Source organism: Drosophila grimshawi, unplaced genomic scaffold, assembly GCF_018153295.1.
Source record: "Drosophila grimshawi isolate 15287-2541.00 unplaced genomic scaffold, ASM1815329v1 contig_1377, whole genome shotgun sequence".
NCBI lineage: Eukaryota > Metazoa > Arthropoda > Insecta > Diptera > Drosophilidae > Drosophila > Drosophila grimshawi.
The window spans coordinates 14,882,553-15,023,465 of record NW_025062900.1 but is presented as its reverse complement, the minus strand read 5'-3'; the positions used below and the strand labels follow the sequence as shown (position 1 = coordinate 15,023,465).

General features: G+C 39.1%; 19 protein-coding genes and 1 non-coding gene across 27 annotated transcripts in view; 10 read left to right on the top strand and 10 right to left on the bottom strand.

Moving 5' to 3' along the window:
• The window catches only part of LOC6562565 (neurotrimin), a 63,651-nt gene extending 25,179 nt beyond the window's left edge, over positions 1-38,472 (top strand). The window contains exons 3-10 of the mRNA XM_032736699.1: positions 14,155-14,261; positions 21,411-21,627; positions 28,628-28,786; positions 28,855-28,983; positions 29,052-29,202; positions 35,486-35,628; positions 37,977-38,126; positions 38,201-38,472. Of these exons, the coding sequence (XP_032592590.1) occupies positions 14,155-14,261; positions 21,411-21,627; positions 28,628-28,786; positions 28,855-28,983; positions 29,052-29,202; positions 35,486-35,628; positions 37,977-38,126; positions 38,201-38,379 (1,235 nt within the window). The 3' untranslated portion in view covers positions 38,380-38,472. The remainder of the gene's footprint in view (positions 1-14,154; positions 14,262-21,410; positions 21,628-28,627; positions 28,787-28,854; positions 28,984-29,051; positions 29,203-35,485; positions 35,629-37,976; positions 38,127-38,200) is intronic.
• LOC6562312 lies at positions 10,068-11,451 on the top strand. Its single transcript, XM_001988073.3, has one exon. The coding sequence runs from the start codon at positions 10,190-10,192 to the stop codon at positions 11,396-11,398; it is 1,209 nt and encodes a 402-aa protein (XP_001988109.1). The 5' UTR covers positions 10,068-10,189; the 3' UTR covers positions 11,399-11,451.
• On the top strand, positions 17,032-17,103 carry Trnae-cuc. The gene has a single exon. It is a non-coding gene; the product is annotated as a tRNA-Glu (tRNA).
• LOC116805349 lies at positions 17,500-18,299 on the top strand. Its single transcript, XM_032736701.1, has 2 exons — positions 17,500-17,709; positions 17,768-18,299. The coding sequence occupies exons 1-2, from the start codon at positions 17,530-17,532 to the stop codon at positions 18,221-18,223; spliced, it is 636 nt and encodes a 211-aa protein (XP_032592592.1). The 5' UTR covers positions 17,500-17,529; the 3' UTR covers positions 18,224-18,299.
• LOC6562004 (neprilysin-4) lies at positions 32,458-34,789 on the bottom strand. Its single transcript, XM_032736702.2, has 2 exons — positions 34,530-34,789; positions 32,458-34,478 (listed from the first exon to the last, which is right to left on the bottom strand). Exons 1-2 carry the CDS (start codon positions 34,787-34,789, stop codon positions 32,648-32,650), a joined length of 2,091 nt encoding a protein of 696 aa, XP_032592593.1. The 3' UTR covers positions 32,458-32,647.
• A 2,908-nt stretch (positions 38,473-41,380) lies between the features above and the next one.
• On the bottom strand, positions 41,381-49,078 carry LOC6562699. Its single transcript, XM_001988076.3, has 3 exons — positions 48,996-49,078; positions 43,493-45,531; positions 41,381-43,410 (listed from the first exon to the last, which is right to left on the bottom strand). Exons 2-3 carry the CDS (start codon positions 45,287-45,289, stop codon positions 41,581-41,583), a joined length of 3,627 nt encoding a protein of 1,208 aa, XP_001988112.1. The 5' UTR covers positions 45,290-45,531; positions 48,996-49,078; the 3' UTR covers positions 41,381-41,580.
• Positions 49,079-50,501: 1,423 nt separating this feature from the next.
• LOC6562700 (membrane metallo-endopeptidase-like 1) lies at positions 50,502-52,778 on the top strand. Its single transcript, XM_001988077.3, has one exon. It carries the CDS (start codon positions 50,732-50,734, stop codon positions 52,673-52,675), a length of 1,944 nt encoding a protein of 647 aa, XP_001988113.1. The 5' UTR covers positions 50,502-50,731; the 3' UTR covers positions 52,676-52,778.
• A 12,396-nt stretch (positions 52,779-65,174) lies between these two features.
• Positions 65,175-94,176, bottom strand: LOC6562701 (pickpocket protein 19). 2 transcript variants are annotated; one of them, XM_043214504.1, is made up of 5 exons: positions 94,160-94,176; positions 67,151-67,387; positions 66,498-67,086; positions 65,588-66,185; positions 65,175-65,321 (listed from the first exon to the last, which is right to left on the bottom strand). In XM_043214504.1, exons 2-5 carry the CDS (start codon positions 67,324-67,326, stop codon positions 65,200-65,202), a joined length of 1,485 nt encoding a protein of 494 aa, XP_043070439.1. In that variant the 5' UTR covers positions 67,327-67,387; positions 94,160-94,176; the 3' UTR covers positions 65,175-65,199. The 2 variants fall into 2 exon arrangements, with proteins under 2 accessions (XP_043070439.1, XP_032592196.1); XM_032736305.2 differs by lacking the exon at positions 94,160-94,176 and having other exon boundaries at positions 66,498-66,740; positions 66,894-67,086; positions 67,151-67,436.
• On the top strand, positions 68,073-70,931 carry LOC6561374 (pickpocket protein 19). Its single transcript, XM_001988079.2, has 5 exons — positions 68,073-69,047; positions 69,604-69,736; positions 69,796-69,849; positions 69,924-70,166; positions 70,621-70,931. Exons 1-5 carry the CDS (start codon positions 68,073-68,075, stop codon positions 70,926-70,928), a joined length of 1,713 nt encoding a protein of 570 aa, XP_001988115.1. The 3' UTR covers positions 70,929-70,931.
• Positions 87,615-88,184, bottom strand: LOC6561375. The gene has a single exon (XM_001988080.3). It carries the CDS (start codon positions 88,182-88,184, stop codon positions 87,615-87,617), a length of 570 nt encoding a protein of 189 aa, XP_001988116.1.
• On the bottom strand, positions 89,546-90,195 carry LOC116806384. The gene has a single exon (XM_032742647.2). It carries the CDS (start codon positions 90,159-90,161, stop codon positions 89,592-89,594), a length of 570 nt encoding a protein of 189 aa, XP_032598538.2. The 5' UTR covers positions 90,162-90,195; the 3' UTR covers positions 89,546-89,591.
• On the bottom strand, positions 91,314-98,246 carry LOC6562448. 2 transcript variants are annotated; one of them, XM_043214505.1, is made up of 2 exons: positions 97,976-98,233; positions 91,314-91,692 (listed from the first exon to the last, which is right to left on the bottom strand). In XM_043214505.1, the coding sequence occupies exons 1-2, from the start codon at positions 98,210-98,212 to the stop codon at positions 91,360-91,362; spliced, it is 570 nt and encodes a 189-aa protein (XP_043070440.1). In that variant the 5' UTR covers positions 98,213-98,233; the 3' UTR covers positions 91,314-91,359. The 2 variants fall into 2 exon arrangements, with proteins under 2 accessions (XP_043070440.1, XP_001988119.1); XM_001988083.2 differs by lacking the exon at positions 91,314-91,692 and having other exon boundaries at positions 97,609-98,246.
• Positions 98,247-99,642: 1,396 nt separating this feature from the next.
• On the bottom strand, positions 99,643-100,212 carry LOC122322408. Its single transcript, XM_043214389.1, has one exon. It carries the CDS (start codon positions 100,210-100,212, stop codon positions 99,643-99,645), a length of 570 nt encoding a protein of 189 aa, XP_043070324.1.
• Positions 100,213-101,264: 1,052 nt separating this feature from the next.
• LOC6562449 lies at positions 101,265-101,979 on the bottom strand. The gene has a single exon (XM_001988084.2). It carries the CDS (start codon positions 101,977-101,979, stop codon positions 101,410-101,412), a length of 570 nt encoding a protein of 189 aa, XP_001988120.1. The 3' UTR covers positions 101,265-101,409.
• A 3,553-nt stretch (positions 101,980-105,532) lies between these two features.
• Positions 105,533-107,273, top strand: LOC6562378. The gene is made up of 3 exons (XM_001988085.3): positions 105,533-105,971; positions 106,031-106,199; positions 106,261-107,273. The coding sequence occupies exons 1-3, from the start codon at positions 105,598-105,600 to the stop codon at positions 106,990-106,992; spliced, it is 1,275 nt and encodes a 424-aa protein (XP_001988121.1). The 5' UTR covers positions 105,533-105,597; the 3' UTR covers positions 106,993-107,273.
• A 1,191-nt stretch (positions 107,274-108,464) lies between these two features.
• On the top strand, positions 108,465-110,393 carry LOC6562379. Its single transcript, XM_001988086.2, has 3 exons — positions 108,465-108,846; positions 109,306-109,780; positions 109,848-110,393. Exons 1-3 carry the CDS (start codon positions 108,482-108,484, stop codon positions 110,259-110,261), a joined length of 1,254 nt encoding a protein of 417 aa, XP_001988122.1. The 5' UTR covers positions 108,465-108,481; the 3' UTR covers positions 110,262-110,393.
• A 1,181-nt stretch (positions 110,394-111,574) lies between these two features.
• On the top strand, positions 111,575-114,336 carry LOC6562380. The gene is made up of 3 exons (XM_001988087.3): positions 111,575-111,989; positions 112,052-112,220; positions 113,470-114,336. Exons 1-3 carry the CDS (start codon positions 111,604-111,606, stop codon positions 114,187-114,189), a joined length of 1,275 nt encoding a protein of 424 aa, XP_001988123.1. The 5' UTR covers positions 111,575-111,603; the 3' UTR covers positions 114,190-114,336.
• Positions 114,337-114,773: 437 nt separating this feature from the next.
• On the bottom strand, positions 114,774-123,750 carry LOC6561534 (NADPH--cytochrome P450 reductase). Of its 2 annotated transcripts, XM_001988088.2 has the most exons (6): positions 123,301-123,750; positions 118,653-118,851; positions 118,233-118,575; positions 116,828-116,952; positions 115,492-116,745; positions 114,774-115,415 (listed from the first exon to the last, which is right to left on the bottom strand). In XM_001988088.2, exons 2-6 carry the CDS (start codon positions 118,835-118,837, stop codon positions 115,271-115,273), a joined length of 2,052 nt encoding a protein of 683 aa, XP_001988124.1. In that variant the 5' UTR covers positions 118,838-118,851; positions 123,301-123,750; the 3' UTR covers positions 114,774-115,270. The 2 variants fall into 2 exon arrangements, with proteins under 2 accessions (XP_001988124.1, XP_032591646.1); XM_032735755.1 differs by lacking the exons at positions 118,233-118,575; positions 118,653-118,851; positions 123,301-123,750 and adding an exon at positions 117,020-117,326.
• Positions 123,751-124,094: 344 nt separating this feature from the next.
• On the top strand, positions 124,095-130,171 carry LOC6561667 (tyrosine-protein phosphatase non-receptor type 14). Its single transcript, XM_032735993.2, has 7 exons — positions 124,095-124,524; positions 125,446-127,546; positions 127,697-128,576; positions 128,639-128,857; positions 128,951-129,127; positions 129,197-129,520; positions 129,588-130,171. Exons 1-7 carry the CDS (start codon positions 124,440-124,442, stop codon positions 129,714-129,716), a joined length of 3,915 nt encoding a protein of 1,304 aa, XP_032591884.1. The 5' UTR covers positions 124,095-124,439; the 3' UTR covers positions 129,717-130,171.
• A 1,551-nt stretch (positions 130,172-131,722) lies between these two features.
• Positions 131,723-140,596, bottom strand: LOC6561668 (rap guanine nucleotide exchange factor 2). Of its 5 annotated transcripts, XM_032735859.2 has the most exons (9): positions 140,463-140,559; positions 140,217-140,407; positions 139,037-139,180; positions 138,693-138,941; positions 134,697-138,489; positions 133,821-133,970; positions 132,859-133,365; positions 132,278-132,390; positions 131,723-132,213 (listed from the first exon to the last, which is right to left on the bottom strand). In XM_032735859.2, exons 3-8 carry the CDS (start codon positions 139,064-139,066, stop codon positions 132,323-132,325), a joined length of 4,797 nt encoding a protein of 1,598 aa, XP_032591750.1. In that variant the 5' UTR covers positions 139,067-139,180; positions 140,217-140,407; positions 140,463-140,559; the 3' UTR covers positions 131,723-132,213; positions 132,278-132,322. The 5 variants fall into 5 exon arrangements, with proteins under 5 accessions (XP_032591750.1, XP_032591751.1, XP_001988126.1 ...); XM_032735860.2 differs by lacking the exon at positions 140,217-140,407; XM_001988090.3 differs by lacking the exon at positions 140,463-140,559 and having other exon boundaries at positions 140,217-140,439.
• Between the last annotated feature and the right edge of the window lie 317 nt (positions 140,597-140,913).

Here is a 140,913-nt window from a genome sequence, read left to right as displayed (position 1 = left end):
TTTTTTTTATTTGGGTTTTTTATTCGCTGAACTCGCAACTGGTGGAGAGGGATGGTTAGCAACATCAACTCCAGTTAGATCAGCAACATTGCTAATGAGAATGCCGACTAATTAATATAAAATCTACACTCGTTTATTCCGGAAAATGACAATTAAGCAGCAGAAATCTAGCTAAAAGTTACTTTGAATGCGAAAGCTTCGCTCGTTTTCATATCATTCATATCAGAGGCATACACCATAGCCGGCTTCAGGTGCTTCAGTTTGTGGTAATTCCTAGCCAATACAGACATGCAACTTGATTCGCCAGGTTTAAGTCCTACCAGATTTACAAAGAGTTTCGTTTGTTCATCGAATTCATTGGCTTGCTACAATATGAACGATAAAATATATTAGTTTCAGAGTGTATAACTCGGATTATATAAGAATAATAAATAATAAGTTATTGATAATAGTTCTCGAATAGTAGAATAGCAAATAGATCAAATAAGTTTACTAACTAGTGTGATTTTTTAAAATGCTGAGCGGCAGTGTAGTTAATAATAAATTCAAAAATTAGATTATTTCTAACTTTCATTAAAATTGGAGGATGTAATTTACTACAAGCGAATAGAGTATTGTTGTGAAAGCACTACTTTCCTCTTAGTATTGTCCCCATATTATACCTGGTTAATGATGAAATATTAATACTATGAAAGCGCCATTTTTAAATATAATCTGTTTAAAACACATAATATTTGGATGTAACTTACATGCACTTTTTGAGTAGACAGCAACTTCTGTACACTTTTATTGTCCAGTATATGGCCCGATGGCAGGTGCAACTCTATGTTGCTGCCCACGTAGTCTCCCAAATTAAAATGATTGCGTGTCACACAAAACGTAATATTAAGCAGATTACCCGTGGAGGTTTGGACGGATATTTGGTAACGTTTTTTCGGGGCGTGTACCTCTTTTGGCGCGTATTGATAGGTGCAGCGTATAAGTAGTTGACCTATGCCCTCCGCTTTTATATAAATGATTGGGGTTTGTGTAGCGATCAGCACTTCTTGCTGCAGCCATAGATTTTTATCATTGATCGAAATCTGCGTTTTGTTTTGTTTATTCTTTTTCCCCCACATCGATACGGTTAATCTTGATATATTAGTCACGTCGTTTTGCAGATATTCGTAAAAAGCCTGCTTGGCCACAGAGCATTCATAGCATTCGACATTCTTCTCAACCTCAAAGAGTTGCACCGTAAGCCAATTAAAGATTTCACGCTGTTGTTCGACGTGTACTCGACCCATATTCCTGGATAATATACGACCAGCGGTTTCCAGATTACGACGCTGTTCCATCCAGCTGACCTTTGAATGATTCTCCGGTCGTTTCCATTCGATTGCATCTAGTCCACGTTTGGCCAGCAAGTGGTAATCCTTTTCAGCATTCATCTGGTCGTTCGTCCATTTCTGGGGCCCTTGCAGAGGCAGTATTCGTTTTGAATACTGCAACACCTTGAGCACCTCGATGTTCAACTCCAATGTCTCGATGTTACGCCGACCTGGAGTCTCGCAGCGTTCCTCAAAGTGTCCAGCGCTGACAATGCGGTTGATCAGAAATTTCTCTGCTTGCCTTTCGACACTATGATCAAAATTAATGGGCGTGTTTCTTAGCAACTGTATCAGCTGCAGGGCAAATGTAGTCAACCATGTTGAACTGCAGATAGATTCGGATTTAGCCGCATTATACCTAAATCCTCCATTGCGTGTACGTAAACGCATCAAGGATTGAAAACCATCGCTTAGTTGATCCTCGAGAAACTTTTTATATCGATTCGATAGCCATTTCTTATCATTCACATAATTCCACAAATTGTAAATGGACATCAACTTACTGATCAACTCTTCGCCATTGTCTGATAGCTTAACAAGATTTAAGTTGTGCAGTTTACTGCTAATTACATGGGAACTCACAAAACACTTGACGCCATCGTCTGATGGTTGATATGGTAAATGCAGTTTGAATTTAGTTTTTGGATTGCCCATTGTAAGTTTTTGATAGAACACTACCTGGCTGGTCGACAGTTGGGGGCTGTTTAAGACTACAACTTCCCGACTTAGGATATCCCATTCAATATCAGATGTTGCGTTAAAAGTTAGATTCAATGTGCCCGCCTTTAGGGCGTGTAGATTAAAAGTAACTGCATTCGTTCGATGGCTCATTATTTTCATGTTTTGTTTGGCGAAATCCGAGGCAGGCAAAGGTGTGCCATCATTCTTGAGCAGTTGATACCGCTTGACATCTTGATTCAGTTTGATTTCGACATCAATCTCCGTATCGTGTTGATTTGAACATATCAAAAACAGTTTTAGAACTTCACCTGACAGACAGAAAGAGAAAATCGTTATAAAAGCTGTCCGATCATTATGTTCAATGCCAACGCACCGACTTTAATGCTATAAGGCAACTCTATGGACATAAAGACGAGCTTGCTGCTCTTGATATCTATAAAGGGTTCGGGAGAGAGAAGTGTTAATCCCACCGCGGAATTCACTGAAAACGCGCTCAGTCGCCAGTTGGTGATGGTATCGGGAACCCGTGTCTTCCAATTTGTCCAGCCAGCTTTGGTACTGTAAGTGTAAAGATAAGTTAATCATTTATATGAAAAATATCACTTTTAAATGTTTAAACTTTGTTAAAATGTTTGCAAAATTCACTTACTTCTTTATGCTGTCGTATATCCAAATATCGTTGTACGGTTCTCTAACTTTCGGTAATGTACAACAGATTGCCTCCTGCCCTGAGCTCACTGGTTTGCGTATATCAGTTGAATTATCTGCAGAACGCTTAATACGCCGTAGTTCTGATCGAGTGGATCTCGATTGTGTGCCTTTTGTTATATCCAAAACATTAGCTGCACTGGACAATATAATTAAGCCGGAAGTTTGATGCGTTAGATTTTCATTATGTACGAAATCAGAAGCAATTGCTCTCATCGAATACTTGACATCCTCAAAATAGTCTGGATTGAAGTCATTAGCTGAATCGCCGGCGATGCGAACTAAGCGATTATCAATTGCAATGAGGCCCACAAATGAATCGGTCAACGTCTTAATACGAAATTGTATCTCTTCGCCAGGTTTTACCTGCGGCGGTGCCTCTATATAAATCTATGTGGATACAGAACATTATTGATTAACTTTGCTTCTGCATAAGGTAGAAACCTTTTTGGATACTCACATGTTCATGATCAATTCGCGATACTGTAATTATCTGACTAGATACGATTAAAACGTCTGAGTCCGCTTCCATGCTGTACAGAACTACATCCACAAATGGCCACATTTTCGTGGTAAATTGTATTTTGATATCAAAATTATTGGAATTCTTTTCGGGAAAGACCTCTCCGGAGCCCACGACTCGACCGAAAAACAAGACGACGCATATGGCATTTGTAAGCTTATGGCTAACCTCAAAACGTATCTCCTTTGGGATTTTTAATGGTGTACCAAATTTTATAATTTTTATTCTACATTTCAAATTTTGGATATGTTGCCAATTAGGAGCATTGATATATATTTTGTAAGCAGATACTTACAAATTGACACGTTTAGCGGGTGCGGGCTGCAGCATTACCACGTTGATATGTGGATTTTTCAAAGATTCCTTAGAATTACCCCTTAGAGTCACAACTTTGGTTCTGGTTTCTTGTTTATCTGTGAATTTCTCCTGAACCAATACCCTTAATCTAATTTGCAGCGACATTCGGAAGGGTATACTTGATGTGAAATTTGATACTGGCAACAGGATCGAAACTTGGCCATTTATAAGCGTGGCCGACCGCCTGAGCAGCACAGGCTTATGCGCTGTATCACTCTCCGCGAGGGTTCGAATGTACAGGGTCAGGTTACCATCGATGGGTCTATTGATTCCGTATTTGGCCTCGATCTTTACCTCAAACGATTTCTCCGTTGACTTAACCTCAACTGGCGCATCAATGCTAACTTCAAACGGTGGTAGCTCATAATGGTTAACCCTTATGTTAATGCACTCCTCAGCGGAATAAATTCCGTTTTTGGAGCAGATGCGCCAGTTTCCTAGATTCGGTTGTCGGCTCAGATGCAGTTCCGATTGAAATATACCTTTGATTACGGTGAAGTTTCTGTAAACTCTGACACGATTTCCTTTGGAGTCCTCAATCCAGATGACCGCACTGGTATGTGGGATAACAGCTTGCATTGTCTCATTATGGTAGAACACAGTGAACTGCATCAATTGTCCGGGTCGGTAAAGCGTTTTAGGCGTTTGTAATTTAATGAAGCTCATAAAATAACGCCACATCAATTGCGTTGAGCTGTCAGCTTTCAAGCCTTTCAGACTTTTCACTCGGAGCCAATAAGTGCCATTTACTAGTTGCGGTATAGTGAATACATGCGAGCTGTACGGATGCATCGGTGATGTATTTAATTGCACGCTCACACTGATACTGGGTCCACTAATAGACACCTCAAAACTGGTCTTGACATTGCAGTTGAACGTGGCCAAAGCAACGCCATACGGACGACCCGAATAGATGATGCTTGCGGCAGATAGGGTATAGTAGCTATCCACATGGAATACATTTGTTAAATTATGATTTAAGTTTCAGTATAAATAAATATTAATAATTTTTCAATTTTTTCTGCTTGCCAATTATGTAGCTCTATGTGATACAGAGATTAATGAATATTTTAAATAGAGTTGTTAACGCTGCTTATATCATGAGAAATATATATAGTATAGACATATATCCAATTGAGATGCTACATTTTTCCTGGAGTAACAATCTAATTTGTAGTCAAAAGTTATTTTAAATGTATGTAGTTGAATAACTTGCCCCGTGACACTTTGTGAGTCTCGAGCAATTGCCACATTTGCTTGCAGCAGCAGAAGTAATAATTTCAACACAATAATATATCCGTAGCAGCCACCTTTGGCTCGATACCAGTTCATGGCGAAGACTAAACTGATCGCGACTGATGAATATAATGTAATTGGCATTGCATTTGGTATCAGTTGCAACCGTGTAATCTGCTACCAGCTGGATAATGTAATTCCGATCTAGTTATAATTCAATTGGACGCAGTAGCTGCAGCAGCAGCAGCAGCAGCAGCAGATAAAGTGCATAATTGAGGCAGCAGCTTGAATGTTCTGGGACAATCTCAAGTTCCGTTGGTGACTTTAGCTGCTGACCCTGCTGTTTGGCTGTGTTTTATTTTTACTAGTTTAGTCGTTTGTTGTTTGTCGCCAACGTGCAACATCAAAGCACTCGATGGTGAGTCGCCATCGTGGTCGTTGTCCTTGTTGTCTCCTGGTTAATAAAGCAGCACTTAGCATTTGATAGAGGAGAACTAAGGCAAAAGTAAAGGCAATGGACGCTTCCATTGCCATTGCCGATGACCGAACGGTTACTTAAGCTCTGAGCGTATTTCTGTGTGTACTTCTGTGTGTGTGTGTGTGTGTGTGTGTGTGTGTGTGTGTGTGCATGTGTGTGTGTGCATGTGTGTGTGTGTATCTTTGTGTCGTGGATGTGATGCAGTTATGCGCATTTCCGCCTGAGTAGGTTCCATTCCTGACTTGCTTTGCTTACACTTAAGTGCATAAAATACACATGCGTGTGCGTACTTTAATGTGTGTTGTGTGTGTATGTTCGTGTGTGTGAGTGTGTGTTTAGTTGTTTGAGCAGATACGTAGATATATGTTCGAGGGCTAAGCAAATAAGTAGCTTTATTCAGCACTCATTGTTGTTTTTAATAAAATACTTTTTGAGAAATTGGTATTGTCCAGACGTAGAAGTTGAAGTAGTAGAAAACTGCCTTAGAATTTTTATAAAATGTAGTTTTTAAATATTCAACAGTTAGTCTATGGAAATTAGTTAAAATTGATTAAATGTACAACAAGTCAACAATTTTAACACTTAATCAATTATTTTAAGCAATTTATGTTTAATAGATTTTTAGAATTCTAACACCAGTTTTAGTTTAGCTATAAATTTGGAAAATTAATAGATATTTGGTAGTTTGATAGTCAACTGTTCGAACATCTCAATTGCATTCATAATTGCCGGGACAGCAGCAAAATCAACAGCATCAACAGCAAGAACAAGACACATTCACAACCAGATAAACACACACATACAGACACACACACACACATATACACTATTACCATGTCAGTCATTCATTCAGTCAAACTGTCAATGCGAGTTTCGATCTTTGTATTATACACATTCGCCTGCAATTGGCAGACGAAGCAGCATTACATTTGCTTGATTGAACTTATGCCCTATCGCCACACGTTCCGCAGCATGCCCATCCCATTCGCATAAGAGCTGTTTGTGGTTGTATGTGATTTTGCATTTGAATTTTTGGGATCGTAGCAGCTTCTCGACAGCAGCCAAAGAGTCTGGCAGCCGCCTGGATTTGGCCAAAAACCAGAAACCAGTGGCAAAGCCAGTGAGCCACCTAAGTGGAAGAGACACGATGTTAAAGGCATAGGCAAGCAACCCTGACACACATTCGAGGCCAGTCCGAACAGAAAATATAGCCCTAGACACTTCAGTTATATTTGTAGCATACTTTATGCTGCATACAATTTAAAGAGCACTTTTCATCAGCTGAAGCGGCAGACAACGCAAACTAAACTAGAAAAATATATGACTATTTTTTTTGGTATGTTTATTTGCCGCTTCCCAACTCATCACTTTATCCGCCAACTAGAAACAATGATAGAGAGAGGGAGAGAGAGTCAGAGATACAGGAAGCACAGAGTGCGAACTTAGAGAAGACTAACTTTCTATACACTCGCAAAGTTTAAGTTCATATCATTTGCTTTCTCAGTTTGTAACTTACCTTTGTACAAGTTAATAAAGAATAAATTAACAAAATGGAATTATATTTCAAAGATTACAAATAGGCTAGATAGTATTTTGTAATTGATGATTTGAATTTAAATTGTAAGTAAATTTGAAATTAAATTAATAATGTGAGTGTTGCCATAAAATGCGTTTAATTACTATAAATACAAAAAAAGTTGTTATTTTTTAATAATAGAATCTACAAAGAATAAAATACAATTTGAAGATATTTGTAACTTTTATTATTAAAATTTAATTTTAAAGAGTGTCTCAGAATTCGATACTCAACAATTTGTGCTGTTAGTCTTTTGGCTTTTGCGATTTTCCGTTGCATTTATATGGCCCATAGATCTCAATTTGTGCGACTTGCGAATTGGGTTACTGCATGGAGACGGTGTCTGTGCTAAGCAATATGTAGACTGGGCCAGCGATAAAGAATGGCGGCTGAAGGAGCGTTGGCGTTAAGGGGTGTGGCGGGACGTTGCAATGTTTGCTAAGCTCAAGTTTCAGTGACTGTCACTGGGTCTGTTTTTCTTGCAAAGCATATCAATTAAGTTAGCACTGGCTTCCGGCAGTGGTAACCGAAGAGTCAGCTTATCATTTGCATGGAAATTACCCTATCCACACACAAAGATACCACTCAATCCGATTCTTACTAGCGACCCCAAAACCGTCAACTTTATACAACTTTAAACAAAATCACAACATTGCAAAAACAATGTGAAACTCACAAAAGCAGAAATGTTTCACCAAAGAGTTGAGAATTTTTTGTATTTTTTTTCTCAGCTTTTTGTTGGAAAAACAAAAGTTTTGCTGTTTTAAATTCATTTAAACGCTTTTAGCGCTTTTCACACCAGCCAACCAGGATGTCTCCTACTCGTCTGAAGTTTTATGGATGGCCCCGAGTCGACATCGTTGTCCCTTTGCCTCATGATTGCCAGCCATAGAGCAACAAAGTTTTGTTTCGGTTTTGTAAAAAATGTCTGCCACTGTTGCTAAAGGGGAAAAATGGCAAAGTGCTGTGACTTACGTAGTGAAACTATCAGAATTATACGAATGTGCGAAATCAGGCTAACTAGCGTAGAAATTTATTCCACAATGTGGGCAATAGGGCGCGTATTATATCGGTTTAGTCCCTTTGTTGGGGTTAACTAATTTCGAAAAGTTTCATTTCGTTAACTTCTTAATCAAACAATTAGTTTATTCTCAATAATGAAAGTCAGACAAAAGTTTATAAATTATTTTAAAATGAATCTTTCAAACTATTTAATAATAAATACACTTTTAAAGAGCTTTTGTCTTTTGGAATTTTATAGATAGGTGCATGTGTGAATATTTCTTAATATAATATAATATAATAATAAAGTATTTGGCACGTGAATCTACGTAATTCCGGAATACATTTTGAATCATTGCAAGGAGTTTTTTAACTTTTTAAAAGCATAGTTTCCTTTAAAGCATTTCAATTAATTAAATGTAAGGTAACTTTTAAATAAAGCCTTTAAATTTTTGACCTGACCAGGTCGGCTGCCCCTTCCAAGGAAGTTGGTTGTTTTGAACCCCGCACAGGACACACAGTTTGGCTTTGTTGTTGAGCAAACTCTGTCTTTATGTTCTAACAGCAGCCCATTCATCCGCATGCGTAGCGCATGCCAATTGTGCAATTGTTGGAAAATTTCTTTAGCTAAAAACTTGTACGTTGCGACTTTTTCTATCTTTTTATTTCCTATTTTTTTTTTTTTCTTTTTGCACTTTTTTCGCCCGTCAGCATTGTTTGTTGCGGCTGCCAGCGCCAGTCGGAGCCTACTTGTGGGCTGCCTCCTTGATAGGTGTTGGCAATAATGAAGATTCTTGCGGTTGCAGGACACGAATTGGGACAACAACTAGTAAGAAACAGTGGAGAACTTTTTAGTTCTCTTGGTTGTACTGTGTTCTTGTGTGTGTGTGTGTGTGTGTGTGTATGTCTTTGGCCATTAGTTGCTTTGATCAAATATTTAAAGCTAATGAACAAAATGGGCTCGTTGCCAACTTCCAATAAATAAATGAAGAAAATTGAAATAAAAGAATAACCTAAGCTGCAACTAAACTCGTTTGGCATTTGGCAATGATTTAAAGCGGCAAAAAGGTATCCTCAAATAAAACAGACTCTCATCAACTGGGCTGCCCAAAAACGAGTTCAATCAACCTGACAAATTTCAATCAGGTTGCGGTGAAATCTGCTTCGCAACTCCTCAGTTAGATGGATAGAAAGCGTACAGGTTCAACCAGGTATATCCCTAGTCACGCCATGGCACAATTAGGATGCCGTTGAAGTTTTGTCAATGAATGAAAAGCGTCTGCAACTTTTATTTAACTTGCGAGAGGGCCACAGTTACACACACACAAACAGACACACACACACACAAACCCACACACAGCATACACTCAGAGAGCAACTGTGCTTGGTCAACAATTGCCGCCTAGAACGTGCACTCACGTAGAGAGTCACATACAAACACACAAACACACACACACACACAGCACACAGTGTGCAGGGCATGGTAAAGGGTAAATGGGTATACCAATGTTTAGATGATAGTCGGTTTTTAGCCATTTGCAGCAGTAGTTGCTGCTCGAATCCCTACTAAGTCCGGATGACTTCGACTTTTCAATGCAGATTTGCACTTGCTGCAATCAAAATATCTCTTTAGTCATTTTACTTAAATAAATATATCAATATGCTTAAAGTTGCTGCATTTGCTTTGATTACAAGTAATTAAGGTTAAAGCATATGCAAATACACAAATCTAATCTAATCTAATCACATTTATCTGCTAGCACCTATATATTTTTCTAATTTGGCCTTTTTTTTTGCTATTGAACATTACTTTATTATTCCGATTAAGAAGAGTATTCAAGTTGCCGCTAATCAATATAAATCTTTAGCTTACCTTAAATGTGCCCAATTGACTGAAACAAAAAAATGTTGGGAGACTTAACATAAATTGGCTTTGGCTTCTGGCTTAGTCGCGTGCCAAAGTTAAATGCGGCTGTGTTCGTGGCTGACCACAGCATTTCGCTCAGTGTAGATGCAGTCTATGTTGCAGTCGTCGTCTTAGCGATAAGGCTGTTCATTCAGCAGCAGCTGTCGCTTGCAATCGACAAACCGACTGACCCAGCGCTGAACCACAACACCGCCGCCGCCTCTTTTCCCTGCTCTCCGCCCGCTCCCCATCGTAATCAGACAGCTGTTACAAAAGCTGTTTACATTGCGACTGCTCTGAAACTAACCCACGCTGAGTTCCGAGTTAGTTGGCAAACCAAAGTATTCGCGAGATGTTTAATTTGCCGCTACTCTTATGCTGTCCGTTGTTGTGGCTGGTGGGTGCAGCTGCAGTACTTTCTGTGGAATCCCAGCTAAACGCCAAGGACTATCAGCTGGATTTTTTGCACACCTTGGCCGAGTTTGCCGAGCAGCGTGCCGAGCTGAGCCTCAACGATTACCTGCAACAATTGCAGCAGAATGCCATCTATGCCAATTATTCTGAACAATTGAACAATGCACGCACCTCCCAGAAGCTGCAGCCGAAGGTTTTGCTGATTAAGCAGCTGCTGGATGCACAACAACACATCAAATTGGACATGGAGCACACATGTGTGCTGCGCAATCTATTGTTCATAAGTCGCCTCAAGCAGCAGCTGCGCGCTGCCCGAGATGCCAGCAACCAGGAGATACGTCAGCTGCGAGTGCTTCGCCTCTGTCAGCAATTCGAGCGACCTCGTCCGACTAGCGTACATCGCCTGATCAATGATCAAACTGTGGGCGCAGCACTGGAGCATCTAAATCTCACGCAGAGTGCCACTAATGAGACCCGACTGGATCTGAGTCAATTTGGAAAGCAGCTTTACGAGCGTGTTAAACTCTCCGGTGCCGAGATTATCGATAGCTATGTGCACATATTGCGAGGATTACTGCAGGACATTCTCGATGGCGAGCATGCCGATCTATCGGAGAAGACTACACAGCTGGAGCGACTGCTGAAACAGCTGGACGATATGCTAGCCATACCGGACTTCTTTGACAAGCGGCAGAGTATTTATGCATTTCTGGAACGATATCTTAGTCCAAGACCCGATCAAGTGATCCAGGGTGACATCGAGCAACATTTTACCGAACAGCTAATGGAGCAATTGAAGACCAAAGGCTTGGATCTGTTTGTTATCTTTCTGTTTAGCAACTTTGAGTTTCTGGAGCAGGTGCACGAGCATTGGTTGCAGCTGCTGCCGCAGACGCCCAGCTTGCTGTACGACGAGACTAGCCGGCAACTGTATGACATACAACAGCTCTACGAAAGCTTCAAACTGGACACCGAAAGCGCGGCCAAATATGAGGCATACACTGCGGCATTGCGACGCCTGCACGAGCGCACTGTCGATGAGGGACAGGAGAATCATCATATCTTCGAGATGCTCAACAATGCGGCACAGAATGTGGGCAGCGTTACATTCAATATGATTAAGGCCAAGTGCAAGGAACTTCTCTAGGGATACTTTAAAATACAGAGCGATAAATACAAAATTAATTGAGTTAAGCTTGAGTATACAATATTATTATTATATATATTATGTATTATAATGGCTAACTGTGTGCTTACTGATAGTGAAGTTGAACATATGCTGAATTTCGCCTCATACGCTAGCTGCAACCATTAAGCAGGCAATGACCGAATGCATCGATGCCTATCAGTTATCGATACTTTATTGACATCGCTACTGATTCCATTACCTGCTCTCAATAGTATCGGGGCAATGGTAACAAGGTTGCCAGATAGCTTTGACCGCTTTTTGTTTGTTTATCTCCTATACGAAATCTCACCTTATTAGGTTCTACTTAAACGCCATAATTCCATTATTATAAACCGATTCAACTCAAGTTAAATCAAATTTTTGGATTTCAAATGTATTTATAGTAAATAAAAGATTGTATAAAACAAACATAATTATTTAACAAACTATGTACAAATATTCTCATAGAGTTTGAGAATTCTTTTTTGATTCCATATCATGCGACACTTTGTAATGTTTATATAACAAAAATGTGTTAATGGCTGATCATAGATATATTTGACCCAGTTGCCAAGCCTCCACGTAATTTTGGGAATAAGAAACTTAATACAATTTTAAGCCCCAATGATGAGTTCCGTTTCGAATATTATGAGGCTTAGTATTCAAAGGGCAAAGGCGAGCCTAAGGAGCGTTGCTTTTCAACGATGTCAAATAAAAGCACAGCTTAATTATATTTCGTATTGCAATGTTGTTGTGCTTGTTGTTGCTGTACTTTGTAATATCCGTCACGGTTTGCCTGGGTGCTGCATCGGATGTCGCTTTAATAGCACTCGGGGCACTCGCAACTCTGCCCCTCTCTCGCTCGGTCTCGTCGCATGCAACCATCCTGGTTGTGCTTTGTCGCATTATGCTGATGCTGATGTGGTTGTTTATCTGATGCTGCCATCAGGCTAGTCCAGGTTGCTTCTAGTTGACTGCTTGGGGCAGCCCGGCTGCCAAACTAATGACTGTTGCTACCGTTGTCGTTAGCCCAAGCCAGCTAATTAATTGCCGCAGTTTCAGGTAATTAGAACTTAAATGAGTTGCAGCAGCGGCGGTCAGCCCATCATCAGTGTACCTGAAACTAACGTTAAGCGATCCTAAAATGTAACCATAACGTTTGCAAAATATGTTCTGTAGTCGACACAGTTTGTCTGCATGACTGTGTCCAAAACGACATTTGTGGCTAGTAATCCAATATGTTTAAGTTGTTGTCTCTTGACTGTATCACATTTTGGCAAACATGATTGAGCTCAGCGTATCTATCGCTCAAATACTGTAAACGCATTGCACAACGACATGACAATATTTACATAAATGACATTTCAATTTTACTTATTTGTCCGAATGTCGTTTAAATCTTCTCTTAAACCATTTATGCAAACTTTAACATTTACCAAATATAGAAGTTTTTGACAACAGACTAATGTGGGAAATTCTTCTAGCTTGTATATTTTACTAGTTTTCTCAGCAGCAATATAATATTCATTGAAGTTGCACTTTAAATGAATATAATTGAATACAATTTTATTTCAAAGTATATAAATAAAAACGAAGTTTTGATTTGATATTATTTCTATTGTGACACAGGAGTGAGATATATAAAAAATATATTTGAATAATCATTGTCAACAATGCAATTTCCACATAAGATACAAACAACTAACAGAAAACTGCAGAATAAGCTCTATTTCGGTATTGACTGAATTCTACACGTGGCACATGTAAATAAAACGAATTTATTCAACTAAATAATATTGCTACATCATAATATTGTTGATAAAGCGGAGAGCATTAAAACGATTACATAAAGTGCAAACAAGCCAATCGCACAACTGAATTGTTTGCCCAAAAACCTTTACACAGAGAATAAAACTATTGATTCAGCCCTAAGCAAACCAAAGCCACCATGCCGAGCTGCCAAACTGCCAAACGTTTACACAACATTTATCACCTTAAATGCAGCAACACAACCAGCAACAAGAGCGCAACTCGCTTGGGTGTGGTTGGTTGGTGGGTTTGCTGATGCAGCCCGCTGGCAAGGCAAAGGCTATAACAAGTATCCTTTACAGTGAGAATAGTAACAACTAAGAGCAGGGGATGGGGGGGTGGGTTGACACAACAATGCCACGAAATGCAATTTCACACTAGGCTAAACTGCAGCAGCGGTTCGCAATTCGCCCGACACTCGGTTTTCAGCTTTATAGCATTGGCGATCAAAAGGCGCATGGCGTGAAATTCAATTATGAATTATGGTTTTGCTAGCCTAATCGATTGTGTGCAAATAATTGTGTGTGTGTTGTATTAGGTTCGACCACCGCCTCAAATCAACCCCTTCAAATTTTATGAGCTAGTTTATTATTATTGACAGTTTCTTTCTGTTTTCTTTCGTTTCGCTGTCAAAACTTTTGAAAGCTGAGCCATTAATGGGCTAATCACTTTGGCTTGCGTCTTCACAGCTATTAATATTTTCAAATGCCTTCATAAAACTGTCTGCCTCCTTCAACGAAAATTAACGACAGCCCAAAACTATTTCTGATTATAGGCTGGAAGCGCAGCTAATTATAGATAGGGCAACTCAACGTATATGGAAATATGAAAATAAAATATAATTGGATGTGTCGCTAGGGGAAATTAATTTGAGCTGCTGTCTTAATTGGTTATGTCACAATAACTTGTGTTCTATTTCATTGCAGTCATACAGGAGGATCCTGAATTCACGGACGTCATTGATAACATAACAGTACCAGCGGGACGCAATGTCAAATTGGCCTGTTCGGTCAAAAATCTCGGCTCGTATAAGGTAAGGTAAACTCACCAAAGCCATATTACAATTGTTGATAAATTAGAAACACGTAAATAGGATCTAGTAAATGACAGTGTGATATGTGCTTGCAAATACCCTGCATATTTTCAAGAATTCATTTAACAACTCTGTTAAAAACTCACAAAATTTAATCTGTGGCATAGAGTCAACTTTATTTGAATGCAAATTAACTTTAACGAACTTGAAGTTAACTGAGACTTTGTGAGTGTGTTTAACTGACAGACACGAAAGCCTGCAGCGAACTAACAAGCCGCTGTCTTAGACAAACATGTCTATGGGGCATTCAACAACAACAAACCAAACCAAGTCAAGGTCCACAGTAGCAAAACCAACAACAACAACAACAATAACAATAGATATAGCAACAGGCGCCCCCCGGCGACTGGACACGGAGGGCAACACATTGAACTTGTTGACTTGCTTGGCTCTGCTCCTCACATGAGTTGTACTCATAGTTGTTGTTAGTTGTTTTTGTTAGTTGTTTTTGTTTCTGTTTATGTGTAATATTGTGCCAGTCATGTTTGCCTTTTGCTCAGCGCTTGTCAGCACTGCCAAACATTGTGGCACATTTGCCAACTGTATAGAGAGCTGTGTCTTTAATTAAGTAATTTGTGCTCAAGTTTCCCCAGATGCAACACTCAAATGACCATATCGAGGCACGTTAATCAGGTGGAGGATGGTCTGTCCAATCCGTTTGGAGAGATACTGTTCAATATTCATTGTGCACTGCATACTTTTGGGCTGCACTTGATATGCATAGCTCTCGAACGCTTTGAGCTCCAATGGCTTTTGAGTGTGTGTGTGTGTGTGTGTGTACGTGAGTGTGTTTGTGTTTGTTTGTGTGTGTGTGTGTGTATGAGTGCCCGGCAATTTAAATTTGCATCCAATTGAATTTCCATAATATGCGTCGGCCAAAACGTGCATAAATTCCATTTGACACGAGAGACACAACGAGATATTCGCTTCATCTTTTATCAGCGAGCGCATGTTATGTGCTCGTAATAATTTTTATGGCCCTTAAGTTTGGCATGCAATAGCAATCATCCTGCCAGCCCAACCGACCCAAACTAACAATGCGCAGAAGCCCAAGCGACCAGTTTCGCTGCCGCAGTTGCCGCAGGTATGCTCAAAAGTTAACCAGCAAAAAAACAACAACAAAAAAAGCAGAAAACCAGCAAAGAGAGCAAGAACAACGCGTAGCTGCAATAAAACGTGACTTTGCATGCAAAATAGTTGCGTAGCCGGCAGCAGGCAGCAGGCAGCAGCAGGCAGCAGGTTACATTGGAATTGATTTTTATATCCTGGCCGTGGGTACAAAAACTTTCTTATAAAGTTGGCCAAAGTGCATTTTCTGGTGACTTCTATATGGCCATAGAAGTTGTCTATGTTCACATTTGGGCTATATGCAGTTGATCTTTTGAGTTATTTAACTTGTACATTTGTAATATGTGACTTGATTTATATTTGAACAAATACATGATAAAGCATAGTTTTAAGCAATTGATATTTAAATTCTTAACCAATGTGTATTTGGATCGTTGTCAAATGTTTTCTATATAGGAAGGTGCCTTCTCAGGCATCACTTTTGCGTTCAATTTATTAAACAGTTTTGCTTGAAATGCTGATTAAAATTCAAAGAGATATTTCCTGATTTATTATTCTTAATGGTTTACCAGTTGGCTTAGTTGCGTCTGCCAGAGTATTTCAGCTTCGGTATGCGAATGGTTAATTTCGTATCTTAATTCTTTTTAACTGCTGCTATTCTTGGCGTGCAAATATTTGAGTTGCGTGTAAATTAACTCGCGTAGTTCTTCGACGCCCCTTTAACACGTTTACGCTTAAATTGTTAATATTTCGAGCGTTGCTCTGCAATTTACCATTAACCATTCGCCTGAGTTGGCGAGTGGTAGCCAAACTTCATGCCAAAACTGTCGGCTCTTATGCTGTCATGTTCTTGTTTGTATTTCAATTTTCAACGCCTACGCAAACAACCAGACATAACAACCAGGCTAGCACGAGCATAAGTTTAGTTGTGTTGTTGTTGCCGATGCTGCCTGCTGCCATCGTTGTACGCCGGAGTCAACCATAAACATTTTCAGGCATAATAAAGTGTGTTTATTTTTGTTCTGACTGAAAGTTTCTTGTAGTTTTTCTTCTTCCTTTTTTTTTTTTCTTTTCATCTGCTTGTAGTTTTTGTTTAAATTTTTATGACTTCATTTAGTATGTCGTGTGTATAGTGTAGTCTCTGGCCAAGTGAGAACAAAAGACATCAAGTTATGCCATTACGCAAATTGCAAATTGGCCATTCTATGTCTCGTCTATCGATTTTCGCCTTCAGCATATGCTTCAGTTCTGACAGCATCCATGTGATTCTGGAAATATATGCATGGATTTAAAGCACACTAAACAAAAAAATTCGAACTCCAGTCTGATCAGACAATGAGCGCCAAGCTTAAAGTTTCATTCCCAATACCAGAAGCATATATTTTAGTTCATAGTTATTCAGAAGAGCAGACAGAAAGTAAATAAAATATTTAAGCAATAAATTTGCTGGGATTTTCTATCCGTTGCCTTTATTAATAACGACAAATATAATCAGAGTTTAATTTTAATAAACTAGGTCATTGTTTATTAAAATTAAAATTCGACATATAAATAAATGAATCTATTTGTAACTTACTTAATTATACATGGAATTTATGTCAAGTTCATGCATTTAATTGTTTTTGGCGCTCCTATGTCTACCTCCCATATTGTCTAGTGGTTAGGATATCCGGCTCTCACCCGGAAGGCCCGGGTTCAATTCCCGGTATGGGAAATAATATCAACTTCGGGTGTTTTTCTTACATTTTAAATTACGATTTTCTAACTTGTATACTTTCTACATATTATTATCTTTTTGCAACAAATGTTACTTTCGTACTTATATTTTTTGTTTAGTCTAAACAGAGTAGAATGATTGATATATTTGAATTGTTATGATAATTATAAACCATTTGTCATAAAAAGATTTTAAATTCATAAATTTAAATTCATACCGTTTGGATACAGAGTATTCATAAGTTGCGAAACTCTCCACTGCGTGTATTTAAGTAAAGTTATTTGCTTTTGACATCTCTAATCAGCTTGAGCGTAATGGAAAAATGCTTTTATTTAACGAGCTGCGCTTGGCGATGGTATAAAAGGCCCTTATTATGGAGCTCACTCTTCAGTCGAGCTTGGCAAAATTGAAGGTATCATACATATGATCGGGAACTGGAGCTTATTTGCATGCGTTCTGGCGCTGCTGCCAGTCATTATAATCGGAGAATGCGAAAAGAAAAGAGTAAATGGTGGTCAAAATGGAGAACCTACAACAACAGCAGCTGGTGCTACAAATAATAAACCGGACGATAATCCTACTACATCTACCACAACAACAGAAGTGAAATAATGTTTTTTTTTTTAATTTGGAGCAATTATAACCGAAGGTTCATTTACAGAGCATAATCAAACTTCTAGATAATCACTTAACAGAGAAGCTGATAAGGGTTATCAATTCCAAAGAAGGATACTTTCGTGGCAATGAAGAATATGAAAATCACATCGACGATGTAATTCGAGTCAGCAAATTGTCGGAACAATTTTATTCAGAGAAGTATTTCGTTTATAAGACATTTGTATCTTATAACCAACGACGAATAGAGCTTGAGGAAAAAATTAGTGAACGTATTCATGAGCTTTGGAATCTTTTAGAAAAGGGCAGTAAATGTTTTGATTTTTATAAAAAACAGTTGTTTGCCCTCAATAAATCCTTAACAAAATCAAATGCACAGAAAGCAAACATATTAATGGAAAATAAAGATACCTGTTCATCAGAAGACAATAAAAATGATCAAACTGATTATTCAGATAACGATAATGACTATATGTTCAATAATGAATATTATGATTACTGATTACTGAATATTATGATTACCGGTGGCATCATATCTAATGGATTCAAATTTGATATATGACGAAAATAAAATAAAATGAAGAGCATCTGAGTGTATTGATTTATCGACTCAGACCTCGTGTAAAACTAATAACTTTATGAAATTTTAGTTATGTGTGCCAACTTTAGGTACACATTTCTCAGCAACTTTACAAGTAATTTAAGTTAAGATATGCACGACAGGTATTTCAATTTGCGTTAATATTTTTAAATACCTTTTATCTCTGTTTACGTTTGGGCTTATTGACAAAATATCTGTAAAAATTCATTGAATATTGATAGACTACACTCTTACTACTGGCTTTTTTTCAATATTCTGTTTGCATTTGTATTTCAGTCATGTCTATTTGCTATATACATTTTGAATTTTAAAAACCAACAAATTATAATTGATGGGCTCCGGGAATTGTTTACGAAAGTCATATATTTTATATATTTTACATTATTGACATTTTAAATTAGTTTGAGCGTAATAGAAATATACAATTGATAAGAAATACTGCAAACTTATGACTGTTTTGGGAAGTACAAAAATCAACGAAAGAGATGAAAAAAAACTTGCTCTAAGTCAAGTATTGTGATTACTACAAACGATGTGAGTAATTTGAAGAGTCATCATAAGTGCTCTTAAACATGTCTGTAATCAAACGATGATGCATTTAATATTACATCAATTTAGTTTGCAGTTAATATTTAGTAATTAAAAATAAATGAACAAAAGTTAATAACAGCATTACCTCTTATTTTTGTGTGAGTTTGTCACAATAATGAAGGGCAGATGGCAACTGCTTTAAATATTACTATTTTCCAGCTAAATGGCTTGACAAGCCTTATTGCAGAAAGTGCTTTCTATTCATTAGTTATACATGAACTTCAAGTAACGTTTGCTTTCGCCAAGTTCTGTCCACTTAGCAAACGAGCAATTTGTATCCACAACTGTGTGCCCATGTAGTCCATTGGCATAAGTTAAATTAGGCAAAGTCTAAATTGAGATTCATGCAGACTGTGCCAGCCGAGTCGTCCGCGAGACGAGCACAAATGTCAGGCTGAATGTGGAGATCTCATCTGTTAGGCTTAGCCAGGCTCCCTATAATCCTTGGGAAGGACGTTGCAACTGTAAATGGGCTTAAATATGCGTAAAATTTTAATGGCAGATGGAAAGCCTATTAAAAAGTCACAGCCTCCCACAACGGAGTCAACTTTGCCTTGACTTTCGCTGACATTTTCCAACCGAATATTATTAAGCCAAATATCACATACTCAAACCGCCGGCAACGCTTTCATGCCCCAAAATCTGCACAGCATATTTGGGCTCTGCAAAAGGAGGTGATGTGGATTTGGTGTAGGGGTGCTAGTGTCCATTTTGTTTGGCTTTTCAACTTTTTCGCTGGCGTTACATGAGCCTAATTAATTTCATTCAAATGACCTCAAAAACTAACAAAATGTGAAATGCAAATGCAGCGAATTTTCAGCAAATTTTGTGCGCAACACTTTAAAATGTTGGACCATCTGTGTGTGTGTGTGTATGTGTGTGTGTGGGTCTGCATGCATTTTTGGCATCTGACGCTTTAAAAGCCAAGTTTGCCAAGTTGAGCGCTAATGCAGTTTTATTGATTTTGTATATGGCTCGTCCTGGTTGCCGCTTGCAGTTCTCTACCCTCACTCGGTTGATAAACGTAGCATCATTAATATTTGACTTTGTTTTCAGTGAAAGGGGGGAGGGGGGTGCGATAGCTGAGAACTACTTAAGCAAACTACAGATGCTTGATTTTTATTCAAGTCGAGATGCCAAAGAGTCAGACAGCGAAACAATGTAAATAGACGGCAAGAAGGTCCTTTTATTTTGTTAGCTTGTCGCACGTTTTCATTGCAGACATTGAAAAATTAACCGATATCTGTCTATGCTGCCTGACACTATGCCGGCAATACTATAAGCAGCTCCCCCTGGATCAGTTTCCGCCTCGTTCCACATTCCCCAGCCATATCGAAGGGCGCGCCACAACAGAGGTGGCCTCGAAGAGGAGCATAGCGAAAGCAGAAATTAGGTGAAAGCTTGTAGTGAAAGTTTCTGCCATTCCAAAATGAACTGAGAGCTATCAAGTTAAGTGCAGTCTGATGTCGAGTGGGCCCCTTGTGAGTGATAACCGCGGCATATCAATCATTACGGTTGATGCTTAGTCTATGACCAAATAAATAATTAGTAATGTGTTGCTTTCCACTGCTTTAAGGGTAATTCATATTATGCTCTCCTCTGGAAGCAGTTTTGCATTTCATTGTTTAATATTTCTTTGCTAAATGATCAGATGAAAATTAGATAATATAAAACATATATTTATACAATAAGTAGATGTGATCAATATACAAGAATTATTTAATAATATGTTTTGGAAGGAAACAGTTTGAAAATATAAATGTTTGCTAACCAGACAACTCTAGAAACGTTCTAAATATTATATATTTATTAAAAGTATGTTATAGTTCGAATTCATTAGTTCCAAATTACAAAATATACTCTGAACCTTTTCCTACGCCTCTGCCATGTATGCAGAGCCAACATTAGCGCCTTCTACTCGCCATCTTGATCGGCACTACCCCCTTTATTTACTTCTATTGAATGTTGTTGTTTTTGTTGTTGCTGTTGAGTTGCCGCTGCTGTCTCTTTTGTGTGTGTGCTTGAATTTATCATTGGAATGGCATCGACGCGACGGAAGAGTAGACAATGGTGGGTTGCTTGTATTTTTTTATTTTACATTTAGCACGTCTTACCAATGTTTTCTGTTCGCTTAAATTTGCATAAATTGCTGGTTGTTGTTCTGTGTAAAACTATTGCATAAGCGACAGAAATGGAGCGGTTGGTGTCGTCCAGGATGCGCATCCTGATGACGCACGAAGGCAGTAAAGTTTGCGACAGCAGCTGTTGTCACATGTGACGCGAACTTTGGCAATTTGACCAACGGACCCGGACGACATCGTTTGTCGTTAATCCTTCATAAAAATTGATGATGATGGCAGGCGAAGTTTGCCAATAAAGAATGCTGACATTTTTGTCAGCTGCTTATAAATTAACATTTGATACTTTTGGCGTGATAAACGGCCTTAAGCGTAACTTAAAAATAGATTTATGAAAGTCAACATTGTTTCTGTTGCAGGTGGCGTGGATGCACTTCGAGCAGTCGGCCATTTTGACGGTGCACAATCATGTGATAACACGTAATCCGAGGATTAGCGTGACGCACGATAAGCACGACAAACATCGCACCTGGTTTCTGCACATCAACAACGTGCAGGAGGAGGACATGGGACGCTACATGTGCCAAATCAACACGGTGACGGCCAAAACCCAATATGGCTTTGTCAAAGTTGTCGGTAAGTGAGATCGTGTGTATGCCTCTATGTGTGCTGGTGCGTGTGCTTGTGTATGTCCTTGTGTGTGTGCCTGTGTGTGTGAGTACACTATGTCAGCATGGCTGACATTGAATTATTTGTTCTGGCGTGTGCCTCCAGTTACATGAACATCTCGTCGCAACTTGGACACATGTCCCTTGCATATTTCATTTCATTTGCCAGACAAACTATTGCCAGGTATTAGTTAACGTACAACTTCCCATCCCTATCCATCCCAGGAACACGCAGTCGGAATCAAATCCGCTTAGGCCTTGTTTTAGTCAAGTCAAACAAACCAACAAACAATTAAATTCCATATTAAGCACTTTATTACGGCAAACAAACATTGGACTTTCACTCAGGTCTGTGTTGTCCACTCTGCCCATAGAAGTATGCTTTAAAAATTGCAATTCATCTCCAGCTGCTCATATTCACACCTCTGATAGCCACACACAAACAAATACACATACTCAAAGACATGTGACATTTTAGAATGAACTATTGCATTTGTGTGTGTATGTGTGTGCCCCATGGGCTGCCCGCAGCATGCGCCTGGACAACTGGGAAATGGACGACAATGCAATTGTCATTGGCTCTCTCCTGGAATTTCTGTCAGCGACAATCTTTGTGACAAGTCCAGGCAGCAGGCAGTAGATAAATATTTTCACATATCAGTATGAGAAGGAACATCAAACGATAGAAAATATTCTTTGATTGCTGATTTTGCAATTCAAACAGTTTACTTTTTGTATTTACATATAAATGTAAAGATTTCTTTTGACTTTTCAAAGTTTGTTTTTCCTTTTCTTTTGAGACTTCAATAGACTTTTTAAAATATATAAACTTCGTGAATATCATAACAAAGAATTTTCTCTAGCAGTGCTAAGATGTCAGCGTCCCATAAATATTTAAATATGTCACATTTTACAGCTACGAGACTATATATATTTTATATTCTGATATGGGACTCTAATTGTTTTTCAAGTAATGTGATATTTAGAGTTGAACTTAAAAATGTGTTGACTAAAACTTAAAAAACTGTGTCAAAGTTGGCAAAGTCTATTCCAGCAATTTGCATAACTGGCCCACCTGCCTCTTGTTTCATATATAATACTCATAGTTTCCATTACATAGCGTAGTACAAACTTAAGTGCATATGTATGTAAAGCTGAGCGTTTCACGTTTGCGCATCGTTGCAATATGCCTGACTACACATTTTTATGTATATACATTTTGGTCGTATTTTTAGTGCAACATTTTTTTGTTTGAGCTTTGCTCCCTGATAGCACTTTCAAAAAGCCGTTAAGCACGCTTGAGTGTTGTAAAACGCTCAAATAACACGCCTCACACGCACCACATGCGTGTTCGGGCAATTCGATGTGGCGTGACCAAAACGGCGGCAACAGCTTCGCAAAATTTTCTGCAATCTCGGTGTCTGATTTTTTTGTGTGCAATTTTTTTTTTGTTACACAAACATACTGACGATGGTTACACTTATCTCCCATACACACATACACACATGCTGATGTGGCAAAAGTCTTGTTAAGGCAAATTTACCGGAAAAAAATAGGACAACTTTGGTCGCTGGTCAGCTGGCAAAAAAGCAAAAATCACAAAAAATATCAACGAAAAAAAAAAACAATTTAAATATGCCACAGGCACTTTTATACTCGCACACATGCTAAGGTAGGGGTATATTAGCTGTTTTTTAAAGATTGTAACACACAGAGAAATATACAAATATTCAAAACATAATTAGTTAACTCGTAAATTAAACATATTCAAATTATTATTGCTTATCAGTCGAATTAAATAAGAGCTTGTGATTAACCAATCGACTACATATATTATTCAAGTTACTATTTTAAAGCCATTTTCTTGGGATTTCTGTTGTGACAAGTCCAAACTGAAATCCTGCCGCGTACAGCATATGCCTCTTGTCCGTATGTTGCCACACATTTGCATGTGAACGACACATTCCCCTCTCTGTTCCAGTCACTGTCCGTGCCACTGGTCCATGTCCAAACTGTTGCATGGTGCAGTTTTCAGTTTTGCAGCCAGCTACGCTTGGATGCCATTTGTTTGCGCACATATTTTTTAAGTTTTGCCACAAAAACTGATTTATGTGACTGCCGCAAAACGTCTGTTGCCTACATCCACAACTACATCCACACCCACGCTCTGCTGTCCAGTGTGCTCCATGTTTGTCCGCCGGATGATGTTGATTTGTCAACTTGAAAAGCGGATCTCGTGCGAAATTCTTGCATTTCCCACGACATTGAAAACTTGGTTGCATTTTTATTAGATTTATAGGCCAACTTTCCGATTGCCCCAGGGGCTCCAATCCGTTGAAAATGGCTTTATGCAAAAAAATAAACGATGAATAGCCAACTATTAACAATGCATATTGAAAATTGCCCAACCTCCAAACGTATGCCTCGACTTTGGTATTGCTCAATTGCTGCAGTTAAACAATCCATTTATTGTGTTTTTATTGGATATGGCAACTTTGTTAACCGCAAGCCCCGTGTGCCATTTAATCTTTTTCATATTTATTTTCGGTTTTATTGAAATTCAAGCGCTCCAATCATCTGGATCTGTTTGTAGCCTTTGTCGTTGTACTTACATGCTTGCCGTCAAAAGTGAGATAATATTAAAATATTTCAATTCAAAATGTAATTATTGTTTACAGAATATTTGGTAATAATTCCAAAAGAGAGAAACACTAATCTTTAAGCTTAAGGGAGAGACAATGCCATGTTTTTTATTATAATATTGTATATATAAGTTAAAACAAATTGAATTTCTGTGGCAAAGATCTCTCAATAATTCTTATGATATATTTATGCAGTTCTCTCTTAATTATTATGAAAGTCCAATTGTTTGCTAAATAGGTGAATTCTTAAATTCTATATTAGAAACGTATTTCTTTAATTCCCCAGAAACTTGTGGAAAATTGGCTTTGATTTAGAATTTCATCTGCTTTATACTTCGATACAAAATTCACATGGAAATTTGTGTTCATTTTAAAACTTGTTGTGTAAATAAGTTAAACCAATTTAAAAATCAAATGCCAGTTTGTATTTTATATCTACACGCTGGAATTAAAAATAAATAATTGGGCTCGATTGCTAGATACCCTATAAGAATTTAACTACATCTCCAAAAACATCAATCAATTGAATTAGACCTTATCTGGTATACATACTACAAAAGGAATTTGACTCAGCTTAAGAATATAAGTACACTTTATAGTATTAAATTCAATTTGAAATTTAATATCCTGCTTACTCCATTAAATAGGATATAAATTAACAACCGACTATAAACACAAATTTAAAATTGATAAACGTAGCAAAACGGAATCAAATGAAATGCATTTAATTTACATAGCAAATCCAATTAGAGGCAACAAAATTAAATGACGCACAATGTTTACCAAAGCATTCAAAACAAAAACAAAAAATTGGATAAACAATTGTTGGGAAGAGTTCTATGAAACGCCCCTTACAGTGACACTCAATTTAACAATTTAAGTGGTAAAAAAAAATTATAATTACATTGTGTAGCAAATATAATGAAATTAAATCGTTGCATTTGCCGTCTAAATAGAGATAGAGGAAAAAAAACGGATATTTGGAATGTTGTGGGGCACACGAGTAAATAAATAAATACATTTTGAAGCAACATTTGTGTATTTAATTTGCTGAGCCAAACAGAAAACGCCAAATTCGAAACGAGGCAAACGAAATAAAATATACACGAGCCCAAAAGCACAAAATATTAAAATGGCGGAACGGTAAAAACAAACATTAAATGCGTTTGAATTTATGAGCCAGGCACACAAAATGCATTTAAATGCGGCTCCAACTGGCAACAGCAGTTGTGTTGCATGCTTTGCGGCGCCCCAGGGAATGGAGCGTGCGCAACTGGGGGGAAATCCCCACCTCAAAAGTCGGCCAAATGACCGCACAAAATGCAAAACAAATGCAACAACATGTAACATCAACCAACAACAATAACGAGCTCTGCACAATGTTGACTCTGTTGGCGCATAATTTTTAATTTCTACTCACATAATGAGGCAATTTATTAAATTCAATTACAACGTTGACATTCCCAAGGCAAGGGGCGAACAGTAGTGCGTCTGAGTTATGTGCAACACTGCATCTATGAGCAGGGACTAAACTAAAAATACGCTCACATGCTCGTACATATTTTACTTTTGAATGGTAAGCTCTAAATGATCAAAAGAATGCACAATTTGCTGCTAACCTCAGGCGAAGAACATTTTGACTTGCACAAAGGGGTTTTTTTTTAAGTATATTAATCTCACGTGTTTATAAAAATATTGTGCAAATAATATATGTAAGCATTTCCATAATGCTTATCATCTGGATAATAAGTTTTGAATAAAGGATAAGAGTCTCCACAATGTTTAAATAATATAAAGTATAGTTATGACTGTGGTATATCAAAAGACAGACAAATTATATATATAAATTATATATATTACAAGCTTATTACAAATTCACATTTACTAAATAACTTACAAAATTGTTGGTCAACAAAAATGTATGCAACGCATGATAAACTCGCCTGCTGTCTGCTTATATGTGTGTCTGTGCGTTAAGGATATGAAGACTAATTGCAGCTCGTTAAATAGTTAGGCGGCTAGGTGGTCACGTTGTTATCGGGACACTGTAAAACTTTGGAAGCGGAGATGGCAATTAAATAATTTGCCACATTGTGTTGCCTCGGTTAATACTCTTTGTGAACTGTGAACTGTAATTATAAATTGAATAAACGTTGTTTGGCTGGCTTATGAGGCACACAAGTTGTGACAATCCTCAAAATCAAACTTTGTACATGGGATTTCGTTTGGCTAATTAAATTTCCAGCATGTATGTGAAAAGTTTACCAAGAAAAACAATATACGAGCCATCACGTCTGTGGTAAAGAAAAGTTTTCTAGCTTTTCTTATGTCGCCAGCTGCTAAATATCAATAAAGAAACTAATATGTCAAATAGGGAGGGCAACAGCTGTCCGTGGAGCAATTCGCTGCGCTTATGTCCAGCTCGGCGATTAGCACATCAAGCGTTTATTAATAGCACAGCAAACGGTTCGAGCAAACTTTTTTATTCTCTCACTTTTGGCTCATAAAGGTCCTGGCCATTATGGGGCAGGCGAATCGAAGGAGCTAAAAGACAAAAGTTTACAGCTCATAGAAAAAGTTCAAGTAATTGGAACTTTTAATTACAGTTTGGTTTTATGCGCCATGTCCCCAATGGCTATGTGACCGAAAGGTAAAGATTTAACCAACTTAAATGCGCCTAAAGTAGCCTTAAGCGGGCCACACAAATTTTTCAAAATTTAACTAAGATTTAATGAATGTGATATACATTTTAAGAGATTTTATCGATTCTTATTTGATTCACTTGCTAACAAAATTAAGCACAATTCATTAAAACGAAAATACGAAGTTCTTACTAAAAAATAAAAAATATGCACGAGGAAGTTAAGCTGCACAAGATTGTTGATTCAGCATAATACAGAACAATCGATGATTCTATATTTAATAACGGCTGAATTAAAAATGACGTTGTAAATTTAAATAAGTTTTTCCTGTTATGTATTTTGAATAATCAGCGATGCAGTGATACGCTTAAGTTTTCGCGCAATATTTCTCGCTTAAGTATTGAAATTCTCTTGAAGCATTGAATATTGGAGGTCAGGCAACGAGATAACAGCTAAGACGTCAAACGTCAGACGACAACTAAACGCGTCGGGCACGTGACTCACAGGCCTGGCCAGGCCTTAACGCAAATGAAAAAAATTGCATGCGATATCTTTTGATTACAGGCGCCGTTCGGAATATGAAATGAGACAAACTGCAGCGTCTGTCAGCGGCCACGACAGATCAGGTCCATATGTCCAGCTAGCCTGTCTGTCTGTCTGCCTGTCTATCCGTTTATGTCTGTCCGCTCGTCTGACTCTGGGTCTGGTCCAAATCTATGGCCTCTGCGCTTGTGCGCTTTGATTTGCATAGATTTTTCATTACAGATTTTCAACTTGAAGGGCAAAGCACTGGATGGTCAAAAAGAAATTTAAGAAAAAAAAAAAAGGGTTTGACAGAAACGTTTCAGCCAGCAATTGAAAGCCCGAGCACAACGGTGTCCCCCAAGGCTGATGACAATTTGATGAAGGTTGCTGCATCGATTTTTAAATTAACAGACTTGCCCAAAAAGTTAGCCAGGCCAAAGTCTTGTCGCAAAGCTAATTAGGCTTAAACTAAAATATCTCTTGGGACAAAGTTGAATCAGCGCGTCAAAGTCAACAATGCGTGAAATGCTTTTTTCTACACTTCCCAAAAGTTCAACCGAACTTTCTCATATTGTTTGCCATGATTGTTGTTTCCCTTTACTTAGCTGCTTATTCATTTGCGAATTGTTCTTAAAAGAGTTTGGCATTGAGATTCCCAAAACATGTTGCATATTTGCAGTGAATAGCTGTGCAAGTTTATTTAAAATAAGCTTTTAAAAAGATAATTGGTTATTCTTGTTTTATAGAAAAAAGACAACAATCATTTCTCTCAAGGTACAATCATAGCTCTTTAAGAGCTTTGTCGATGAATATATTATTATATAGTAAATAAATTAGTGAAGTCCATGAAATGGTTGTGATTAAACAGAAATTTAAATACATTTGAAAACCATATAATTTATTTTTCAGTTTTTCTATTAAACAAATTTATATGGAGTGGTTTTATAGAATCGAAAAGTGTATATTTGATTCGTTTGTTTGAGTTCTTCAGCTTTAGCCGTCTCCACTTTCTTGGCAACGCTATTTGCCAAAATGCAAAAGTTTTTGCATTTAAATCAAGCACTGCTCGCTTTGAGTTTATGTTTAACCTTGCAGAAATAACAATACCAATTTCCTTACCCCACAATCGTTTTTCTTTTTTCATTTTTTGTTTATACAGTGCCACCAAACATTGACGATGCGCTGACCTCCAGTGATGTCATTGTGCGCGAGGGCGATAATGTCACCCTCCGTTGCAAGGCGAAAGGCAGCCCAGAGCCGTCCATCAAATGGAAACGAGATGACAACCATAAAATTGTCATCAACAAGACGCTCGAAGGTGAGTCCAACTTTGCAACTGCAATTCCCATAAAATATTAGACTCCATTGCATTGCTGATTGTTGCAGTGAATGACCTGGAAACAGATTCATTGGAACTCGAGCGCATCTCTCGCCTGCACATGGGTGCTTATCTCTGTATTGCCTCAAATGGTGTGCCGCCCAGCGTCTCCAAGCGCATCAAAGTCAGCGTTGACTGTAAGTTGGCAAATTATTATTCAATCGATACGTAAACACATAATCTAATGCTCCAAATTGCATTACAGTTTCGCCAATGGTCTGGATTCCCCATCAGCTTGTTGGCATTCCTATGGGCTTCAATGTCACGCTTGAGTGCTTCATCGAGGCAAATCCCACATCGCTCAATTATTGGACGCGCGAGAATGAACAAATGATAACCGAGTCATCAAAGTACAAGTAAGTTATATTATACATATATATATATGTACAGATAAGTGTATATGTTTGTAAATAGGGTTGACGTGTAGCCAGGCTAGCAATTGTAAATATGTTAAATTCGTCCCATCTTTAATTTGTGGGATTTACAAGTGGCAATTTTGATTGCATTGATAATATATTGTTTTTCTGCGGGCATTAAAAAATATTGTTCCTGATTAATGAAAGAAAAGAGAAATGAGACAGAGAAAGAGTGAGCCAGCAAGAGAGAGACAGAGAGAGAGAGAGAGAGAGAGAGAGTGACTGTGAAAGAGAGGCAGAGAGATATTGACAAATAGCCAACAACTAAAACTATGCAAAGCTTTTTAATAATTTGCAATTTAAATATATATAATTAAGATAGTGATTCAGAGAGAGAGAGAGAGAGAGAGAGAAAAGTAATGAGAGGTTGAGAACGACGAACGAAAGAAGAGCCCAAAATATTTTAATACGATATTTAAAAAACTGACTGGACAAAAAGTTATACACTTTATCTGTTGCATGTGACATTTGTTACAACTATAATTTTCAATAATACTCTTAATTATTTTCTGTACTTAAAAAATAATAATAATAAATGTGAAAATCCTTTAATATACGATGTTACTTTCAGAACAATAGTCTGAGGAACTTGTTAAGTTATATTGAAGATCAATATTTGTTCGATATCATCCAAGAAATATCGCTAATTACACAAAATGACAAATGTGCTGTTTTTCTGATTCACAATTGAATATTGGAAATTGTTTGCTTTATTTAAAAGATCACTTTTATTAATATTATTAAGGAAATGGTAATGAGTGAGATAAGACAAAAATTTCATTGAAAAGCAATACTGCCAGAATTTTGGTGCTTATCTGTTAATTTACCTTATTTTACCAGCAAAACATGTTGTTTTCTTATCTTGTTCTAACTGCACTCTCTACGAAAATAAACTGAGACAATTTTTATTACATAGTATACATATTTGCTGATTGTAGATCAGCTGCTCAGCTTAAATCGAAAAAATGAGGAGCGGAGCAGACAGTTCGTTAATGACAATGTCGACACCAGCATCAAGTTGTCGCAATTTTCGATTTAAATTAATACTATTATTGTGTCTGTCAGGTGGTAGTCAGGCAAAATATCGTCATATAACTACTCCCAATACGAAGCTACTGAATCAGATACTTAGCTATGTGAACGAGAGTGTTCCAGTGTGCGATGATTACTATAAATACGCGTGTGGCAAGTGGGGAGAGGTGCATGAGAATGATGACTTTATGGAGATAACTGGTCTTATTGATCACAAGGTTAATAACAATTTGGTTACTCTTATGACCAAACTGCACCAGCAGAAGCAGGATCGTTCATTCCCACCAAACAGTGTGGAGGCCAAGGTCTTGAGTTTCTATCAGACCTGCCGCCAGGCCGCGGAATCAACGCGCTCAAGCAAACATTATCTGGAGCTAGTGCCACCAAACGAGCAAATACACTGGCCGCAGTTCAAGCGACGATCGGATGTCTGGGGTAGCAGCAAATTCCATTGGATGGAAACGTTGGCACGTCTGCAACGCTACGGACTGAAGAATGTGCTCTTCCAGCTGGATGTGCGGCCCAATCTGTTCGACAGCAGCAAATACTCAATATACGTTGATATGCCCTACTTCGAGCAGAAGTCACAGCGCCTGAGGAAAGTTCTGATCTGGGTTACGCTACGCATGCTGGGCGTTCACAACAGTAGAGCATTGTCTCTGACGAAACAAGTCATGCAGTTGGAGCTCGCTGTACGCGAGTTGGCCGAAATGGATTACGAGAGTTTGTATGAAGAGTTGAGTCTGCGGCAGCTGGAGCTACAGTCTGGCGGACAATGGCGAAAATATTTGCAAATCCTGCTTGGTCGCAGCATACCCGCCAATCTTGTATTGCATGTGGAAAATGCGGAATATTTATTGAAGCTAAACCGGCTAGTCGCCAATTTTGATCGTGAGGTATTAGCTAGCTACATTATGCTGCGCTTTGTTTCGCATGTGCAAGCGGAGACTATGGATAGTAATGACACCATTGCATGCGTTCAGGATGTGCGACGCAACATGGAGCTGGCCACGAATTTGATCTATGAGCAGCGTTTAATTGGATCGGAGAAGGCGCGACAGCATCAAGCGGATGTCTTGGAGCTCTTTGAGCTGCTGCGCAAGCAATTCCTCAAGAAGTTAGATGTGAATCATCTGCGGTTGAAGTCCGCTCAGGTGGCATTGCTGCGAGCCAAGATGCGCAGCATGACCATCAACATTGGCAATATGCCAAAGAATGCAAATCATTCCAGCTTTGTTAAGCGCTTCTATGCAGACTTGCAGTTGGCTGAAACTAATGACTATGCTTTGAATCATTTGCGTTTGCTGGAGTTCCGTACTCGGCGCTGGTTAGAGCAGCTGTACAGTCCGCTTAATGCGAGCGCTTACTTCTTCATGTCGGACTCGGACACTGGCATGAGCTCAGCACCTTACTATATGGTCCGCCAAAATATCATCATTGTGCCCTTTGGCATTCTCCAGGACCCCGTTTTCGAGCACGACGCACACGATATATTCAAGATTAGTTTGTTGGGTTTCATGCTCGGCCATGAGCTTATACACGGTTTCGAATCTGTGGGATTGCTGATGGATGCCCACGGCAACTTTGATGAGCGGGGTGAGCAGATCACATATACAAGTCGGTTTAAGGCGGGAATACGTTGCCTCAATCAAAATAGAACCGATTATATGAGTGAACGCGAGGCGGACATTGCTGGCATCCGTCTTGCCTATGATGTTTACTTTGATCCTGACTCAAAATTCAGCCAGTCACAGCCCAGTTTTACAAATCTGACACTGAATGAGCTCTTCTTCCTGAACGTGGCACAATTCTTTTGTGGCAATGCTGCGCCAATTGATTTTGAGGATCACGATCCGGATGAGATGCGTCTGAAGCAGATGTTGATAAACTTCTCAGCGTTTGCGGAGACACACGGTTGCCGTCAAGGTCTCGACAATATGCATCCGGCTCAAAAGTGTCGATTGTGGTAAAAATACTACAGAAATTGAAGCAATTCTTCATAAAGAAACAAACAATTTAAATACATTTTGACGTGTCTAATGGCAAATATTTTTCTAATATTCTAATATTATACACATTTTATATTTGTTCTTCTTGCATTGTTAAATATATATTACTTGAACCATAGCAAAATACGAATGTGAGATATCTTTTATATAACAAAAGGAACTATTTTACGTAAAATACATTATTTTTAACAAATATTTTATAATTTCTTAACATTGTTTATAACATTATCTTTGTCATTAATTTCACCGTATCTTTAGATAGCCTCACACACTCTTCTTAATTAAATACTAGATTATTTTCCATCATATATTATTTTTCTTAGCTTATTGCCTGGTCTGACAGCTTACCACACTCTGCATTTTTGTTTTGCTTGCATCTTGTTGCGTCTCTCGCAACCAAATTCACGGGCGAACTCCTCAAAGTTGGCCAGGGTTTGCAGCACCCGTAACTCATCGACAGCATGCTCCAGATGTTGGGCATGTAAGCTGAGACTCTGCAACTTGCCACAGAAGAACTGCGCAAAGCTGATGAAGAAACGCTGGCGTTGGCTGAACTGTGGCAGCAGAGGATCACGTGGTTCTCGCCGCTCAATTAGCATATCCTCGCCAAAAAATGTTTCATAAACCAGACGCAGAGCCTCATAGTCGGCCAGCTTCTCGTTGAGGGATCTGGAGCCGGTAGCCAGCTGCTGTTGCATGCAATTGAGACCCTGGACAAAGCGTGCATTAGCCGTTATCTCTTCGCTAGGACCCATAACATTACCGACGCTGTCGTAATCAATGCCCGAGCTATCGAATCCATGGATTAGCTCATGGGCCAATGCAAATCCCAGCGTCGCATGCTGCTGCAATTCGCTCATGTTGCGATGCCAAATGGGTAGCTGCAGTAGGCCATAGGGCACCAATACCAGATTCCTTGGCTTCACATAGAACGGTGATGAGCTGCTGCTCAACCAATGCTCCATCAGGTAGCTCACATTATTCGCATCTGACTCACCACCTTCAAGCAGCAGCTGATGATTCCGTTCGACGCGCTGTCGCAGCAGCGCCAGCTGATTCCCATAGAAGCTGTGCGCATTTAACTGTATCCCCTCATAGTAATCCTCCACATAGCTGGAATCATTCAGCTGAACGTAGCCCAATTGCAAACGCATTGCTTGCAACTTCTCGCGCAACACCTGCACAATGGGCTGCTGCAATTGCAGCCGATTCGCCATGAGCAGCTCATCAAAATGCTGCTTGAGCCGATTAAACAAATCATTCACCAGCGGCTCAAAGCTGGACTCGTGGAATCGCTGGCCAATTAGCCAACTCGCAGCGAGTGGCATGGCACGCCTCAGGCTGGCCATGCACTCAACACGGGATATTTCCGCTGGACCCTGCTGTTTGAGAAAGGCAAGCAACTTGAGCATTATATAATTGCAAATTGCTTCCGGTTTGTGGCGCTGCAGCAGCTCATCCAAGGCGCGCATATAGGGTAAATTTTGGATGATGAGCGTGGAGAGGAGATCCAGTTCGTTGCCGTTTGTTGCAGTGGCGTGCAACTGTTGCATGTATGTCAGCCATTGCAGTTGCGGCATAAACTCTGCCAAATAGCCCAATTGCATCTCTTTGGGACCCTCGTCATCCTCCAGCTCGTGCAGTCGATGCAACTGCCGCTCAAAGCTATCCACTTGCCGGGCCAGCTCATTGGCCACACGTTTCGTCTGTCCAATGTCCAGAAGTAGCTCTATCATGGCACCTTCGCCCATTGGCGCCGTCTCCATCAGGCTGGGCTTATCCAGATAAAGGCTATAGCTACTGGAGTCATCCCAACGCGGCAGCACCTGCTCTTTGAGCAGCACCCCATTGAGACCGTACAAGCGCAAGCGTCCAATTGTCGCCAGCCAGTTGAACTTCTCCGGCTGCCAACTGCGACTAAGCAGTGGCCAGTTTGTCCCGTTACCCGGTTGCAGCAGTTGCAAATACTTTTTCAGATTGTACGGCTTCAGGCGCTTGCAGGCGCGATAATAGTTACGCATTTGCTCCTGGACCGCCAGCTGAGGCAGCTGCTGCTGCTCCTCCGTACTGCTCTCATTGCTACCCGCACGTCGCAGCAGTTGCTCCAGCTGACGATTCAGAGCATAATCTAGCACAGCCAATGTATCGCTTGGCTGTATCTGCTCCTGTTGTTCCCTGTGCTGCTGTTGCTGTCGCTGTTGGTGTTGCTGCTGCTGCTGCTGTTGCTGCTGTTGTTGTTGTTGTTGTTGCTGATGTTGTGAATGTGGTGTGTGCTGTGTGTGCTCCTCCTGCTGCAACTGCCAATTACCGCAGGCATACTGATAAAAATTTTCGCACGGACGCGCCTTGGTGTCCATGTAGCTCTGTAGTTGATTAGCCAGCAACTCCTGTATGCTGGGCGCCGTTCGCGTCTGACGGCAGCTGGTGGGCGTTGTGCGCCATGTTAGCGAGCACAACAGCCAGGCAATCAGGCTGAGCTTCAGCATGTTGCTTCGTTGAACTATGACTGGCCAGCGCAAAAGCCGACACGCTGGCTCTGGCTACCTAGACGGCGGCGAGCAGCGCTGACTGCCTGTCAGTCTTCATCGCAACACACGCCACACTGTTACACAAGTGCGAAAACTAAAACAAAAACTCTCCATTTTTTTGTGTGTTTGGCCAAAGTTGAAATATCTTCCTTAATTTGTGTAATTCACTCACTCTATATCCATGCTCATTTGGTTTCAAATATTATGTAGTTTATTATACTATTACTGCATAAATAACTATTGATAAAATTAATTTTAATAATAATGTTTATAATAATAATTTTTGAAAAGCACAAAATGCACTATGTAAAATGTTGGAATTGTGTAAGAGAAACGAAAACCAATAAATGCAAATCACCCTGTTTTGTTATCGCTTTGTGACCACTGTGCGCACGGTGCCGGGTCGCATTCTGATTAGACCTAATTGGTCACAGACAACGCTTATCAGTTTCACCTTGGCCTTGATTCCCCTGATTGACTCTCATTGAATCTACGCCACTCGCCACTGACCTATACCGAGGCACGGCGCAATTGCTGTCATTGAACTTGCCCAAATTATGCTACTGTTGCAACCGATTTGTGTACACAACAATCTATTGTTTATATTTATGTTATTACTACAATGCTTTTTGTTGTTTATTTGATTCATTGTAGAACCGAAACGATTCCGGGCCATCCATCGTACAAGGCGACAATGCGCCTGACGATTACCAATGTGGAGGGCAGCGATTATGGCAACTACAAATGTGTCGCCAAAAATCCTCGTGGCGACATGGATGGCAACATAAAACTCTACAGTAAGTGCCCGCAATGTGTTATTTATACTTTTCAATATTGGTCCATAATGCGTGAACAGTGCGGCATGGCGCAGACGCACATAAGTGCAATAAATAACTAGTGTTGGCCCAAATGTGTGTGGACTTGTTGTTATTTTATATTATTTCTTTTTGACATGGCTAAATTTAAAAGTACACCATTTGTGGCTTTAATTATGGCGCACAATTATGTATACTTGATTGGACGGCGTCTGACGGGGACACCCAACATTGGTGTGTGCCTGTGTGTGTGTGTGTGTGTGTGTGTGTGTGTGTGTGTCTGTGCCTGTGTGTGTGTGTGTACTAGATAATGTGGTCATTTGTTTTAGTTGGGCAACAGGCTATAGCCAGTTGCACAGAGCTTTCTATTTGGCATTGCAATGCAGCTAGATTACATTACTCAGCACATATATTAATTTAACAAAACAATTTTTATGTAATCTAGCTGCATTGCTGGCTACAACTGGCTATATCCTGTATATATCTATTTAGACATGCACTTCACATATGAGATATATTAAACATCTCATCTACTTAACTTAAAAGATGCGTATCATAAGTGACAATGGAAATGCTGAATATTTAGTGCCAAGGAATGAAACCCTTTCAGAAATATTGAGAAACAATAATGAAAACCTACGTTTATTGATAAAACCTGATTCGGACTTTTGCATTTTCATTATAGATTTTCAAAATACCTTTTATCCGTACGGATATGTAGCTCAAACACTTTTGTATCTTACAAATTCATTTTTATTTTTAAGACAGTTTTGTGTCTTTTTTGTCATTCAGATACATAGTCTGAACATTTTAGAACCTTTTACGACCAGATGCTTTTGTATCTCACTTATACTTTAGAATTTCATGGAATTTATTCAAGTCCTATTAAATCTTTTGTATCTCACAGTTACTAGATACTTTTGTGCATGTTGTATATAATAGAAACTACAAACCTGTAGTTCATTTTCCACAACATTTTGAGGTAGACAATATTTGTAGCTTCAAATGTATATATTTGGATGTCCATAGGTGTCACATATGAAAGCTGATTGTAAATCGATATGACAGTTTGTCAAGTAATACAAAGTGATATAGGCAGCAAACACGGCGTATACGCGACAATTAAACTGCTTCCATTGTTGTGTTGGGCATTCGGCCAATAAAATGCCAATAATCTGTCAATTTGCTAAATCAGTCCCAGTTGGTGGCCCATTAAAGCAGCCGGCTGCAAAATATATATATATATATATATGTGAGTATCAGCAAGTACGTAACTCGAATTCCGGTCACAAAAGTTCATAAAACAATATAAAATATCCATTCGTTCGTTTCATTCATTGCGCTACAATAAAAAGAGGGCGCCGGCAAAAGGCCATGGCCAATAGCGGCCAGAAATTGTCAATGTGAAAATGCGACAAGTTAATTTATTTTTGGGCGCGCAGACGATAAAAACGCAGCCAGCATCGAGGCTGACGCTACGCCAGCAGCAACAACAATACAGTGAATTGGTCTGCTGCTCTGTCATTGAGAGTGTAGGTGGGAATAGGGTGGTAACGATCTACCAATTAAAGGTAACAAAGAGCAGCCACAGCAACTGATAATAAGAGGGCGGCAATAATGGCACCACACAATACAATGAGAACAATGAACCTGTGACAATGTTATTAAGTGGTCAGCATTGCTAGGAAAGTTTGGAGCATCCTTTGGCATTGCCACCGATAAGGAGTCATGGCATGACAAGGCCAAGCACCAAGCGCTCAGCCTCATAAATTTACCCAACAAATTGCCGTCAATAATGATATGGCACCAGAGAACATCCACAGGGAAAGAAATTGAAAACGAAGGGCAAGCCAATATCGAACAATTTACGAGGGGTACAATTGGATAAATGAAAGACTTAAAGAAGTGTAAATATACTCGAAATTGCATTGAGCTAGAAATGAAATAATAGACTACGAGTATTTTAACAGATTGCTCCTATGATAATATGTTTATATTATTTACTTAAGCTGTTTGTTTTATATGTCCATTATCTTAATCATGCGTAAATCTGTTTAGAGAAAGATGAAAATAGCTGCCTAAGTCTTACACAAGCTCGTTTTAAATATTCGTGCTCTTAAAACGCGCTCAAATTGAAAAACTATCTTATATTAAAGTTTATTTATCAATTTGGTCATTCCCTTAATTAGTAAGTTAACAATTTATTGAAAGAACTCAATAGTAATTTAACATTAATCTTTAGAGTTTTTAAGTCTACTAACTGATTTAATTCGCATTGAGATGTGTGTTCTAAACGGAGACCCACAAATATGTTTCCACTTTGTTTGCAGTGTCCAGTCCACCAACCACACAACCACCGCCCACAACCACAACATTGCGCACCACAACAATAACAATGAACTTGCCCTATGACTCGAATACGCCCTTCAATGGCTTCGGCGGGGATGTGCCCACGAACTCGGTGATTGTGATTGACAAATGTAAGTTGCTAAAAGCATTAAACTGTCCATTTTGTTACATTTATGGTTTATTCTTCACTGACATTTACTAACAGTGGGCATTAAATACCAATCGAATTTAAATGAGATCGGCAAGTCCGAACAGAAACTTATGGGTAGCAATCCGGAAGGCTATGACTGGTCCAAGGGCAAAAGTGGCGCTGGAAAATCACCTGGCTTTGTCTGTTTGCTGTTAACGTTTCTCTCGCTGCTGGCAACGTATTCGCATCATTAAAAATAAGAGGAAACTGTATTAATAAAGTGCCATTACAAAATAAAAATATAAAAAAAAAACAACTAAAAATTGACACAAAAAAAAAAACAAAAACCGCGCAAGCAAGACAACAAAACATATAAAATTGAAAGCCAAAAAGAAGCAACACATTTTACAACAAAATCAAGAAACACAACAAACATTGAATTGAGTAATTTGCTAATTGCATCGCGATTACATTTTTTTTTAGATTTTTTTTTCCATTTACATTAAAGTAGAAACAAACCAATAGTTTTGGGCAAACAGAGCACAGTAAATTAGGCAACTCCACGAGAAGAGAGCAGAGCCGACAAGAACACACTCTTATTCATATTCCTATTAAAAAAAAGATATTTAAATTTTCAGCTGCTTTTGGTCATGTTCATGTTATTTTTTATATTTATACAGTATGTTACGCTTGCATCTTAAATATTTTATTGTAAACGATGAAAAGGTACTTAAAACAATATATAAATATACATGTGTTTAGTTTCCAAGAATTTCAACAGTGTTTATCGGTTTTTATTTCTGATTTTGACTTTCTATAACTATTCCGTGAATATTTCCGTGAATTTCTCAATTATGTATTCATTTTAACTATTAGAAATTTATTTGTTCAGTGTCTTACAGTTTGTATAGAGACCTTGCCTTGCAGGAAGAGCACATAAATTCAGTATTCAATTAGATAAATAAATATATTGAAATTTAAATCAATGCAAATGAGCAAGCAAAATATTATTTAATATACGCATTTAACATATTGTTGCCAAATTATTAAGCGATAAAAATCACACACAAAAACACACACACAGCATCAAGAAAAGAAATACAGACAAACATACATATGTAAATAATTAGACACACATAAACAATTGTAAATTATGTACTCGTTATAAGCATTACAATAAATTGCGCTTTAATTTGTATGAAATTAGGCAACACTCTATTTACGAAGCCATAAATTTACTCGTTGGAGAGGTGTTAATCGAAACGAAGAGAAAAATTCAAGTTTCTTTTTATACATAGCAATTAAACTATTAATTAACGAACAACTCTATTCGAATGGCATGAAATACATATTTAAATATCCTGATCTATGCTCACATACATAAATGGCAGCCTAATTAAGAACTAAAATACATATACACATACATAAATATATCATAGGCTTTAGTTTGTGTTTCTAATTGATAAGAGTGATAATGTACATTTAATGAAATTAATCCCCCAAAAACAACAGGAGGTAGCGGAATAAACCACATTATAAGATTGCTTCGTATGCAAAAAATAAATAAATATAAAATATAAATAATTTGCTTTTAAAATTTATTTACTGAATATAGAATGTACCTTGGTAAGTATGCGTGAGTCATTGACGATATCCACAGAAGTATTTAACAATGTCCAATGTTAAATTTAAACCTTGATTATATTTTATCCATTTCTGAAAAAAACTCAAATCGCCGACAGTTCGGGATGCAATCAGGGTCCCGCTTGCTCCGGCTAAATTAGAACTACATTGAACTGCAAGGCTGACAAGCCGGTGACATGAATAACAGTATAAATGTCATGTGTATCTCTGTATAGTGGACAGGACGAGGGAAAATGGGTCATTTGTATCTATGAGCTTTCTAATAATATCAACCGTTCTGAAACTACATAGTCCAGATGTGTTGTAATCATAACAATTTCATACAGCTCATTCAACTAATTTTTTAATCTGTAATTTTTAAGCGAAATAAAATTATGCTACATAAGATACTTCTTAAGAAATGCATACTATACATGGAAATTTAGAAAGGAGCTCTATTACCAACGAATTTAAGTTTACCATCACCATCATCTTCTTGATCTTCACCTGAGTTATAAGACAGTGAAATTATTCTTTTTTAATTGCTGGCTCATTTTATGCATGCAATTTATACACTATTTTACATAAGCGAATCTTTAGACGGCGTTGGAATGAATTCACTGAGAGGGGTTTTCCCAAAAAAATAAAATAAGTAAACTAGTACAGTTAAATTAAATAATAACAATTTATAAAAAAATATGCATAATAATAATACATATCATTAATATTCGAATTTTCTATAGTCACGAGCGGATTGACAAAAATACCGCACATCAGAGATTTTATTTGATTCCGTGTTTGCTCAGCACTTTGAGTACTAGGACGTGAAATTGTTATTGATTCCGGGGGCGTTACCCACTTGGCTGCCAACTGACATTGCACATTGCATATCGGTAACTGCTTACGGCAAGTCGGAGATTTTGTTGCTGCATAGCTAAGACCTTCACATGACTTGTTTGTTGGCCACAAAAACTCAAGGCAAATATTTTGCAAAGCAACGGCAAGAGCAACGTGACACTACTTGTCATACGTGGCGTATGCGCAGTGTAAACACATAGGAGGCTTCCTCCACCCGCAGGGGGATCGAATGTGCTAAAGATGCTGAGAATGCATTCAACATCCTGCTTGGCAACTAAAGCTGAATGGGTCAATTCCACAGCAAGTTGTAGCTTTTTCACTGGCTACACTTTAGCTGACCAACCAATCCGGCCAAAAGGTTCAATATGCTTTGAAAGCAAAAAAAAGGGAATAAACCAGTAAAGGAAAACAATTCAGGGAAGTCCATTTAATACAAAAATTATGGGTACCTAATATTTGTGTCGTAAGATTTAATAGTTTTATTTTTTCTTTAAATAAAGGTTTTGGATGTCCATGAATTTAATTTATTATCTATTAACGAAATTATTAAAAATAAAATAGTTTCTGGATACCATGTATCTATATAAAAAAAATATATAGTTATTATAGAGATATTAAATAATAATAATCTAGATATATTTTACAAAAGACTGTCGAAAAAATATATAAAATTAGGCGTCTTCTGAAGATTCTAAATTTGTAAAATTTGTATAACTGTGGAATTAGATTTTTTTATACAACAGCAATTCATAGAATTTTGTATTTTTTAATGAATTTTAATTTATTTTACAAGCTATACATTTTTGAACTTTAAGCCACTATCTGATGTTTAAGGGCAATGTAAATTAATCAAGCCTAATTTTTATTAAAGATTATATGTATTAGTAATGAAATATTTATAACATTATATGTTTAGTGGCTATAATATACTGATTATACTGATATTAAATAGTGCTTATTGGCAATTCTTCGAATTAAACGGCGACGGAGCGTCGGTCCAGAAGCGTGTCGACAATCTGCTCGATGTGTTCACTGCAGCTGCCCAGACAAATGTCCGCATACTCGATAAGGAACTGCATATAGCTCTCCAGCTCCTCCATGGAGCAAGCGCGAAATCCACTGCTGCGTGCAATATTATCAATGGCACGCAGCTTGTTGGCAATTTCCGGCCTGGCGCGGCACTCTTTCAAAGTCGCCTCGTTCAGATTAGAAGGCAACTCGTAATTTCGAATGCGCTGCTCCACGCTCTTTAGTTTACTATGCTGCTGTTGAAGGGTGCGTAGCATTTGGGCCATGCTCATCGGCTTTGAGCGGATAACGGGTAGTGTTTTATCAAAGAGCTCATCCAGCGGCACATTCTCATACTCCTGGCTAAAGAGATCCGGCGAAAAGGAAAGTCGACCGCTATTGTTGCTGAAGCTATCCGACTCGAATTCGGTTTGGTCCAGATCGCTGGTCTTGATCGCATTGCTGGAGCCATTGTTGTGAGTGTTGTTGGGCCAGGCATACTTGCTCCGTCCCTCAAGCCCATTGCTATTACCCGTCTGCAGACCAACCAGCATGCTGTAGCTGCTCTCTATGGAGAACTTGGGCGATGTGTGCCAGAACTCGGGCACGCAGCTAAATTCAAAATGATCGACGCCAAAACGCAGCTCTTGACCTACGTCAGTGCCTAGCTCTGCATCAAGGAACTGAAACAGACGCTCAATCTTCTCGCTGGGCATGTGCTTGCCACTGAAGGGCACAGCCAGGTCACCGCTGGCAAACCAATAGTGTGAGAATCCTTTCACATTCGGTGGTCGCTCGGGCAGACCACCTTTTGCCTCCTGGACGCCAGCTGCCGATTGGCAAAACTTGTGTCCATCGATGCCAAAGGTCAGTTCACGGGTTTCCCACGTCTTTTGCGTAAAGATCTCGTACAGCAAACGCAAACGTTCCGGTGTATTGTGCATAATTTCCATTGCGACTGTAAAATCACCGGCGCTAATCCAAAACTTCGACTGCGGTTTGCTTGGCGGCAGCTCCTCCAGCTGTGAAGAGCTCATTTCCACAGTTGGTGCATTGGCAAAGAATTCGCGCTCACTGCACGTTGGTGTTGTTGGTGCATCCGATGTGTTGGCCAAATCCAACGGGTGATCCTCCCGTATCACTTGCATGGCCAACGAGCTGCGACGTGACTTGTCCAGTTGTCCGGCTGCACCAATGGGACTGAAAAGCTGCTGCTGTGCAACACTAACACAATTACGTCCCTTGACCGGCGTGGAGAAGCCAGAGGGCTTCGATTGGCCCACGCCCAGCGAGGAGCGACGTAACGGACTGTTGTCCATGTCATTGGAGCATGTCTCAAAGCCCTGATCAACGGAACTATCGCGCAAGTGCTGATCTAGGGACTGACGCGGCGTCTGTGAGGGTGACTGATCGCTGTCGGCATTCGGCGATGGCGAGGACATCACTGTCAACGTATACGCAGACTTGATCTTTCTGGGCGAGTTCACTTGACGCATCAGCGACTTGTCCAGCTCAATGTAGCTTTGCTCGGGCAATGGCAGTGGCTGCGTTGGAGTTGCAGCAGCAGTTGGACTAGTTGTACTTGTTGACTTTTTCTTGTTTGGCTTGTAATCGGGCTCAGAGTCGGTGCTGGTTACAGCATTGGCAGTGGCCTCCACAATGGAGTTCTCCTTTTTCCAGGTTAGCGTGCGACGCATTTTCTTTTTACGCGGCGGTCGCACGGGCTTCATAAAATCAAATTCGGTTGCTTCATTTGGTGTTGCAGGCATTTCTGGCTGAGATTCATCACTGGTTATCTGCGGGAAGAATAAACATTTAGTTAATATAATATTGTGCCAAAGTAATAATCGATGGCAAATTCTGATGTTAATCACTCACCTTAGGTAATGTAGACAAGCCGGATTCACTTTCCTCAGCATCAGATTGTTTGCAACTCGAAGAGCTGCTCAATGTCGTGCAGCCGGACTGCGGCTGCACCAGACTTGGACGTGGAGCAGGAACTGGAGGCGCTGGTCTTTTAATTTTACGTGGCGTGGGCGTGACAGGTGTGGCTGGTGCAGCAGTTGGCGTTTGGATTAGCGTTGCTGCCGTATCCACATCCTTTTCCTCTACATAGCTGGACTCCTTAGATTTGCTCTCTAGCTCCAGTTTGGCAATGGCCTCCTCGAGCAGTCGCTCAACGGCAGACTTTTGGCTCATATCGCCCATGGAGCTGACTGTGCTCTGGGCGGGTTTCTCATCCTCATCCTCACCGCTGGCAATCTCAATGGTCTGTTCGCTGTTCGAAGCACTGGTTATGTCAAAGAGCACGCCATTCTCAGTGCTTAGCCAGCTGTAGAAGAGACTCTCCAACGGTTCGTTTTGAAAAAAAAGATGGCTCTCACTGCCAGCATTGCGCTCCTGTTGAGTGCGCCGTATCTTCTTGGGTGGTGCATACGGCTCTGTCGGCAGCACTCGCCGTATAGCTGACAAATTGCGCTTCTGCGATGGCATTACACGATCGCTGGAGGTTCGCAGCTCAATTACATTCCGCTCTGGACTCGGCTTCAGGACCACAGTCAGTGTGCTTACATGAAGAGATGGTGTTGATAACTTTGCTGGCATTGCTGGTGTTGTTCCTGTTGTTGTTTTCGTTAGTCGTGGCGGTGTTGATTGCAACACACATTTGGCCTCCAGTTCCTGGGCGAGATGCTTGACACTGGCCTGCTGCTCGGCAATAACTTCACCGCGTGCCATTTGCTTTGTGGCCTGCGCTTTAAGATCGGCAGCATGCTCATTGAATTTGGGATGCTTGGCGGCAATGTCGCTGACAAACTTATTGAACAGCAACGCCTTATCCCTGACACTCAACTCCCGAAAGACGTCCTCGGCCACCAGACAGGGACCCTGAACTGAGGGCTGCTCTGGTTGCCTCTGTCTGGGTTGTGCTTTAACTGGCTCTGGTGATAGTGATAGATCATTGTGCAGCATGGCATATTGCGGATGCTCGACTCGCCCCATTACCTGATTGAACTTCGAGTTGAACAGCTGTGCCATCTCCCTGACCTTCATGGGTAGCTTGCTGCTTGCCGACTTGGGCGCAGGGGCGCCACGAGCTGCTTGGGGAGTTGCCAGCTGGCACTGCTGATCTGGTTGCTCATACTTTTGTTTCAACTCGGTGATCTTCAGCTTGCCACTGTCGACTTTAGGCTTGGACAACGTCACTGACACTGGATGGCTGGCCAATTTGGCAATGACGCTGGCCACTTTGCCCGTGCAGTTAGCAGCAGCCGCAGCAGCAGATGCAGTAGCAGATGCTATTGATGTTGTGTGCTTGCTGGGTGTGGTGGGGACCTCTTCATCAAAGTACTTCATGAGATTCTCAATGCTGGACAGATCCAGATCGGTGATTTGTACGTGTGACGGGCCTACATATGAGTTTTGATGTTCCAAGGCTGTCAGGAAACGATCATCATCCAGTGAGGAGACCTCAAAGAGCTCCTCCCGCGTCATCGTTGCTCGGAGCAGTCCCCGAGCATCGCTGTTACCATCGCAGTGGGAGTGTCGGGAGCGTCTCTCCTCAATTTCCGCATTCAATTGCAGAAGCTCGCTGAGATCGGCGCTGTTCATTGCCGCCGTGTCGACGACAAGTTCGTTTTGCTTATGATTATTGGGTGTGGAATTGCTTAGCACCATATTGAAATCTTGTTGTTGGCGTTGTTCACGTTAGACGTTGCAGTTTGTAACTGTGATCGGCAACGGTTGTGCAGCGCCTTTTTAAACGCCGCAGGTAAATGCAATGCAAATTTTACGACACCCGCTAATCTGTCTAACATAAGGTCAGGTAATCATAATCGAAACACAGCTGCATTTCTGGGTTTTCGCAGCATTTAATTAGCAGTCCAGCGTACCTTCCAGGAAGCCTCCAATTTAATGACCTGCGCAAGCAAAAAAAGGTAACAGGTAAGTGAAAAGTAACGAAATTTTCATAAAGTTATCGAATTGCGCTCGTTGACTTGACATATGAGAACTAGACTTTGGGCAACATTGAAACGTTGCTAATACAATTTGAGAGTAGCTTAAGGACGAAGAAAGGTGTTGGTAATTTCTGATGGTTTCAAGCACTGGATTAAGACAAGCAAAAATGGAGACTAGGATCAACAAGCTAGAACATTACTGTATATACCAAAATTAACAACAGTTTTACACACATTATGAATGAAATACATTCAAAAGTAAATTAAATAAATACAATTTATTTAATGCCAATTTGAATGCATATTAAAATTATTTTTGTAATATATAAAATGTTGCAAGAATAAATGCAAATAAAAATGAACTTGAAAAAAATTACACTATACCCATAGTAAATTTCTTGTAATATTATTAAATCCAGCTGATACATTTAATAAAACTAGGAATTGAAGACAATACGATGCCTGCATTTCAAACATATTATCACATGTTAAGATTACTCATAACTGGTTAAGTTATTTATAAAGAATTTTGACCAAAATGAATAAGAAGTATATAAAGTTGGAGCATTTTTGAAAGCATCAACATACAATTTAAAGTTCGTTGAGTGTGGTGTGAAAATGTTTTAATGAAAATACTCATAGAAAACCCTATTAAATGTCTTAACACCAAAGTGTGCAATAAAATGCTTGATGTTAGTACCAAAGAGCTTACAAAAAGATGGCAGAGTTACCACAAAATTCGAGTACTAACTAGACCCCAGAGGGTTGTGTGTGCCACAATAAAAATCACACACGAAAATTTCACCTTGTCGTTTGGTATGTGCTTTGATTTCATTGGATTTGAGGCAGCTGGCAACTCGTCGCCAGAGCTGAAACTTTGTTGTCATCGCCACTTGGCGCCTTATGCAAATCAACGCCAAAGCTGTAAGCGAGAGGTATTCGCCAGCCAGGTGCTAAGCTCGAATTGATGCTGAATGCTGATGATGACATTCGTGAGTAAGGTAGCGAACTTTATTGCATTATTATCAACATCATCGACGACAGTGTTTGAGCCCTAAAATCGACCATTTCAATTTGCTAATAGCCACGTGGCATATTTCCACGCATGGAATATTCCATCCAGTGAATCTAGTCTAGACAACAAATTTACCAAACAAAACCAAATGGGTAAAAGGTTTTTCACATTTCGTCGAATTTTCGTCTTTATTTATTTTTTTTTTTTTGCTGTTCAGCTTCTCTATCTGTTTGTCTGTCTGTTTGTTTGTTTGCTGTTCGCTTTCAATAACTTTAATATTATTTCTATAGCTCACAGACGCCGGAAATTGAATTACTTGAGTAACTTGAGAGCAACTGAAAAAAAATCAACAAATAAAATATTAACTTGAAAATAGAAAGGGAGATTTATGTATGAGCGCATCTAACCATTGACTTTAAGATGCAGAGCCAACCGCAAGTATTTAGTGCACTTCTCTTAGAGCAAATCGCAAAAGTGCAAGGAGGTCGCATGCAGCAAGCTGGTTGGTTGGCAAAAAGCAGAGGGGTAACAAGGCTTCCGGCATGTTGAGTGGATGCGTAAGTGAGCATTAAACAAGGCAAAGAGTTTGCTCAACCCGATTACGGGTTATTTTTACTTTTTATGCGCTTGCTCAAAGAATTGCTCAGCGAAACCTTGCATACCCTCTTTCCATGCGGACCTTTGTCGGAATTTGGCTTGAAAACTATAATTATAATACTAATACGACCTCTGAAGGTAATAATAATAAGAAATGAAAGAAGATTTATCTTAAGGGTGTATAAAATATAATAATTACAAAAAGCATTCACCAGTTGTTGGAAATGTTGTTAATAATCTACATTCAGACAAAAAGATTGAAATAAATTGTAAAACCTATGCAAATTTCCTTATAAAGAGAGATCCACCAGGACCAAACAAAAATTGAAATCATTGCCAAGTGGCACCCCTGCCTCCTGCAAGCTCTGTGTTCGACCTTGTATGTACACATAGATATATATTCATAGATATATATAGATTTACGCAGCATGGAAGCTTTAGCTGTTATTTTTCTTTACTTTCAATACAAAAAAAAAAAAACTATTAAATGCAGATATTTCTTAACAATAATTTTGTTTATTATCCGACTTGCTGGATATGACAGGCAACGATTGCAATTCGGAAAGAGCATACGGACGAGGATGTCTGGATGCGCTTCGCCATCATTTTCATGACTTGCCAGGCGTAATTGAATTATGAAATTCATGCCTCGACAAGGCGGCAATGCCAATGCATTGATGCAGGCAACTCACCAAGGACATGAGCAGGGACATGGCATCTAGGGGGATGGCAAGTGTTGCTATTGTTGCCATTGAACCGTTAACGGCAACAACTTTCAACATGCTTGCACTTTCTGTGCGGACACACACACACTCACACACACACACACCACGCACACACACAATTGTGCGAGATATGGGCGTTGCGAGCAGATTAATTTTCGCGTTTTTCTCATGTTAATAAATAACAAATATTAAAAGGAAATTTTGCTTTATGGCCATCAAAATCACTTTGCTCTGTGCTTTAATGAAATATGTAACGAAAAAGTGAAAATTTTAATATAAATAACTTTCGTAAAGCTTTCACTTTGTGATTTGGTACCTAGCATACAGATGTAGTTTTGTATATATATATAAATAAGTATATATATATATATATATATATATATATATATACATATATATAATTTCTACCCAACGCTCATCCTCTTTCAGCTTATCAAATATTTTTAAAGTAGTTAAAAATATTCTGCATAGTTTTGAGGAATTATCTGCCTTTGACAAGGAAAATTATGCGCGTTTCAAGTTTGGCATGTTTAAAAAATAATTATTAATTCATGTGTTGTCAATTTTGCTGACTTTGCAAATGAATCTGTGGGTATGTTTGCTTGTGTGCGAAAGCCACAAATTGCTATTTAATTAAAATGCAATCAATTAAAAGCAAATGAAGCTTTCGCTTTATTGATTCCGTTTTAAATAAGTTCGCAAAATACACAAAACCAACTATTCAAATGTTCGCGAGGTAATTGTAATTTGATAGCTTTTATACCATGTAATATCTAGTCTTAAAATTGTTTCAGATTAATATTATACTTAATAATTGTTATGCTAATAATATTTGCATGATGATAATTGATCAGAAAGCTACTGTGACAGGTGTAACCATTCGTTACAATTTATGGGATTATAATTCTGAAAAGTGTGCTTTAAGTTTCCAACTTATTTGGTTTTAGCGTAGTGGTATCGCTCATTATTGTATTATTGTATTTTAGCTACGAATGGAAGCCATAAGTGAATAAATACTAGCAATCAAAGCACACTTAAGTGCTGGAACAATCAGTCAATGGCAAATTGTGCTATATGGGATCACTTACGTCACAGACGACGCCGGCGGCACAATGGAAACGGTTGCGATTAAACACATCCCCCTCTCTCTCTCTCTCTCTCTCTCCCGCTCATCTAGTGACCTTTCGCAGCTGTCGGTCGGGAGTCAAAAGTCCAATGCACGGTCAGCACAGGCCAAGCCTCCTCTCCACGACCAAAAGAATCGAGTTGAATTGATGCATAAGCGATGGCCAAGCATATCGAAGCGGTAGCCGCTCTCTGATTCCAGAGCGAACCTCTCGTGCTTAATGTTACTCATTAATTGCAGCGCCAAATTGCGTCATTCGTTAATTCAATGCCTTATCAGTCGGCAGTTGAACACGATGGCGACGCTGATGATAATTAATAACTAAAACATGAATTGAAACAATTTTCTTTTTATACCCTTGCAGAGGGTCGATTCGACCCTCTTACCTGATCTTTGTCGCTAGCCGAATCGATATAGCCATATCTGTCTTTTATTTATGCTAACCAATCCGTCTGCTTCTGAAAGCAGACAGTAAATATGTCGGAGTTGGTCAGATCATCAGACCATCTTATCACTATAACATAAAGTTGCCATAGATACAATCAGCCGAAAGATGGTATACAAATTACTGTTTGACAAAGCCATCATCATCCTAAAACTTGGACAATAAAATGAACAACATCCTACAATTCAGACTTTTAAGATAACAATCCGTCGCTTTATTAATCAAGAGTCAAATTTAGATGTCGGCAGATTAAGTACGGTCTGCAAGGGTATGTAACCGCCGGTGTGCCTAATATGGCCGTTCTTTCTTGTTGTAATATAAGCTGAGTCCAGTTACACTGATCGAAATTAATCGTAATCAATTTGAACTGATAAATTAATTGAAAATCGTTGCGTATATTTAGAAATAAAAATGCGTTTTATTTATCAATTTATTTATAATAAGCGACAGTTTTTGAATTCAAAGCCAGATCAGAACTAGTAAAAAAAAAAGGGATTTAAAACCAAAACAAATCAACTACAATGATGAGTTTATCATTATCATAAAATTATATCTGTTTTTAAGTTATGCGAAAGATATAAGATTTGAGGCAGTTGTTCACTTGTTTAATTACAAGTAATGAAGATATTATTTAATAAACCATTTAACATGCTGTCGGCCTTTCTACGTGCATTTTGCTCAGTGTATCATAGATAAGCCCGCCGCACACGAACTAAAAGAAAAGACGTATTTAAAAGGTTGATAAGCAAGCCAGGCAAAAAAGAAATAAATGTAAAAAGCGCGCTGCAAGAATTTAACACATGTGAACAGTAGCGCGAGCACAAACACACACACACCACACACACACACACGCACACACACACACACCACACACACACACACACATGTTAATACATAAATGTGTATGTGTAGAATGAATTGAATACGAATACATAAAAATTGAAATCGCGTGAAACGAGTTTTAGTTGATTTTTAGCAAGCGGCGAACGCGCAACAAAAACCTTCTGCAAATCAAAGCGGCAATTAAAACACAAAAAAAAAAAGAAAACATAAATAAAAATACATTATTTAAAACCCGCTAGTTGACATGTGTGCGCCCGAAAGAAACCACCAAAAACAACAACAGCAATTACCGCACCAAACTGCTGGATAAAATTTGAGAAAAAATAAATAAATAAAAGAAATACAAATTTGTAAGAAAACGAAAATAAATTGAAAGTGTTCAAAGGAAGGCAAAGCGGCAAGTCTCAACAATGCGACGCCTTTGGGCGATTTGTTTGCTGCTGGCTAGCGCCAAGGCTCTGCCCACCAATCAACTGAATCAAAGTTGCCGCCTCACAACTGATTGCAGCTCGGCCATCAATTTGCGGCACATCCAACGGCTGGAGCGTTACATGCGACCAGAGCTGTCGCCGTGCGAGGATTTTCATGCGTATGCCTGCGGCAATTGGCGATCGGTGCATGCGGCCGGCGTATCTGCAATGTCGCTAAGCGGGACACGCGTCGATCAACGGTACGTGGACCTCTTCGAGCGGCTGTTGAGGGAGCCACACGCCCCGGAGCATCGGCTGCCCATGCATGCGAAATTGTTGCGCTACTATCAGAGCTGTCGGGCATTGGGTAAGCCGCGATTGCGTCGCTATTTGGAGCAGCTGCCACATCCAGCCAGCAATCATTGGACGGAGCTGATGGCGCTACTCGGTCGCTATGGCTATCACGAGCACTATGTGAAGATCGAGGTGAGCCAGCACAATGCCACAAGGCATATGGTGGTCGTACAGCCGCACAACTACAATCACAGCCTGAACCTCACCACGGCCATCTACGGTGCCCTGCGGCGGCACACACACGCCCAGCTGCCGCATTTGGGGCAGTTGCGTTCACAATTCGGAGAGCTTGACGCGAAGCTGCAGCAGCTGTCGAGGCCAACAAACGGCAGCAGCGATGAGGAGACGCTACATTTTTACACACTGGGGCAGCTGCAGCGAGAGCTGCCCGATCTGAATTGGACACATGTACTGCAGCTGCAATTGGGTGCCACATATACAAGTGGGCATCAGCTGTTGGTCGATGAGCCTCCGGTTCTGAAACAGTTGATAACATATCTCAATCAGGCCGATGCACGTCTGTTGCAGCTGTACAGCTGGGCTCGGTTCCTGCAGCATCTGCAAAAGTTACCCCACAATCCACTGAGGCACAATCACTTCACGGCCAGCGCCAGTTCATCAATTGGATGTGTGCAGCATATGCGTAAAACGCTTTATCTGCCCATGAATTATGCCTACGAGCACAATTATTATGGGAAGCAGCGTGAGGCAGATGAACGGGTCATATTTGGCGTCTTTGAGGAGCTGAAGTCTCAGTTTGCCCAACAGCTGCGACGCAATGAGTTTGGCTTGGATGCAACGCTGTTGCCAGCGCTGTTGAATAAAGTCTACGGTTTGCGACTCAACGTCGGCAACATGCCACGCAATGCGAGCGAACAGTTTTTTGTGGACTGCGCCCAGCATTGGCGTGTTGGCAGTGATTTTTATGAGAATCACTTGGAGAGCCTGCTGCATTACTATGCACATCTGGCGGAGCTGGAAAGGAGTATGGATGCCAGCATGCGACAGCTGTGGTACAGTTTCAATCATCATGGACCCGAGCTGCTGGATAACATCGATGCAACGCCATATTTTTATTGCCTGGGCAGCATCATCATAATGCCCTATGCCTATGTCCAGTTGCCGTTCTACAATGCTGAGTTTTGGCCAGCGTTACTTTATGGCGATTTGGCCAACACTTTGGGGCACGAAATGTTGCACGCCTTCGACACCTATTTTGTGGACTATGATGCACAGGGTGCGATGCGCGACTACAGCGAGCAGCTGCTGCTTAATACCCACTATGTGAGTGCGGTGAATTGTCTTAATGACAGCGAAGTCATCATGTTAAATGAACGTGCCGCAGATATCAGTGGCACACGGCTGGCCCTGCAAACCTATATGCAACAGCCGGCGGAGAAGCGCAACAATGGTCGCTTGTATTTTATTCAATTTGCACAATTCTTTTGTGGCGAGGAGGCGGACATATACCATGACACGGGCAGCAAGCGCCTAAATTATGCCTTAGCCCAGATGCCCGAATTCGCTGAGGTATTTCAGTGTGATCCCGGTATGCCCATGAATCCCGTCGAGCGCTGCAAATTTTGGTAGTATCGCATTTCTAGTATAAATCTCTTTGTATACTTTCGTAGCTGGTGTATAGCTTTAACTAGTTAAGCCAACAAGTATTGTAAATAAAAGTATGTTTAAGTAACTGCTCTTTCTCACTCTCTCCCACTCTCTCTCCCACTCTCTCTCTGAATCTTTCTTCTCTGTCTCATTAATATGCGGCACGCAATATGCCCTCAGAAATCATTGACAGCCTAGCAGCAAAGCTCAAGCACCGGGCATGAGGAAAAAAAGGTAACTAGCAGCTAGCGAGACAAGTTAATTTTCAATTACGTGCACAACGTGCGAGACGGCCAAAAGTCGAATGCGAAAAGCATACGCGACTCCGCCTACAAATGGAGCCAACATCACAGAACACTAGGCTACATGAATTTGCAAACGTACTGCAAAGAAAATTCAAGTTGTAATTAAATAGGCGTACAGATTCCATTATCGGAACTCTGTTCCGCTCTTTGATAGTTTTAAACACTTTTTTCTTATTAAATATATGTTTTATCTTAATATTAAATACAATCAAATAAATAGGTTGAAGCATAGATATTAGAGTTGGGGAATTCATCCGGCTGTTAACCATTAATTACTGAGAATAAAGATATGTGTTATTTCCTTAACTGTTTCATCATAGTTTATAGTATTTAGATATGCTTTTCTGCACGAGAAAATGTAATTCTAATGAGATTAGTGCACTTTTTTATATGTGTATAATTTCAATATGTCATGGCCTAATAGATTTATTAAAATTGATTTTCATTAATTACTCGATTACATTTTAATAATGCAATGCAATTTAATTAAAAAAGTTATTTAATATAAATTGAAATGTAGCTTAATTGCCAATACAAAAAAATCGTATGCAACACATTTCAACAGCCAATGTGTATAGGACACTAACTGGAGTTAACTTGCAGCGCATTGGAAAAACTACAAATGGGAAATCTGAAATGCAGAGGCAGCATAAAGAGATTTCTCGTTGGCATCGTCATGCATTGAAATCAGCAGCTTGTGGCACGACAACAGCAGCAGCAGCAACAGCAGAAGCGATGCTCAAACAGAGGCACAAATACAGCAGTCACTGACATATATATATATATGTACATACATCTGTATATATCAACACCCCTGCACCCCTTCACATACAACTGCGCACTGTGATTGTCTTGTTTGCCGGCACGCATTTTTTTTGCGATTTATTTGCTAATTAACGCGCTTCCTGTGCAAGCCAAGTAATGGCTGAACGGCAGCAGCAGCCGTCGTCGATTTTCACTTGACAACTTGTTGAAGGTCGCTCTGGCATATTACTCATACGCAGCATAGATCCCAACCTACCTGGCAACCGCAATTGGTGGCCACATTAATAGGCCATTAACAAGGCACCAATACCAGAATCCTTGCACGTGATCTACATGTCAAATGCCCGAATGTGTCACTAACTCATGCAACACATGCCCCTTGTATACAAAATAGAGAAATTAATGTTATAGTATAGAATATGTTATGTTTGTAAATATCGACAGAAGAATATTATTCATTTTTTAGCTACAGTAACTTAATTAACGAGCCCTCAATTTTTAAGTGGTTTGGAGTTATGAAATTCGGTTTTGTTATTTAAGCGTATTTGAGGAATGATGAAATTCGGGCTTGTAATTTAAGCAGATAAAACATGCTTGAATTCAAATTCGAAAAAATTCAATTAAATAATCCAATGTCCAACAGAATTTTTAACACTGAATTCACTTTAGCGAAGAACGCAAATAATTAAACAGTTTCGAAATCAGTCTAAATATATTTCACTTATTATTTATATACAGTAATGTTGTTAAACAATTAATTATGTGTAGTTTTACTGTATAAAGATAATAAAACATGACAAATCCATATTTTCGTAATATTTTTGGTATGAATATTAATGTCATGCAAGGAAGAAAAATGTATTTTAAACATTATTTATAAAATGTATATAATATTAATAATAATTCTTTGCATATTAAAAATCATTGTTATATTAATAAACAATAATTTTCAATCATTTTAATGCATCGCAAAGTGGATTATATAATGCATATACCCACTTGTAGAAGGTATCGCTTGTCTTATGCGCACTTCTGCGATTGTCTCGCATTGTCTGGCTGACAACTTTTACATACGTGTATATATATAAATGTATATATATTTATATGTACGTGTACATACATATGTGTGCTTATTCGGCAGTTTGTACGGTCCCCGGATCGAATACTCAGCGTGCTGAACTTGCGGTTTCCTGAACTCGCCGCCGACTCGCGCGACCACACAAATTGATATTCAATGTGCGGTTTGCCAGCTGCCCCCGGGTGTGGTTGTGTGTGGCTGTGCTGTGCTACTTGTGTGTGTGTGTGTTTGTGCTTCCGTTTGTATTTGTGCGACTTATCAGTGAGAAATTTCATTCATTCATGTAAGTCAAATTAGTTTCGTTGCGGTTTCGAATCGTTTAATAATTAAGTTTAATTTTAAACTGCTTAGCTCGCACTTCACGTGTTCGAGTGACGCAATAATGGGAACAATTGCATATAGCCATGTTGCCATTCAGTGGGTGCTGCCCAGTAATAACCGCTGATCCATTTGCTGAAAATGACCACCTCAATCCCGAGCTGTACAGCTCGTCACGTGTGGCTATTGCTGTTGCTGTCCGGACCCCAATCGGTTTGTTTCGGCCAGCGATGCACGTGTTCCATTATAGTTTTGCTTTGCAATAACTCGATTTATCGATTGGCTTAACTCCATCTGTAGTAGACAACAAATATATATCTACACGTCTGCACGAATATGGCAACAAACAAAAAAAACTCATCATATGATTTTCATACATAATATGAATGATTCTTTTATTGCGCATCTTTTTGCAGAGTTTATAAGTAATGGGCAAGGAGAGATGCGCTTGTGAACTACTGAAAATCTACTATTGAATATATGTCTAAGTAAAATAAGTCTGGGAAAAGAATGCTGTTACAAATAAATACGTAGAAAATACATTGAACTGGATGAGCTGTCGAATCTGTCCAGACATATTCGCTTGTTCTCCCGCAATCTGAAGAAAATCAATATTCTGTGATCTTTGTACCGACTAAGGCTGAACAAATATATATTTACTGTTTCATAAAGATAGTTTTAGAACTGAGTCACTATTCTGCGCAGAAAGCCACAGACTGAGGCGAATCAATAATATACACACTTGACGACAAAATTATAATAAAGGCTATGGAAATGTTCTCTTGAAATTTTAGATTTTCGAATAATCTGTTATCAATATTTGACTGCAAATATATTTGTGTCTCTCTTATCTATGCATGTTGTTAAATATATTTCATAATTTGTGAAATCCTTCCACTAAATTCCATCATAGTCCCAGCATTTACACATTGAATCACCTTTCATCGCACTCATTTGCCTCAAATTTAAAAATAAAAACCGAGCAGCAGTATAAAATACCAAAAAAACAACATTAGCAACAAGAAAACAGAATCTGTGGCTAAATTCGCACGTTCCGAGTGTCTGCGGCATCAACGACATTGTCCGCTGTCCGAGTGTTTGACACTGTTGTCCTATTTGCCACAGCGTTGCCGCCAACCATCTGCAGCTGCAGCTCCAAATAGGAGCAAATTGTGTGTTTATTAAATGGCACTTTCGCAATTGCCGAAATCTGCGGCACAGCAGGAATGTCAAAAGTAACAACAAATTTTGTGGTTTGCCACAGTGTTTGTAAATGTTTTGGTGTTTGCAGCGATTGTAATTGTTGTTGTTTTTGTTGCTGTTGATTTGTTTACCCAACTGACGGCAGCTGTCCGAGTGCTTATATGTTATTGTTAGCGACTTCATTGTTATGGCTTTAAAAGAAAGACCTCACACACGCACAGACACACACACACAGACACACACAAACAAATACTCGTATACATATTTGTTTAGATTCCCATAGATAAACAGAAAAACCAAAACACGTGCCAAATTTCCCAGGCCACTTCAAAAAGTTGTTTTGCGAATAAACATAAAGTGAACACATTAAATTTGCCATACATATGTAAAACAACAATAATAAATACATATATTTTATATTTATAATTACTGAATATCACGATGAATTTTAACAAAAACAGGTTTGTATTTATGTATATCTGTATATATAAAAATCACGTGACTGAAAGATGAAAGCTCAGCGAAAAAAAAATACTATCTTTATCTCGATTCGGTTCTAAGCTGAATAATTACACTAGATGACAAAGATTTTAGAATCTCAACTTAAATTTAATAGTAATTCTACACACAAGAATAAACTTAAAGAGCGGGATGATATTTAACTATTTTAATTTTATTTACGAAGTAAATCTAAAACAATTTAAGTTTTAAACCAGTTATTATATTTATATATAAATAAAGTGTAATTAAAATGATTATTTTAATTTAATTATTTTTATTTTTTTAATTTTTCTTAGAACTTTTTGATTAAAAATTAATAAATGTGATTTATGATTTATGTCATAAAGAATGCTTCAAAATGAGCAGCTGCGGCCAATAAAAAATGGCACAAAAAAAAAGGCAAGGGTACAACAAACACACATATACAAATATTTCCCAACGTCCGCAAACATTTAAAAATATACAATATGTTATTGAATTATCAGTGGTGGAATAAGCAACAGCATATATGTGTGTGTGTGAGTGTGTATGGGTGTGATTGGATGGGTTTGCAATTAAATAAGAGTCAAACGGCTGGCAGGATATTCAATAACGATGCCGCCATATGATAAATATATATATATATATATATATATATACGCAGTTTGGATGACTTTACAATCGCCAGTCAGTTGATGTTGTCAATGTTGCCAAATTGTGGGGCGCATATCAATGTGCATATGTATTTTCCCATAGATGTGTATGTGTGTGTGCGTGTGTGCTGTGTGCGTGTGTGTGTGTATGACTGTGTTGACATAATTGCAGTATATGAGCAAACAACGGCCACACGCAATAAGTAATGAGCTTTTGAAGCCCGAAACGTGCCCGAGTGCATAAGTTGAAATGCTTTCTGTGCCATCTTTAAGTGCAATTTGCAAACTGCGCCCAAAAGCAGGCAACGGCTGTGTTTTTTTTTTTAGCTTCGCACGTTAACAGTGCCCCCAAAAAGTATTGTCCGCCATACAATTTTAATTAGTTTCTTGACAATACGCCCCTCCACACTGAGGCATCGAATTGAAAATCTGACAGCACAACGTCAAGTCACGAAAACGGGTTGAGCATGATGATAATAATGAAATGATGTCGTCAGCTGATTTTTAAGTCAATTTAAGGCAGCAACGTTCAAGAATAAATATGTGCGCGGATATAACATAAAGTATATCAGTGATGACCGCTCATGTTGACAAGCACATAAAATGCGACATCAGAGTCGGCCTTGATTATTGTCAAACAGACAACGATGAAAGCAGATGGCAGACCATAGAGAAACAGCTGCTGTTGTTGTTGTTGTTGTTGTTGTAGTTGCCACTGCTGTTGCAGTCGTTTACAATAACAACGATCGTTGAGTGGAAGCAAAAATTAAGTAAGTCAGGCAAAAAAAAAAAGAAAACAGCAAAACTATTTCACAAGACAGTAAGTCGACCTTCGTATATTCTAGCTTAATTTTAATTTTAATAAATTTAATACACATTATCATGATTTTAATTTAAATAAGCTTAAAGGTTGCCATCCTAGAATACGTAGTATTCTTGAATAATCTTCAGTTGGTTGTGGGCGATAGATTTTGCACATTGTGTTCATAATTTTTCAACTTTTTTATATAGCGGGATTTGCTTAACTTAACAATATTAGGCTATTCAATGGAAGAGACTCAACATTAGATTGTAGCTTAAGCTTAATTCTAGAATGCCCAAGTGCTACAGGGTGTGAACAGGGAGTCAGACAGCCAAGATGGTCAGGACTTATCCACTAAGTTCGGCTCGTAAAGTCAAACGATGCGAAGAAGCTGCTCGACAAACACACAAACACACATCCGTTCACACAGAAAGACACACACACACACACACACACACACACACACAGACACCCCGAAACATATTCACACCTACACATGTGGGTTTATGTGACTGTCAGTTAAACAGGCATTCGCCAGCCAACTGCTGCTCGACTGCGATGCTGCCATGCTGCCATGCTGCCCCTTGCAACCAACTGGGCGCAATCTACAAAATTTTATCGCCAAAGCTCTCACTGCGGCTTTTATTTGTCAAACAAAGTATTTTTATTGGCTTTTTTAGCAGCTCGACTGGCTGACAGTGGAACCGGTACAGGGATGAGCTGGGCGCGTGTTTCTTGTCTGCTAAATACTCGACACTTGGTATGTGATTGAAATAATGCCAGGCGATAATCCGTGTCTTATTAAAACGACTCCGGCAAGCGCGTCAGCCCAATGCGGATTTGGGTCTGGCAGGTGCGCCCCTCAAGCATATGGCGCAACTCACATATCCACACAATATCCATATGTACACATATGTATGTATGCACATGCATGTGTTCCAAATTGACCCAAAACCAAATGAAAATCACTTGCTGTGACATTTTGACAGCCGTTTGAATCCCTTGCTGCATTTGCCCTTTTTCAGTTTATTAATTGAACAGACTTTTTCTGATGTATTCTAGAAGATATAAGCATACAGCATTTGCAACATTTCAACCCATCGAATTTTCAACACACTTATAATTTTTCAAAACTCTATTATTGTATTTTAAGAAGACCAATAAACAACAACATTAATCAACATTGTTCATATTTGCTTAATGTGATTGAAAATGTTTCGTTCAAAATATTTCTTCTTTTTTTTATCATATCCACTGCATGACAAAAAATAATAATAACATACGAATTTTATGTTAATATAATCTGAGTTGTATTGAAATATTGAAATGTACAATTATTGCTTAAGATATAAGAAGCGTTTGTGATTAGTTGGTTCTTATCTAGAATTTAGTAAGATTCACAAGTTTGATTGAAAGTGTACTATGCTTGATTGTTATACGCTCGCCGAGATTATAGGTGACTCAAATATTGATAAGGGTCACCGAATAAGCCTATTGAACTATTAAACTCCGCTATCAATGCACACAACTGACCGTTAAATGTACATGGAAAACGTTGATAAGCCGGCGAGCTATCTGCCAAATCCCATCACCGTTCCCAGCTATGACAACCTAACACCACAAATCGCAATTTTCGCTGGCAGGGAGGCAAACACAAAAAAAAAAAAGAAGAAAAAGTAATATAATGATACGCAAACAAGTTGATCGCCTCAAAGGAGCATCATTAACAAATGTGAAGCGGCTCGGCTGCTGCGGTGCCACCCATAAAATGCATAATGAAAACTTGCGTACTCAAAGCGAAGCGTTGTCAAATTTTGTCAAACTTGCGTTGATATTAGAAGAGGGGGCTGGCAAACACAGAAGCCGGCAATATTTGATATTTAGCTGTGTTAACATACTGAAAGACGCATTCGATTAAATCGCATGTTTTGCGTAAGAGTCGCAGAAGCAAATTCGGAAATCCAATCAGCTCTATCGGCGGCAGCCAACAACAAAGTGGATGTGGGCGTAACGCCCGAAATTAGGTAAATTACCGCATGTGTCGGTTACCGGCTGCGGGCAGACGCCGTCTACACCAGCTCTCATCCAAATTCTCGCACCCCACATGCCCGACTTTTTTGTGTGTGTGTTTGTGTGCCAAAAACAGTGCCAGCGATATTGGGAGAGACCACAAATTTCGACGGCGCCGACAACCCGATGGGGGCGTCTGAGTAATGTGGCCCATTTTGGTCCTGTGCAAACATTGCGGGCGTGGCATTAAAATTTCGATTATCTAACGCAAAATGGCTGCACAATTTAATGACTGATTTGTGTATTGTTTTCGCTGCTATCAATTCTAAAAAGTACGCTTTAAATTTGGACACTTTTCGTGTTCATTTTGTCGAGAAACAACAGAAAAAACAAACAAAATAATTTCGACGTCAAGTTTACTTTTCATTTCGGCGGTTGCAAGTCTATATATATATATATATATATATATATATATATATATATATATATATATATAAATATCTATATGCTGGCGGCCATAAACTTAATTTGCTGATTACGAAGTAACCTCATCATCATAATTTATGAACCAAGGTGATAAGGGCCAAAAGGTTACTTGACCAGAACACAACGCTCACTCAATGCTCTAACAAAAGTAATGCGAGGCATGAAACAAGATTATGAACCCAACTATATGTTCCCGAAGGAACAATAAATAAAGAAAGTATAAATAGAACATGAATATATTCTTAACTTCAAATTGAATTCTTATTACTAATGCACAAAAATCTGTCTGATCACACATCAAATATACCAGCTTTTGAATATGCATATATTATTTAATATTATTTTGTCGAATGTAGTTCATTTGAAGAGTTGAACATTATAAACATATAGCTACATATGTCCGGCAAACGTTATGCTACAGCTGAAATACCCAATTTTTTTATGTTTACCTATATAAACAATAAAAATTATTTTAAAAAAACCAAAGAATTCGGGGATCTGACTGCCACATACTCTACTCTTTTACCATTGCACTTAAAGCAAGAAACAGCTTTGTTCAACAAAAAGGAGTAAGCTTTTTCTACTTACAACTAATAATATATACTAGAACATCTTCTGGGCTGATAATCTGCTTTAGTTGCATTCTTTTTCATTGCAAATTGTGGCAGTTATATGCAAAATTTAAAAGTCAAAAGTTTTCTGAAATGGACGGTGAGCAGATAATCAATATTATATATAAACAAGAGCATCTAGAGAAACGCATATTCATATTACCACGATATCACTATTACCACGTTCAGTCCGTTTAATAAGTAAGGGCTATAGAAAAAATGGAAACGACAACAGCAGCAGCCCGAGCGGCTCTGCGCCATTGTCTTTGGCTGGAGGGCATGTGGCGGCAAAGGACAACAGAGACATCTAATTACCCCGAAACGGGTCGCAGCTTTTCTGTTTAGATATTGTGAAGTCAAGAGAGCATTTCACGCACACATGGCCCACAAAAAAAAGAACAAAAAAAATGAAAAACCCATACAGCTTACATGACTGGACGCTATGCATTTTAAACTACCAAATTAGCGAGGCGCCCAAATATGTCACACGAGTATGCGTATGCATGGAAAATGTTTGTGTATATATGTATATGGATGTGGTCTTACGTGTATTCACAACACTATTTATATGCTGTGCTTGAACGGGCGCCCCATTACAGTTTTCAATTAAAAGAGCCAACGCAATTTTGAAAAAGCGCACGCGCCATTTGTATTCTTATGCCCTTTGTCAGGGCATACGAACTGTGTGGCATTGCTCGCAATCCTGGATCCTCAATATTGCTTATGAATTGGCATTGTAATTACCTCTTCAAATTTATTTTAATAACTTCACTTTTAGTTTAGAAAGGATTAATAAATGAACAAATGAATAGAGTACACACACATATTGGAAATTATTGTAATTGAAGCATTATTATTAATTATTTTTAATGAATTATTTGCATAAATCTAAAATTGATTTAGTTCTAAAATCTCGTTAATTTTCATAAATGAAATATCGTTATTACAACTTTATTATTTTATTTATTATAAATAGATCTCACTCTTCATCTCTCTCCCTCAATTTCTCTCTGTCTCACGCTCTCTCTTTAAGAAATAATTTGTTAAGTGTATGTCCGAATCGACGCTTTGATATTAGTTTTTGCTCTTTGTTTTGCTTTTTGTTTATTTACGCTAGATCCCTGGCGACCGTTGGCTTCACCTGAACCTGGCCATAACCCCAGCTGGCGTTGCTTTTTTATTTTAGATAAAAACGTAGGACTTGCCAACAGGGACAACAACAAGCTGAACAACAACAACTGCCACTAAACTGCTAAAAAATGCAAGTACAAATATTTGTTTCTTGCTTTGTTTGTTTGCTTGTTTGTAAAACTAATGAAATTTTTGCAATATTATCCAACCGGCTGCTGACCCCGAAAGACAACAAGAAACCAAAGAGAAGTTGACCCCGCAATGCCAACAACAGCAAAAATTAAAAGAAAAATACAAAAAGAGGCAGCGAGAAAAATTAACGCCACCTAACCAAAAAAAAAAATATATATATATATATATATATATATATGTATGTCTGTTTGTCTGTACAGGAGCAGCAAGTGCTGAAGCCAAAAGACAAAGCCAGCGGCTGCACTCAGAGAGCCAGTCAGAGATTATTATTATGTCAAGTCACGTTTATGAGCGTAATTTCGGCAAGACGCCCAACCACAAACCAGCTATAACTGTATGTGTATATATTGAAGTATGTGTATGTGTATGTGTATGTGTGTATGGAACACCCAAGCAGTAGAGCAGGACCCACGTAACTGTGCCCGGATGCTGTTTGTTAGGACGACATTGCAGCAGTTAAGTCGCAGCCCGCGGCCAGTCAATAAACCGTTAAAAAATAACTTGAGCGACGGTAAGGATTTCCATGTATATTTGAGCAGCCATCGCTAATCGACTACACAGTATATATATTCGGCATTAACTATATAAGACGACCAGTATATATCAGTAACAGTCGAAGTCTTTTCATTACCAACGCTTGCGGTTAAGAAATACATACATATTTCCAATGTGTTTTGGATATATACTTAACAATTTTATTGTGTATATAAAAATTGTAATCTTAAACTATTCGAATTTCAAAGCCAACTATGTCTCTTGAAAAGTCATTTAGAGCGACTACCGACAGTTATCTAAAAGCAAAATACTTTTAATTTCCGTATGGTCTGCGAATTATCTATTTCAGTTGGTTGCAAAGGACAACATAGACAACTAATTACCACGGAATGGATCGCTTATTTTTGTATAAATATTGTAAAGTCAAGAGAGCATTTCGTAATGCATTAATGTAATGTGTTTTTATATTTGAGGTATGCTTGGCTACATTCAAGCAATTAGCAACTCATTGGTTTTGTGCTAACTTATGAGCTGAAACCCATAGGCTTATCAGGCAGTTATCGAAAACATATAAAAGGACGAATTCAGGAGAGAACATTTAGTACACTCGAAATGAAGCAACAGATTTGGAAGTTACTAATAAAGTCATTTAATTGCATCTCTCATTTTCCGATTATTTAAGCAGACCAACCAACGGACAGACAGATAGACTGACATGAATTAATCCTGATCAAAAATATATATGTACTTTATGGAGTCGAAGATGCTTCCTTTTGAAATATATTTACCCATTTTTAGTAGGTTCACGATATAACGAGAACCAATTCAACAATCTGAGCAACAACAATTACAACTCAACAAAGCAAAAATGCAAGTACAAATATTTGTTTGTTGCTTTGCTCGTTAAACTGTTCGTAAAAGTAATTAAGTTTATTTCATGTAAGCCAAACGGCTCTTAACTGAAGATTAGAACCAGAAAACTTAAAAAGCGGCTTGAATATTTGCCAAAACTTTGATGCATGTTTTAGACCAGTTTATCAATTTATCAATCTTGTTCAAAGGCAAATTCAGACATAAATGCGTTCGTGCTAAACTCTGGGTAAGAAAATATGAATTCAACTACGAGTGATAAGACAGCAAACAAGAATTTTTACTACATTTACTATATCACATTGTAACCATAAAAATAATATTAATTTTATGAATAATGTTTTTATTAGTTTTCTAAAGATATTGCAAAGTCTCCAATGGAAAGTATTTGTTTTGGGAGCAATTTGTCGAAATCTAAATGGTATCTGTGACTTAAATTGGAGTATTACAAATAACATTGTACAAATGTATCAAACATGTGTCATATATATGCCAATACATTCCATGAACAGCATTCAGAAAACAACTCTTTGTTTTATGAAAATTAAATACGCTTTTAGCGGTCAGTAGAGTAACTAAGGCATAGAAATTGGACTGCTTTTGTTGAATCCAAATTCTATGTTCTTGCTATAATTAGAGATGCGCAGTATTTCGTGCGCAATGTTTCTAAATTCTATATTCTATATTTTGTGTTCCTTATTCAATTTTCTATATTCTACGTACTATGTTCTATGTTCTAAACGTAAGTTTTGTCTTTTGGAACGAAGCAGTTTCATGTTCTATGTTTTTGCTTTCGATGTAGTTTGTCATTGCACTGCTTACAATGCGCACTGCTTGTGTGGCCTTCACGCTTAGACCTTTTGAAGTTTTTCACGAAGCTCTGACAAAGCTTTTACGTTAATACTTGGTTTTCGAACCCCATTTTGAAAATATAAAATCTTAAGCAAACTCAAATATCGCCTTACTGAATAAGAAGTTAGAATGAGGGACATTTGCCAGCAAATGCATAGCATATGCAAGCCAAGTCAAACAACAAACAAAAATAAAAAATAAAACATAGCATAAGATCACCAAATGGCATTTTTATTGATTGATAGATTTACAGAGTCAATTCGACACATAATGTGAGCAGCAAAAGCGGGGCACGTCGACAAGAACAAAATAGCAGAGCTCAAGGATACTAATAATGGAGCAGCCTAAGCAGAGCTGGCAAATAGCGCCAAAAGAAACTGCAAGTAAGAATTAAAGGTAAAGATTAATAAATATTCAACAAATGTTGAAGTTATTAGTTTAAAAAATCAAAAAACTATAAACATATTTCTTACAATTGTGCTAAGATATTTTGCATGTTGTTGATTTTTTCTTACATAAATAATTTAGAATACACAATTTAAAAAATTTACAGGAAGAACATAAGCATTTCACAAAGTTTAACATAAAATAAAGTCGAAACTTTAAAATTGAACAATTAATTAATAGCAGCGAAATCACCTACCAATCAAGTCCATCCAGCTATATATTAAGCTAGTCCTGTACACAAGAATAATGTTTTGATTATAGTAAAAATTGAGCAACATGGAACGGTTAGTTATGCGCAAGGATCCATTGTCCACTTGCCATAGTCCACTTAAAACTTGACGCTCATCGGTTATCAGCGTGAGTGACTTGCAGTTGTACACGCAATCGCAAATGATACCGGTTCCATTCTGGATAACATACGACTCCTCTCCGGTCTGCCCCACATTTTGAAAGAGATGATTGTGTGCCGCCAGGCAAAGCACATCCTTCAATTGGCATGCGACATGATCGGAAGGTGGATAAAACAGGTCCAAGGTGCAATTGCAGTAGCGCAGCATGTGACGCTGCTGACACTCGGCCAGGCAGTTCTCCATCCTATACTTGTAGCCCTTTAACGTCTGGAAATGGTGACCTTCATGCTCGTAATCCAGCAGGCATTGACGTTGCTGGCTGCTCATCGAAAAGGTGTCCTCATCGTAGAAATGATAGACGGCACTTAGGCCGATGTCCGTGTCCGTATAAGGCATCAAACTAATGGGGAAACTGTACCAATTACCTGGCTCCACAATATCGACCTAGATCATTGGATATAACACATGTTAATATTTTTTTAATTTGATATTTTTGCGCATAGAAATAAAAATAGTATAAAATCTAATAGACTGTCTTTTCCCACGAAATCATTAACTACTTTTTTAGTAATTTCTTCCATCTTGAAACAATTTGATACAAAATATCAGAGTTATAATGGAAGGATTTGTATATAATTCTTTTGTTCTGTATATCGGCCAGGAATCAAGCAACTATTCTGACAATCTCGACTAGAAAATATTTCATCAATTAAGTCAGTCAGGTAAATGCATACTAGGTGCAACACTTATACGCACCACAAAACCCTTGGTCTCTCGATTGCCAGGCGCATGCCGCTCCTCATTTAGCAGTAGGCGAACAATTAGGCCCGTACTCCTTCCCGTCTCCGCACTGGCACGTTGCTCCTCCTCGTTGAAGGCCAGACAGGGCCCTTGGGGCAGACGACGTGGCCGAAAGAGTTCACAACAATTACGATACTGCGTATGCCAGCTGCAATCTCTGAGCATTTCATCACAGCGCCAGCTCAACTCGCTTACAATCTGCGTAAAATTTAGATGATTGATGGTTTCCAGAGGCTGGTCATGAAGTGTCTCAAATACATCGAAACGTGTTGTGGTCAGAGCATCATAGGCGGTCAGCACGCGTTCAAACAGTGGCTGCTGTGCAGCACTTATGTTATAGCGTCGACTAACCTCGGGCAAACGAGACCAGTTTAAGCGGTTCTTGTTGCACACGATTAGCACGGGAAAGGCAATGTTCTGAATAGGCCAATGCGAGTCCGCAATTAGTGTGTGGAACTGCTTGAGATGATATCGCTCCCCAAGCAGATAGCTAATATAGATGAGTACAGTGAAGGCAGAGAGTAGCGCCAAAGTCCAGAGTAAACTGCAGATGAGCTGATCAGTTGACTCAATCATAAATCCAACTTCTTTTTACTCGTTTCACTCACCGCATACGACGTCTCATTTTGGGCCAGAGAAGCTGATAGAAACCATGAATGTGTGATCCATTGTAGGGACGGAGCAACTGCATCAGGGCTGCTTCACTGCTCGGCTGCTGGTATTCCTGCCATACCCGGATTGGCAGTCGATTTCGTTTCACTTTTCTCACTTGACGAATATGCATTTTGTGTTCACACTTTTGTAGGTCAAGCCTTTTATACCTTTCGCGATTATAGCTACATACCCTGAACAAAGAGGGTGTTTGAAATAAATTGGTAAATACATTTTAGGATTCCTTTCTTCTCAAAAATTTAGAAAAAAAATACACATCTATTTCAAAAGGTTCGGAAGAAATTCGCGAATAAGGCAGAAAAATTTAAGAAACATCCTGAAGTGATTTTTTCAATAGGATGCTCAATTTTTTGAGTAGCTTAATATGAAAGTTTAATAGAAATTTAATGAAATAATATTTGGTTGATCTTAGCTTTTAGCTAAACTTACGCAAGAATTTATGCAAGTCTGAAGTTTCTCAGAAAGAGCATTTGATTTGTGTCAAATTTTTTTGAATTTCTCTAATCTCTGTTTGCAAATCATTGAAAGCATTTAATTGAATTGACAAACAGTTTGTCCAATTAGCTTGACATATATAGATACAAATAGTTGTATAGCGTAGAAATCACGAATGTAAATGTTGTCAATCTTGTCCCCTGGGCAGGCGTCAAGCGCTTTGTCATCGATTGGGTCCAACTTGACCTTTGTGGCAATGGTTGCCGCCAACGATTTTAATAGGCGTTAAGCACGTTAGCGCCCAGGACATGGTTAAGTATCTAATTATCACACACAAAACATTCCAACACGCAGACCCCAAAGAAATCGCACCATATAAAAGACCATAAATGAGCTTGCAACGGATTCAGTTGTTGATCAGCCATGACGCTGGCCTATTATCCGGCGGCACGTTCACTGCACCTGCAGTCCCGTTCATTACCGCGTCGCTATGTCCTGCTGCGTCGGTTGGGTGCAGCCGCCTGGCAGCTGGCGGTGACCTTTGGCAAACGGACCACGATCCATGGCCTGGATAAGTTACTCGCAGCACGGGCCAGTCGCTGGGAGCGCTTCGTCTGGCTGTGCACGTTTGTGTGCGCCTTTTTGGGCGCCGTCTATGTGTGTCTGATACTCTCGCAAAGGTTTAGCGATGGCAAATTCCAAACTGTGGTGGATAGCACTCGTTATCCGGTTTATCGCATACCGTTTCCGGTCATCACCATTTGCAATCACAATCGCCTCAATTGGCAACGTTTGGACCGGGCCAAGAGCCGATTCATGGCCAATGTCAGCGATGCCGTGCAACTAAAGCTGTTTGAGCGCATTGTCAGCAGCTACGATGATATGTCCTTCGGTCATTTTGAGTCCTTTGGCCAGTTGCGCACTGAGCCCACACATCAACTCAGCCACATTAATTTCAGTTTGGTCATTGACTTTATGTCCTGGACCTGTGATGAGCTTCTCACCGATTGCAAGTGGCGACATTTTCCGTACAATTGCTGTGAGATCTTCTCGATGCGACGCAGCAAGAATGGCTTATGCTGGGCTTTTAACTCTCTGGAAACCGTTGAGGGCAAACGCATGCAGCTGCTAGATCCACTGTGGCCCTGGCGCACTGGTTCCGCCGGCCCAATGAGTGCGCTTTTCGTGCGAGTTCTCATACAGCCGGATAAACACTGGCCGGGACGGCGCAATGAGAAGGGTATCGATGTAATGGTCACGGAACAGTATGTCTGGCACAAGGATCCGTTTAGCATACCAGCCGACACCAAAGTCGACATCGAGCTTGACCCCACAATTTACTTTTACGACAACGACACACGTTCCGTGAGCTCTGATCAGCGTCAATGTGTGTTTGATGTTAGTTTTCTTTCTGTTTTCCTCTTCACTTTTTTGTAACTAAAGTGCGATTTCAATTTCAATCATAACTGCACTTTTATTCCAATCTTCAAAATTTCACTTGATTAATCAATATTTTACTTTAGCTATATTCTGCCATTTTATATGCATTACAGCTGCTCGTGCTTTTGCACAGCTCGTTTTTCGAGACCTTTTATCGGTCAATACTTTTTTCAATTGATTTTTTCGCGTTGCGATTTGTGTTAATTAACTATTTATTTAAGTTTTTAATAGAAACATGCTGAGAAAAAAAGCATACTTATCAAAATTGTACATTTACTTTATGGCGCCTTAAACTTGCTATACGCATCTTATGATTTTTATACATATTTTTTTGCTGCTCAGTTTATGAACAAAAATTTTTACAATATCTTCCCTAATACATATGCACACAACTTTATCAATTTTAAATATGACGCACTATTCAATTAAATGTTGTAGTAGAAGTTTAAGGATGCTCAAATTGAAAATCAACTTATTTTATTTGAATTTGATAAGCAATTTAATCTGTTTGCAGGACGAGCACAACAGTCGGGACTTCAAATCGTTGGTGGGTTACATTTACATGATTGAGAATTGCCAATCGGAGTGTCATCAGGAGTACTTGATGCGCTACTGTAATTGTACAATGGACTTGCTTTTTCCGCCGGGTAAGCACGTTCCGTTTAACCGCAATACAAGACTTGAAACTCTGTCCTTGCACTTGCAGGCCAGTTTCGGTCGTGCCGCTCTCAGGACTTGTACTGCCTGGCCCAACACAATGGTGCGTAGTAGCAAACTGTGACTTACTATCATCCCAGAGTGGTCAGGTCCTCTTCTGAATGCACATTTTCACAGATAGGTTGCTCTACTACCATCAACCGGGCGAGGACCGTTTAGTGCGCAACAATTATGAGGGTATGGAATGTAAATGCTTTCGCAACTGTTACTCGCTCAACTACATCAACAGTGTGCGTCCATCTTTTCTGCCGCCGGAAGTGGTCGGCAATTCATCATATGTGGACTTGGATGTGCACTTCCGCTTTGAGACCATGATGGTCTATCGCACTAGTTTGGTCTTTGGCTGGGTCGATTTAATGGGTTAGTAGTTGCCAATGAAAAAAATCAAAGTATAAGGAAGAGTCAGTGATTGACTTAATCACTTCGCAATACTCTTTCACTGGCAATCATCACTCATTATTAATTTTATATTTGCTTCTTATTTTGGTTTAAATTATTTCTCTTGAATTATTTTAATGACTTAAATTATCCGCACATTTAATTTATAGCAAGAGCACTGATAACAATGCAAATAAACAATGTATACTCTATACTTAACTCTCAATTTGAATTGTATTCTTATCTGTTTCAATTTAAAATTATGCTTTTTATAATTTATTTTGTATATGTATAATTTCGAATATTATTACAACTTATCAATTTTATATTTAAAATATATTTTGTAAAAGTATTTAAATTTTCATATTCATTTCGACATATGGAATTGACAGTTAATTAATGACTGTCTGGTATAAAATACTATTTTTTTTAACAGTTAGTTTTGGTGGCATTGCCGGACTCTTTTTGGGCTGCTCGCTCATTAGCGGCATGGAGCTGGCCTATTTTGTGTGCGTCGAAGTGCCCGTAGTTGGCCTTCTGGGCTTGCGTCAGCGTTTCCTAGCCAAGCGACGCATGGATATGTCAGTGAACACGCCCACGTTGAAACTACGATCGGGTGTGCCCAACCAGCTGGAGCATTACATAATGCAGCTAAAGACGGAGCAGGCACCACAGAAATCGACAGCCAAATTTCAAAACTGGCAACGCCATACGTTCGCCCGTAAACATGTTATTAGCAAATGAATAATGTGCACAAATAAACCAAATATTTGCGTTAAATTGGTGCGAGCTTGAGGTCTAAACAAGTGGCTGCCAGCCAGCAGCCGCAGCTGGCAAGCCAACAAACAAATTGTGCTCATTTTTCAGACTCGCACAGCCAGGACAGCCACCAAAGACGACCTGGTCTGGGGGAGGCCTGTTTTAGAGTTTGGGGTTGTTCTGGCCGCACGTTGACAGCTTCATTGCCAGACATTGTTAATCAAAATTGAGGTTAAGTCGTGCTCCCAAGCGCAACTTTTCCAGTTTATTGAGACATGTACTTGACTTTCTGAGAGGCGAGTCGAGCCGAACCAGGAGCCGTGGTCGCCTCAGAACCCCTTTGCAATTAAGCATAGTTTGTTTGCTTGTGGCTGTTGTGCTTGTTGTCTGCGGTGCTTGTGGTAGGTCAGGCTGTCATGATAGCCGGGTCCCAATTGGGGCCCTTTGCGATACCCGCTTGGCTTTAAGTTCACATTATTTACCCTGTGCTATGTCAGCGAAGGCGTATGTGTAATTTTATTTACACAAAAAAGGCAGCAGTGCGCACTTTAAATGCATAAGCCACATGAATTGTGAGTTGCACGACCAAAAAGGCACAGCAGGCAATAATTTTTCATTTCAATGTCGCGACAGCATTTATATATGTGGCACGGGGCGTTTCCGGGTTGCATGTGGGGAATGTGAGTGTGACGCATACCTGCCACAAAACGAGCCTCAAACTGTTGACAATATGTAAATGTTTGATTGGGCCTATAAGTTGCTTGAATGCGCTGCAAGTGAAGTACGAAATATAATGCCGAATTCGACGATAACAAAATGTAAGTTAAATAAAATACAACAATTTAAATATTGATAGCAATTAAATCTAATCGGACTACTGAACTGTAAGTGACACTTTGAAAAGTCTTTATGTTTGTATAATTTTAATAATAACGAAGCAAATACGAAATTCTCCTTTGGATGCTGCTGGATGGTCGAAATTCAAAGTAATTTTGTGTAACCCAATCAGATAGAGACAAAGATACAAACTATCGCAATCACATTTATTTATCATCTGTTATAAAATTTATGTATTTATTACTATCCCGAGTATTGAAAGGTCGGGAATATTATAGAGCACGCAAAAATATATGCCACACACGCCTTGCCTCCAGATCCAACTGGCAGGTCACAACATTTTTGCTGTGCAGCCAAGCAAAAAAAATTGAGATTTTTTGAAAATGTACCCACATTGAACTTATTGAAATTCAATGGCTGCATGCACGAAAATAACTGTAATTGATTACCAAATTAGTTGCACACGAGCAGTCATAAGTCAAGAACAAATATGGCCAACGACTTTTGACTATGTGGTACTATAAAATATTATCACAATTGATTTATGTCAAGCGAGGAAAATGTACTCAATGCCAACAAAGGGAAAATAACAGAGTTGGCTGCCAGGCAGGTAAGCCATCACACATTCACTCTGTCATTCAGTCAGTTAGTCAGTTGGCGAGGTAAGTCGAAGTTGTTAAAATATTTGCGCTGTCAGTCGTTATTTGGCGTAGTTGCGCTCAACTTGTCAAATTGTGTTGGCTGCAATTGAAGGCAAATGCAACGCGGCAACGCAAGTAGAAGAAGTTTACCAAAGGAAGCCTAATAAATGTCAAAAGCGCCTTTCAAGTTGGCTCAACGCCAAACGGCGGCTGTCAAAATGGCGACCGCTTAACATATTCATGACATAATCTGACATGGCGGCAACACATGGGTCACAAAACATGACACAGATGTCGACTGCAGAACTTTTGACAGTTCACGCTTGACGAATGGGTTTTCATTTTATTAAAATGTTCGCTAATGTTAAGTAATTAGAGAAATTAAAATATGAAATTTAATATGCAAATGATGTACAGTTGACGTGCCAGTCGAGAGTTGGTAAGTTTGTAATTTATGCCAACTACAGTTGCCTCCAAGCACATTTATGCCTAATTGATTTACGGATAACAGCCGCCAGAATGGGATACACATCTGTTATTATACACATGCGTTTGAATATGGCTGCTCTGGACTTGGCCGTCCATAATTGCAAGCACTTGTTAGTTAATTAAAAATGCAAATAAGACTGCAGCTTGTCCATTGAAACTTTGGCATCCACTGGCTCATATGTGTCCCTGTCGGAACGTTAATCGAGCGCGTCAGATTTCGCAATTTAAACTTTGCCCATTGCCAGACAACATGAAAATTGTATCCCGGAACCCCCAAATACACAAGCAAAACATGCAATATGTCGTTGCATACAATCAGGCGCCAGTTCTGGGCACAATGGAGGACTGAAAGCTGTTGTAAATTTTAGCTTTAAAAGTTAAAGTTTAAAGACTGATTATAAATATTAATGAATGTGAGAGAGTCATAGAGAAACAATTATTAATATGAAGTACAAATTATGTATATGTAAATAATATAAAGAATAGTTTTTAATATATGGAAATCAGTATTTTAGTAACGGATAATACAAAAGATAATAAACAAGATTCCCTGTTTAATCTTTTTACAAGTATTTAATATATGCTTACTGCGTTTATGTACAGAATATGTACTATATTTAAAAATATTTTATATTTTTCTGTCAAACACCTTATTATTACCACATTTATTTTCAGTGATAAAAACTACAATTTTCAACGACGTATACGAAAAAAAAAAATTAAAAAACTTTAAAACAAACCACCAAATCTGGACACCTGCAGTTCACTGTTGTTGTTGGAGGCCACAACAATTAAACATGGGTTTCAGCTACCAGGTGACGCTGTAAAATGGCCAACTTACGGTCCTTTGTTAGCCAGCACCCATTTTGGATAGACGAAACTCGCCAACTGTTGACCAAAAGTAGTTGGAAAAAGCGTTGACGTGCACCGGGTCGATGTTAATGGTGTGTGTTTTGTAGCAGATAAATGGGAGTTAATTACCTTGGTTAAATAAAGTAAAAGGCTAAACTCGCCAAAAAGTAAATGCTTCAATTCCCGCTGACTCATGACGCGCAACATATAATGTCCGAATTTTGTTAAATCTTTTGACAAAGTCATCTGCAAAAAAACTTTTAATTAAAAATGTCCCCAAAAATGTGTATGTTAGATGGATTCGGAGAATCCCTTGAGGCAATGACAAGCCAAAATCAATAGCCATAAGGCACACTAACAAGACGACTATAAGTCTTTCGAATTGCGACTAACAAGCAAAAGACACAGGACACAGCGACAAATATTTGACCTTATGATAACGTCGATAAGTTCCACTTCTTACCTGGGCAACATGGCCCAATTATTTTGCTTCAGTGGAGCTGAAAATACGACACACGCCCAGCCACAGGATTTAATAAGCTACCCAACACTAGACACTGGGGGTATCTATGGCAACACACAAGTCGTGCGTCATGCCCCGAGTGTCATGAATAATTATGCAACCAGAAAGATGGAATATATGTATATATATATATGTGTAAAAAAAAAAACCGAAATAGATATACCTTTAAGTGGCACTGACTGTATTTATTTACAACTGGCCTTCAATAAATAAAATAAATGAAACCTAAAAATATTTTGGTACTTTAAATTATTGGCGAATATTTAGTATTTAATTAAAAGAAGTGAAGAAAAGAATAGAAAAAAATATGGCGAAATCAAGGCTCATGCAACAGCTGATGTACCCGTTGGCAACAATATCATAACAAGCACACATGATTTATGATATGTAAGCTGGACGAAAAGAACTTCGCTTATGCTTATGTACTTCAATTGCCATCCATCAAAACGTCTCGAGCTGCTGGAGAACCTGAGCGAACACAGCGACATCAAAAGCAACCACCGACCGCAAAAGTAGAAACCACACAAAAATGTGCGCCTTGCTGTTTCTATTAAAATATTATTAAAAGCAGAAAGGAAGGGCGTGCGTTGTCGCGTTGACAATTCGATTGTTCCATTATTATTGCATACTTTGTGGCATATTTTGAGCTTATGAGCAGGCACTTTCGGCAACCTTATCGGCTTTGTGCTGACGGATTTAGTTGATGAAGCCCGGCTGCACTTTGATGTCGCACAAAAGAGAATTGCAGCCAAATCTAAAGCAGACGACTTTTGCCTTTGAAATATCGCAAGCAATGCTCCCGTCAAATGAAATATCAAGGACATCTGTTACAGTAAGAAAAGAAATGCTGGCGACCCAGCATCATATATGCTAGTGTGTGTGTGTCCCAATGGACGCTAGATTAACTCTTATTTCATGCAGACACACTCAAATGCAAAGAAAATAGAAGAGACTGCCAAGAGGATGTGGGAGGCAGAAGCAGCTAGGAAATTGCACAATAAGCCAAAGAGCGGAAAGTTGGAGTTGTAATGCCCGGCGTTCAACAATAAAATGCAAATGTCACTTTGAATGTTTCCTTTGGCAATAAATACAGGGTTATCAATTGGATTGTGTGCCCAGCAAAATTGAATCTAGTTTTAAAGCTGAGTTTAATTTTTATCTAAACATGTTTTTACAATTTGCGTTCAACTAGTTAAATAATAAATGCCTAAATTATAATTAAATATATTCGGTTTCATGAAACCTTACAATTTTAGTTTTCACTTATTTTCTTTAGATTTTAATCTTTTATATCATCAGTTGTATCACCCTGTAAATTGTAAAGCATACGGAAAACTGTTCACCAGCAATTTCCTGCAACAATTTTTCTCAACTTTTTTAGCCGGCCAAAGATTAAAGGCTTAGAGCACTTCAATTCGAATACGATTGCCTTCGCATAAATCACACACCTACGTCAGCAAAAGTTTTTACTACTACTATGCGTAAACGGTGCCCTTGACATTTTTGCTAAATGATGATGATGTTGAAATTGCGAGTGTGAGTTTCGAAGACAGTCGCTGACATTCTGACATTCTGAGCGTGCCTGGCAGCTAGACAAACTTTGATCCACTCAGTAGTTGAAGGACTCGAATGCAACAGCTATTAATTTTGCATTGCTGCATTCGTGCGGATTTTGTGGCATTTGTGACTGCCATGAAATGAAGTTATGCGCTGGCTACCTGTACCCCTGTTCCTCTCTCTCTCTCGGTGATCCACTGCTGCCACCTTTCACTCCAGTCGCAAATATTAGCTAAATGTGTGCTTTGTCTAGACAATGTCTGGCTGGCATTATCAACATATTTATATGAAATTTAATCTAATAAAATTGTCAAATATGCACGCACCGTTTTCCCTCTTGTTATGGTGCTTCCTTAAAGTGGTCTTCTTTATTGACCTTAAACTTGTTCGCACCAAGGCAATGCTTTTGAATAATTCACAAATATATTCAGCAAAATAAAAAAAATACTGTCAACGTCACCGCTAACGGCACCACCAACATTAATACATAATACAATTTATGATTTTTATAGCTGGCGCACTGAGATTTCGCCTGCCTCACTTCATCTCTTCTCCCCTCTTCCGTCCGCAACATCAGAACTGGCTTGCCTGTCAACTTAACGCGTGTGTTGACAGTTTCTTCTTGGCTTTCCCTCTCTATTTCATTTTCCAGCCATTTTTTGTTTGCTTGTGGCACCTTAAAAGCAAAAACCGTAACCAAAACCAAAACCAACGTTGCACGCTTTCAACTTTCAATGTGCTTTGCATTTCTAAATAGTTGACGCCAGTCCAGGTAAAAAGCCGAAAAAGGAATCAAATAAGATTCTCAAAGCTGTCACCTACCGACTACGTAATACTCTGTTCTTAGTTGAGGCAATAAAAGTAGCTGACTGAATGAACGCTGCGAATCTACACCTGAAGAAACAGGTCACCAAACATTAAACAATTATTGACAAAAATTATGTTTGTAATTCAATACAAATATTTTTATGGGAAAAAAAAACAGTAACAATTTGGTAATAGTGACGATTCTCTCATTTTTTATACAGAGTATAAAAAAGTATAAAAAATAACTGTCCCTTAGTGTTGGTTTTTTGGTCTAGTCGGTGAGGGCTACAGAACCGGCAGGCACGTGGAGCACGACTGTCGCCGGAAAGTTAATTTCGCGTTGTATTTATTATTTATGTGCATTACTTGGGCGCTCTTAAAAGATTTTCACTTAGCGCCACCGGCTGTGGCAGCTTTTAGAGCAGCAAATGATTTATGGACGGTTCTGAATAGATTTTAATAGAAAGATTAGTTAACAGCTGGAGAGTCTAAAATAGTATTCCTAATCAAAATGATCGTGCCGGCCTGATCAAGGCAAAGCATAAATTCATAATCTTTTTTTCACATTATAAAGTAATCAGATTAAAATTCAGTCATCATTAAATTTCCATTTCTTCTGAAAAGATAAGATAAAATGTCATATAACATTTATAATAATCTAAACGGGTTTGCTCTGTTGTAACATTACTCAGTGTATTGACATAATAATGTTATTATTTAGTAGCATTATAAAACTAAGAGATAAGAACACAAACAAAATCAATTAACTTAATCAACTTTTCTTGATACTTGAAAATCTGTGTTCCTGTACTCCTAAAACACAATTAAAATCAAATTTAATTAATGCTAGATGCAGGCACACTCGAATTTCAATTTGCCAATGTGCGGCTTAAAATTTTGTTTAACGTCTTTGCCTAATTGGATTTGCACCTTAAATGGGTTAATGATGGCTGTCAGGCGGATGAATTTTCTGAAGCCTGCGAATCGATTGTCTGCTGCTTAAATTCGCATTAATTAACACTCATTTGGCTGCTGTTGAGCGAAGTGCCTTCCAATCAAAGGCAAATGGCAATGGCAAAGGCAAAGCCAATGTCTACGTAGGTCATACGCCCCATCGGATCGGATTGCGATCCAGTTGGAAGCTTAATCATTTTGCGGATTTCGTGCGTCTGTCTTTGGGCAACTGGTCGGCAGTTGGAGTTTGAGTCCAAGTATGCTTGAATTTGCTTTTAATTAGTGCTCAATTTTGGGAAGGGAAGCCAGTGGGCACAGCTTGTGCTTCCATCTGTCTCGCTGGATGGTGGGCGAACAATGCGTCAAAGTGTTGTATGCAAATATGCAACCAGTCGGCAATTGTGAAAGGCAACGTTGTCGTCTACTGCGTCTCAAGCAACAGCCCTCTACAGCTCCTAAAAGCACCGCACACCGAATGTTGCAAACTGACGCTCTCTTGGCGGACATGTTTGATTGCGAGTGCATGTTGTGCATGCAACATGGCAAGTGACCGACCACAAATGCAGCTGGAGCTGGTTTTGTTGTTGTAGCTGGAGCTCTGGTAAAGCCTGTCAGAACATGCGCTGCATATTAAATGTACATATTCACAGATGAGTGATGGGTGATGGCAAACGGCAACCGGCAACCGGCAAACGCAACTCAAGTGCAGCTCAAAGTGCGGTCAGAATACGAAATGTTTGAGATTTGTCTAATACTTGCAAAGCCTCGCATAACCTTCTCACATAGAATCAACAAGAACTGCTAATGCATTCACAAGTTAGCTAAGTCGACATTGATTATACGATTGAATAATGAACCTGTTGCACATATGTAACATATCCGCATGACAGCCACACAAATTCCTTTTAAAAGAGTCAGGCAACATTTTTTTAAGAACCACAGTTTTTGTTTGCATAAATAAACATATTCTAAAGCTTATTTATTTTTTAATTCACCTTGCTTCTACGTGTGACGCATATCTGTCTATCGTTTATAACTATGCTTTGAGAACGATTTAAATTTATTAAAAATCTCAATGACAATCTGCAGCATCTCTGTCTGAAAGTAATATGATATAAATCTCCATACAAAGGACATTTATGCCAACACATTAGTAGCCTGTCTTACCCCATAGACCAATTTCATTTAATGTCGTCCATTTACAATGACATTCAAAGGCAAGTTAAAATGTATAAAAACTGTAATTAAACTGCAATTTCACAGCGACGACTCCGTTGACATTTGCGGAAATGAACTCCACAAAAGCGACAAGTGAAGTTTACGTTGATGTCTACGACGACCTCAAAGGCAGCAAAGTCACAAGAACATAGAGTGAGTGCACCGAGGGGAAACTTCACTGAACTTTGTCAATTTTCAAACAAAATTATTTAAAAACTACTTGCGAATGAAAACTAATATTTTTTCAACTTTACTCCAAATAAAAGTAACAAACATCACACCGATTAAATGTTATCATCGAGCTCGATTTTGATGCCTTGAGACTTATCAAATTCATTCTTATTAAAAAACATAAGATCATGGAATGTGGAATTTAAAAAAAAGTTCGCATATCATTGGCAATGTTCACATTCTTAACAACAATTCGTATATAACTTGTGCGTAAAGGGCATAGGAGACATAAGGCGAGCGCGTGCGCCTTTTTTTTTCATTAAAATCAAAAGTATAATTAAATTCTTGGAGCTCAGAAGAGCTGACCAAGCGAATGTCCGCCCCCGGGACCTGCTTCCACACACCGCACACATGCTGGGAATTTGTTTGTTATGACAGCACAAAAACTGTAAATGGGATACGTTTTTCTCAGCACTGCGTACATGTCAAGGGACATGGGAAAAAGGACAGAGGGAAGCTCAGTGACTCTGACCATTAGACAAGTACTACATGGCATATGTTTTTAATTTGTTGTTTTTAGTTTAAAAAACTGCTAAATGTCGTATGCTTTTAATGAAGTGAACTGTACATATAACGGACACCAGTGGAATACGGAAATATAAACTTCCGCTTTTGGCAACGCGAATTTAGTTGCCGTTGAATTGTGGCCAAGTTTCACAATAATCAATAATTTAAGTAACTTCACTAGAGCAGAAAAATATACAAACAGACGTAAAATGGCAGTCAGTCAACAGCACTCGTATAGATTTATGAGCCAAGTCAACAGCAGAAATAGCAAAATAAAAAGCAGAATTCTGTTCAGTCAATAACATTGTTTAAACTTCACAATGCCATTTTTTATCAGGTAAACAATTACACACATTAACATATGCATACACATAAGCTTTATATATTCATATTTATATACATACATATATTATTTCCATTATGTTTTATATTCAAATAATATTATGCATGTTAAAATCATTATAAAATATTTGTATATATTCATAAATATTAATCAAAATAATAGCTCAAAATAAAAAAGGAAATTCATAATTTATTTTTTGAAAAATAAAAATATATTATTTTTCACAAAATGTCAATAGGAAGGGAAAACAATAACAAGAAACATTATGAATGATATAATAATAATTAGTTGACATGAAGTAGAAAATGTTATCTATGTGTATATATAATATAACATAACTATTTATATACCAGACAAGCATCGCTTATCTGACATGAATTGATAATTGTTTGTGTTTGCTCGTTTTGCTTTGCATTGTTTTATTTGTGCTTCAAATGTTAAAAAACGGACACACTTAATATTGTTTGCCAAGTGAGGCATTGCCCTGTTGCCCCCAAACCTCTGTGTCTGTGCTGCACTTTACCAGCCGTTTGAGTTGATCTGATGTCCTGTGCAGCTACAGCAACCGCATGTCCTGCAGGGCAATTTCTGTTTCCATTGTATTGCATTTTCCTAACTGTATTGGGCTTATCTGTAGCCTTACACAAGCCCCAACCAAAACAAGACAAGATTTATTTACTGTTGCCGAGCAGAACTACTATTAGAAAACAGCATGACCATCTATTTAAACATATCTACAAACATACACAAAACACTCACACACATAACAACATATAGGAGATGCCAAAATAAAAGGCTTTAGAAAGGGAGCTGCCAACAAATGTATTTCACGTTAAATTTGAATATATTGCCACAATAACCACAAATATTTCGCTCAAGCATTTAATTTCATTTCATTTCCATAGTCAGTTGTGTTTAGTTTTGATGCGATTTCAAACGCTGGGCAGCTATGGGGAATTGTAAATCTGAGCAACGCAAATAAATCAGCTTTATTACTGGGCCCGCCATATTTACAGCTGAGCAGAGCAGTTCATTTGACTTATTGTTGACAAGCTTTTAAATAAATTGAATTTACTGACATCAACGTAGCAGCAAACCTGCCATCGAGAACAGCCAACATGGCCTGCCTGGACAACTCGTGCTAGGACTGAACATTGAGCGCTCACACTTGGCAAACATTTGCCAAGGATTTACGACTGTGGCCTGCCCGACTGGCACTTGGCGCTAGCTGCTCCACTCACCTGGTCTTGTGTAATGCCAACAAACTGCAAATTGCTACAAAATCACTTAACTGTAAATTTTTATAGCATCTCTTACACCATGTGAAAATCCAAAAGAAAACAATGCCAATGGGTATGTGAAAAAAAATAATATTATCTGCGAAACGCTTTTTGCACAATATCGCGAGTTGTCATTTTATATATAAATAAGGGAATCAGTCTCCAAATGTATCTTGGTTTATATTTACATAAATGTCTTTGGTTTGGCCAACGCAAGCATTTTTTATAACAATTCAGAAATATTTATTTCTAAATATTTTCAACTTTTAATATTTAAATATTTTAAACTGTAAGTTAAAACAAAAAACCTTTTAATTTATAATACAATTGTTATTTAAATTGCATTTTAGGTATTCAAAATATTTACATGAGCATTTTCTAACCAAGGGACACAATATTTTTGTATTTTTTTGAGAGAGAGATACAAGTAGAAATAATATCTGGAATGTACTTGAACAAAAATAACTTGCTCGTGGCGCATATCTACCTTTCTCTCTCTCTCTCTCTCTCTCTCTGTGCCCCACTTCTTTAAACGATTCACTCTGTAGGGCAAGCGGAAACAATTGTCAGGACCATCGTCACTCAGCGCAGCCATTTTGTTGTTGCCAGTTACCAGTTGCCAGTTGCCAGTTAAGGGCTCCATTGCGTTTTATGATATTGTGAGCATTGCAAAGCGTTTCACTGTTTCGCTCGCTTGTTTCCAGGTCGCTTACTTGGCCTTTCTGTGGCTTTACGGCTATTTTACATTAAATTGCAAATGAAATGGGCAAACGGAACCCCCAAATATGGGAGAATGGGTGTCATCTCCATTGTGCATTGTTAAACTGGAATTTTAATTGAAGTTTTTCAACACATATGTATGTACATACATATGTGCGCATGTGAAGGGTTGTTTGCCATATTAAAGTGTTAAATAGCACATGTCTGTTTGTTTGCTTTTCTTTTTTTTCTTTTTTTTGTTTGTTCTTTTCTGGTCGTCATGCTATGCATATCAAATGAATGAGGCCACCCTCTCATTTAAGGGTCTACATCATTACATCTGGAAAATGACACCTGAGATTGCACGAAATGAGCGGCAAATATAATGGGTCAAGCAAATGGACTTGCGCAATGTTATGTGGCTTTAATAGTTAACAAAAATAGCTGTTATTTAAAAAGTGGCTAATTGAGACTGTTTGCCTTAGATGTCTGCAGGTTATTTGAAAGAATACCATTTCAGAGGAATGTCAAATTGTCTTTAAAACAATACGCCTAACTTAAAGCTAATATGTCTACATTTCAATAAGACAACTCAATGTAGTCCAATTGTCTTTAAAACTGTATGCCTACCTTTAAGTTCATCTTTCCACTTTTTAAACAGGATTTTTATCACAAGTGAACTCAATTGAATAAAAAAAATCAATCAACCACTAAATATCTATTATAATAAATAAATAAATAATAATTTAAATAGACATTCAAAATCATATAAAAATTCAACAACAACAAATGAAATAAAGTGTTTAAGATAAGAAATAATTCAATTTATTTATTTATAGAGTAAAGTATAGTTATTTTATTTAACCCAAAATTTAAGACTTCAAATTTTCGGAAACAAGTATAAAAGCTAGAGACTTACTACTTACTTACTTCGGGCACCTCGATTGCCCAGTTCATAAATAAACAATTAGGCACCACGCGGCGTGGAACATTTGTGTGGGTTCACAGGCAGCTATTAAGAGCCACTTACTGCTCCTTTGGCTAATCGTCAAGGCTTGTATAGGTCCATGGGACCTTTTTACTTGTGTCTAATCTTTTATTATGCTCTTTTTGCGTTGGTGAACCTTTTCCACCTGACCACAAAATAAGCGTTTAATAACCACATGGAACTGAGAATTGTCTGCCTACCTATTTGGGGCTTAGGGCGCTTGTCCTTCCACATGCTTAACTAATGTATCAAATTTGCCAAGATACAAAAGAGTTTCCGCTTCCGGCAATTTTGCCGGCGCCCAAACTAAATATATATGTAACGCTTGTAGCTTTGGTTTGTTCCAGAAACTTACGTACCATTGTTGCAGGTTGCCAACTTGGCCTTAACCCTTCTGTCACTTAATCTCTTTCCATGTCTGTCTGTCTGTCTGACAGAGTTTCTGCCTGTGTGGTTGTGTCAAGGGCCGCGGGCGCGCTTGTCTGCAAAGTTTGGCTTGCAAATATCATTGCCTACCTAGCGGCGACGCTGAGGCAGCTTAATCAAATATGCATGCAACGGCATTTCTTTTTGTTTACTACCGCACACAGCTGCGTGTGTAATAAGTGTCATATTTTTCGCTTATCCGGATCCACCGACTTGCCCCGTAGCAACAACAACAACAACTACTTCAAATGTCAGTTAATAAATTGCAAAACGTTTTTCTGCGAATCGACAAACCGACAACTTAACAACCCAGCAACCAACTGCACTTAATGTCAGTGACACACACATAACTCCCCCTCTTACCGCAAACAAACGCAACTGAGGCGCTGAGTTGGGAGCTCGAGCCCAGGGCAGACAATGAAGTTGCCGCTGTTGACATGAAGCGTGACGAGAACAAGTCCTGCGACCCCTGCAACTTGATCCTGTTCTGTGTGCCACAGACATTTACAAATAAACAGCGCTAAATTATAGGTGCCTGGTGGGCGAATGTCGAGAACTGCTGCACCTTTCTGCTCTCTCCACTTGTAAATAATATGGAGAGCTACACCTGCTGACGATGTCGTCGCCATAGTCTAACTTTTAACTACAACAACAATAGTCACTCGCATACCAATTACAGCAGCAACAAGCAGACGAAAAACTTATCTATATAACATCGAAACTTGTATGATCTAACACAGCTGTGAAAAAAATAACTCTATCAAATTATGACGACAAATTATAGCATAAGTAAGTATTGTTTGAGTTTAATGTCATTAAGAGCATTCGATAAGAAGTGGAAGCCTATTACTCATAAAAATACAGAATTTAATAACATAATATTACTTTCATTTAATATTAAAAATTGGTTTGATTTAGACAGCAAATACACCAGAGAGTTTCAACGAATACAATTCAATTTATTTAATTTTACTAGTTAAAAGATTAAGCTGAAGATTTAAGAAAAAGAACATATATACACATTGATCTGTATTTTATAACATTTTGTTTAAAAAAAAACCGCATTCAAGTGGAGCAATGTTTATTAAAGCTTCCTTGCAGTCAAATTTAAACTATTAATTTTAATATTAACTTTAATTAATTATAAGACATTATTAACTATAAGACAATTACAAAATATTTCAGATTTTTTAATAAATTCAACATAATATTTATTTAGATTGCTCCAAGTGTATCATAACACATGACCAAGTCAGGTGTTACACTCGCCAGGAGTCTAACAAAGTTCGAAGCACGTTGCAAAGCACAAAGTTCAAGTTGACGACGCTGAATTGCATTTTGGCAGGAAGTACAGGAAGTACAGAAGTAAAGTTAGGTGCAACTCCAGCTCAGGGTTCGCAACAGTTTGCGAGTTGGAAAATGTTAGGCTGACATTGTTGCAATTTTTATTGATGATGCCACTGTCAAGGCCAACAATAAGACAGTATACAAGTACAACTGATGTTAATTGCAATACACGTTAATTGCAAACGCATTTCGATCTTTGGCAAAAGTTTTTCAATTAAATGTATGCTGCAATCAATGCCGAAGCCGTAAATACTTTGAAGATGCGTTGACAATTAATTGCATTGCATTGCATTCAATTCACTCACATAATGAATGGGCGTACTATTGAGGACTTGGAGACGTAGCATGCTACCTGAAAACTTATTTTCGCCAAGTTTTCTTTGCCTGACACGTTGTGCGAAAACTTTTCACAAAAACTTGTTTCTCTTTATGCTTAGTTGCGAAATTATCTCTTTGTATTGGGCTTCTCGGTTTTGGATGCGTTTAGACCTGGTCAGTTTTTCCTCCAGCCAGGTTAGCACAGAATGCTATAAATTTAAACTTTACCGACAAGGTGTTATTTATTATTTTACTGCAAACCTCAAGCTGTTAGTGCAAAACAATGAACTATCTTTAATGCATAACATTGTAAAGAGACATGGAGCTTGGATATAATGCACATATATGGGAACGAGTGAGATAAAGCTTCACAAACTGCATTTATGACACGAGTGATAGTTGAAGTTCGTTTGAATCTGATGTTTGCTAAATATTATTTTAGATATTTTTGCGGTGTCTCCCAGGCGATGCCTATTCTCATTAATTCATTAACTTTCTTGTCAGAATGAATATCGATTCCTATGCAGTTATACAAAGTTAAGGCTTTTTATAGTGACACAACAAAATAGAATTGAAAAGGATAGGAAATATCCATAAAAAAAAAAAACAAATATTTATCATTCATTGCTATATTTTGTGACATAATTCAGTCATTGCGGAATATGAACTATCAGTTTAAAACTATGCAACAAAGTATCCAGCTACAAGCTATTTAGCCATAAGCTCCTCATTTAAAAAAAAAAAAAAAAAAACATTATTTCTGTTTCTTGATTCGCTACTGATCAGTTCTGAGAGTAGCTGAAGTCTGCAGTTGCAGGCCCAGCTACTCAACTTGGACGCCCTTTGGACGTTGTCACATTGCATGTCACGATGCCAGTAGCAGTTGGAATCGTTGCATGCGTCTGGCTGGAAATCCCTGATTTAATGGCGTGGAAAATTAGAAAACGTTTGCATTGGCGTCATGGACTGACCTCAGTCGGGGTGTAATCGTCTGGCAGCTGTCAAGCAGGCTGGCCTCGATTTCCAAGGATCGCAGTCGTAGCTTAAATGCGTGGCATTTGGGACAATCGCAGCAATTTTGAACGGATGCCAAATTGCCTGCTTGGCAAGCGTCTGCTCAGGTGCTTGAAAAGTGCATCTAATGACTTCATAAATTAAAGCCGGAAACCTCACACACATACACACAGACTAAAACTTTGTGTATGTGAGATTGTTGTAACTTTATCCAAATGAAGTTGAGAGGCTTTTTAGCAGCTTCGTGTGCATTTTTAATGAAGTTTGCCGCTGCGGTTTTTTGTTTCTACACGCCCACAGACACGCCCACATCTTTAGCGGTCGGTATTTACCAAAAGGCTCAAGTTTCGCAGCACGCTCCGCTTTATAAAATACTTTGCAGCTGCGTCTCACTAATAAATGTGTCTGCTGGCAAGTCTACAAAGTGCTTTTAATTAGTTGTGTTGGCTTTCTGCAATAAGAATGTGTGCAAAGAAAAAAACCAAACTCAAGAAAAAAACATGAAAAACATGACACCGAAGATTACATACCCTTGTCGCACAGATACAATCTGCCGACATCTTAATTTCTTTCAAACAGGTACAAAGAGAGACTGACAAAATATATCTATGGTTGCATAGACTGAGCTAGAATCCCTGATACCTTAAGTGGTCTTCTTCAGTTGGTTACAAACTTTTACACCACATTTTAATACCCTCTGCAAGGGTATACGAACGGAAACAGTTTTCGCTACTATTGTTTAACAAGTTGGGTGTTCACTTTTATTGAAAGTCTACTTGCAATTCCCTGTCTTCAAAAATGTTTCACAAATTAAAATGGCTTAAGTTTAGGTAACAGAAATTGAGCGCCATTTCAAGTTTCCTATGCATATAATTTGTATAATAAATAAATTATTAAGCATTAGTATATTTTTGTCACAAAATACTGTTGAAACTGTAAGCAATCCAAGTAGACAAAACACTAGAATAAGAAGTGAGAACGTTGAAGTCGGGCATAACCCAATAAGTAATACCATCACAAGTGCTACACAACAGAAATATGAATCTTTGTAGAAGATGCCTAGTAATCTACCATCGAAGTTTAGTTTTAACAATTTTAAATTTTTTTGAGGGTGTGATTGAGCATGGCCGAAAGATATTTAGTAGGAGTTTCCTAGAAATCAACCATCCAAGTTTGGGTACCCTAAACTCTAAAATTGCGGAATATATATTAGAGGTTATTAAGCCTGGTCCAAAAATTAAATTTCCGATTTCTTAAGAAACCAATCTTTGGAGAACATCGCCGACAACCAGCCAACCGAATTTGGTGACTGTAGCTTAGAATTGTGGTGAATATCTAGGTTTATCGATTTGTGATTATCGAAAATATTTGACCTCGTACGAACGGACAGCCAGCATGACAGACTTTGCACACAAATCAATATACTCTTGATACTTTTGGTATCAGAGTATAACTAGGATCTGCTAATATTTTATTTGCCATTAATCGCCAGTTTTAAATGAAAGACCAAGTAGTATCGACTTTATCCGAAAACCTTAGAGAATCATTCTATTATTTTGAATATATATTCGTCTATTACAATTATCTGTATTTATATCTCAAAGCACAACAATCTGTTGATCACTGTTAATTGACGCTTTTCAATTTATTTGATTATCGAAATGTACACAATCTGCCGGTTTTTGTTTTCGAACCAGCACCTCGTATTTTTCGTACATTTTCGGGGGAATAGACTCATAACGGATGTTACATTTCCTTTGCGCTAGATACAGGGTGCCGATGAACACTGCGTCGTAGGTTCTTGCCCGGCAGATATAAACGCGTTCGTTGGTAGAGCTCGTTCCAACAGAGACGGCATTATCCTCCATGAATCCATCAAAGCTGCGCACCCACTGATAGCTGAGGGTTTCATTGGAAACCAGTACTTCGTAGGAGGTCGCTGTATTAGCGACTGAGTCGGTGTTAAATGTGACATATGCAGTCTCGGCTCTAATACGTGCTGGCACAACAGAGCCGGCATACAGGACGCGTCCCACGAAACTTCTATAGCCTTCCGGATCAAAGCCGCCGAGAACAGCGTTTTCGGGGAAACTCTTTGACTTATTGGATAAGACCCAATTATCCGTATTATCGTACACTCCACAATGTATTGCGCCTAACAACTGGGCAAAAATCAGCGCAAGAGCCGTAAGTTTCACGGGAGAAAACATTGTTTAAACTGTTCGGTAGTCGATTCAAAACTGATGTGTAGACTGGACACGAGTCTCCCTTTTATATACGAATTTAATAAGTGTTGCTGGGAGTCACCTGCTGATAAGCGCAAGTGTTATAAATCTATGAGTACAAGGGGGTTTTAAGTTGTTGAAGGAAGTATTGATTAGATTTCTAAAAATTTTGTAAAGATACTTCACGAAGCTTTTCTTTAGAATGTGTCACGTTTCGATGATAAGCAGTACTGATAACTAATAACTAAATGATTATCAATATATAGTCCATATCTACGAATCTCAATTAATTGTTATAGGGAGTACCCTGATGACATTCTGACTAAAAATACTTCATGGGTGCTTCTCACCTGATAGGATCTCAATTTGTTTGCAATTATCGAGGGTAGAACATATGCATCCGTAGAAAAAGACAATCGATTTAGCATTTGTTGTATTTTTCTCTCATCTTAAAAATTAAGTTAACATGCCGATTTACTTGTCTAACTCTAGTTTTTCATAATAAAATTAAATTCTACTTGAATGGTTTGATTTTTAATTTTTATAAGTTATTTGAAATATAAAATATGCAACATTTAACTAAATCAGTTGTAAAATTGCCTACAAATTAATTTCACATGAAAAGAATGATCATTATGCATTGAGACTGTTTAGAAAGCGCATCCTCTGCGGATCTGCAGTTCATGGGGCATGGACAGTCCTTCTTCAATAGGTTACAAACTTTTATACCACATTTTAATACCCTTCTCAAAGGTGTACGAAATGCTGATATTGTATAACAAGTTTGGGTGTTAATTTTCATTGAAAGTTCACTTGTAACTCGTTGTCTTTATAAATGTTTCAGAAATTAAAAGTGATTAGGGTTAGGAAACAGAAATTGAGTGTAATTTCAAGTTTCCCATAAATATAATTACTATGCTTGAATTATATAATGAATAAAATGATATACTACTGAAAGCTTAAGTAAGCCAGTGGACAAAAACAATCAAATAACTAATATCTCATTCTCTTTTATTAACCAATTATCGTAAGTTCTAAATGAAACCCAAGTAACCAATATTTCTAGACACCGAACAATTGCAGATTGCTAAGAACAATATATTTAAAATAATACTACACATTCTATTCTTTCATGCAAATTCTCGATTACTCAATCACATTTACTGAAAGACAAATGGCAAAATGTTTTCCAAAAATATATTTGAAAAAATAAATGGCATCAACCTTATTCATATTTGGAATAGATGTATTTATTCGTTTATTTAAATTATCTTTATTTATATTTGTATACCAATTTAGGACAATTTATAATACCTTTAGACAAATTAAACAAAACAATATATTGATTAATGTTCATTGAAGCTCATTCAAGCATTTAATATGGCAATCTTATCAATTAATTTGATTATCGAATGGTATCGACTCTATCGATTTGTGTTTTCGAACCAGCACCTCGTATTTTTCGAACTTTCTCAGGGGCAAATTCTCGTAACCGATGATGCATGTCCTTTGTGATAGATACAATGTGCCAATGAACAATCCACCGTCAGTTTTGGCCCGACAGATATAAACGCGTTCGTCGGAAGAGCTCGTTCCAACACATACGGCATTATCTTCCAAGAATCCATCAAAACTGCGCACCCACTGATAGCTGAGGGTTGCATTGGAAACTAGTATTCCGTAGGCGGTCGCTGAACTAGCGACTGATTCGGTGTTAAATGTGACATATGCAGTCTCGGCTCTAATACGTGCTGGCACAACAGAGGTGACATAAAAGACGCGTCCCACGAAACTTCTATAGCCTTCCGGATCAAAGCCGCCGAGAACAGCGTTTTCGGGGAAACTCTTCGATTTGTCGGTAATGACCCAATTATCCGTATTATCGTACACTCCACAATGTATTGCGCCTAACAACTGAGCAAAAATCAGCGCAAGAGCCGTAAATTGCACGGGAGAATACATTGTTTTAACTGTTCGGTAGTCGATTCAAAACTGATGTGTAGACTGGACACGAGTCTCCCATTTATATACGAATTTCATAAGTGCTGCTGGGAGTCACCTGCTGATAAGCGCAAGTGTTATAAATCTATGAGTACAAGGGGGCTTTCGGTCCTTGAAGGAAGTATTGATTAGATTTCCAAAATTTTGTAAAGATACTTCACTAAGCTTTTGTTAAGAATGTGTCACGTTTCGCTGATAAGCAGTACTGATAACTAATAACTAAATGGTTATCAATATATAGTCCATATCTACGAAACTGAATTTATTGTGATAGGGAGTACCCTGATGACATTCTAACAAAAAATACTACATGGGTGTTTCTAATCTGATAGGATCTCAATTTGCTTGCAATTATCGAGGGTAGAACATATGCATCCGTAGAAAAAGACATCGGCATCAATGGCACAATCGATTTGGCATTTATTGTATTTTTCTCTCATCTTAAAAATTAAGTTAACATGCCGATTTACTTGTCTAACTCTAGTTTTTCATAATAAAATTAAATTCTACTTGAATGGTTTGATTTTTAATTTTTATAAGTTATTTGAAATATAAAATATGCAACATTTAACTAAATCAGTTGTAGAATTGCCTACAAATTAATTTCACATGAAAAGAATGATCATTATGCATTGAGACTGTTTAGAAAGCGCATCCTCTGCGGATCTGCAGTTCATGGGGCATGGACAGTCCTTCTTCAATAGGTTACAAACTTTTATACCACATTTTAATACCCTTCTCAAAGGTGTACGAAATGCTGATATTGTATAACAAGTTTGGGTGTTAATTTTTATTGAAAGTTCACTTGTAACTCGATGTCTTTATAAATGTTTCAGAAATTAAAAGTGATTACCTTTAAGAAACAGAAATTGAGTGTATAAATATTGTACTATGCTTGAATTGTATAATAAATAAAATGATAAAAATAGAATAGTTTCTACATAAAATACTATTGAAAGTTTAAGTAAGCCAGTGGACAAAAACAATTAAATAATTAATATCTCATTCTCTTTTTTAACCAATTATCGTAAGTATTATCTTTATTTATATTTGTATACCGATTTAGGACAATTTATGATACCTTTAGACAAATTAAACAAAACAATCTGTTGATTAATGTTCATTGAAGCTCATTCAAGCATTTAATAAGGCAATCTTATCAATTAATTTGATTATCGAATGGTATCCACTTTACCGATTTATGTTTTCGAACCAGCACCTCGTATTTTTCGAACTTTCTCAGGGGCAAATTCTCGTAACCGATGATGCATGTCCTTTTTGCTAGATACAATGTGCCAATTAACAATCCACCGTCAGTTCTTGCCCGGCAGATATAAACGCGTTCGTCGGAAGAGCTCGTTCCAACACATACGGCATTATCCTCCCAGAATCCGTCAAAACTGCGCACCCACTGATAGCTGAGGGTTGCATTGGAAACTAGTATTCCGTAGGCGGTCGCAGTATTAGCGACTGAGTCGGTGTTAAATGTGACATATGCAGTCTCGGCTCTAATACGTGCTGGCACAACAGAGGTGTAATACATGGTGCGTCCCACGAAACTTCTATAGCCTGCCGGATCAAAGCCGCCGAGAACAGCGTTCTCGGGGAAACTCTTCGTTTTGTCGGATATGACCCAATTATCTGTATTATCGTATACTCCACAATGTATTGCGCCTAACAACTGAGCAAAAATCAGCGCAAGAGCCGTAAGTTTCACGGGAGAATACATTGCTTAAACTGTTCGGTAGTCGATTCAAAACTGATGTGTAGACTGGACACGAGTCTCCCTTTTATATACGAATTTAATAAGTGTTGCTGGGAGTCACCTGCTGATAAGCGCAAGTGTTGTAAATCTATGAGTACAAGGGGGTTTTCGGTCCTTGAAGGAAGTATTGATTAGATTTCTCATTACAAAACGTCACGCTTAGCTGATAAGCATTAATAATATTTATATGACAAGCTTTGAATATTGTACAAAAAATCTAAATTCTGACTAACTTATTGGTTATCTACAATATGTAATAAAATATGCCGGTATTTTGACTTGAAAAAATACCACATGGGGGTTTCTCATCTTAGCGGATTTAAATTTGTTTTCGAAATATGGAGGGTGAAATATTTGCGTCGGTAGATGAAGACATCGTAGTTGTATTTATTCGCTTCTCTTAAAAATTAAACTAGGATTTACTTGTATGACTCTAGTTTCTTATTGTTTCTTATTTATCTGATATATTAGTTGTGGCATTCCAAAAGTGCCTTTAATAAGTTATTTGAAATATAAAATGTGAAAGATTATACAAAATGAAAACGAAATCAGTTGTAAAATTGCCTTGCAATTACTTTCGCATAACCAAAATGATTAATATGCATTATACGCATAAGAGGTCCCGTAATCCTTGCCGCAGACTCTTGGTGCTTGCCTAACCACATGAGTAAAATGTGTCATAAGCGTTTGCTGTGTGTGCTGCGATGCATGATCAAAATGGTTGCAAATTCCCACACAAAACCAGGTGCCTGCTGCTGGGATAGATGCGAAGGTGAAAACATTGAAGCTAGAAAAAACTGTCAAGCAAAAGTCGAACCCATATGTCAAACCACAACACACCCGGCTTACCCGTTGACATCTCTCTCACATACTCGCTCCAAGTTTTTGTGGCTTGCAAGCCGCATGAATATGCCATAAGGGCTCTGAAACATTTCAATCAAGACAACTTTAAACTGCTTGAAGTGTGACAGACTTTTTTGTGTAGTACCAACTTACTGGCTGACGTCTCGACCATTTAATTTATGTAAAAATTAGATGGCCTAATGCTTCGTTGTCTTTGATCTCATACCTTAATTTAAGTGAGAGAAAACCTTGGCCTATGCGGAGGCGGGCAGTCGGATGAGCTGCCTGGATAGACTATCTAGCTTGTTGACGTATCAACAATCACGTTTAAGTTCCAGCTAGGCGACATTTTTATTATTGTGTATTTTTGTTCCTTTTTGTATTGCGTTTTCTTTTTAGGCAGGCCATCAAAATCAGAGCTTTCATTATACACGCACGCGTCACGCCGGAAACGGAAATGGCAAGCTGCAGACGGAAGTGTTTCTATCTGTGTTTGCTTAGTGTTTGTTTGTATTTATGTGTTTGTTGCTCACAATTCAATTTAAAGGCCTCCTCGCGTGAATTTAAAGCCCTTTTACTGCATTATGCTCTAACCAGATTTGTGGCCATAGCCTAAGCCTGCTTAATCATAATTCAATTCACCCCTTCTCTCACACACAATTAGTGTGCTATTTATGTGTGAAGGGCTGTCAATTTTGTATTTGCTTATCGGCATTGTCACAATCCTTATCAGAGATACTCACTTAATTTACGACTTTATTTATTTAATTTAATGTCACATTTCAAATTAGTGATTTAAAGTGCTGCGGATTACAGAAAAGACAATCATTTCAAATACCATACGACCTGGGCTTATTATTTGATTTTGATTTTACAAAAATAGCCAGGGTGTTACAGCTTCGACATGGCAAAGAGAATGAATCTTGGGTACCAATATAATGCTTCCAGGAAATCAAGGGTAAATTGAGCTTTTTAATGAAGAGCTTACCCAATCTTTATTAGAGATACTTATTTAATTTACGACTTTATTTATTTAATTTAATGTCACATTTCAAAATAGTGATTTCACAAGAATTCGCAAATTAGAAATATAGAAGATAGTTGCGTAAATAAAGATAAGTTAAGTTTCAGTAATTCACACTAGAGAGAACAGTGAAAAATATGAAATTACAATAAGAATAATTAAAAATGGTTTAAAGAGCTGCGGATTAGTGAAAAGACAATCATTTTGATTTTGCAAAAATAACCAGGGTGTTACAGCTTCGACATGGCAAAGAGAACGATTCCTGTTTACCAAAATAATGCTTCCAGGAAATCAAGGGTAAATTGAGCTTTTTAATGAAGAGCTTACCGGCAGTAAACGCCCTTATCCAGCTGAAGCAGTTAACTAGGGGGAGCACACCCCTTTTTCACAGTCATAGACCAAACAATGCACTGATTTATGACACCTTGAAGTGCAGAAGGAAAATCGCATGTTAATTACGTTTTGCCTCCATCTGTGGCACACACACACACACTCACACTAACACGCAACTCAAAACAACAGGAGGCAGAAAAAAGGTGCTCTATTTTAAAGTGCACGACAAGGAGATACTATATGTATATATTTAATGGATACGGCCTTTTACATACACTTCAACAACTTTGTTGTGCGCTATTTAACACTTAGGGTATAGAAAAAGTGCAGCAACGGAATGTTGCATCTAGTGCTCTCGTATGGAGTTACACATTAATATTGGCTTGTCAAAACTCTTGGCCATAAGAAACTAGAAACCGTTTGCAAAAGCTCACAAGCGCCACTCTCTACCTCTCTCTCTCTCTTTTCTATGTATCGGTCGTGTTTGCCACAGAAACCACATGCAATATACTCGCTGCCAAAAGGCAATGGCAACAGACCAGGCTGAAATGCAACACCGCCAGGCAATCAACTGGTGTTTCAGTTTCCATTAAGTCAACGCCACACACACACAACTCTTCGCATTACCCTTACCACACACACACTGACACACCCACACACACTGACATACCCACCTGACAACGTCTCGAGTATTAGAGCTAACCAGAAGCAAAGGCAAACCCCAATGGACTGGACTGGACCAACTCCACAAGATTTGCCGCCAAAGCGCAACAAAAAATATCCCAAAACAAATGGAAAGTATTTGAGAGAGCAATGACTACCGCTCACTGGAAATGTAACTGGAATGCATGGAAAGCTAAACAAATGTAAGCACCCCTCAAAACTGTGACGTCATTTGGGACCTTTTCACTACCCCTACTTCTGTCAGGGGGTTGCTCTTGTGTACCATGCGCATACCTTGGCTTAATTGCTGTCTGACATTTATTGCTGCCCGGCGTGTCATTTCAGGGACAGCATCATGCACTCCTCGCCAGGATATCAGACACACACTGTCCGCGCATATATCACGAATAGTCAAAACGGTGAGTTGGTAGTCCTTACAGTGATATGAAGCACAAAACGAACCAGTCCCGATAACTTGCGTGTCACTGACAGAAGCACGTGAATTGAGATTGAAAGCCCATAAGGATTGGTTATCCTATAGTCGGAGATTTATTTTTTTAGATGTGGAGAGGATAAAAGCTCGAAATATTGTGACATTCGCCTTAGAGACAGCTTATTTTAGAGAGACTGGTTTTGGGCATGAATTTTGTGCAATTGTGGTAATCAGTATTTTATAAGAAACATTTAAAAAAAAAAAACATTAAAAACTAAATGACTTAAGGGATTTTTATAAAATATTTGTTGTTGCTAAATTCAATTAAGAAACTAAAATATATTTAATTGCATTTTATATCATACTTTCAATACACAAATTTATAGTTTTCAGTAGAATTTGTAAAAATAAATGCTTATAAAATATAATTCTTAATTCTTGTCATACTTTTGGTTAAAAAACTACTAAATTGCCATTATTGAATTGGCACTGATAATTTTTAGCTTAACATGTTTAGCGAATATGTAACTAACTATGTAGTTTACTTTTAATCCAAATTTATATCTAGCAAAAAATCATACATAGTTGCGTGTGGTTCTAATGACGTTAGTCTCAAACATTGCATGTATTATTCGCTAGTTTGAAGAAAACTGTAATTTACTTTAAAAAGTTAACGTGAAAGGTGTATATTTAAAATACGGCCAGCAATCAGGTTTTGCGAAATGAGCTGCTTGGAAAAGTAGATGTTAATATTGAGCAGGGCAAGAAATAACAGTTGTACACAAATATATTCAGCGCAATTACAACTCAAATAGACAGCACGAATAGAATTAATAACACACTGCAAAAGCCAACCATTTGCATTATAAACATTTATATATATATATATAAATATATGCTTGTATGTTTTCATCCGTATATAAAAATGTTTATAATGTAAATGGTTGGCATAGAAAATAAGCTGCGATTGAATTGCCTGCTAGCGACCAAAAATGTTAGCCATAAGTGAGCAAAAATGTTGTGGGCTCGAGTTAAGCCAGAACATCGAAGCCATGGCAACGTAATGCGTTGGCTGGGATTAAAGCCAAACACGCGACCAGTCCAAAACATATGCCAATAATATGTGTATGTGTGTGTGGATGAGGATGGGGTAGGCGGTAGCGACGGATCAGCGACAGTAGCACGCAAATGGTATGAACAAAAATAAACTGATAAGCGACAGCCTGAAAAAACAATAGCGCTCGGGGTGGGTGAGCTAAGTCTGAGGCCGGTGGACACTGGCGAATTATGCAAGGGCCGAGCCAAAAATATATGTTGCATGTGACGACAGCGACAAACAAATAAACAACCACAACGACGAGCCAACAACAACAACAACAACAACGGCCAACAAACAAACAAACAGACAAATAAACTGTCGCTCATTTTTGAGTCGATGGGCGAGGAACTCTACTGACAAATGAATGCGACACGTCGTCGCAGAGACAGGGATAGCGACAATGCGAAAATAGCTAAAGAGTGAGTGAGATAGAGCGCAGCATTCTGGCAATGGAAATCAATTATTCATGCGCTTGGCCACGCAGCTAAAAAGTATGCTAGGCATGCGACAATCCAATGCTGCCGCTCAATGGTATGCAACAGTTTTTGCAGCTGCCCAACAGACAAACGAAAACCAGCACCAAACCAATCCAAAGCTCCACTCCGACTACCCCTTTGCCTAGGATGATGATGATGATGATGGGCATTTGTTTGTGTTTGATTTGCGCCAACTGTGATTAAAGGGCAACCAGTTTGGCAGTCGACAGCGGGAGCGAGCTGCAACCCACGCGCTACGTGCAAATTAAGTTTAATTCAACAGTAGCCAAAAGGACAAGAAGGACACATCGAAAATGTAATACCCTAATAAGAAAATAGGTTTAGTAGTAAGAGTCCCATTCAACATATACACATCTAGTTGAAGCTTAAAATGAATCGGCGTTAAGTTCTATACATTTAATTAATACACTTCATGTCGAATAAATTTGACTTATGCCCGATTTCATCAGGCTTAAGGTCATACAGCAAATCGATTTGTTTTATAAATTTCTACTTTAATTTCCGGTTTCCTTTGCAGCTAATCTAACAACTCTGATAACAGTGTAAAAAAGAGCTGTTTTCTCATGCTTATAAAAATCTCTTTATAAATCTTTTGTCTTTTCTTCTATACTCATCTCATTTTTCAATTGAAATGATTTTTCTTCATTGTTTAAAAGATTGAATAGCGTTTCAAATTATTAGATATCATTTGACCTCCATTTCATTTTACCTTTATTCCATATAAAATAATAAATTTAAATAAATCTGATTATTAATGTTCATATGCAATCCCACTCGCAATTTTATCAATTTATTTGATTATCGAAATGTACACAATCTGCCGGTTTTTGCTTTCGAACCAGCACCTCGTATTTTTCGTACATTTTCGGGGGAATAGACTCATAACGGATGTTACATTTCCTTTGCGCTAGATACAGGGTACCGATGAACACTGCGTCGTAGGTTCTTGCCCGGCAGATATAAACGCGTTCGTTGGTAGAGCTCGTTCCAACAGAGACGGCATTATCCTCCATGAATCCATCAAAGCTGCGCACCCACTGATAGCTGAGGGTTTCATTGGAAACCAGTACTTCGTAGGAGGTCGCTGTATTAGCGACTGAGTCGGTGTTAAATGTGACATATGCAGTCTCGGCTCTAATACGTGCTGGCACAACAGAGCCGGCATACAGGACGCGTCCCACGAAACTTCTATAGCCTTCCGGATCAAAGCCGCCGAGAACAGCGTTCTCGGGGAAACTCTTTGACTTACTGGATAAGACCCAATTATCCGTATTATCGTACACTCCACAATGTATTGCGCCTAACAACTGGGCAAAAATCAGCGCAAGAGCCGTAAATTGCACGGGAGAATACATTGTTTAAACTGTTCGGTAGTCGATTCAAAACTGATGTGTAGACTGGACACGAGTCTCCCTTTTATATACGAATTTAATAAGTGTTGCTGGGAGTCACCTGCTGATAAGCGCAAGTGTTGTAAATCTATGAGTACAAGGGGGTTTTAAGTTGTTGAAGGAAGTATTGATTAAATTTCCAAAATTTTGTAAAGATACTTCACAAAGCTTTTCTTTAGGATGTGTCACGTTTCGCTGATAAGCAGTACTGATAACTAATAACTAAATGGTTATCAATATATAGTCCATATCTACGAAACTCATTTATTGCGATAGGGAGTACCCTGATGACATTCTGACTAAAAATACTTCATGGGTGCTTCTCACCTGATAGGATCTCAATTTGTTTGCAATTATCGAGGGTAGAACATATGCATCCGTAGAAAAAGACAATCGATTTAGCATTTGTTGTATTTTTCTCTCATCTTAAAAATTAAGTTAACATGCCGATTTACTTGTCTAACTCTAGTTTTTCATAATAAAATTAAATTCTACTTGAATGGTTTGATTTTTAATTTTTATAAGTTATTTGAAATATAAAATATGCAACATTTAACTAAATCAGTTGTAAAATTGCCTACAAATTAATTTCACATAAAAAGAACGATCATTATGCATTGAGACTGTTTAGAAAGCGCATCCTCTGAGGATCTGCAGTTCATGGGGCATGTACAGTCCTTCTTCAATAGGTTACAAACTTTTATACCACATTTTAATACCCTTCTCAAAGGTGTACGAAATGCTGATATTGTATAACAAGTTTGGGTGTTAATTTTCATTGAAAGTTCACTTGTAACTCGTTGTCTTTATAAATGTTTCAGAAATTAAAAGTGATTAGGGTTAGGAAACAGAAATTGAGTGTAATTTCAAGTTTCCCATAAATATAATTACTATGCTTGAATTGTATAATGAATAAAATGATAAAAAGAGTATAGTTTCTACATAAAATACTACTGAAAGCTTAAGTAAGCCAGTGGACAAAAACAATTAAATAATTAATATCTCATTCTCTTTTATTAACCAATTATCGTAAGTTCTAAATGAAACCCAAGTAACCAATATTTCTAGACACCGAACAATTGCAGATTGCTAAGAACAATATATTTAAAATAATACTACACATTCTATTCTTTCATGCAAATTCTCGACTACTCAATCACATTTACTGAAAGACAAATGGCAAAATGTTTTCCAAAAATATATTTGAAAAAATAAATGGCATCAACCTTATTCATATTTGGAATAGATGTATTTATTCGTTTATTTAAATTATCTTTATTTATATTTGTATACCAATTTAGGACAATTTATAATACCTTTAGACAAATTAAACAAAACAATATATTGATTAATGTTCATTGAAGCTCATTCAAGCATTTAATATGGCAATCTTATCAATTAATTTGATTATCGAATGGAATCCACTTTACCGATTTATGTTTTCGAACCAGCACCTCGTATTTTTCGAACTTTCTCAGGGGCAAATTCTCGTAACCGATGATGCATGTCCTTTGTGCTAGATACAATGTGCCAATGAACAATCCACCGTCAGTTTTGGCCCGGCAGATATAAACGCGTTCGTCGGAAGAGCTCGTTCCAACACAGACGGCATTATCCTCCATGAATCCATCAAAACTGTGCACCCACTGATAGCTGAGGGTTGCATTGGAAACCAGTACTTCGTAGAAGGTCGCAGTATTAGCGACTGATTCGGTGTTAAATGTGACATATGCAGTCTCGGCTCTAATACGTGCTGGCACAACAGAGGTGAGATACAAGACGCGTCCCACGAAACTTCTATAGCCTTCCGGATCAAAGCCGCCGAGAACAGCGTTTTCGGGGAAATTCTTCGTTTTGTCGGATATGACCCAATTATCTGTATTATCGTATACTCCACAATGTATTGCGCCTAACAACTGAGCAAAAATCAGCGCAAGAGCCGTAAGTTTCACGGGAGAATACATTGCTTAAACTGTTCGGTAGTCGATTCAAAACTGATGTGTAGACTGGACACGAGTCTAGCATTTATATACGAATTTCATAAGTGCTGCTGGGAGTCACCTGCTGATAAGCGCAAGTGTTATAAATCTATGAGTACAAGGGGGTTTTCGGTCCTTGAAGGAAGTATTGATTAAATTTCCAAAATTTTGTAAAGATATTTCACGAAGCTTTTGTTAAGAATGTGTCACGTTTCGCTGATAAGCAGTACTGATAACTAATAACTAAATGGTTATCAATATATAGTCCATATCTACGAAACTCATTTATTGCGATAGGGAGTACCCTGATGACATTCTGACAAAAAATACTACGTGGGTGTTTCTAATCTGATAGGATCTCAATTTGCTTGCAATTATCGAGGGTAGAACATATGCATCCGTAGAAAAAGACAATCGATTTAGCATTTGTTGTATTTTTCTCTCATCTCAAAAATAAGGTTAACATGCCGATTTACTTGTCTAACTCTAGTTTTTCATAATAAAATTAAATTCTACTTGAATGGTTTGATTTTTAATTTTTATAAGTTATTTGAAATATAAAATATGCAACATTTAACTAAATCAGTTGTAAAATTGCCTACAAATTAATTTCACATAAAAAGAACGATCATTATGCATTGAGACTGTTTAGAAAGCGCATCCTCTGAGGATCTGCAGTTCATGGGGCATGTACAGTCCTTCTTCAATAGGTTACAAACTTTTATACCACATTTTAATACCCTTCTCAAAGGTGTACGAAATGCTGATATTGTATAACAAGTTTGGGTGTTAATTTTCATTGAAAGTTCACTTGTAACTCGTTGTCTTTATAAATGTTTCAGAAATTAAAACTGATTAGGTTTAGGAAACAGAAATTGAGTGTAATTTCAAGTTTCCCATAAATATAATTACTATGCTTGAATTGTATAATGAATAAAATGATAAAAAGAGTATAGTTTCTACATAAAATACTACTGAAAGCTTAAGTAAGCCAGTGGACAAAAACAATTAAATAATTAATATCTCATTCTCTTTCATTAACCAATTATCGTAAGTATTATCTTTATTTATATTTTTATACCAATTTAGGACAATTTATGATACCTTTAGACAAATTAAACAAAACAATCTGTTGATTAATGTTCATTGAAGCTCATTCAAGCATTTAATAAGGCAATCTTTTCAATTAATTTGATTATCGAATGGTATCCACTTTACCGATTTATTTTTTCGAACCAGCACCTCGTATTTTTCGAACTTTCTCAGGGGCAAATTCTCATAACGGATGATGCATGTCCTTATATCTGGATACAATGTGCCAATTAACAATCCACCGTCAGTTTTGGCCCGGCAGATATAAACGCGTTCGTCGGTAGAGCTCGTTCCAACACAGACGGCATTATCCTCCCTGAATCCATCAAAACTGTGCACCCAATGATAGCTGAGGGTTGCATTGGAAACCAGTACTTCGTAGAAGGTCGCAGTATTAGCGACTGATTCGGTGTTAAATGTGACATAGCCAGTCTCGGCTCTAATACGTGCTGGCACAACAGAGGCGCTATACAAGGTGCGTCCCACGTAATTTCTATAGCCTGCCGGATCAAAGCCGCCGAGAACAGCGTTTTCGGGGAAATTCTTCGATTTGTAGGATATGACCCAATTATCTATATTATCGTATTCTCCACAATGTATTGCGCCTAACAACTGGGCAAAAATCAGCGCCAGAGCCGTAAGTTTCACGGGAGAACACATTGTTTAAGCTGTTCGGTAGCGGCTTGAAAACTGTTATGTGGATTGGAAACGAAGGTACCATTTATATATGAATTTAATAAGTGTTGCAGAGAAGCACTGGTTGATAAGTATCCTAATCTATGGAGTGATTAGATATGCCAAAATAAGATATAAATTTCGTGAAGAAACCAAAATAGATGTGTCTTTAGAATGTCGTACGTTTCGCTGAAACTTAATTTAGTACGATAATTCCCTGTTATGATGGTAATGAGCGATTTGACTATGATAAAAAAATACACAAAAGGAAGTTTTTCATCTGATCATAAATCGTGTTTGGTTTTTTTCTTTTCAACCAATTTTCCTATCATCCGTTTTCTTTCTCATTTTTAGGTTAAGTACATCTTAATTAACCACCCTACAAAACAACGTTCAAATGGCAAACTCAATCAGACAATGGAAACACCGTGTCTAAGTAGGGAACTCTATTGGAGGGTACTAATTAAATTCGGCGACGGCTACTTTGATGCACACAGATAGGACAACTGAATCTAAAATCCGCTGTATGAAGCTTAGCCAGCTGCTTTCTGCTTGCTGTTTTCTTCATCAACGGCAAGAGAATAGGATGCCTGGCATGCTTTCAGGCGTAAAGTGTTTGATTATGGTCATTTATTCAGTACTGTCTGCCTCCAAATTTTGGGCTGGGTTATTGTCTACTTTTTGGTGTTGTCCCTCTTGCCTGCTCCACTCGCAACGCGCCATTATCGTTTGTCCCTTGCCATTGGGGGTTGCCATGGATTTTGGTTTCTGGCCATTGGGGGAGGTGGGACTCGCATCATGTTTGTGTCTGAGCGTACGATTAAAATCGCATACATCAGCGCTGCTCAAAGGACGGCAGACAAGGGGAGGGGGGCTCCTGTGGTTGGATTTGTGACGGGTTAAGTTTTGAGACGGGGAGAGGTTAGCCGTGGCGTGGCGTGGCCAGACAACCGTGGCTTCGTCACTAATTTCTGTGCAGTCGCGCATTTAAACGCTTTTGTTTATTAATGCATTTCGTTAAACGTGTGTAATGTAAAATTTATATATTCTGCTGGAAAACTAACACAAAATTCTGCATAGCTTGACAAAAATCTCAGAAGCATAAAGTGCACAAAAAAAATGTAGCTAAAATTTGAGTTAATTAAGCCATCATGAACTGCAAAAACACGTGACTTGCACACTGTGTGTCTGTGTGTGTATATATACATATGTATTTGCCCGTTGGCAACTCAAAAGCAAATTTGCCAAACATCGCAAACATGGCGAACTGGCCTTTCATGAACCACCCACACGGCCCCATTTTTTAGCCCAACTGAATGGCACCGGAAAAAAAGCAACTGGTGATGCATATCGCAAGGCGCAGTAGCAGCAGCAATGGGGGAGAAAAGGCGGCAGAAGTTCGTTTATTTTGTTGGTGTTATTGTTGTTGCTGCGTTTTCTTTATTTAGCAAAAAACACTGCAAACGCATTTAATACAACACCAAGAGCATCTCGATAGAAGCCAACACAAACTTAGGCAGAAGCGTGCGGTTAGAATACTGTGAAAAAGTCTAAAAAGATGTGCGTAGAAAATTTCAGAATTTGAAAAGAAGTCAATCGATTCAGCTTGTAGTATTAACATGACTAGAATATGTTGTGAGTTTTACAAATATTTGTATTATAACTTGGGGTTTATATTTATTCAGAGCTTTGTATTTAATACAGAATATATGTCCGCTCCATGCGACTTATACTACGCGATTCAAGCGACCAAAAGCGACTGACTCTTACTTCATGAAAATAGCTTAAACATAGCATCGAAGAAGGTCTTGATCATAAGGAACTTACAATTACCGTTGCTCGCAGGCAACAACAGATTAAGACTACAAAACGGGAATACAAGACATGCTGCGGTGTACATAGGCAAATACAGTTATTTCCAAAAATTTGCTACAAGAACAACACCAGATATTGCATGAGAAAAATGTTTTGAATATCATATAATATAAACTTAATATACACTCATGGATGTATTGTTTAGCATACACAGATAGTGATTAACTCGCTTTGTGGACACCTGTTCAATACCCTAAATTTAAGAGGCATTTAAACAGAGTAGTGGTAAATTTAGCGTAGTGGTAAATTTAGCGTATATATCAACCTCATGATTTTGTGCCATTTTGCACATAACCCAATATCAAATTACCCAACATACAATTTCCAGCATAAAGTGTTGACCATTTATGGTCTAAATTACTGCACTTCTTGTCTAAATACTAAACTCCGAAAATTACGCAAATAAAGGGAACAACACGCTCTCATATCATAAACCAAATTTGAGCAGATAACACCACCAGGCTGATTTCCAGTCAAAGACTTTTTCAGCACTTTGCTCAATTCGCATGCGCAATAAACTGGTTGGTAACTAGGGTGGAACGTATAAACGAAATAAGATTTAATATGATAAGATATGCACGATATGCTATTTTCGGCTCAGAAAAGTTCACTAACACATAAAATTCAAGTCCCAGTTGTAACTATATGATATGGAACTTCTTTAGTGCTTAGAACTCGTGATATTTTCTCAGAAATTCAAATAAAACCAGATTTTGGCCCAAATATGAGGAGCTTAACAGCACACAGAGCTGGTGAGATTCTTTCGTACATTTTGTTAAGCAAACATCATTTCCCACAAGAACTCATCCAAAAACTCATGATCAATGGGAACTATGTGATCCGATCCGACCGACACCGACTTATGTACAATATCGAATGTTAAATGTACTTAAATGGATTACAACCCAAACTACAAAATTAAAGTGTTTAATAGACAAGTTTGTTTACTTTCAAGCAAATTGATAACATTAATTAAACACAATACATGTATTCTTTGCTTTGCTTAGTTATAGCACACAATAAGATAAAATTTTGCTGTCTCATTCCATGCTCATTGTGCCAAAATGATGACGTGTGTGTTGCTTAACACGCGCCAGACATTTGTTTATCTTAGTCTACAATCACTTAATTTTTAGTGTAGTATTTTATTATTCTCGTATGACTATATATACAATAGTAATTATCATATATGTGCTAATGAAACAGTTACGATAAGTTTAGAATAGTTTGTAACCCATTCGTTGGCGGCGGTCTGAGAACAAAGTATTTAGCAGTTGCGGCAGGTCGCAAAATGTATATTTCTTGTTTATATATACATGACAAATATTTAAATTAATTATATACTTAAGTCTACTACCAAACACGCTTATGACGTCATTGAATGCACAGTAGATTAAAATAAAAAGGTACTAAGCGAAATACTAAACAATAAACCGATAATTTCACACACTATATTATATATTATTGCTTTTATTTGTTTACAGGTAGTTATTATTTTTGTAAGCACTTTGTCAAATCAAATTTCCTCAGTAAGACTTTGAACATTTGTCTATACTCAGTGTTCGCACGCGCTTCGCTCTCTATTATTGATGATTCCAAGAGGCGAAAAAAAAACCTCAGCACACAATCAGTATATATAAGACATGTTTGCAAAAGTAAGGAAACCAGTCGCTCTCGGGAACTTAACACGTCGCCATATACGAAAGCTCCAAAAGTACATTTTGAAAAATGGTTATTGTGAAGAATGTGGAAAGTATTTCAGTGCCCGAATATCTAAACGAAGCATTCTTTGTTGAAACGTTGGAAGAAGGTTTGCGTGAAAGCAAAGTGACATTGCACGAGATCAATTTCGCTTGGGGCAGCAATCCGGGAGATAATTACTGCTCGGCCATTTATCGAGTACTATTGACATTTTCCCGATGGGCAGATGGCGCTGATTCCCAGATAGAAGAGAAACTTTCGATTATAGTCAAAACAATTCCCATCACAGAGGAAACAAAATTCTTAGAGGATGTTCAAGTTTTCATCAAGGAGAAGCAAACCTACACAGATGTGTTGCCTCGCTTGGATATTCTCAGCCGTGGCGACCGATTCGGAGCCAAGTGAGTTCACAAAGTAAAATAAAAAAAGAAAGAGTAATTAGATTAGCACCATTTTGTAGGTATTATCATTCAATAAAGAAACCCGTGCAGACTATTGTGTTCGAAGATCTTAAAGTGGATGGTTTTAAGGTGGCCTCACGCGAGACAGGCTTGGACTGGGCTCATGCGTCACTCATTCTTCAGCAGCTGGGCAAATTCCATGCTGCATCTATGGTGCTGGCCAAGAAGGTAACAAGTACTTGAATAAATGGTTACAAAATTACTAATCATCATTTCATATCCCACCAAGGATCCAAAAATTGTTAAGCAATACCAACGCGGCATGCTAAGCGGAGAAACTTTGATGAAAAGTGATACCTTTGAGAATATATTTGGTGGTTTCCTCAAGGGTCTTATCAGCGTCACGTCCAGCTGGCCAGGATACGAGAAGATTACCGATCACTTGCATCGTTTCTCGGACAACTTTAGAGAAGTTTGTGTAGCTGCTTCGAAGCCCAAATCTGATGATCGCTATATCGTACTGAATCATGGAGATATGTGGACAAACAACTTTATGTATGCCTATGAAAATGTGGATCAACCTGAAATTCCCACACGCGCCATCTTTGTCGACTTTCAATTGAGCTTTTATGGCAGTCCCGCTTGCGATGTGAATTTCTTTCTAAACACCAGCGTTAAACTAGAGATACTGCAACAGCGTCGGGAGGAACTGATCACACTATACTATAAGGCATTTAGGAATGCATTGGAATATGCACGCTTTGAGCAAATACCTAGTTATGAGGATTTACTCTGGGAGCTGCGTAGCCGAGAGATATATGGAGTTTTTGGCTTGTTTGCCTTTTTACCCATGATTACAATTCCAAAAGAGCTGTCAAACGACTCTAGTATTGAGAGCATGCAGGATGAGGACTTTAATAAAAAGAAAATGGAAATCGTCTTCAAGCAAAAGTTTCTTAATGACTATCACAAATGGGGCCTAAAACGCGCCGAAAAACTGGGTGTCTTTGCTGATTACTAAACAGAGGCTGGACTCGGGGCTAAAAGAGGCACCAACATATACATAAGCTGATGTGCATCTATAGTTAGAGAGCTCATTAAATATAGTAGTATATTTAGAAGGTATGAGAAGATATTGTATTGGCTGATTAAAAAGGCACCACTTTTGGAAGCTTCTTTGAGAGAAGTTACCTGCTGGTTCCAGAATATTATATTAAACAAAAACACGTTCTTAATGCTGCTCTATAAATTTATTAAAACATCTGTACATATTTACGACTTAATAAATTGAGACTTTTTAAAGTGCACCGTTTACAAATTAATGCATAAACTATGTGAATTCAATAATATGTGCTCAATATATGCTGTGATTTTCGAAATAATAGTTAAATGCCACTAGTATTGAGAGCATGCAGGATGAAAGCTTTAAGCAAAATCAAATGCATATAATTTTCCAACAAACGTTTCCAAATGACTATCGTAAATGGGGCTTCAAACGCGCTGAGGATTTGGGTGTCTTTGGGGATTACCAAACAGAAGCGCCATTTGGGGCAGTTGGTTCATCAACCCTTATGACAAACTCACACACACACACACACATAAGTAGTTGTCGAGCACATTAATTGCTACTAGACCAGAGTTCAATTAAAATGATCTAGCATGGATGTGTTTCTTGAGTGAACCTAATGAACGCAAATGACTTAGCGACTGGTTAGGGAAGCCGATTAAAGCATCAAAAAACAATTGAATGCAGTGCTGTTTACAAGTTTGTACTCGCGACAATATGTTATTAATTAAACTCAAAAAATGTTATCCACTCGCGACAAAAGTTGGTCAGTAATTAATCTCTGTATAAATGGTTACTATTTCACTCATATGACTTGATTAAAAGAAAGATATGCATGTGTGCTTAATCTTCTTCCCGTAATTATTTATTATAAAATCATATATTACCAGAAAACCACAAATATGTTTGCAAATCATTTAGGGATGTCTTGGAATACATAATATATATTTACTCTGATAGCGCGAGCCCGAAAAGTTTACGGATTAATTGGCTTATCTGCATATTTACCCATGATTACCTTACCTCAAGATATACAAGAAATCGACAATAGATAACAAGAAGAGAGATTTTAGTAGATGCAAATGAATTTCATTAAAAATAAGAAATTGTATAGCATATTCCTAGTTATACTGAGCTATTACATTTTAGGCATACTCAAATATATTAATATACATTTTAGGCATACTCAAATATATTAATATAAATGTTTCATTTTCAATATACTTTATTTGAATAAGCTTGAACATACAAATTGAAGCAAGAGAGTGCTTCAAAAGAAGTCACCGCTAATCCAGCGTCGAGACATAGAATGCATTTTCATTAAGCCAATAAAACTGCAAGCAGATGCACCTAAAGATGTTCCATTGGGGTCAATTGGAAGTGACTTTGATTTTCCATATAAAGTGCTCATTGATGAGCTCAAACTGATTCATAGTCAAATATAATGTCGTCCACAACGGAGGCGCTACCGCTCTACCTAACAGCGCAGTTCTTTAGGCGTGCCTTGGAGCACGGTCTGCAACAGCAGGATCTCAAAATCCTTGATGTTCAACTGACAGATCTGACGCGAGGCGGCGAGAACTACTGCAGTAATATATATAGGGCCCATTTAAAGTACCAGACAACGGAACGGGATCTCATTGAGACCTCGCTCATAGTCAAATGTATGCCGGCCGAGAAACAGGCAATACTCTCCCGTCTTCACATCTACAACAAGGAAAGCATATTCTACATGCACATCAAACCAAAACTGGAGGCGCTCATGTGGCGTGCAAGTCCAGGCCAAGAAACCTGGTCATTGGGGGCCAGGTAAGCAGGAAAATACACGTTCAGGGAGTGCTTAATTCCATAATTATATATGACTTTATGACTTTTCAATTGAATAATTTGCAGAAAAGGTAAAAGAAGTGAAAACCAATTTTAAGGAATCTTTTGGTTTTTAGCTAATCGGTAAAAGTAACGCCCTTGACTGGAATATAAGTTTCCAAACTAAATGGGTATAAATCAGACTTTCCTAACAGTTTCTGTATTTCTGAGATGAACTTGATTAATTCTATTTTTGATCAACTTACAAAAATGGGGATTATATTAATAGAATGAAATAGAAAACATTATCAGCATAGTATGAAGTCGCTTGCCTCATAGTCTATCCTCAGAAATATGAGAAATTCTTCCTTCTGCATTCGCAAATGAAAACTATTATCTTATTCTGAAATATATTTAAGCCATAAGCCAACTATTCATTCAAATTTGCATTCTCTACGCCAGACATTACTTTTCAACCATGCAGCCGGAGCAGACCATTATCTTTGAGGATTTGTGCTGTGAGGGCTATCAGCTGAAGTGTCGACAGTTGGGCCTGGACGCTGCCCATGCTAGGCTGGTGATGCACAAGCTGGCCGAGTATCATGCTCTGACCATGGTGATGGCCAACAATGAGCCGCAAACGATAATAGATCGTTATCCGTTCGGATTGCTGCACATGGATGCAATCAAATCACAGCCATTCAAGCTGCTCTTTGGCACACAATTGCTGAAGCTGGCGGCATTGATTAATGACTGCGAAGGATTTGGTTCGATAACAGGCAAACTTTATCGCTATCATGAGCATTTTACGGAGCGTGTACTGAAATCGATTTATCCGCTGCGTGGAGCATTTAATGTGCTTAACCACGGCGATCTATGGGTAAACAATATATTCTTCAAGTACGATGAGCAGTACAAAGTGCAGCAGGTGAAGATTGTAAGTAAGAGTGAGTTGAATGGGGCTGAGAGGTTTGAGTGAGTTTTATTGGGGCTGCTTCTCTTAGATTGACTTTCAGCTATGCTTCTATGGCAGCCTGGGCTTCGATGTCAATTACTTTCTCAACACCAGTCTGGAGCTGGAAGTGCTCAAAAATCAACGGCAGCAACTCATAGATGCCTACTCCGATGCCCTGGTGTGCTGCCTGAAGCAGCTTCCCTGGAGCCAGCCACTCCCCACGTATGATGATATAATGGCAGAGATACGCGCTCGGGAGGCATATGGATTTTTTGTGGCCTTTGGTTTCTTTCCGCTGATGAGCATGATTGGCACTGATTCGGAGGATAACTCACTGAAAAATTTTCACGATGAGGAATTTGCCAGACAGAAGGTGCAACTTATGTTTGACGGCAACACACGCACTCTCGAAACTCTCAAGTTTACGCTGAAGCGCTTAGATGACTTACAAATCTTCGATTAATTGTAGTGCGAAACAGTGACAAATTGATATTCAAACTTTATCACTTTATCACATTTTCTATATTATTTTATAATATGTTATATTAGAAAATCATTTCATCAACGAGAACAATAAATTAGTATTTATCTAACTGAATCTCATGGCATTTTTATGAACAATTTTCAAAGGCTGTAATTCTGATGATAAAGGTAAAAAGCTCTAACAAATTAATTACTGCAATCATAAATATATAATAATATCAATTAATATGGTTTTTATTACGGACCTGTTTAACGTATAATTATCCAACTTTATTGATGAGCTCAAATATGCTAGTTCTTGTGAGAAAATTATGAGATTTAATATTGAGTAGTAAATAGCCCAAAAACATTGTTCATATTGCATTTTATTTATTGTACTTTCAAGCACTGTTTGGTGATTGATTCACGTGTAATATTATTTGACATTGGGAACAAATAGCCTTTCAATAAAAACAATTAAAATAAAAGGGACTACGTTATAACAATCTCACAGATAGGAATATTATACTTAACTACGTACTAGAAGTGTCAATTCAGAAGACGATTGTGATTGCGAATACAATGGCAAATTTAAGGTTCACAGACACACTGTGAAAGTTAATTCTCTGTATAATAGCTAATTGCTACATGCAAATTAATCTGTCAGTTGGGCTACTTAAATATATACTTAAAAATGATTACAAAAATAAAGTTGCGTGATTACGACAAACGCAATATGCAAATAATAAGATATATCAAATATGGAAAAAATTATATGTTGAGATTAGCTTTAGCACAATTATCATTAGGCTGTCGAAAATAAAAATAAACTTCACAAAAACAAAAAAAGAGAGAGAGATGCTTTACAGTGACTCGAGTCTAAATGATAGACTCGGTTCTACGTGTTTGGCATTAGCTTATCTCCCATCAGCTGTACGATAAGAATTGCAATGGCATTGATAGGCAGGCGCAATAATAATCAAGGTAGGCACAATCGGATCGATGGCCTTGTTACGGCAATTTCCTACCGTCCGACAGTCTGTCAGGCAAACCAGTCGACGGGAGAGATGCTACAAAGGCAAACTCGGCCAAACAAGCAAACTGGTTTAGAGAATTCCGTGTCAGTCTGTAAGCAAGCTTTGTAAACTTAGTCAGCTACTCGCTGTTATCGCGTTTTAAGTGAAATTATAAACATACACATACACCTATAACTGTTTGAATTTATTATATAAATTAAGCTCGATGACAACGCAAAAGACAATGCCTGCGCTGAGTACCTCATATAAAATACGAGCTGCGACGACAAAACTGCTCAATGTATTCGCATATTCGATCGCAGCAGCATGTGCAGCATTGAATACGATCAGCAGCTGATGGAGGACTCGCCGCCTCCCAAACATTTGGATGTGCCCTTCTTCGAGGAGGCGCTGGAGACGGCGTTGCGCACGAGCCGCGCTCAAATTGTGGGCATTCACTGTGGCATAGGCAGCTGCAACGGCGACAACTATTGCAGCAAAATCTATCGTGTGCGCATAAATTATAAGCGACAGGATGATGAAAGTCCACAAAAGGAGCAACAGTTGGCGTTAATTGTCAAGAGCATACCGCGCATTGATAATGTGGAGTTTATAGAGGATTTGCAGGTGTATCTGAAAGAGAAGTGCACATACTTTGAGGTGCTGCCACGCCTCGAACTCCTCATGCAATGCAAAGTACGCTTTGGGCCAAAGTGAGAGCAAATAATTATGTCAAAGCATAAAATGGATGACATTTAAAAATATCAATTTTCAGACTATATCAGTGCATAAGGCTGCCGGAGAACGCGCTCGCCTTCGAGGATCTGGGCCAGCTGGGCTATGTGATGGGCTCACGCGAAGCGGGTCTGGATGAGGAGCATTGTCGTTTGGTTTTGGAACGGCTGGCCGAGTTTCACGCTTCTTCCATGGTGCTGGCAATTCTGGTAAGTCACACAATGCGCATAGACTGAAGGCCGAATGAAAAATATTCTTTCTACATTCAAAATAAAGTCAACAAGATAGAGGACGGAGTAAGATAAATTATTGTGATTTATTTACAGTTGTAAAACCCCACAAAACTTGTTTAGCCCCGCCGTCAAGATATTAATTTTGGTTTTTTTTTTTTGTAAACATTCATTTATAATTACACCTTGTTCATGGCTAACTGCGAATGTCCGACATTTGTGTATTTGATACTTCGATGCAACAACTTATATACTGACTCATTCTTCAATCGATTTTAGTCCGATGATAATACTTTTATGGCCAAATGTGGGTTTAAAATGTAGATACCTGTGTATCTTGTTAAAAAAATGATTTCATACAAGATCAAATCTTTCGACTTGGTCGGACAAATGACTAGACGGGCAGAAGGAACGACAGATATGGCTTTTCAACTCGGATAGTAAGGCTTGTCAAGAACATATTTACTTTGTGGTACCTGAGGCGTCTCTTTCTATGCGTTACAAACTTTACGACAAATTATAGTTCCCCCTAAAAGGGTATACAAATTAGTGAGTATTATTATATTGAACTTGATGAGCATTAAAATCCGAGTCAATATACCTATTATGTCATACATTTAATCAATCGGAAAGTAACTAATTTACAATGCCATAAAGCTTATTTGAAAGGTAAAACGTGTAACGAAGGTGCAAACGCAATAAAAGAGTAAGTGTATGTAAGAGTAATAAAAGTAACAAGAGAGAACGTTGTAGTCGATCGGGACTTTGAGACCATACCATAATAAAAGCTTATAATGGGTAGCAAGGAAGGTGGCAGGGTGTAGCCAAGAAATACTGTCCAAGTTTGCCTTTCAATTTGCGATAGATATAAGCTCGCATCGTTTCTTCGAAGTTTTATACTGTTTTATACTATCTCGAAAGTTGCGTTCATACAGACAGCATGACGGACATTGCCCAATCCCAATATACTATTAACATCTTCGCTATCAAAGTATAAAAGGCAGTCGCAAAGTGTAGAAAAATATGTTGAGGAAAAATCTATATTTGCACCTTTTCCCAAAAACTTATCTTTCGAAAAAGTCTTACAGGATTCAATCAAGTTGTTGTCACCAATGCTTAAGTTGGATGTTTTAAAAAATTCGTAAATGGAAGTAAAGTCAGATAAATAGGAAAATGTTATTCCACATTTGTAACAATAGTTAAAGCTTTGTCTATTGATTATCTATAGGATCCCAAAATCATGGAAGCCTATGGCGATGGCATGTTATCACCAAAATGTTTGCAAGAGGACAGGATGCTGATGCGCTTCTTCGCCGGCCATGGACAACAGCTGCATAAGTTGGTCAGCAGGTGGCCGGGCTACGAGCGCATTGCGGAAAAGATTGAAAAATATTTGGTGCAGCAGCGCGAACATTTGGTACGCTCCCAGGCTGTAATGGACAAGGAAATTAGAGTGCTTAATCATGGTGATATGTGGGTCAACAACATACTCTTCAAATATGACGGCAAGAAACAAGTGCAGAATGCGATCTTCATTGACTATCAGATGAGCGTTTGGGGCAGTCCCGGATTGGATTTAAATTATTTTTTCTACACCAGCCTCGAATTGGATGTGCTCAAGCATAAGCGGCCGCAACTGCTAAGATGTTATCACAATCGCATGACCGCAACGCTTCGCCGTTTGGATATGGGCGTGCCGGTGCCCAGCTACGAGCAACTGCTGGCCGAGGTGCATCGCCGGGAAGCGTTCGGTTTCTTTGCCAGCTATGGCATTCTGCCCATCGTTAGCCAGGACAAGGCACAGACCAGCGACAACAATCTGGAGAACTTAAGCGATGAAAATTTTGCCAAGCAGAAGGCCGAACAAATGTTCAACTCTGACCGTTTGGGCGAAATTCTGCGTTTTACTCTGCCGCATTTCGAGCGCGCTGGTGTCTTTGATATATAATATTAATAATAATGATAAATAACTCACTCACCAGGTTACGATTTTATTATTTTATAATTTTTTTTTGCTTAGTTTACAAACATTGCACATATATTTAGTTGATATAAAAACACAGTTTGTATAAATAAAAACGATTTAAAACAATTACACGCATTTTTCACAGATTTTTGTTCTTTGCTCAGTTTTACCGTTGCATACCGGGTTGCCAGTGCTGCCAGAGTTCTCTGGCCGAATTCGCCTGCTGATCACACAATTTACATTTTATTTAATTATTATTTTGACAGAAGTATTTCAATTCATTATTCGAAAGAATTATTCGATTGAATAACAACAGCTGTGCCAAAAGTAGTAATGTCCGTATATATAGTTCTTTTTTTTAATTACCTGTCGTTTTGCGTTGCCAGACCTTGAAAAATACAATAAACGAGCAAATTAAAGAACCAAAAGAAAATAAATAAAATGCTGCTTGTTCTGTAAACCAATTAAGAACTTTGCATTATGCATTACAGCAATAATTGTTGTAAAAATTTGTTTAACATTTATTTCTCGCTTACGGTTGGAAACAAAATACAATTTTGTATTGATTAAAATTGCACAAATTACTTCATTTGTTTTCATGAAATCACCAAAGAAAAGTACACAAGTTAAATTGAAAAGCAGCGAACATTTCAATTAATTGCATACGTATATATAGGGCTACTTACAATAATTACAATCATTCTCAATAATAATTAACATCAATCACTCCAATTCACTGAGTGCAACATAATTAAAAGTCATCATATCATATTTATATAATCAATCAATTTAACGCTAAAAATTAGGCATAAACGTTACTTAAAACGCTGTTTGTTGAACCGCAGCTGGAGTTCCCAAACCGATTAATATAATTAATTTATATAGCTTAATTAATTAAATCGACTTTACTTCTTATGTAAAAAATGTGTGGCTTCTTTCTAGTTTTTTTTTTCTTTGCTTTCTTTTTCCATTTGTTTTCATTGCTTTGTTCCGCGACTTTGACTCAGTCAGAGATATATAAAATGGGGTAGACGAGGAGTAGAGAGAACTAATCTCTCGGCGATTAGCTCCAGACATCGGCCGAGTAACGCTTCTGGGCTTCCATCTTTTTCAGATACTGCACGGCTTCCGCCTCACTCATGCTGCCCTTGGTGGACAGAATTTTGGTCAGAATGTTTCGCACATCCACAGCCATATTCTTGGCATCGCTGCAGGAATTGGAAATAGAATTAGATAGAGCATAATATAAGGGAATGGGAGAGGATAGGGACTGCGCCAACTCACCCGCAAATGTAAAAGTGTCCTTTCTTCTCGCCAATCACATCCCAAATCAGATCTGCATCCTGCTCGAGCATATGCTGCACGTAGATCTTCTTGGCCTGGTCGCGCGAGAAGGCCGTCTTCAGCGTGAGTGTGCCCTTCTTGGCCCACTCCTCCAGCTCAGCCTCGTAAATGTAGTCCTCGCTGCGCTTGCGGCAGCCAAAATACAGCACCGACTCCCCCACCGTTTTGCCCTCGTCGCGCAAATACTGACGCTCCTGGATGAAACCACGGAACGGTGCTAGACCCGTGCCCGGACCCACCATTATAATGGGCGTCTCCGGTTTTGTGGGTAGCCGGAATTGTGATTTGCGTATGAAGACCGGCACCTTGACTTCCTCGCCCCCATTTGTGGGCTGTTTGTTTTTCAGGTAAGTGGTGGCCACGCCCTTATTAACACGACCCGTGGGCGTCTTGTACTCGACAAGCACAGCGGTCACATGCACATCCGTTGGATGTAGCTTGGCCGACGACGATATCGAATAGTAGCGCGGCTGCAGCCGAGGCAACAGCTCGCAAACATGATCCAATGGCGGCCTACATGACTTGATATCCTCCAGTATGTGGACGACATTGCGACACGCATCCTGTATCCAGCTCTGATACTTCTCCTTACCCTCCGGCGTCAGCGAAGCCATGCTGCGCAGCAGCTGCTTATCCGCCTCATCCGTGCAGTATTCGGCCAGCTCCTTGAGGATGTGCGTGCGTGGAATGGCCGTGATTTCCAAGTAGTGAGTCAGCGCCGTGCGATAAGTGGTGGGGCATGGGAACGGATGCTTCTTACTGCTGTCCGTATCGGTGTTGATCAGCGAGAAGACTGTATCCAAGTCGGCACTGCACAACTGGCCAAGTTTCTCCACCAGCGACTTGTCATTGATGGGATACATGGCCACATGATCACCGGCATCATAGCGCATCTTCGACCCATCAATATTCAGCTCGATGTGCATGCACGAGCGACCGCCGCCCTTGTGCAGTTCACGATTGACACGAATTGGGGCCAGGAATGGATTCTTGGCATCGAATGGCGGCCGCTGATTCTGCATGGAATGCAATCGAGCAATCTCGCCAGTATAGATGCGATCCGGCTGCACATCGGGCTGTTCGAGCAAACGATACTGACGTATCAGCACCTCCTCGCCGCTGCCCTCAATACCAAAGTGATCACAGACGGCGGGCCAGAAGCGATCCTTCCACGTGATAAAGTCATCCTCAATGCTATAAAAATGGCGAAGAATTTAGAGCATTAGTAAAAAAAAACAAAATCCCATTAATGCTGAGAATATGGGCGACTACTCACTTGGCATCATCATCGCCGAGTCCCAGCTCGAAGACGCGATTCGCGCCGAGCTCCTCCAATCGCTTGTCCACATAGATGGCAACTTTGTTGTAGTGCTCGTAAGTCTTGTTGCCCAGACCAAATACCTGAAAGTATTGCAAACAACGGAGTGCAAGTGTTATAACAATTGGTAGTCACACAATGCTCAATTACCCCGTGCTGATGGGCACTTGATGCTGTTGTTGTCGTTGCTGTTGTTGTCGTGCTGTGTGTATTACATAAATTATTTAATAGCCAGATCAAAGTGCGCCTCATTGACAGGCAGCCGCGCGTGCCAAGGCCAAATGCGACACTGGCGCTCGTGGCACTGACGAGCGTGTTCAGCATTGCTGCGCACATTTTGTCGCAAAGCAAGCGCAATCGGAAACGTTTTACATGGCAAATCTTTTCATTCATCAAATGCGAATCAACAAGATTACAATATTTCAGAATGCATGCTGCAAACAAAATTGCGCAACAGTTGTGCGAACGAAGTGTGCACGTTGTGAGAACATCTGTCACGCAGCAGTGTGACCAACTACAGAACTGTTGACAGAACCTGTTAAGCACTTAACAGAATGGCAATGCGAGGTAGACGAGCATTCTTAACACTAACTAAACATGCGTGACGTCACAAAATATACTGCGTATGTTTAGCATTAGCCAAAATAATATTCAGTTTTTGTATTAAGTAAATTTCTTTTTTTCAACTAAACAATATGCTATGCTACATTGCTGCTTCAAAAAATGTTGCACCAAATAAGCTAATTTGTTACTTTTGCTGTGTAATAATAAACTTATTAATGGCAATCTGAAAATATTAAATTTTTTTTACTAAAATTATTTTGCACTCTAGATTATGAAAATGCAATGTGCAATGAACAAGATTTTATAATTGATCAAGGTTTCATTTTTTTTTTTTATTATATCGAATCATTACTTTTTAATCTAACAATCTCCCCCTCAGTCTCACTCTAACTATCTCGGTTAATCTCAATTTCAACAAAAGAATGTATTTCCGCTAATAATCTATAATTGATGGCCTACAAGCTTGACTGACTGACTGTCCGAGATTTGTCACGCTTAACAGTGTTCATTTCCCGCTACTCAATATTAATTTATTTTTCTAGCACTTGTGCACTTCACGCATATATTAAATAGTTTGAAAATCTCTGCTGATTGTTGCTTTTGCAAAAAAAAAGTTATTAGACACTCAACACACAGTAGGAATACGAGTAGAGTGTTATTTAATGATAAGTGCCCTTATCAGCATTGATAAGAGTCAGACTCGCAAGGCTATGCGATTCATGTAATCGGTCTGTGGCAGTTAGATTGAAACAGCAACAAACAGCGGCAGACAAGCGTTATCAGGAGTATGTGCACTTACCGCATAATTGAGGCCTGTTAGATCGACATCACCGCTGGTGATCCATTCGTAGAACTCCATGGCATTGTCGGTGGGATCACCCTCGCCGTAGGTGGCCAGGCAGAAGACGGCCAATGAGTTTTCGATATCCTTCAGCTGCAGCAGTTCCTCCATATCGCATTCCTCGGGATCGGCAACCATGCCCTTCAACCGATACCGTATACCATCCTTGGCCAATCGACCAGCAAATTCCTCAGCGGTGCCCGTCTGTGAGCCATAGAAGACGACCAGACTACGACCGGAGGTTTTCAGTTTCTTGATGAACGAATTATCCGTCGCTGTCGTTGTGCACACTGTGGTTGGCCTAAGCGATTCGATTAGATTAAATCAATTATTAATAACTAAATATTCAAGAGTCAGCAAATAGTTTTGATGACTCACTGGATGGAATAGCTGCGAACGGGTTCCTCCTCCTTCTTGCGGCTGCGCAGGAAATAAAATGCAGCACCACCGATCAGCACCGCCAGCAGTGCCACATCGAGCAGCCCCAAAAACGGTTCATCCCCAGCAACAGCAGCAGCTGCTCCAGCTCCGGCTCCATCCATCGGTGTCTGCTCACTGGCCATGTTTTAAAGTCTGACTGCAAAGCGAACAGAAAACCAAAAAAAGTTGCGTGTTAGTTTCAAAAGTTTTGCATACACTTTGCACGAGCAACGGGGTGGGGTGGATAGGGGTAAGCTACTCGAGGGGGTAGCAAGGGTGGCCTGTCTTCTTAATATTTACATATCGCACTTTGAGCACGCACTTAATTTATTCCACGTATGCCACACACAAAAATAAGAAAAAATCAATTTGTGTCGGCTAAAAGATACCTAGTCCTAAACTCGTTCTATGTGCTGTAAACTTTACTTTTGTAATCGATATTTATCGATAGTGGGCTCCGGTTCTTGTATTTGTACCGATCAAAAGTATAATAAACTCTTGTAAGTTGTGAAAGTCTCCTTAAATTGGCATACCCGCTCAGCCCATGTAGAAATGTACAGGGTAGAATGCGAGTACAGTCTGGTGACTGCCTGACTATTTTGCATGCGACCGCAGGCGCCTAACGGCAAACGCGCTTCCGCACTTGCTCTAACGGTACCACACGATCGCTAATCTCTCTGTCTCTCATACACACTTTTGCACTCTGTCAGTCTCTGTCTATCAAGACAATGGCTACATTGACATTGACCCTATGGATTGCATGTTGCAACTTGTTTGTTATTGGCCAGTCTATTATAAAACACACCTAATCTTTTGATGCAATTAATAATAGTTTTTATTTTGTTTGCTATTTTTGTTTTCTATTCAAGTTAACGGTTGACTCACTGCTGCCTGCTGCTGCTCACCTTCGTCTGCTCGCCGTAACAGCGCGCTGTTAACCAACAGCACAGCCCATTGGACACAACAGTTTTATGGCAAACCGCATCGCGCTTATCAACTACAGCGACGATTAAGTGTCAAATTAATCGCCAACAACTGCACAGCAACAATAAATATATAACATCTAAAAATTTGCACAGATAAGAGCACGAGCGTACTCACAATGATAAAGAGAAATACCTATTTTGTTCTATTTCAAAATGACGCACTGAATTTCATTTTTGTCAACGTTTTCTGTTGTTTCCCCTTTTCACATGGCAGCGTGTTTATTACGTCATATCATTGTGAGTACAAATTTAACCTTTAATCTGTTCGTGACCTGCTTGATCGCATTTCATGGAAAGCTAGAAATAGTGTTCTATTATTTATTAACTTACTTTCTTGTACGTAAATTACATACATTGCAAATGACCTTAACCCATTTTAATTGAATCTAATTATAAGAATATTTTTAAAAATGTATACAAATAATCAACAAAAAATATAATGCATTCAAAATAAATAACAGGTTTGATTCAATACGAAATATTTATCTGCCAGACAGTCAAAATTTATCGGATCAAAAAAATAAAATAAAATCTGGTTTTTAATATTTATAATATTTAGATATTATTTTTGACTTTAAATTATATTTAAGAATCGTAAAAATAAATTGAGACATGCAAAAAAGTAGCGATATTTCATATAATTTCTTTACAATATTTTACATACGTTTTTTTTCTTAAACGTGTTCTGTTGTCTCTGATAAGCAAATTGTTTTGAAATGTTTTTTTTAAGGTTTTCAAATCTATATTAATTGTTTGTGCCAATTTAACCGAGTCATTGTTAACTTGCGCCACAATATTTAGCTCATATATATATTTTATTAATTTGCGCTATAATATATAAATATTTTTTTTGTTAATTAGTACTACAAAATTTAGATGTTAATATTTATCTTTCTGATCCCCGTTGATCTTCGCTTCAAATATATAGAGAAAAAAAATCAGGCAATCATTAAAAATACGTTGACGTTGCACCTTGAATTGGAATTGTGGGCATGGTTTTTAATGTCTAATGGGTTTCGGGCTACGTGCGTTCGTATTTGTGCATAGAAAATGCTCTTGCAATGTATAGTTCTTGTTGCTGTGATCGGCGCTGGTCAGCAAATGGCAAAAAAATAAATATTAAACATTTGCTAGCGACGACGACAATCGACGACGCGTATGCAAATCAAAGGCGGGACTGCCTTCGAGCAGCGTCGAATTGGCAGCACAAGGAAAGGTTGCTCTATGGTCAACCACCAGTTGAGTAGCCACCACAAATAATGCGACTTCGTTCAACGGCATCGACTTTCTATGACAAGTGGCAGACAGACAGCAAACCGGGGAAAAGCTGCTGTTCAATAGTTTGTTGTAGGTCAGAATTACAATGTTTTGGTGATGTGTGACGCCATCGGGTTCACAATTGCTGTCATAATATGTAGTAAATGGAGATGTGAAATTCAATTGGATCGCAACTAAGTCATCATATTGTAATGCAAAAGAACCTTTTCTTTTAAATATATTCTATTCACAACTCAAAATAATTATTTTTAAGAGTTTATTCATCTGTTTACATAGTCTTATTTATAGTTTTGTATATTTCCTTTGGCTTACCGTGGGCTACGTGAGTTCTGTGCATATTTAATTAACACATGTACTTTTGTACTCAGACTGACCATAATCCAACCATTATAAAGATATAGTGCACAACATAACAACATATTCTTATTACGCACAATCACAGCAAATTCAAGAGCACAAATGATAAGATTGCAAATAGGCAACAGGTAAAAAACAGACACGGCGGATATGTTAAATGATTCATGCAGCTCATTCAACAAATATATTATATTAATGTATTTTTAAAAATCAATTTCTCATTTCAATGACCTGAAGGCCTTAGCTGATATTGCTCTTTTTGTCGAATATAAATTAGCTTCATATAAAATAAAATAAATTTCCCGCCTCCAAAACGGAGCAAAAAATATGAAAAAAGCGCTCGATTTGTTTTTATTATTTATGAAAAAAATAAAACAAGACAGGCAATCATTCCACAACTAATTTGTTTGAGATTTAAAGTCGTTCCTTTCAATGTTCCTATCTAAAAAATCACTTGATTAGTATATATATATATATATATCTAAATATGTACCCATGTGTACTTAAATATAATTACGTGCGTGTTTTGTATTAACAACGTAATTTTGCAAACGAACGCCGAGTTGGCGAATTTCATAGCCGGTAAAGAGGGTTGCTCCATGTTTCACAGACTGAGATTAGTTATTGAGAACGTGACGAGCAAGTGTGTGCGAGTCATTAAACTAAATAGTAAGCATGAATGAGCATTTTTTATGTGGTGTTTGTGTTTGCATTTTTTTCTGTTATCGGTGTGAAAAGTCGTTGGCACGTTGAAATTGTTGTTCGCCTCCACGTTGCGGCAGTTTCAAGTGTTGTGTGCTGCGAGGGGTTAAGCACACGGCTACTGCAGTGGAGTCATAAGTATTTGGCAGCAAACGATTAATTGTGGGTAGAGGGGGACGGGCGGGGGTTGGGGTGAGGTCAAGGTTAAAGACAACAACTTAACGAATTAAAAACCGAAACAAGAAACAAATTCAACACTCGCTATTATTTGGTTCAAAGTCAAATTAGCAGTTGCTTTTGTATTTTCGGTTTGGTTTGATTTGGTCAACAGCACGAAACGTGCAAAGTTTAAGCTTTAAACACACACATCTATGAATATGTATGCAAAAAAAAAAAAACTTTTTGATAAGTCAAGAAACTTTAAATTTCATTTTTGTGGATGTAGTTTCATATTCACCCTGAGCTTTGAAGTCAATTTGAGTCTAACTTTTGACTTGTTGCTGTTCATTTAATGTTAAAGTAAAAATTAACATTTGTCGGACAATGTTAATTGCAACAATGTAAAAATACAATTTTGTAGACAAGCTTTACTGTCTTGGCATTTAATAACAACACAGTTTATAGTTCCCATTTGTGTATGTCTATAAAAATATCAGTACGTGGTAATTATAAACAATTAATAAAATCATTGGCGTATATTACGAATTAACCAGTCGCAAAAAAGAATAACAGAAAACAGCTGACAGCTGACAGCTAACAGATTGCAGCATTTAAATCAAAGAGCAAATTCCAGGAATGTTTTATCTCAGAGAGCGTATGGCACACAACAAATATATATTTATATATAAAGAAGACACACCCACACACACACATGTATTGAGCAGAGGAGAATCAGCGAGAGTGCAAACAAGACAGGGCTGCTGGTCAGTCAGATGTAACCTCAAATTGGATGAGCATGCAACCTGTTTATTAACAGTCTCAGTCCCAGTCACACTCAAAGCGAACCAGCAACAGGTAATCAATATTACATCTGCTGTCTCGTGCGCACGCACATAGGCAGACAGGGCAGTGTAGATGTACAATGTATATAGATACACATGCGGGGGTTTTTGTGGAACTGTCTGCCTGTGTGTATGTGTGTGTGTATGTATTGATCTCATCTTGGCGGTGTAACCTTGACCATCAAAAGCGGCAAACGAAATTCTCAATTGGTTGAAGATACTTTTTCGTGTATGTAACTATATCTATATATATATATATGTGTATAAATGCGTAGAACTTACACTGCTAATTGGATCTGGACACGTTTGTGCATGCGCCTTATACGATTTATGTTGCCCTCCTTTTTTCGGGTGTTCTCTCTCACTCTTTGTCTCGCGAGCGCTTAATTTGTTTTATTTAGTTAAATTGGAAGCCACGACAACGCCTGCATAGGCAACAACAACTACAGCGACAACGACAAAACGTACCTACACATCCATATGTACATATGTATATGTATATATAAGTGTGTGTGTTGTTTTCTATGAGTTAGTACGCGTACTTGGCTAATTACAGTGTAACGCGCGTGCGGCTGTTGCTCGTTTAATAACAGACCCGTGTCCGTGTCTGGTTAAAGCTAAACTGATATCGTACGTCAATTTATAAATAATTTGTGCTTATTTCGATGCCAATTAAAAGCAGCAAAAGAAAAAAGACTCACGTCCGATCAGCAGCTTTAACAAAGTGATACTGTTATTGTTGCTCAAATGGTGCTGCTGCTATTCATCGCCGGTCTATCGTCAAGTGAGTAAACTTAACGAAATCTACCCAGGCAAGCATAGTATGCAGATCATCGTTTCGAGGGCGGACAAAATATTAGTGACCATTAGAAACTAATAATAATTATTATTAAACTGACGAAGTACTGATAGAAATTAAAAGTAGATAGAAAGCCAATATATATACTATTTAATTAACAAGTTTTAGCATCAATTAAATGCCAGCAAGTTATTGCTTAACATTAAGTTAACAGCGAACGCATTGAGCATCGATAATGCTGCAATCGCCAACAGCCAGCCATTGTACTCACTCGCTTACTCGATACCACTATCAAACTACTCTTTCGTTTTTAGTTTTTTTTTTGTTAACTCTTTTATTTATTATTTAAAATGACTTTCAATTAGCTTTTATAATTACGATTTAATGCTAAGTGTGTACGCAACTGTGTTTGATTCAAAGTGCCTTATAAGCTGTACGCAATCAGCTTGAAAAATAACCAACTAGAAAACCAATTGTGTAATTTACATGCAAATGTCTTTTATACCTGCTGGCCAACAACAACAACAACAGCAGCAAAAGCCAACAACAACGAGAGGAGCAGAAGCAGCGCAGCGTGTTTTGCACATTGTCAAAAACGGAGTGTGTAGAAAACGGCACGGAAATGCCACTGAAATTATTTAAAAAATGTCGACAATATAATGTGACGTCAAAAAGTTTATTTGTTATATCTGTGCATCATTTGCTAGGTGAGTGTGTGTCTATTTGTGTGTGCAAGTGTGTGTGTGGGGGGCGTATCAGCCTGGCACTAACAAGAAAACAGCAGCAAGAAGAAGACTATCAATAACAATAACGGCACTCCACAAGTTTCAATTGCACGAGCCCATACAAATAACAGAAGCAACAACAGCAACAAGACACGCGAAGTTTTTCTTCTTTTTTGTTGTACACTTGTTGATTTATTTAGTCATTTGAGCGCTTTTAATTGGAAACACCTAATTGTGTGTGTCAACTAATTTATTTTATGAAATGGCAACAACAACAACAAGTGCAGATAAGCAGCGCGTTTATCTTGGCAACGGCTTTCGTTTTATGACCAGTTTTGTGGAATTCGCTTTTGCCAAAACATATCAGCAACAACAACATACGTTTACCATATACAGCAATTTTGCCATCTTTTTAACCAGTTGCGCCACTGTTAATCTGTTAACAGTGACATGCCTTTTTCTATGCTTCTTTGTTTTAAGTAAAATTATACAAATAATGTTTGCAATCAAGTCAATATTGCTTAAGAATGTTTAAATGAATGAAGTATTGCTATCCATATACTCATTTGGTATGCAATCGTCTGATTTGATTTGTTATGCGACTCAGTTAACAGCCAGGCGCTGTTAGCTAACAGTGATCAACAACAACAACAACATAAAAATGATTTCCGTTTGGAGTTTCTGGTGGCTCAATAAAAACATAAATGGCAATCCCAAAATCGATTAGACAACAAAAACAATTTCTATATATGTATATGGCATACAAATATTATATCGTCGATGTGTGCATATTTGCGCGTGCTGTGAGTTGCCAAGCACATTTCGTTGTTGCTGTTGAGTTTTATCTGCGCACGTATTTTATGTGTATCTGTCTTTGAAATATTCGTTTTGTATCTTTGATAGACACCACGAGCACCGTTGATTGCACCATCAGCTCGGAGAGCAAGGGCCAGGAGTGCTTGGATAATGTGTGCCAGCGTCTGCTCATCCAGCAGCCGGAATTCTTTGGCCTGCGCTATTTGGTCAAGGACAAGGAGGACGAATACAAATGGATCGATTTGGAGCGTTCGCTCAGTCGGCAGCGTGACAAATATGCCGCCGCACCAAAGATGTACTTGCGAGTGCGACATTATGTGACAACCGGAGTGCGTCATCTGAATGACGAAGCGACGCGTTTCTATTATTTTCTGCAGCTGAAGAGCGACATTTATGAGGGACGCATCGCTTGCGATATACGCACAGCGATCCTCCTGGCGCTCTATTGCCGGAAGGCCGAGTACGATAGCTATCAGGGCGACAAGCAGCCCAAGGATTATTTGAAAAAGTCACTCGTGCTGCCGCGCAACATGCAGGGATTGGCCAACGATGACAGCATGCTGGATGGCCTGATTATGGAGGTGTTGCAGCAGCATGCGGGAATCGAGCATCTGACCCAGAGCCAGGCGGAGGAGATGTACATACAGTGCTGTCAGCAGTTGGATGGATATGGCGAGGAGCGTTTCGCTGCCAAGGATACGCTCGGCAATGATCTGCTGCTGGGTCTGGCCATCAATGGGATGGTCGTCAATGCGGACAATGGCAGACAGTACTTTCCGTGGAAGGACTTCCACACGGTGACCATTGATAAGCGCACCATCAAAATCGAACAGAATAAAATCGATGGCGATGGCAGCATCGTCGGCAGTTTTATCTTTAGCGAGGCGGACGTGGCACGCTACTTCTGGAAGCTGTGCATCATGCAGCACAAGTTCTTCAAGCGCTACATCGACACAGAGACGCCTTCCAGTTTGGGCAGCAGCGTTGGCGCCGACATCGAGAGCAACAATGGTCACTGCACTCTGGGCGCCGACAGCGTTGGCTACGTGGAATATGATTATATGGCAGCAGCGGAGCAACAACACCAGCAGCAGCAGCAACAATTGCAGCAACAGTTGCAGCAGCAGCAGCAGCAACAACAGCAACATCAGCAGCAACAGCTGCTATCATCAAATATTTCGCTCGCTGCCAGTCACAGCCAGCTTTTGGGGCAGAGCAGCAGCTGTTTGGACTTGAGCAACAACAATTTGCACAGCAGCAACAGCATGCTGCACCACAGCGCCAGCGGCAGCAATAACAACAACAATAACAACATCAACAGCAACAGCAACAATGGCAGCAGCAACATGAACATCAATGCAGATCCCCACGAACGGGAACGCCTGCAGGCCATGCTGCCCACGTATCGCCCAGCCCCGGACTACGAGACAGCCGTGCAGCTCAAGTATCGCACAACATCCTCTGAGCTGCACAATGTGGCACTGGCGCTCGCAACGCCCGGGAATGCGGGCGCCTACTATGCCGGCTCGCAGCCCGATGTCCACAATCCCGGCGTCTACGGCGAAAGTTTGTTGTTCAGTCATCATCTGACGGCCGCACATCGTTATCCGGATGTGACACAGCCGGCAGCTGCACTGCATGCGCATCATCATCATCTCAATCTCTACCAGACACAGCAGCAGCAGCAGCAGCAACAACAGCAGCAGCAACAGCCTTCTGCATACTTGGAGCTCTCGCAGCGTATGCAAATGATGCGGCACAAGGCGCCGCCACCGTATCCAGTGAATCGGCTGAGCTCCTCCTCCACGCCGGATCTGGCCGTGGCGACGCCGCGACCACTGCAAGGCTTTCGCAATTATGTTTCGGGTTCATCGCCCGATCTGGTGTCGAATCGCAATCTACTCAATGGCGGTCAGTTTGTCGCCTTGGCTGCTGCCGGCGGTGTGCATGGCGGAGGCGGTGGTGCTGGTGTTGGTGGTGGTGGTGGTGGCAATGTGCCCACCTCATCGGGTGCCACGATGTTGCATCAGTATCCGTACATTAGCCACATGGGCCACTCGCAACCATATCTGCCGCCGCACGGCACCTTTGAGAACCTCAACATGATCGAGGAGCAGCCGTCCATTATGTCCCAGCTCCGCCAGTCGGCAATGAGTCAAGCGGCCGCCGCAGCTGCAGCGGTCCAAAGGTGAATCAGCCACACAGTGATCGAAAGATTAGCAATGAGTCCCTCTAGAAAGTAGTCATAGACTTGCAAGACTTTCCTCATTATTTGTCTCCGTTTATTATCATAGCTTATAATGGATTAACTTACTTCAATTCTCGTTTTATCTTGCAGTTCACCAACACTGCCACCCAGTGGCTATCGCAGCTCTGCACCACCGCCAGCGAGCAGTCCACAGCCGGCAGCGGCAACAACGCCGACGCCGTTGCAACGTAGCGCGATGAATGGCTCCATTGAGCCAATTTACGAAAATGTGCCACTGCCGCAGCGTGCAAGCGGCGGTAGCAGCAGCGGCGGCAATGCCAATGCGGATGCCATGCGGCAACGTGCCGCCTCCATACAATCAGCGCCACCAGGCGTGGCACCAGTGCCAGCTGCACGCCAAGCGGCCGCCAACAGCAACAATGTTGTTACGCTGACGGTGAATGCGCCGGCCGACGATGAGATTACCCGAAATATTAAGAAATACGGCGCGGATCGTGCAGCGAGCACAGAGTTGCAGTTCTTGGAGCCACAGGCACCGTTGCGTGCCGCACGTGCGGCAAGTGCCGCGCCAGCAATTGGAGCGACGGCACCGCCGCGGCAACATCGCTCGACGGCGAGCTTAAACAAGTCGACGGTGGATGTGATTTCGCCGGCGGGCGATTCGCTGCATCAGCAATTCAGTGCCATGAATCTATCAGCCAATACATCGGCCTCGGCGTCGACGACATCTTCGATGTTCAACTCAACGCTGGACACCACGAGCTCCTCGGCGGCCAGCAAGGATGTGAAGCGTCGCCGGCGTTGGAACATTTTGTCGCGCAGCAAAACGCCCGACAAACAAAAGTCGGCCACGCTCGGCAGAGAGAAGGCCAGCTCCTCGGCCGCCCAGCAAGCCAAGCTGGCGACCAAAATGAAGCTGGCCCAGGACGATCTAAATCTGCCGCATCGCTGGTCAACGGGCCTAACCAAGCCGCAGCCCATATCGGGCCAGTATTCCAAGGATAAATTGGTATGAATTGAACTAGAACTATTTTATATATATGTATTATATTATTGGTTATTCGCTTGCAGTGCCAGATTTTAAATGATAAGCTGCAGGATGCACAGCTCTTTATGGAGTTCGAGCGCATACCGAAGAGACGTGAGCATGCCCAATACGATTGTGCTTTGCTTGAGGAGAACGAGTCGAAGAATCACGATCCCAATTTTCTGCCATACGATGATAATCGCGTCCGTCTCACGCCATCCATGGACAATCGACATGGCTACGTGAATGCCTCCTACATATCGGTGCGTTTAATGAATTGAATCCCTTCTTGATGCCTGATCTTTGCTCTTTGTTCTTTGTTCTAACTAACGTTCTGGTTTTATTTGTTTGTGTAGGCCACTGTGGGCACAAAGCAACGATTTTATATTGTCGCCCAATCGCCGCAGGAGTCGCAAACGATGCGCATCTTCTGGCAGTGCGTCTGGGAGGCGGATGTTTACCTAGTTGTGCAGTTAACCGAGGACATGAGCTATATACCGCTCAGCAGTCAACAGCGCATGGAGTTTGGACACGTGAGTAGACAGGACGACAAGTTGCGCAATTAACAATAGTCCTAATCAATTATTGGCTGCTCTTCACAGTTCCAGGTGTATCAGGAATTCTCACAAACCACCGATCGGTGCACGACGAGCAAGCTGCGTTTGTATCATGCACCGTCGCGTCGCTATCGCTCTGTGTGGCATCTGCAGTACGCCGATTGGGTCGAGCAGAATTGCCCGCGGGATGTCAATCATTTTCTCGACTTTCTCGAGGAGCTCAATTCGGTGCGATTGGCATCGACGCATGAAGTGCCGCCCGGTCACAATACCAATCCGCCCGTGCTCATCCACTGCCTGGAGGGTGGCGGTCGTTCAGGTGTCACCCTAACAGCAGACCTCTTGCTCTACACACTGGATCACAATGAGGTACGATCATTAATATACATATATATCTAAAAGTTGCACATTTTGAATTGTATTCCATTTGTGGCAGGACTTGGATATACCGCGGGTCATTGGGCAGCTGCGACATCAGCGGGACAGCATTATACCATCGCTAGCGCAATATAAGTTTATCTACAATCTGCTCATCACCTATCTGAAACGCACGAGGTTAATCTGAAGCGATTGTAAACTGGCTCATTTGCATATAGTATTTCTTGTTTAAGCCTAACGTATGAATAACAAATGAAAACGAAACGAAAAGAAAGGAAAGGAAAAGAAAAGAAACGAACAACTGTTTTGCATCTACTACTACTTAAAGACTTAGTTTCATATTCTCCACATAATATTAATGATAAGTATCATATGAGTGTTCTTCCACGTGTGCAGCTATAAACCACCACAGCCACCAACCATTATAGACGATCATTTAGTTTATTTGCTTTGTGATCCCAATTGTTTACACCTAAGTTCCGAATTTGTTACCAAAATTTACGCGCTCCACCCAATACAAATACTAATTTTTGTGTTAATCATAGTGCTTAGGTTTAAAGCCAAATTATTTATACATTTTTTTAATGAACCAATTGATATGCTCTACGCAACGCAAAGCAATAATAAAAAAATCAAATTTAATTTTCGATAAAACTTGTATTTTCTTTCTTGTGGTGAGTGGGAGTGTTATAATTTCGACCTGAAATGTATAACTCATTAGAACATAAATTAAAGACACCTTTTAGTTTTAAAATACTGAATGTATTTTGTTTATGATATTTCCAAAGTAATTCGCATAAATAAACATATATATTATATATGTGACATATATAATACGCATCCATATAGAAGTTTAAATGAATTACATAATTGCAAATTTTTAATTAAAATTATTTGTAAATATTTTATTTAACATTGAAGCATGTCGAAATTACATTTTTGTTATCCTATTTTATGTTGGGTCTTTTTTTTTTTGGATTCCGTTCTAATCTAAAGTTGGAGTTTAGCGAAAGTTTAGTTTTAATCTAAAATTGTATAATTGGTAATCGACAGAAAATATTTCTAGATTTAAACGATATAGCAAAGAGACGTATTAATGAAATAGAAACGTTTTTTTTTTTTTTAGCACAAATAAACGCATTTTACATATAGATTTGAGAGAGTAGTTAAAGTAAAATAAATTCTTTCAAACATTGCTAAAGCAAACAGTTTTAATCTCTCAAATTGGGGCTTATTTATCAAGCGATTAATAACTCTCGCAACTTTAGAAAAGAGCTTTAAAAATTTGCGCTTTTGGCGCTGCAAAATTAGATGAGATTTTTACTTTAATTAAAAGTTGATTCAAGCGAAAAAGCAGAAATATTTGCTTGTTTCATTATTTCATTTACTTGTGTAAGCCATTAAAAGGAAAAGTTTATCTTAGCTTAAACCTAAAAGAGCACAAATATAGTACATTTAAACATTTAGCATTTTTTCATTTTTTTTTTCATATAAGAAAAACATATATATTGATGTTGTATATAAATTAGGCGAGTCGGGCTGCACTTTGTTCAGGTGTGTATATAGGCAATGTATATATATATATAGAGATTTCTTGTATATAGTCGTATGTGTATATATATATATATATATAATGTATATTTATGTATATATAACAGGCAATCGAATACACACACAAAAATATTGGAGTCCTTAACGTGTGAGAAAAATATGTTTACAAAACATTATTAATATTATTATTAGATTTGTTGATGTTCGAGTCTCAGGTTTTTGTTTTCTTGTTGTTGTTTCTGGTTGGTTTCGATTTGCTTGTACTTTCATTTATCTTTTTGTTTAGGTTTGTCTTCTATCGTTTTCATTAATTGCGTTTGTCTTTTATGTTTAAAGTAAACATTGAATACATACAACGTTTGAAAAATATTCGAAAAAATCGTTCAGCTTACAAACTAAATATTTGGAATTGGAGCGAAGGTTTTTTTTTATCATACTCTACTTTGCATATGCATGTGTATATGTGTTATATGTATGTGTATGCATAGATAGAACTAACTTGTGTATATGTAGAGCTAAAGTATACATAAATGGAATACAAAAGATTGATAAGTCGGCCTCGTCTCTATCATTTCATTATTATTATTATAATTATTATTGTTGGGTTGGGCGAAACATTTTCATCATTTTTCCGTTTTTTTTTTATTTTGTTTTTTGTTTTTTTTTTTTGTTTTCCTAAGTGCCAACTGAAAGTCTTCAAAAGAGTTTTTGATTGCAAAAGTTTTGATTGGGGTCTGCTACTTTGGTCTGCCTGCAGACGTTTTTTTTTTCTTTTCTTTTTTTTCTATGCATGTGAGAAGGCAACAACTTTGTGGATCATTCTTATTGTTTTGACTTATTTTTTGAGGAAAATGTTTACAAAGAATTGTGCTAAATTAAAATTAATCGTAAGCCACTTAAAACATACAGCAAAACTAATTGTTAGGCGCTTAATCTAAGAATACGTGACAATGGGATTTCGAACGTTGACGCTGATAAATGATAAATGGGATTTTGAACATGTATATGCAACATATTTTCATAGTTTTTGTTCTTGTTGTATATATGACGATGACGATTGATGTATGTGAATGTTTGTTTGTTGGTAACATGGAAACCACAACCATTAACAAATTTTGGCATCTATATATATGCTGGAAAGTAAGAAATCCATAGATTAATAATTGAACATGCAATTGCTTTGTATGATGTACTCACAACTAATTAAATTAACATTTAGTAGTTAAAACAGCACAGTTTGATTTATTGATTCATGGGTGGCATGGGGCATATGGTACACTTGGTGCTATCCATAAAATTTGGCGGACCACCTGTCGGAGAAAATGATGTAAATAAATATTTTTTAGTGATTTGATTGTTTTGAATATGGTAATATCTTTAAAATTGTCAGACATTAAATACGTATTACTACTTACATATGAATAAAGAGTTATAATAAAAACAAATTCTTAATTTTGTACTTTAAAATAAAGTATTGCATTTTTAAAATAAATAAGTCAAACATTAACTAATGTTTGAGATTTAGTTTTTATGGTCATGTTTCAGTTTCCTATCGCATTCGAATTTAGCAAATAATTAATATACTTATAAAGGACTCTCACATCAATCAGTTGTCTGCCAAAATCGAGAAACAAAAAAATGATCTGAGTATTAAATATCAGATTTCGCCCACTCTATCATATTCTTAGGATCTGGTTCTCAGAGGACTCATTCCCCGTTTACGCTTACGCTGCATTTGGTGGCTCTGTCGCTTCGGGGCCTGCCTGCTCTCGACTTACCATGCATGTGGTTTAGATGCCTGTTGGTGGTTGCATTGCTGTGATGGTGATTGTACAGGCTGCTTGTGTAGACCGGTGGCGGTGGTGGTGGCATTGCCAATTGCTGTTGTATCTGTTGCAATTGCTGGTGGCTGCGCATATGCAAATAGGGCACTGGCGGTGCAGGAAGCGGTGTTGACTGTATGGATGCTGTTGGTGGTTGTTGTAGTGGTGTCGGTGGTGGTGGTGTTGGTGGTGTGGGTGTGCTGGGTGGTGTGCTCGTGCTCTGGCAGGGACTATTCAAATTCCGTGTGACGGCATTGTTCGATATCTGCTGCAACAGCCGGCAATCAGCAGCCGTATAAACGGGCGGCGATGGATCATTGTGTTGCTGTTGTTGCTGCGATTGTTGTTGTTGTTGTTGCTGTTGTTGGTATGTCAAATGGTGTTGCTGATGATGCGAATGTTGTTGTTGTTGCTGCTGCTGGGCGTAGGAGCCATGCCCGCTGTCACACGATGAAACCGAACCTGTGGGTTGTGTGTGTTTTTTTTTGTGGCAATGAGAGTAGAGTAAAAGTAGCGTAAAGTGTGTCACACTGTGTGTGAATGTTGTAAATGCATGTGTGTGTGTGTGCGTGTGTGTGTGTGCGTGTGTGTGTGTGAGTTATGTGTGAGACCAACAACCAAATGCCAAAGCAGCGATAACCAACCACCAATATATAGAATCGGCCACAATGCAAGCGAGGAGCGGGGTATATTTAAAGCATATCTAAAAATGTATTTTTTTTGGTTTTTTAGCTAGGGTTCAAACTAAAGTTAAGCTACAATTAGGCACTATGATTATTATTAACTATGAACTATGATCTAAATTTGAACTTTGGTTTTAGTAGGCAGCGCTAAGCGTTTAGTTTATTTGACGGCGGCGGGGGGTAGCAGTGGGGCAGGCGTTCTTGCCACAGAGCTCATCTGCACAGCACACTTACCGGAAGTCACGGATTTGCGCAGCGGTAAATCACGAAATGTGGTCACACTGCTGCTCTCCAGCGAGAGATCCACCGAAGGCAGCGGCGGCGGGGGGGCGGGCGTATCGGAATGGGAACGCTCGTGTATCGCACGGGTCGGCATTATGTTGCCTGAAAAATGATACAAGAATTGCTTTAGTTAGCGAATTGAACTTATTTAGCATAAGCATAAACATAAATTGCAATAATCTTGTTTAGAATTGTTATCCAATTATATTTTTCTAGCATAAAATTGCAGAAAAACACTTGACTCTGAGCCAGCAAAAACATAATTAAATTATTTAAAAAAAGGTAACAATTATAAGAAAAATATTAATAACAAGCCGGCATTTATAAACTTTTCATCAATTTGAATAATCTTCAATTGCAATAGTTAAAATAATAATAAAAAAAGCTTTCGTAAACAACTTTTACTATATTACAGATATTTTCTTAAAGCTATTCAACCATAAATAATTTCAGCTACTTTTTGACATATGTTTCCATAGCTAAAATTGTCCATATTTTTAAATCTTAAGCAAATTTTTAAAGTCATGATTCAAATAACAAAATATCACATTTTCAAACACAGTTTCAGCGAAACTCTAATAATGATTTCACCTACATTTTTTACCAATAAAGGAACATTTTGCCACAAACACAATTTTCTTTCTAATGCTGATTTCCCAATTCAAGCAATTTATTCTAAAAAAAAAAGGTGTTTGTCTTTCTAAGAACTCCAAAATATATTTATGACAGAGATCAGTCGATAGGCCAGCAGAATATTCCCCGAGTCGCTAATCCACGGCTTAGTAATGGATGTGATGTGGGCAGAAAGGTTTACAAAGGCTTACTTACCTCCAGATGCTAAACGTCGATGTGCACACGGACTGGGACTGGGCGTACACTGTGCATTGACCACGCTGGCTGGGACAGCAGCACCAGCACCAGCAGCAGCCGCAGCGGCAGCAGATGGCGATGGGACAACAACTCCGGCGGCTGGTGTGCTAAATCCATGGGCGGCATGTAGATGATGTAGCGGCGGAATGACGCCGGGCAGGGCCGAATTGTGGCGCGGCACAAATGGCTGATGTGGCCGTATTTTCGAGGATTCGGATAGCGAGAGCATTTTCTTGACCGCCTGCGGCGAAGCGGTGCCAAATTTGGGTCCATTGTTGTGCAGCTGCTGGCGACGCTGATGGTCGCTGGTCGAGCTCGTCGAACTGGTCGTGGAGAGTGTCGGCGAACTGGGATGCCGTTTGCGCAGCGACAGCGATGAATTCGGTGCAGAACTGGAGCTGGTGTGCGAATAAATGCTGAGCTGATCTCCGCCAGCATTGATGCTGCCAGCGCCCGCATTGCTGGCATTGATGCTGCCACTGCCGGCGCTCCGATGCGAGGTGTTGCCATGCGAAATGCTGCCCGAGTAGGTGGAGCCATGCGGCGGTTCGCATTCGAGCGACAGCTTGTGCAGCAGATCCTCATCGCTGAGTATTTTCAGGCTGTTCAGATAGGCCTTGACGCGTCGCACCATCTGCGCCTCCTCGAACATCTTCTTGGGATTGGGCGCCGCTGTCGATTTCTTGCGCCTCTTAATCGTAGCCTGTCCAGCGTTGGCTGCAATTACGGTGCCCGCGGCAGCATTGCTCTGCGACGCAGACATTTGGTTCAGCGAGAAGAGGGCGTTGGAGGGCGTTTGTCCCTTCAGCTCCAATATGGCCAGCAGATCGTAGGGGGAGCTGCACATGTGCGTCAGCAGACGCACCTCCTTGGAGAGCATGCGCAATTTCTCGAAATTAATCAGACCATCCACACGGGTATCGTTGCCCAGATGGATGAATGTCAGATCCTTCTTGACAATGGGATAAAACGGTATGATGGGATGCTGGGCGAGCAGTTCGGCGGATACCAGTTGCCTGTACTTGGACATGTTGCGCGATGGATCCATCAGATCCTGCAGATCATTGAACAGACGCTGATACTTTGACGGCAACTTCTCCCAGGTCAAACGTAGCCGCGAAACGGCGCCATGTCCCAAACCCGAGATGATGGCAAACATGGAGTTGAAATTGCGGCACTCCTTGCAGTGCCGGGCAATCTTGATGAACTGCTTAACGATCTTCATGCGACGCACAATGTTGTGCTCAGCGCATATTTCGCTCACCACCCAGAACATTTCGCGATTGACCAGCTCCGAGAATTTGCTCAGCATCGGCACACCGTACTTGGACTGCAGCTCGAACAGCTCATCGATATACTCCGTGGACTCGATCTGACGGAAATTGGCGAAATCCTGCAGTGTCAGCTGGATGGCCAGCTCGTATGCATTCAGCTGCAGGAAATGCACACCCGACTCCCGCACCAGCTCCAAGGCAAGCTCATCGGGCACCAGCGGCTCGGTGCTGTCGTTTAGCTTGAGATAATAGCGAGCAGCGAAACTGATGCGTTCCGCTAGATTCTGCAGCTGGTCGGGCAGCCGGCGCTGCTTCACCATGCCGCCCTCGCCCACGCTGACCTCACACAGCGAGAAATTGGAGCTTGGATCGTGGATGCCGAACTCCTGCAGTGTCAACATGACCACCTCATGGGCCGTCGTCTCCTTGTAGATGAGCACATACTTGCACGTCTGATCCGACTTGTACACCTTGAGCACATGCTCCGGATAGTCCGGCGGCAGCATGGAGCTAGCAGTCAGCGTGCTCGCAGCCGATGGCCGATGTAGATGCGCCTGCAAATAGTTGACTTGGAGCATGGCGATGGGTTCGCTGTTGCTGTTGTCATAGTTGAGACTGCTCAGATCCGGATTCGATTGCGACTGATAGAGGCGACCGGCCATGTTGCACATGTTGGTTGTGGAGGCGCAGCTGCTGCTGCCAGAACTGGCAGCGGACAACTTGGCCTTGCACTGCGGCTCATTCAGCAGCGTGTCGGAGCTGTCGTTGAGGCTGCCAACCAGCGGCTGTTGCTGTTTATTTAGCAGATTCATTTTGGCCAGCGCCTTCTGCAGACGTCGCTTGGGCGCCAGGGTCATGAAGCCGCCCGGTTTGGCATCCTCGACACTGCCCTTTTTCGCCGAATTCGAGTTGACGCTCTGCAGCAGCTGTTGCATAAAGTTCGAGGCCATAATGCCACCGCCGCCCCCGCCACTCACTGGCGGCGTCTGGGGCGGCGCACAGTCCGGCTGATCGAGCAGCATATCCACCGAACTGAGACGCACCATGTGCGCCCGATTGGTCAGGTCCTCGCTGGTGCTGTCGCTGCGTCCGTGCAGCTTGGCAATGTCATTCGCACAAATCCGACGTGGACTGCGCAAACTTTTAAAGCTGCCATTGCCGCTGGAGCTAATGCCACCGCCGACACCGCTACCACCACCGCTGCTGGCTGAGCTGCCGCTGCCATGCTCCAGGGCCTGCATGATCTCCTTGAAGCCGAGCAGATTGCTTTTCACTTGAATGCTTAGGTGGGTGGTGCCCGTCAGCAGTTCCATGGCCCGTTTACTGGTCACATGATCCAGGGATTGACCGTTCACCTCGTGGATTTGATCGCCACGCTTCAGTCCGACATCCTGGGCCTTTGAGCACGGCTCCACGTGCGATATGTAAATGCCGACGGAGGCATTGCCTGTGGCAGCTGCCACGCCGCGCAGCTCGTAGCCGCCAATAATTTGGAAATTGAGTGGTTCGTCGCGTGAGGAACGCGTCAAGATGCAGCTGCGCATGCGCGCTTTGGCTGCACATGCAATGTGCAGCAAACGCAGCTGGCTGAGCAGCTTTTTGCGTTCCAGGCCAGCCTCAAAGATCTCCAGGAACTCCATCATTTCGTGATCCGCCTCGAAATCGGTAAAATGATTGTTCACCCAGAGTAGAACGACGCGAGTGACCCGATCTCTCAGCTCCTGCGTTTTGTGCGTGTCCAGCTGCTCGAGATCGAACCAGTGCAACAGTTTTCTGGTCACCTCTTGGGGATTGTGTATGAAAATGCGATGCGTTAGCAGGAAATCCTCGACATATGTTGGATCCGTCATCGAGTTCTCCTCGACAAGCTGCTGCAGCAGTCGCTCCGGTGTGCCTCTGATCACCACATGACCGCGCTTCGTATTCAAATGTGCTGTGGCCGCTGATCCGCTGCCGCCAGTTGTTGTGGCGCTCTCCGCTCCACTGCCGCCAATCGAGCGCAGTTCGGTGACAATCACAACACGTCCGTTCTCATCCTCATGCCGGCGCGTATTCTCCTCGCCCTGATGCTGGATGCGATAGTAGTCGGTCTGGGTGATGCACACAAACTGACAATCATCGCATTTGGTGCGCATCACGCCGCGATGATACAATTTATCCATGGTCGGCAGTATGCCAAAGGAGTCGCCCATTTGCAGTTCCTCGCGTGTGCCATTCGCATGCTCGATTTCGACGGCGCCATTGATTAGCACCGACCACGAGTCGAGCTCCTCGCCATCGGACATGACAACGGTGCCAGCCTTGTCCACCACAGCGAACACCATCACGGAACAGAGAGCTCGTCGCACCGCTAGCGTTATGTTTGTGAATGCCTTCAGGCCCTGCGTGAACTCCAGCAGGATTTCCACATCGTCTTCGCTGCGCTCCGACGGATCCTTCTCGAGGCAATCGCGCACCGCATCCCGCACATTGAGGCTCTGTGGAGACGGGATGAATTATAAGATATAGCTATTATAAAGTAATCTTAACTGGATGATTGGTAAAACTACAATTTTTAATTTATATATTAACGTTTATTAAACGCTGATGGCGCTTATTTATTTCGTTAATTAAAATGACTCTCAACAAATTGAAAATAATTTGTTTTCTTTTGTTTTTTGGCTTGATATGACCGACTCACATCCATGCTCTCGGCGAGATCCTCCTCATCGGAGTCGACCACAGACTCGACGAGGCCGGAGAGATCGATCTCCTCGGCCTCCAGCGATGATCCATAGACAGAGGCCATTGTATCGCTGCCGCTGTACGCTGAACTTGTGTCACTCGAATGCGAGCCACGATTGCATTTTTGATGCAATTCTGGTCGAATGATTGTGCTATTGGTGCCGCTGCCAACCACCGTTGTGCCGGCTGTACTAGTGGGTGGATACTACAAAAGGAAAATATCAAATGAATGTTCATAATGGACATACAATGGATGTGGTTGATTGTAGCTGATGATTGAGGATGATTGAAGATACTCACATGATGTCTGATATGATGATATGGATCCATTAAGGCGCTGCTAATGCTGCTGCTGCTGCAACTGCTGCTACTTCAGCGACTGCAGCTACGGCATGCCAATCAGTTGGGTGATATGTGTGCTGAACTTTAGACCTTGTGATTAAGCTGCAAGAAACAAAACAACTAAGTTCCTCAGCTACGTTTATACATTTTCATATTCGTTTTGTTATTGCTTTGCTTGGTTTTCTTTAGTTTATGAGTTCAAGTTTGAGAAAATATAAAAACGATAAAATTCTGAATACTAACTGCATCATTACTTAATTATTATTAATCATCATATTGACAGTGGCTAAACTAGTAGCTTGAAAAGTATTTGTAAATTATTTATTATTATTTTAAAGCTCTTACAAAATGCACCTAATTAGGTGCAAAAATATATAAGAGGAAATCTCTTAAGTCCCTCGTAAAAAAAAAGAAAAAAAAATACTGTGAGATTTTATTGGTCAATTAGGTTTGTTTTGTTTTTTTGCTTTTGTTTCGCTGGGCGCACATTTTGCAGCAGATACATACATACATATGTACATACATACATACTAACACACTTTCATTTTCAGCAGGCGCAGCAGCAGCAACAATGCTGCCAATAAATTAAGACAACGCTGCTGCTGCTCGGCGACGACAACAAAACAAAAAAAAGTAAAACAAAAACAAAAGAGATATAAAAAAAATTCTCATGCAATTGAGTCTGCGCTGCTGACGCCGAAGCCAACCGCGACGGCAACACTGGCTGTGAGTTTATATGTATACATGTATGTGTGCATGTATGCGTGTGCCTGTGTGATTGTTTTCTATGTTTTGTGTGTGTGTGTGTGGGGGCAGCAAAAACTAATAAAAAAATCACGAAAATTGTAGGCGACGACTTCCGTTCACTGGATAAGCTCCCATTACAGCAACAGCAGCAGCTTATTGCAAAATCAAAGTGTAATAAATAAACACTGTCACAAAAATACACACACACGCACAGACACACACACACACACACATGTGCATGCAAAGCAAATCTGGCGTTTTACACACATACTAAATATGGGCGTGTTTTTGTACAGTTCAACGATTTTGTGTAGGCTGCTTTCGATACACACACATAATACATAAATATGTATTGACAACGCTTGTTGTTGCACTTGCTAATTATACGCACTTTTTTTCAAAGTATCTATAATTTTCCTGGCTTTATCGCTCGCTCTTCTTCTTCCTCGTTTTTATTGCGTACGCTTTGCATAAAGAAATTTCAGCCAACTCGTTCCCTGCGCATTGTTGGAATTTCACTCAGACACACGCACACACACTTGCATAGATGGGCACACGCGCATAGTTTTTGATGGAGAAAAGCTGCTAATTTGTTGCTTGTTGTTCAATATGTATTTTCCAATTTTGCACAGCATACCTGCATGCAATTTCGTATATTGTACTGCACTTTATGAAACTATTTTTTTCCAGCTAGCAAATGCCATTTTAATTTAGAAGAAATGCACAATGGATTTCGCCGCGCCAGTGTTGCCCCAGCCGATAGACGTGAATGTTGTCTGCGTTTCGCTGTGGTGGCGAGTCGATATTCGGCTTATCGTCTGCACATAACACATACAATAACAGACTCGGATTTGCGTTAACAGTCAGCGCCGTTAGCTTCGGCTGCAGAGTAACCTTTAAAATAACAGTGCAATAAAAAAATAACACCCCAAAGCAGTATTTTTTGATCCCGTCCATTTCTATTAGCAAAAAGGTTAAATCCACCTTAAAAAAAAACTGTCCACAATGTACAAACAAATTTTTATTGAAAGTAGTGAGTCCCCAGAGAGCTGTAGTAATAGCAAAAACAAAAATAAGAAAAGTAAACG

What these genes read in the sequence shown, in the direction of transcription:
- LOC6562312 (XM_001988073.3), top strand. Translation starts at nt 10,190, where the DNA reads ATGTTTAATTTGCCGCTACTCTTATGCTGTCCGTTGTTGTGGCTGGTG.
- LOC116805349 (XM_032736701.1), top strand. Translation starts at nt 17,530, where the DNA reads ATGATCGGGAACTGGAGCTTATTTGCATGCGTTCTGGCGCTGCTGCCA. An exon ending in CATCTACCACAACAACAGAA is followed by an intron (nt 17,710 to 17,767) that starts GTGAAATAATGT and finishes GTTCATTTACAG; the next exon opens with AGCATAATCAAACTTCTAGA.
- LOC6562004 (XM_032736702.2), bottom strand. Translation starts at nt 34,789, where the DNA reads ATGCTGAAGCTCAGCCTGATTGCCTGGCTGTTGTGCTCGCTAACATGG. An exon ending in CAACAACAACAACAACAGCA is followed by an intron (nt 34,479 to 34,529) that starts GCAACAGCAGCA and finishes ACAGCAGCACAG; the next exon opens with GGAACAACAGGAGCAGATAC.
- LOC6562699 (XM_001988076.3), bottom strand. Translation starts at nt 45,289, where the DNA reads ATGGTGCTAAGCAATTCCACACCCAATAATCATAAGCAAAACGAACTT. An exon ending in GCTTGTCTACATTACCTAAG is followed by an intron (nt 43,411 to 43,492) that starts GTGAGTGATTAA and finishes TTCTTCCCGCAG; the next exon opens with ATAACCAGTGATGAATCTCA.
- LOC6562700 (XM_001988077.3), top strand. Translation starts at nt 50,732, where the DNA reads ATGCGACGCCTTTGGGCGATTTGTTTGCTGCTGGCTAGCGCCAAGGCT.
- LOC6562701 (XM_043214504.1), bottom strand. Translation starts at nt 67,326, where the DNA reads ATGCATATTCGTCAAGTGAGAAAAGTGAAACGAAATCGACTGCCAATC. An exon ending in GAGAGACCAAGGGTTTTGTG is followed by an intron (nt 66,186 to 66,497) that starts GTGCGTATAAGT and finishes CCAATGATCTAG; the next exon opens with GTCGATATTGTGGAGCCAGG. An exon ending in TAGCTGGATGGACTTGATTG is followed by an intron (nt 65,322 to 65,587) that starts GTAGGTGATTTC and finishes TCTTACTTGCAG; the next exon opens with TTTCTTTTGGCGCTATTTGC.
- LOC6561374 (XM_001988079.2), top strand. Translation starts at nt 68,073, where the DNA reads ATGACGCTGGCCTATTATCCGGCGGCACGTTCACTGCACCTGCAGTCC. An exon ending in CTGCCTGGCCCAACACAATG is followed by an intron (nt 69,850 to 69,923) that starts GTGCGTAGTAGC and finishes ACATTTTCACAG; the next exon opens with ATAGGTTGCTCTACTACCAT. An exon ending in TGGCTGGGTCGATTTAATGG is followed by an intron (nt 70,167 to 70,620) that starts GTTAGTAGTTGC and finishes TTTTTTTAACAG; the next exon opens with TTAGTTTTGGTGGCATTGCC.
- LOC6561375 (XM_001988080.3), bottom strand. Translation starts at nt 88,184, where the DNA reads ATGTTTTCTCCCGTGAAACTTACGGCTCTTGCGCTGATTTTTGCCCAG.
- LOC116806384 (XM_032742647.2), bottom strand. Translation starts at nt 90,161, where the DNA reads ATGTATTCTCCCGTGCAATTTACGGCTCTTGCGCTGATTTTTGCTCAG.
- LOC6562448 (XM_001988083.2), bottom strand. Translation starts at nt 98,212, where the DNA reads ATGTATTCTCCCGTGCAATTTACGGCTCTTGCGCTGATTTTTGCCCAG.
- LOC122322408 (XM_043214389.1), bottom strand. Translation starts at nt 100,212, where the DNA reads ATGTATTCTCCCGTGAAACTTACGGCTCTTGCGCTGATTTTTGCTCAG.
- LOC6562449 (XM_001988084.2), bottom strand. Translation starts at nt 101,979, where the DNA reads ATGTGTTCTCCCGTGAAACTTACGGCTCTGGCGCTGATTTTTGCCCAG.
- LOC6562378 (XM_001988085.3), top strand. Translation starts at nt 105,598, where the DNA reads ATGGTTATTGTGAAGAATGTGGAAAGTATTTCAGTGCCCGAATATCTA. An exon ending in GGCGACCGATTCGGAGCCAA is followed by an intron (nt 105,972 to 106,030) that starts GTGAGTTCACAA and finishes ACCATTTTGTAG; the next exon opens with GTATTATCATTCAATAAAGA. An exon ending in CTATGGTGCTGGCCAAGAAG is followed by an intron (nt 106,200 to 106,260) that starts GTAACAAGTACT and finishes TATCCCACCAAG; the next exon opens with GATCCAAAAATTGTTAAGCA.
- LOC6562379 (XM_001988086.2), top strand. Translation starts at nt 108,482, where the DNA reads ATGTCGTCCACAACGGAGGCGCTACCGCTCTACCTAACAGCGCAGTTC. An exon ending in ACCTGGTCATTGGGGGCCAG is followed by an intron (nt 108,847 to 109,305) that starts GTAAGCAGGAAA and finishes TCTCTACGCCAG; the next exon opens with ACATTACTTTTCAACCATGC. An exon ending in AAGTGCAGCAGGTGAAGATT is followed by an intron (nt 109,781 to 109,847) that starts GTAAGTAAGAGT and finishes TGCTTCTCTTAG; the next exon opens with ATTGACTTTCAGCTATGCTT.
- LOC6562380 (XM_001988087.3), top strand. Translation starts at nt 111,604, where the DNA reads ATGTGCAGCATTGAATACGATCAGCAGCTGATGGAGGACTCGCCGCCT. An exon ending in AAAGTACGCTTTGGGCCAAA is followed by an intron (nt 111,990 to 112,051) that starts GTGAGAGCAAAT and finishes ATCAATTTTCAG; the next exon opens with ACTATATCAGTGCATAAGGC. An exon ending in CCATGGTGCTGGCAATTCTG is followed by an intron (nt 112,221 to 113,469) that starts GTAAGTCACACA and finishes GATTATCTATAG; the next exon opens with GATCCCAAAATCATGGAAGC.
- LOC6561534 (XM_001988088.2), bottom strand. Translation starts at nt 118,837, where the DNA reads ATGGCCAGTGAGCAGACACCGATGGATGGAGCCGGAGCTGGAGCAGCT. An exon ending in TAACAGGCCTCAATTATGCG is followed by an intron (nt 116,953 to 118,232) that starts GTAAGTGCACAT and finishes CAATACTTTCAG; the next exon opens with GTATTTGGTCTGGGCAACAA. An exon ending in CTCGGCGATGATGATGCCAA is followed by an intron (nt 116,746 to 116,827) that starts GTGAGTAGTCGC and finishes CCATTTTTATAG; the next exon opens with CATTGAGGATGACTTTATCA.
- LOC6561667 (XM_032735993.2), top strand. Translation starts at nt 124,440, where the DNA reads ATGCCACTGAAATTATTTAAAAAATGTCGACAATATAATGTGACGTCA. An exon ending in ATCTGTGCATCATTTGCTAG is followed by an intron (nt 124,525 to 125,445) that starts GTGAGTGTGTGT and finishes TATCTTTGATAG; the next exon opens with ACACCACGAGCACCGTTGAT. An exon ending in ACACACTGGATCACAATGAG is followed by an intron (nt 129,521 to 129,587) that starts GTACGATCATTA and finishes CATTTGTGGCAG; the next exon opens with GACTTGGATATACCGCGGGT.
- LOC6561668 (XM_032735859.2), bottom strand. Translation starts at nt 139,066, where the DNA reads ATGGATCCATATCATCATATCAGACATCAT. An exon ending in ATCTCGCCGAGAGCATGGAT is followed by an intron (nt 138,490 to 138,692) that starts GTGAGTCGGTCA and finishes CCGTCTCCACAG; the next exon opens with AGCCTCAATGTGCGGGATGC. An exon ending in GCATCTAAACCACATGCATG is followed by an intron (nt 132,391 to 132,858) that starts GTAAGTCGAGAG and finishes TTTCTCCGACAG; the next exon opens with GTGGTCCGCCAAATTTTATG.